General features: G+C 33.6%; 18 protein-coding genes across 33 annotated transcripts in view; 11 read left to right on the top strand and 7 right to left on the bottom strand.

Annotated features, from left to right (window-relative positions):
- Positions 1–9548: 9548 nt before the first annotated feature.
- LOC107619640 (uncharacterized) lies at positions 9549–13520 on the bottom strand. The gene is made up of 6 exons (XM_016321936.3): positions 12824–13520; positions 12675–12751; positions 12536–12572; positions 11841–12024; positions 11422–11599; positions 9549–9967 (listed from the first exon to the last, which is right to left on the bottom strand). The coding sequence occupies exons 1-6, from the start codon at positions 12948–12950 to the stop codon at positions 9659–9661; spliced, it is 912 nt and encodes a 303-aa protein (XP_016177422.1). The 5' UTR covers positions 12951–13520; the 3' UTR covers positions 9549–9658.
- Positions 13521–20324: 6804 nt separating this feature from the next.
- Positions 20325–23062, top strand: LOC110266979 (uncharacterized). Its single transcript, XM_088499421.1, has 3 exons — positions 20325–20940; positions 21024–22022; positions 22101–23062. Exons 1-3 carry the CDS (start codon positions 20325–20327, stop codon positions 23060–23062), a joined length of 2577 nt encoding a protein of 858 aa, XP_088355547.1.
- A 17025-nt stretch (positions 23063–40087) lies between these two features.
- Positions 40088–55257, top strand: LOC107619695 (ATP sulfurylase 1, chloroplastic). 13 transcript variants are annotated; one of them, XM_088498520.1, is made up of 15 exons: positions 40088–40116; positions 40348–40785; positions 41116–41184; positions 42508–42556; positions 43104–43367; positions 43898–43967; positions 45134–45241; positions 45325–45444; positions 46059–47063; positions 48987–49384; positions 49532–49792; positions 49873–49959; positions 52821–53368; positions 54352–54567; positions 54643–55257. In XM_088498520.1, exons 10-13 carry the CDS (start codon positions 49139–49141, stop codon positions 52839–52841), a joined length of 615 nt encoding a protein of 204 aa, XP_088354646.1. In that variant the 5' UTR covers positions 40088–40116; positions 40348–40785; positions 41116–41184; positions 42508–42556; positions 43104–43367; positions 43898–43967; positions 45134–45241; positions 45325–45444; positions 46059–47063; positions 48987–49138; the 3' UTR covers positions 52842–53368; positions 54352–54567; positions 54643–55257. The 13 variants fall into 13 exon arrangements, with proteins under 13 accessions (XP_088354646.1, XP_088354652.1, XP_088354648.1 ...); XM_088498526.1 differs by lacking the exon at positions 40088–40116 and having other exon boundaries at positions 40124–40785; positions 43104–43161; positions 43317–43367; XM_088498522.1 differs by lacking the exon at positions 40088–40116 and having other exon boundaries at positions 40124–40785; positions 43104–43213; positions 43317–43367.
- Positions 47574–50962, bottom strand: LOC107618399 (NADH dehydrogenase [ubiquinone] 1 beta subcomplex subunit 7). Its single transcript, XM_016320454.3, has 2 exons — positions 50552–50962; positions 47574–47748 (listed from the first exon to the last, which is right to left on the bottom strand). The coding sequence occupies exon 1, from the start codon at positions 50865–50867 to the stop codon at positions 50562–50564; it is 306 nt and encodes a 101-aa protein (XP_016175940.1). The 5' UTR covers positions 50868–50962; the 3' UTR covers positions 47574–47748; positions 50552–50561.
- LOC107616593 (serine/threonine-protein kinase SRK2E-like) lies at positions 55038–56831 on the bottom strand. Its single transcript, XM_088498529.1, has 6 exons — positions 56614–56831; positions 55863–55937; positions 55673–55774; positions 55527–55580; positions 55320–55433; positions 55038–55194 (listed from the first exon to the last, which is right to left on the bottom strand). Exons 1-6 carry the CDS (start codon positions 56644–56646, stop codon positions 55075–55077), a joined length of 498 nt encoding a protein of 165 aa, XP_088354655.1. The 5' UTR covers positions 56647–56831; the 3' UTR covers positions 55038–55074.
- Positions 56832–59045: 2214 nt separating this feature from the next.
- LOC110267312 (B3 domain-containing transcription factor VRN1-like) lies at positions 59046–60555 on the top strand. The gene is made up of 4 exons (XM_021112554.2): positions 59046–59243; positions 59324–59750; positions 59817–59968; positions 60185–60555. Exons 1-4 carry the CDS (start codon positions 59154–59156, stop codon positions 60431–60433), a joined length of 918 nt encoding a protein of 305 aa, XP_020968213.1. The 5' UTR covers positions 59046–59153; the 3' UTR covers positions 60434–60555.
- A 3471-nt stretch (positions 60556–64026) lies between these two features.
- LOC148546885 (uncharacterized) lies at positions 64027–64730 on the top strand. Its single transcript, XM_088499420.1, has 2 exons — positions 64027–64525; positions 64630–64730. The coding sequence occupies exons 1-2, from the start codon at positions 64027–64029 to the stop codon at positions 64728–64730; spliced, it is 600 nt and encodes a 199-aa protein (XP_088355546.1).
- Positions 64731–64769: 39 nt separating this feature from the next.
- LOC148546884 (uncharacterized) lies at positions 64770–65453 on the top strand. Its single transcript, XM_088499419.1, has one exon. It carries the CDS (start codon positions 64770–64772, stop codon positions 65451–65453), a length of 684 nt encoding a protein of 227 aa, XP_088355545.1.
- A 6393-nt stretch (positions 65454–71846) lies between these two features.
- LOC107616194 (B3 domain-containing transcription factor VRN1-like) lies at positions 71847–73767 on the top strand. The gene is made up of 4 exons (XM_016318185.3): positions 71847–71983; positions 72059–72410; positions 72489–72628; positions 73519–73767. Exons 1-4 carry the CDS (start codon positions 71900–71902, stop codon positions 73765–73767), a joined length of 825 nt encoding a protein of 274 aa, XP_016173671.2. The 5' UTR covers positions 71847–71899.
- An 8471-nt stretch (positions 73768–82238) lies between these two features.
- On the top strand, positions 82239–83214 carry LOC107616196 (B3 domain-containing transcription factor VRN1-like). The gene is made up of 3 exons (XM_088500421.1): positions 82239–82647; positions 82714–82865; positions 82963–83214. Exons 1-3 carry the CDS (start codon positions 82272–82274, stop codon positions 83212–83214), a joined length of 780 nt encoding a protein of 259 aa, XP_088356547.1. The 5' UTR covers positions 82239–82271.
- A 3609-nt stretch (positions 83215–86823) lies between these two features.
- On the top strand, positions 86824–88373 carry LOC107617066 (B3 domain-containing transcription factor VRN1-like). Its single transcript, XM_016318887.3, has 4 exons — positions 86824–86965; positions 87038–87386; positions 87461–87600; positions 87970–88373. The coding sequence occupies exons 1-4, from the start codon at positions 86882–86884 to the stop codon at positions 88216–88218; spliced, it is 822 nt and encodes a 273-aa protein (XP_016174373.1). The 5' UTR covers positions 86824–86881; the 3' UTR covers positions 88219–88373.
- A 2900-nt stretch (positions 88374–91273) lies between these two features.
- Positions 91274–94127, top strand: LOC107616924 (B3 domain-containing transcription factor VRN1-like). The gene is made up of 6 exons (XM_021110979.2): positions 91274–91607; positions 92313–92870; positions 92972–93251; positions 93344–93430; positions 93567–93652; positions 93742–94127. Exons 1-6 carry the CDS (start codon positions 91536–91538, stop codon positions 93985–93987), a joined length of 1329 nt encoding a protein of 442 aa, XP_020966638.1. The 5' UTR covers positions 91274–91535; the 3' UTR covers positions 93988–94127.
- A 181-nt stretch (positions 94128–94308) lies between these two features.
- HPR (hydroxypyruvate reductase) lies at positions 94309–97461 on the top strand. Its single transcript, XM_016320003.3, has 13 exons — positions 94309–94702; positions 94821–94904; positions 95031–95171; positions 95365–95486; positions 95602–95683; positions 95862–95934; positions 96011–96102; positions 96200–96274; positions 96370–96477; positions 96560–96637; positions 96722–96766; positions 96959–97073; positions 97173–97461. Exons 1-13 carry the CDS (start codon positions 94580–94582, stop codon positions 97193–97195), a joined length of 1161 nt encoding a protein of 386 aa, XP_016175489.1. The 5' UTR covers positions 94309–94579; the 3' UTR covers positions 97196–97461.
- Positions 97462–98413: 952 nt separating this feature from the next.
- Positions 98414–99421, bottom strand: LOC107616198 (uncharacterized). Its single transcript, XM_016318188.1, has one exon. The coding sequence runs from the start codon at positions 99419–99421 to the stop codon at positions 98414–98416; it is 1008 nt and encodes a 335-aa protein (XP_016173674.1).
- A 6652-nt stretch (positions 99422–106073) lies between these two features.
- On the bottom strand, positions 106074–108655 carry LOC107618702 (GCIP-interacting family protein). The gene is made up of 6 exons (XM_016320836.3): positions 108428–108655; positions 107961–108121; positions 107323–107528; positions 106993–107233; positions 106613–106749; positions 106074–106523 (listed from the first exon to the last, which is right to left on the bottom strand). The coding sequence occupies exons 2-6, from the start codon at positions 108082–108084 to the stop codon at positions 106296–106298; spliced, it is 936 nt and encodes a 311-aa protein (XP_016176322.1). The 5' UTR covers positions 108085–108121; positions 108428–108655; the 3' UTR covers positions 106074–106295.
- Positions 108656–110114: 1459 nt separating this feature from the next.
- LOC107618464 (phospholipase-like protein (PEARLI 4) family protein) lies at positions 110115–113124 on the bottom strand. 4 transcript variants are annotated; one of them, XM_016320550.3, is made up of 5 exons: positions 112783–113087; positions 112393–112590; positions 112088–112234; positions 111274–111488; positions 110115–111168 (listed from the first exon to the last, which is right to left on the bottom strand). In XM_016320550.3, exons 2-5 carry the CDS (start codon positions 112520–112522, stop codon positions 110374–110376), a joined length of 1287 nt encoding a protein of 428 aa, XP_016176036.1. In that variant the 5' UTR covers positions 112523–112590; positions 112783–113087; the 3' UTR covers positions 110115–110373. The 4 variants fall into 4 exon arrangements, with proteins under 4 accessions (XP_016176036.1, XP_016176035.1, XP_016176038.1 ...); XM_016320549.3 differs by lacking the exon at positions 112783–113087 and adding an exon at positions 112688–112773; XM_016320552.3 differs by lacking the exon at positions 112088–112234 and having other exon boundaries at positions 112783–113124.
- A 14445-nt stretch (positions 113125–127569) lies between these two features.
- Positions 127570–128112, bottom strand: LOC107616199 (uncharacterized). Its single transcript, XM_016318189.1, has 2 exons — positions 127936–128112; positions 127570–127887 (listed from the first exon to the last, which is right to left on the bottom strand). Exons 1-2 carry the CDS (start codon positions 128110–128112, stop codon positions 127570–127572), a joined length of 495 nt encoding a protein of 164 aa, XP_016173675.1.
- A 12687-nt stretch (positions 128113–140799) lies between these two features.
- AMS (basic helix-loop-helix (bHLH) DNA-binding superfamily protein) overlaps positions 140800–142125 on the top strand; it is a 3882-nt gene continuing 2556 nt past the window's right edge. Inside the window, exons 1-3 of the mRNA XM_088498024.1 lie at positions 140800–140953; positions 141529–141643; positions 141734–141901. Coding sequence (XP_088354150.1) covers positions 140800–140953; positions 141529–141643; positions 141734–141901 — 437 coding nt within the window. The remainder of the gene's footprint in view (positions 140954–141528; positions 141644–141733; positions 141902–142125) is intronic.

The raw sequence follows: 142125 nt of genomic DNA, 5'->3' as shown, positions 1-142125 counted from the left end.
TAAATTTAACGGTAGAATAATATTAAACCCGCTTGAAATTTTTTTTAGGATTGAAATAAGAGATTTTAAAATTTTTGCCTTTTTGGGATTGAACGTTTGAAATGATAAGGACCAAATTAGGATTCAACACAAATATTGAGGACCAAAATAATACTTTATTAACTTTAAATGTATAAGTTTATTGGAGATTTTAATTTAATAAAAACATGGATGATTGAACTAACACAAAAAAAAGAGCAAATCATGATTGAGAATCGTAATTCATCCTTCTAATTTTCATTTGAATACTTAAATGAACAAAATTTTAATTATATATGTTATTTTTTAAAACATAATAAAATAAATAAAAATTTATTTTTTATTTAGAAGAAAAGAAGATAATTAAAAAGATAAGTTAAAATTTCTTATTATTTTTCAGAAAAAATATAACCAAGTTTAAATAAGAGTCATTGTTAAATAGTAAAAGTATAAAATAAAATTTATTAGATGACTAATACTTTTTTAGCGAGGAGTGCTTTTTAATGAAAAGTGAATATAGTTCTTTTTACAATAAAATAAAAAAAATAAAAACATCATATTTAAAACATACTTCTTTAAAAAAATAATTATCATTTTTACATTTTATTTAACTCTATTATTCAGTTTTCACTAAAAATTTTAGATAGATAAGCCAAAATTAATGAATTGTTACATACACAAAATGAGATTCAAATTTTTAATATTTACTTAAGTAAACGAGTAAATTAATCACTTAGTCAATCCACTAATTTGTGAAGATATATTTTGTTCAATAGTTGTTGGTAGAATATCTAAATTCTAATTACTACTAAACAAGAACCTGCCATTAATATGCAGCCCTTTTTGCTCCACCCTTCCAATTAAATGTGATTTATGAAATCAACTAAAAGTGGAGCCTCATTGCCTTTCATATATTCAACTGCTTATATTTCATCAATTTCGTGATAAACTGTTGTAAATTTTCCGCCAAAACCCTCAATAAATTAAAAGATGTTGGGAGAAGTTTTTAAGTTGATTAGCATTACTCAATGGAAAGAGAACGAGAAAAACGGGTGATATGTGCTTTAGTACTATGAGAAATCTCGAAAAAAATGTAGTAATACACAATTTTGATCACACTATAAACATGACTTCTATTGTTTATTTGATTAATCAATAAATCCAAAAGTCTCACTCTTATGACAAAGCAAGAGAATGTTTTAGTTCTCATGAAGAAAAGATGGAAATTAATTAGGGACCTTAGTAAAAGTTTTACTAATGAGTAAAAAAATTACTCCAATAGCCATTGAATAAGTTTTTTTTAAAACGAGAAAATTGATGAGATAAAAAAAATGAATAATTACCTTTAAATTAAAGTTTTAGGATTTGCACATGATAAAATTACAACATTTAATGGTAATCACTATTAGAAAACAACTAACTATCCCAATAGATTTTACCGACAAATTTTGGCAATTGAAATTATTGTCAAAATTTATAATAGATTTTCCATCGATAAAAAAGTAAGATGATGAATTTTTCATGAAATTCCAACGATAGAATTACAAACATGTTAATAATTTTATCGGTAAAATTAGCGTGTTTTGGTGAGAATTTATTATCAACGGATAATCTATAAATATCTCAATTAATAAAATATTGCATTTTGGATATACTCTTGTCGACAAAAATTTGTCGATAACAATGAAATAAGGGTTTCAAAATATGGTACTCTCCTAAATTATAAATACACTACAACAAATGCAGATAATAGTTATAAATCGTCACAAAATAAAATCGATCTCCAACAATTCTCCAACTGGCGTCTTTTAGCGTGGGGAATTAATTATTGCAGCAGTTTTCAAAAACCGCTGGTATAACCACCGTTGTTCAGATATTTCGCGTCGGATTGTATAGCAGTGGTTTTAAACCGACACATTATGCCCAAACAGGATTTTTTTCTTATTTTGCAACAAACACAAACTGCCGCTATTTGGTTCTGCTAATTTTTTTTAAAATTATTTTCAGCGATTACAAACCACCGCTATATGAAAAACCGCACAATTTTTTGAGTTTATTTTTGTCAGTTACAAATTGCCGCTATTTGTTGTTGCTAATTTTTTAAATTAAAATATATTAATTTGTTTTTCTTTAAATATTCTAGGTATATCTTTTGTGTTTTTTGGAATTTATTTTTTAATATTAAAAATCTTATTAATTTTTCTCAAAAAATCTAAGGTGAGGACAAAAACTCATGAAAATATAATTGTCAAATAAACTAATATATTTATATTAATATCAATAAAGTATATCTTGTAAACCCTGCTAAAATTAGTAAATAATTAGTCAATAAATTTAATTTTAACAAGGAAAGTTAGAAATAAAAATCTTATATTAAAATAGGATAGAGCCCTTTAAAACGAGAATTTTGACACTAATTTCGAATAATTTGGCCCAAGATTGGACTAAACGGGCTGAATCGGTCGAACCGAACCTAAAATGGCCCAAGGCCCAACAAGTCAGCCCAAGTGGCTTAATGACATGCCACTCTCCTTCCCCATTCAGCCAAGAATGCTGAAACACAACACAAGGGGGAAGGAAAACACAATAAACCCCAAAACCCTTGAGCAAAATTCAAACCACTATATCTCCTTCATCCGAGCTTCGATCGCCGCATCGTTTGCGGCTACGCATTCATCGCATCAAGCTCTACGATTCTACCAGAACAATTTCTCTGGTAAGTTACCCTAACACTCCAGCCTCTCTACCCCCTTAATTTTTGAAAATTAGTGAGAATCCATGTTGAGAATTTGTGATTTTGGTTCTCTAGGTTCAAGTTTAGCTTGAGAAACTTGTGGGTCTTTGTTCAATCAAGACATAGACAAGGTGAGGACTCTCAAATTCTATAATTTCTTAGCCTATGTGAGTTGGGTATTGAATTTGGATATGTATGTGATGTATATATGTATTAGGTGTATATATGTATATGTTGGAGCTTGGATTGTAAGCCTTGGAACTTGGTGGAGGCTAAGTGCTTTTAATTGGGTGATTTTGGACCTTGGAGCTGTGTTTTGGCTTAGTGAGTTGCCTTGATTAATATGTGAAAAGCGGCCAAGATATGGTTTAGGTTTCGGGTATATAATATATAATGTCGTGTGAAAATTTAGGCTAGAGAACCATAGGATAAGCTGGAATGATTATGTGTATTGAATGTTTAGTGATAATGATATGGTTTGAGTATGTGTGGTGTTTCTTTGATTTTGTTGGTATTGGAATGATGAATGATGACGTGATGATGTTTGAAGAACTTGTGATTATGGCATTATGTAAATATGGGTTGGTTTGTTGATGTTTGATGATAAACTTGTGAAGTTTAGGTTGAAGTGAGATGTTATTGAATTGAGAAATAGTAGGATTAAAGAGATTATTATGATATTATCAAAAATGTGTTATATTGATGATTATAGGTATGATGAGTTGGGTTGGAAAGAGTTTTAAAAAGAAAATGAGGTTTTTGAGGTCTTTTGTGAAATTTGGTTTTTGGCCGAACTTCAGCAACTTGGCTTCCGGACCCTCAAATGGTTTCAAACTTATTTTGTATGAAAATTAGGTCCGTGAAGTTTATGCCGTTTGAAGAACGGAGGAAAAATGATTTAAAACGGAAAAGTTATGTGCGTTGGAAGTTTAGGATTTAAAATGGCAAATCTGCATATTTCAGACTTGGTAAAATTTTTCGAAAAACGTACACCCATGCGTACGCATGGCCCACGCGTACGCGTGACATGAGATTTTCGCGTACGCATAACCCTCATTCACGAATGGTAGCTACTGCCTCTTGCGCATGTGTAAGCGAACGAGCCTATGCGTACGCGTAATGGGCTAAAATTTGCACGCCCACGCGTATGCGTGGCCGACGCGTGCGCATGACTTGAGGTTTTTGCGTATGCAAGATCCTCATGCGCGACCCTGTGCTACTGGCTGGCACTAATGCGTACGCGTAATCAGGGGATGCGTACGTGTCTTGGCCTAAACGCATACCCACGCGTACGCGTGGCCCTGTTTTCTGCAAAACTAGATTTTGAGTTTTTAAACCGAATTTTAAACTTCTAAACCTCCATTTTCATCCTTTTAGTCTCAAATCATAGTATGAGGTCTAGTATTAGAATGGAAATAGGAAATTGAGATAACTTGGGGGTGAAGTAAAGTAGAAAAAGTGGTGAAACAAATATGGAAAAGAGTATAATTGGAGTATATATGATATTATGGCATGTATGATATGATTTTGCAAAGATTACGATGATTATGAATATTATTGTGGCATTATATACTCAATTGATCTGAGATACGAATTTCCTTGGGTAAAGTACCGTGGCTTGCCACCACGTGTTCCAGGTCGACACTCGATACTCTGTTGACCCTACGACGTAAGATGTAACCGGGCACTCTAAATTCCCGGGAAGGTTGACCGCCATTGAGAAATTTTATATATATAAGAGTGAATACCCCATCCGGCCCCTGACAATTATCTCGAAAGGACAACGAGACCCCCAAGAAAAAAACACACCCAACCCGGCCCCTGATCTTTTTTTTTAGGACTGATTAGCCCTTGTGCAAAAAAAAAACAACATTAATTTTTTTTGGCACAGGGGCTAATCAGTCCTATAAAAGTAAATCTCAGGGGCCGGGTTGGTTTTTTTTTTTTGTCTCAGGGGCCGGGTTGGTATTTTTTTTTGTCAAGGGCCTCGTTGTCTTTTGAGGTAATTGTCAGGGGCTATTTTGGGTTTTTCTCTATATATAATTGAGAAAAAGCTATGCATAGACTCTTGAGGATGCGCGTCGCGGGACAGTCCATGGTTTAGCAAACCGGACTTGTCGGGTTGGCTTGATAACTGACAGATGAGCCTCATCAGCCATAGGACAGGCATACATCATGTGCATTCTCTTTGTTTTGTCTGCTATGCATTACTTGAGATTGCTTAACTGAATATATATATTATGCTAAGTGTTATACTTGTTATTTGCACTACCTGCCTTCTACTTGTGCTTGAACTTGTCTGTTTGTTTGTTTGTGAAATATTATTGGAGATGGAGGAACGGAGGAATGGAGAAAAGGTGGACAGGTTTAGTGTTAAAGATAGGTTTAAGTTGAGTTTGGAACTCCTTAGAACACCTACCCCCCTTTTTATAGTTTCTGTTTCATAAATTAAGTTTTATAATCTGAGTGTTGGTGTTCTAGGATTGCCTCTGGCATTCCCAGGACCTTAGGCTACGTTTGTTTCTAAGAACAGGACAGGACAAGACACTGAGAACAGGACAGGACAAGACATTGATGAACAGAGACACAAAATTTTGTGTTCTTTGTATTCTGTTTGGTGATAAACTAGAACAAATTATGAAAATTTAATTCATTCTCATTTTTTTCATTCAAAAAATTTGAGATGAAAAATATAACAATAAAAAATATAATTATGAAAAATTAACAAGAATAATGAAAGAAAAAATAAAAAATAAGTTGTGTCCCTTGTTAGTGTCTCTGTGTCCTTCCTGTCAGGATGGACACAAAATACACTAATTCAGTGTCTCTGGACACATTGTCTCTGTACATGTCTCATCTGCCAAACACAATTTTGTGTCTCAGTGTCCCTGTCTCAGTGTCCTGTCTCTGTAAAAAATGCAGCCTTATATATTATATGCGTGACACCTTTACCATGCTGAGAACCTCCAGTTCTCACCCCCATACTGTGTTGTTGTTTTCAGATGCAGGTTGAGAAGCTCCTCGCTAGGCGTCTGGACTTCTAAAGTGGAGTAGTCTCTAGGTTTATTTTGATGTACAGCTTTATATATATGTACTTAGCTTTCTCTCCAAGAAAGTTGTTTATTTTGTCCCTCCTAGAGGGTTGAGGAGAGTTAAGTTTTCAGTTATGTATTTTGGGTTTCCGGGATATGTATATATATGTAAATATTCTCCGGCCAGCCTTAGCTTCGCAGGCTGAGTTAGGAGCTTGTTATTCTGTACTTTTGACCCTCCATTCCTGCTTTCTACTTAGTTACACCTATAATCTCTAGGTTTCTTAGCACGCAAGTAATCTCGTTTTCTGAGCGATGCGCTTTTTATTTTGCGATTCTGTTTTATCTGTTTTCCAAGGCTCCTCGTATATTACTCTATTTTAGATACTATTATGTATATATTTTGTTTTAGAGGTCATAATACCACACCACCTCTGTTTTATGGCTTAAGCGTAAAGGTTTGTGTGGTAGAGTGTTACATATCTCTAATTAATAAAGTTGCATTGTCAACTTAAAAAATATATATTTCAAATAAAATAACATCAAATCTTAATATCTATTTTTCGCTCTGTGCTTCCTAAAAATTCATCCTTTAGGCTGCGTTTGGTTAGAGACATAGACACGATGGTACACGTTTACTGTTTGTTTCATTAGATACAATTTTGATGGACACGCTGAGACACAAAATACATGTATTTAGTATCTCTCCTAAAAAATAAGACACAATCTATGAGACACAAATATTTACACTTTTACCCTCAATTATTTTTTTAAATACGAAATTTATCTTAACCCTAACCCCTCTTTTATCCCTTGGTGTTCCTTCTTCCTCTTTCTTCCCACCTCCCTTGTCCCTCTCTCTCTAACATTGTCCTCCGGCTCTCTTTCCATTGCCGACGCTAGCGCCGCCATTGCATCCTCCTCAGTCCTCTTTTTGTCTTCTTCTTTTCCAGTCTTCTTCTTTTCAATTCTTTGTTTTGCCCGTTCTCCCTCTACCAATGCCAATGATGCTGCTGCCAGCTCTGTCTTCATTCACCACCTCTGACTTGCAACAATATCGATGATGTACTCCATCTTATAAATTTGCTCTTCTTTTTTCTTTGTTCAATATTTTCCATTTTTATTTTTAATATTTTTCTTTTCATAAATGTTATATATATGTGTTTGTGTGTGTGCACGTGCGTGCGAAAAAAATCTTATTTATGTATAATATATATGTCTTATTATTTATGTCTTTGTGTCTCTATCTCAACTTTTTAGAGACAGAAATCAAACGTAGTCTTAGTGTACACTTCACTGCCTTCACATCATTCCCTTCCCAAATCTCCTTACCTTAGATGATGATTTTTTTTTTCATATACATTTATATTCATTCTTGAAGATACTTTGACAAAATGATAATTGCATAGTAATCAATTAAGACAAGCACTAAATGAAAAGGCTGAAATTAAACCTAACCTACCAACTTCAATTGTTAATATCCAAATAGGGGACAAATCCAATGAGACACGATATAGCATACTAAAAATTCAAAGGCACCAAGCTAGCTAGCACTACTAGCTAGTAAGAACAACATGCAGTTCTCTATACTCTATACTCTATAGATCAACCACCCTTTAAATTTATTATAAAGGTCAACCACCCTTTAATTTTCTTTTCTTCAAAGGCTGCGTAGTTCAATTTTGAATCTGACAACCCAGTGGTGAACCCAAGTTAGCAAGAACCACTATTAATGGAATTTGTGGCTGCCTTTGCTTTTTGGTCCGAAATGCCAACGTTAGTAACGTACAGCACTACCACATACACAGTATAAATGAATGTTACAACTTACAAGACCACACTATAATAATACAATACATTAATACCAATATAAAAAAAAAAAAAAAAAAAAATAGGTACACTATACATTGTAACAAGCACTAGTTAATTCATGCGTCAAGACTGTGATATCTTCGTACGCTATTCATAAAGGAAATTGAAAAGAGTACTTGTGTAGAATAATATTTTTAGTTTTTTTTTTTAAATTATATATAATATTTACCATGACTAATACTATATTATTATTATTTTAGTTTTTCGCAATATTTCTTAACTCGGTAAGCTAAGGACTAATTTGTGGCAGATTTAAACTCCATTTAAGGGTTTGCTATTGGCCAATAGATTGTTACATACACAAGACGTGATTTGAATTTCTGACACTTGTTTAAACGGATTAGTGAGTTAATCATTAAGAAGATTAGGCCCAATAAGGTCCAATATTGTAAAATCTGAAAGTCCAAAACAAAAAAAAGGGCTCAAACCTCTGGGATTGAACCTAATCCAAGTTAATTGCTTAAGGCATGGCAGATTCGTCTCACAAAATAAAAAAAAAAAAACACATCCGAGGTAACGATTCAATTCAAAATCGTTACTCATAGGCAACCAAATAGATTCCTAAGAAAACCTGGTCCGCTTCAACAAGTTGAAACAATTATTCAAGAGTTGCATACTTACTTACTTACAAAAGTAATATTATTTCTCGAATAAAATAAGATTTTTCTACTCTAAAATACACAAGTTCAGACATTGAACTAACTAATTTGAGTATTGGAGTCCTCTTATCTATCTTATGATATGATGCACGGACACGGGATGCACGGACACGGGACGTGCGAATTTAAAATTCTTATAAAATACAGTAACACGGTATATATATAAAATATAAAGTATTTTTTAAATAAATTGTAATAATATTTTGATATTTTACTGATATTAAAAAATATTTTAATATCTTTTTTATGATATAAATTATTTAAAATATTTTTTGTTTTGATACTTAATAATATATACTATTTCTAAATTCATTTTAAGAATATATGTTAAGAATAAAATTGAACACGTTAACACGTGATGGTATTTAAGTGTGTTAAGAGTATCTTAAAAATAATTTTTCATTTTTTATTAAAACACGATTGGACACAAAAGACACACGTATCAAACGAGTGTCAAGGAATGTGTATTCATGTCGTATTCAAAATGGTCCAGACACAACAAATCAAAAAGTATTCGTGTTTCATAGATCTTAATTCTTATCTAAATCTGGAGAGGCTGTTGAAGGTTTACCAAATTCCCGTATTACACCACATCTTGCCGGAAGGTAATTCACTAGTTCTAAACATTATTATTTTTACTACACATATTTAAAACAAAACAAAAAAACTAATAGACACATTATTCCACTAGTAAATATATAATGATCACACTATCAGGACTATTGTTGCATTTCTTATGAATTTATGATAAAATAGAGATCAAGTTATGAAGTTCTCATCCAATGCAATCTTGGGATTAACAAACATGATTATCTTCTGGTAATTATGTTAGGAGTTACAGCAGATGAACGAGATCAGATAAGTCAAGAAAAAAAAATTGAAAATCCAAAGGGGATATCATAATATTACCAATCCAAATAATATATAATATTATGATATTATCCATTAAATTAAATATAATTTCATGGGCCCATTTCACATTTTTACACCCAGCGATCTAATACTCTTATGTCACCAATCCAAACATAGTGGAAACTGGAAACCTCTTCACGTGATCCCACAGGCTTCCTCATGCAAACATGCTTTTAATTTCAGTCTATTTTTTTTTTAACTAAATTTATCATTTATTATTACTATTATTCATAAACTCAGTCTATTAAATTTAGGCCACAAAATTCAATTGGCTAGTGGCATAGTAGAAACAAGAAATATAGCAAAAAATGCAAGGGAAAATAGTGAAGAGATAAAAGAGCAATAGCTAAGAGTGGATTAATTAAGAAGGCTAAATTAAAGTAAAGGATTAAGCAGAAAATAAATAATGATAATGATGATGATGATGAATTTCAACAAAGGGATAGAGACAAGTCTAAATTAATCCTATGTTTGAGAGTAGTGGAACATGATGAAGAGATAGCAGCCTCAGTGATCTCACTGGCTGAAGAAACATTACTACTTCTCTGGGGTGAAGGATTTGGCAATGTGAGAGACAATGACAACTCACACTCTCTCCCTACATCTTCATCTTCATCTTCTTCTGCACGTGCCTTCTTTTCAGTGTTGTTGTTTTTGTTGATGTTCAAAAGTACATTATTATTATTATTATTATTAGTCATTGCCTCCGAAGTGGTCTCTCTATCATTTAATTTAGTAACCTGCAAGAACAGATGAAAGCAAAATAACACAACACCCATGTAAGAAAATTAAAAAGAATGTGATCATTTTACTTTGGCCCAACATTTGGTGACAATTCCTAATGCATTGCATGCAATGTACAAAAAGTAAAAAGTAAGAAGAGCAACTAACATAAGAGAACAAAAGGCATGTACTCATTCATGTAGTGTAGTTACTTTTTGAATTGAAATGACAAACATATTAAAATAATGTTATCAGTTTAGTAGAGATGATTTGATTTTGAGATATAACTTAGGGAGGGTCCTCGCAATTGTAGGGTGGGGGGAGAAGTTGAAGTAAGTCATATCATATAGTTCCCTTATAAATGCAATAAAGGGCAAATATCATTTTCCCATTTGAAAGAAAGTCTCAAGGTTGAATAATAATTTGGCAGGACCACTAAATGCAAGAAAATGAGAACTAAAGGCAGTGTACAAATTTCAAGCCATGATGACCCTTTAGGCCTGAATGCAGCCCATGATAAATTATGGACAATCACAAGCTCTCTATTCCCATTCAAAATACTTAAGTACTTTGTACAATAAGGGGACCAAAAACAACTATCTAACCACATTCATTCATGGGTCCATTCAATGTTCATTTGCATAAATAATCTTATGAAACCCCCTCCCCCCCTTCCCCCTCCACAAAAAATAATATATACATAGCTCAATTCATAAGTTCACATGTTAGTTTTTGAGTAGTAAAGGTGGTTTCCAAAGAAGAAACTTTATGAGAAGAAAATGGTAAAAATCTTGGAATAATTTAAAGAGCTGCAAAGTGCAAAGCAGTGTGCTTTTTTAACAACTGTAGAACTAACAAGTCGCAGCAATCCTTACTTTCCAAAAGAAGCTAAAAAGGAAATAATTTAAAAAGGCAGCATATTTAATACCAACTACTTCAAAAACATTTTTTTTTTTAAATAAAAAAGAAAGAAATAAGAAGGGGTATTCAATTCTAGTCTGAACAACCTCTCCTCTCCTCTCCTCTCTCTCCTCTCCCCAAAGAAAAAAAAAAAGCCTGAAACTTGAAATTAAAGTTTGTGAGGCTTCAAAAAACACATACACTAAAGAAAAAGGAAGCAAAAGGAGAGGGTGAAAAAAATAAAAAATAAAAAAGCAGAGGCAGCAGCTGAAAAACCAAGGGTTTTCCCATTTCACACACAGAAACGTGATCCCAAAAGCTGTTAAAATATTTGACAGACAAACAAGACTTATAGAAAGATCATATCTCACTGAACAAAAAAAAAAGTGAAGAGTGAAAAGAGCTGATGAACTTAACTTGCAGCCTATGGCATGGGCCTCATAAAATAAAATAAACCACTCCATCACAAGCTAGAACATAAATGGATACTGATAAAAAGTAAAATAGTACCAAAAAGAGAGCTTTTTTATATTTAAATTTATTTGGGCATGCAGCATTATGTTGTATTCACCTGGAGGAAATTTCCAAGAAGTGGTGGCAGCATAGGGAAAACTGTGGAATGAGGTGGTTGATGTTGTTGTTGTTGAGTTGAATAAGCATAATCATAAAAGGAGTACGGATATGGCACTGTTCTTTGGTTCCTGCATTGCAGGTTCTGAGATATGGAATAGTTTCTCTCTATTCTAGCCCTGTGTTGTTTGCATTGTAGGAATAGAGAATCCACACCAAAGCGAATTTCAAAAAAGCAAAAGCAGTTGCTTCAGAACAAGGAAGAAGCTAAGAAAAAGCAAAACATAGATAGATAGATAGATAGATAATCGAATAAGCAAATTCCAATCACACTCCTTTTTTTCTTTTTTGAAAAAGTCTGATATTATTTCGAGACAAAATGTGAAAAGAGAAAAAAAAAAGAAGGTAAGGTAAGGTTACCTTTTTGGGGAGAAGTTACTGTATCCGAAGAGAGAATCGGATTCTTTTCCAATGGATTGTGAACATGGATGATAGTTTTGATTATGATTATTATTATTATTATTAACATCATTCACTTCTTCAACACATCCATCATCATGTTCCTCAAAAGATTGGTTCCTATGTTGGCTTGATGAAATCCTACCTGCCAAAAACACAAACCAAAATAACTGATTTATAATAATTTGATGAACAGTGCTTTGTTCCTTTTTTGTTTAATGTGGGTTTCATGAAAATGCCATTAGAAGAAGATTTAAAAGGACATATGTGTTGTTAGTGTTGCTACTCAAATTTGGCATCAACTAAATGCAAAAAGGAAGATACAATAAATGAGGAATAAACAATAATGTAGTTTCGCAGAGATTTCCCAAAGTTATGCATATATGAGAGATCATAGCCTCTTCTTTCAGAACTTAAAAAACGTGCCAAGAGAGGAAACAACGATGGACACTCTTTGCTTTCAATGCACCCAACTTGTTTATTATTTATTATTATAAACTCTTTAATTATTTCACGTACCAACATTTATATTTATTATTACTTTTATTTTATGCATATCACAACAATGAAAATAAAAGAAAGAAAAATCTCATTGTTTTGTTCACGATCATGTGCTTTGATTTGAAGTAAAAGTCAAAGAAGATTTTTATTAGTACCTTGTCTTCCCAAGTCACCCCTCATGCTTCTGTACATCTGGTTTTGAAGAAAAAACAAAGAATGAATATGATGAAATTTTGACCAATTATTTATTTACCATTTTTTAAAAAAAAAACAAAATGAATAAAAATAATGAACCTGAAGATGGCTCTTGACGTGTGAAATTGTGAGGCCTTTAACGTCCATCAACTGAAGAACAAGCTTAGGGGTAGCCTCTACAAAAGGAAACAAAATTTCATAAGAAAGAAAGGGTACCAGAAATTGAAACAAAAAAGAAACAAACTTACTGTGATGACCTCCAAGGCTATCAATGGCATGAACAAAGCATCGATGAAGCTCAGGAGTCCATCTCAAACGAGGAACCTTGGATCTTATGTACTGTCTCACCGCTCCTTCTCTTCCACAAGTTGCCATTAGAGTGCATGAACTTAATAAAGATGCTCACTTTCTTTCTGGGTATTCCTCAAAACTGATGTATTTGTATTTATATTGGAGAAAAAGTAGTTGCTTTTTGTTCCCTATGCATACAGAAAGGATGTTGGGAGAGAGAGAAAATGAAAAGACCAAGTTATTCTTGTTAAGAGCATGAGCATGAGATAAGAGTAGAGCACTCTGAAAATTCTCTTAGGACTTAGCACTCGTCTCACTCACTCTCTGACCTCATTCATAAGTAGTGAGCGAGTATCATGATGATACATACATACATACATACATACATACATACATACATGTATGGTGGGTGCTGTACTTGAAGATCACGAGGAAATGGATCCTAATAGAGTTGTTGTTTTTGTATTCGAGCTTGGAAGAAAAGAAATGATTACACCTAGCTATGGATGGATGGTGTGGATTGTGGAATGGGGAATGAATTACTCAACTGCCTCGCTTTGACCTTTGTTTCTCTCTCTCTCTCTCTACAATTACAACTATTATTATTATCACTACTGCTGCTGTTACATACGCCAATTTCCTCATCATCACTATGTAAGTAACACCCCATTCAAAATTATAATTATAAGGTTACACATTTGTCCCTGCCTTTCGGATTCAAAAGACCATTTTGTCCTCCCTGAGAAGACCAACTGATGCTGCCATTTGGACGTGCATGGCAACTTGTATAAGTAACTTACTTAAAAATGTTATTTGTATATTAAAATAAGTTATTAATGTATTTGTATATAAATATATGAATAGTTTAATTTATTTTTAATATGTATTTATATTCTAACATATAAATATATTAATAACTAATTTTGATGACTGATTTTAATGTACACGTAGCATAATCATAACTTATTATGTATACTTTTCTTACTTATTCTTTATTTCACATCTGAATGTTAACTCTTATTATGTGGAATTTAAATTCTATATAGCTATAATCATCTTATTTTTTTGTATGACTAAAATGTCTTCTAACTCCAAATTTACTTTGGAATTTCCTCCAAAAAGAAAAATAAAAAATAAATTGAAAACAAGTGTTGCACTACGATTTATGTATATTCCATTATTTTGTGATAAATAGAAGAATAGTTAAATATTTGTATGATTTTTTTTCTTAATATCAGATTGAAAATATAATATGATTAGGGGAGTGATAGGTAAATAATGACTATCTTAAACAATATGAACAACCACTAATCAAATAAAAATACACTATATCCTAATTTAATGTTACTAATTAAATTTACTCTTTTAATCCTATTAATTCACATTATTTACACATTGTTCAAAAATATTGTTGGTTACTTCTACTTTTCTATATGATTATTATACGTTATTAGAGTACGCGTGGTATGCGCACTACATATTTAGGAGTTATTAACTTGTCATTTTTATTTTAAAAGCTCAATACTTAAATAATAGACAAGTGACTTAATCATTCTATTAACTCCCTTTTGCTTTTACTACTATCTTCCAACAACAATAATGAGTATACAATTTTTTTAAGTCTTTGTGAATACCATAGAGTATGTTAGTCTACTTTATGAATGAAAGTTGTTTCAAATTCTGCATCAAGAATTCAAGATATATATCATGGCATTGGAGGATACTCTTAAAAAAATTAAAATAAATAACCTTAATATTATAGAGGGTGTTCCAAATAATCTTGACAAAATAGATGGAGATGATGATGAGGAATATTGTATCACATCTGTGTGTCCTAAAAGAGAAGAAAAACTTAAAATGCATGCCTCAGTATCTGAGTAGACATTTCGGTTAAAGTCCTGAGGGGAATACCTTTCTTGTCAAACCAAGGAATAATAAATAAATAAATAAAACAAATAATGAAATGACCAATTTATTTATTTATATATATATATAAGTCAAACACACAAATGTATATATGAAATAAATTATTTAATACTGTTAATTACGTGCATTATTTTAAACAATAAATTAATTAATTAATTAAAATCAAAGCTAGCTAGGAAAGAAGTTAGAAAAAATTGTGCTAGCTAGATAGCTAGAAAGAAATTTGCGATGGAAAGTTGACAACACTAAAAAATAAATCAAAGGCATGGATGGCAGTGGAACCTCGAAAATAACCCATGAAAGATGAACGGCTAGGATCGTTGGAAGGATCTCTACGTCAACGTGAATACGTGATGAAAAATTAAAATTCCGTATGTGGAATTTCAACTCTGAACCATTGTCTTCTATCAACAGCTGGAGTGCTCCATCCAAATCAATCAATCAATCAATTTTATCAAATTTATTATTAGCTTAATGTTTATATTTGTCTATTTAATAATACAATAAAGTATTTGTACTACAAAATTCATTTAAAAAAACAACAATAAAACACTTTTGGTCATCTCACTGCTCATCACAAATGACAGGAAATAATAATATATATTGGTCAACATAACACACAAATTAGAGAATAATAATTGAAGTTTTAAAAATTATTGTAAATGAATCAATAATTTTATTTCTTTGGCTTATCAAATCTAAATGGAAATTTAAATTACTACATGCAAAGATTTCGTACAAATAAACATTATACTTACAACCCTGAATTGTTTTAATTATGTTTTTAAATAAAAGATGAATTCTCTTAAAATATACTATTTCTACCCTTTTTTTTAAGAATAATATATAGTACTAATTTTGTGTACATCATCTTTTATTCTAATTAATAAAAATTACAAAATTTGTCTTTTATACTGTAAATATCAATAATATAAGTAGATGAGTCACATAATTGGATGCAATAAAGTCATAAGGGAAAATAAAATTCCAGGAGATAACGTAGAAAGAAGCGAACTACTGCATCTTCCAAATTCAAATTTGTCATTGATTCATTTACACATTATTATTATTATTATTATTAAACAGTAAACAACCGTCAATAGTTGAATAGTGTATTACTGTAACATAAAGAAGCCAACACACACAAGCTACAAACGTAGTAGACAATAGTATTATATCATTCCCCAACTTCACTTATTCTTATTATTAATCACTTGCATTTCATTAATCAGTATACGAGAATTGAGAATGAACAATTGAACATACACAAAGCAATTAATTGGTCTATGAGTTGCAATAAAGCATAAGATTTTATGAATGGGGCCACTATGTTATCTATTCACGGACATAGTAGTCTAGTACTATGTCCTTAAATCTATAGTTGGAAAAAAAAGTCAAATACATAACCTAGCTAGTGGTACATATATGCGTATGTATTTTCAAATTAATAATAATAATAATAATAATAATAATAATAATGTGAATGATTAGATTTAATTAAATAAATATAATGTATGGTATGTATATGTGTAATGTGTAGTACAAAAAAGACTGTGGAGAAAGAATGAGGAATAGTGGTACGGGGATTGAATCATAAATGGGATATTTATTTTGGGGTATTCAGGCAGCTGACCATTTATAACAGAGGAGGAAAGAAACAAAATGGTAATCTCAGCTAATCAGAAGGAATTGTTCTAAAAGATGCCAGAAAACACTGCAGAGATATACATATAGAATAGAACAACATAAAAGAAGCCTTGTATCTTTTCTCTTTCTCTCTCTGTGGGGGTAGCCTATGCTACTATAGTATAAGAGAAGCACCAAATTAAATAACCATAAAAGGTCCCTATCTCTCCTTTTTCTTTCTAAATATTTTTATAAAAATTTAAAATTTATCTATTATATATTAAATTTATTTTTAATATATATTTTATATTTTAATATATATTTTATATTAATAACTAATTTTAATATATACTTAATATGATTGAATTAAATTAAATTAAATTTAATTATTTTATCTATTTCTAAAAAAATTTATTAAATTTTTAGTTAGATTCTTATATTTTTTTAATTAAAGTTGTATATATATCATATCATATTTTTGTATTTAAGTTTTTATTGTGAAAAACAATGTTAAAATTAATAGTATAAAGACTTAAATTTTAATATAGTATAAAAATTCAATTAAAAAATATAGAAATTTAATTAACTACTAAAATTATTTATTATATATTATGTATAAATTTATTTTTAATATATATTTTGTATTAATAACTAATTTTAATATATACTTGATAAGATTGAATTAAATTAAATTTAATTATTTTATTAGTTTCTATAATTTTATTAAATTTTTAATTAAATTCTTATATTCTTTTATTGAATTCCTACGTCATATAATATTTTTATATTTAAATTTTTATTATAAAAAGAATGTTGAAATTAATAGCATAGAGATTTAAAATTTGATATAGTATAAAAATTTAATTAAAAAATATAAATTTAATTAAAAATTCGATGAAAATATAACGATTAACGAAATAATTAAATTTTAAAATTTTTAATGAATTTATTGTATAATAACTTTAATATGTATGCGCTTTTAAAAAAAATATAAAAAATAAATATATTAAAATTAACTACAAAAATTAATTATTTATATAAAATATATATAATATAAAATATTTATTAAAAATAAATTAAATTATATATATAATTATACACAAATACATAATAATTAATTTGGTAATCGAATTCTTTTTTATACTAAATATTAATTTTGATAGAAAGTGATTATTGTTATTGTTGGGTTTGGGGTGCAGAATGGAAGTCTGGGGTGTGTCAGGGTGATAATGATGGAAATGGCAGAAGGTAAAGGCGAAGAGAATGCTGGAAATTCCTGCACAAATGGAATGATGGGATACGGAACAGTCCAACCAGCATTTAATTTAATACAACAACAATTACCACTCTTCCTCCCTTCTTTCCCATAGGCTGCATGGATTCCCACTTTCTATTTTCCACTCTCTGTTCTTCTTCCTTTATCCCATTATTATGTCATTCTAAATAAAATTCATTAAACAGGATTTCAGATATTATAGGATGGAATATATATAAATTTATATTCAAAATAACACTTACAAATTTTATCTTATAGCCAAAATAACACTTGAGTAGTTGAGTATGATAAATATCTCTTCCCCCCAACATTTTTCAAGTTTTCCTAAATTATTATTATAGTAATTATATATGATTTTGAAAATATTATTAAAATTAAATAATATTCTTTTTAATATTTGAAATATATTTTTAATTTAAAATTACTACAAAACTAAAAAAAATTTAAAATATGTTATCAAAATTATAAACTTAATTTTGATATACTAGCTATATCAGCATAAATTACATCTAATTATATAACATTAATTTTTTTTGTAGAATTTATTTATTTATTTATTTTTACCAAAGATAAGAGACTCGAACTCGCAATCTCTTAATTGAGTATGAGGAGACTATGCCATTTGAACTATTATTCACTGGCAGAATTTATTTATTTTGTATCTTAAAAATATATATTAAATTTATAAATTAATTTTTTTATTGAAAATATTTAAAATTTTTGAATCATGATAAATTTATTACTTGTTTTTAAGACACATATTTACTAATTTTTTTTTAATATTGATTATATTAATAATTATTTAAAAAAATAAATGTGATTAAATAATTATATAAAATACATTATTAATTTATTAAACTTAAATTTTTATATATATACACACTAAAAGAAATAAAAATATAATTAATTTTATGTGAAATTAATAATTAAAAATTATTAAATAATTTAATAAATTTAACTAAATTATTATATAATAATTTTTAATTATTAATTTTAGATAAAGTTGCGCCTGAAATTTCACCATTAAAAGGAGTAAAGAAGAAATGATGAAGAAAGGAAGGGGGGAAGGGGGGGGTAAAAACTGTGGAAGAGTGTTTTGAGGAAAAAACAAGAGAAGAGAGGCTTCGAGGCCGCCGGTACCTTTGGCGTGTGCAGGCAAACGGTAATCTTAACCCCCACTGCCTCGGCTTCTGTGCTCTTTGCTAACGTGCGCACGTTCCATTCCCACCCTTCTTCCTTTATTATTCCCTCTCTCAAACAACCTATATTCTTTCTTTTTATTTATTTCAAGAAGAATTTTAAGTGTATCAATGATATTTCGATAAAAAAAAAGACTAGGAATCAGTAATTTTTGTGTTTTGTAGTCAACACTTAACCATCAAAAGAAAAATGAGTGATTTTTCACCATTGAATTTAATCTCACACCATTAAAAATACTATTGATGGCCAATTAATAGTTACAAAACACAAAAATTGCTGCCCTAGCACTCTTCTTTCAATAATTTTAATGGTTAATTTTAATTATAAAAAATATATATATAATATATTAATTAAAATTAACCGTTAAATTATTGAAATATTAGTATTTTAAATATATTTAAAAAATTTTATTTTATTATTTTTATATTCAAAATTTGGAGCACAATTCTCTCTCAAACTATTTGTAAATGATCATTTTTAGTGATAGAATATTCATACATTCATAACTTTAATTCCAAAAGATATAAATTATGAAATAAAATATACTCTAAAATTACTTATTTAAAATATATGTAAAATAGTTATATTTTAAATTTTAAACGTGTTTTATATAAATCGCTACAAAGATAGAAATTTGATTAGATACATTAACTAAAATACAATAATTTATTAGATAACATTATTGTTGTTGGAATTTTTATTAAAATTAATACGATACATTTATTTAAAAATTTTAAATAAATTTATTCATATTAAACTAAATTATTTATATTGAAAACTAAACTATGTATTTTTTATAATAGTTTTTTTAATTAGTAATTTTAATATATATTTTTAGAATATGTGTTAACAAAATTTTTAAATTTATAAATGTTTACATTTTTTGGCTGATTTTTTCCAATATGGAAACAAGTAACGTGATGTTCAATGAAATGGAAGAGTGGAAAGAAATTATACTGGTATGGTGTCAGAGAAAAAACGTAAGCTACGTTTTATCTTTATTTTTTTTTTCCTTTTTTTTTGTTCAGCAATTTAGATAAACGCAGCTTGCGTTTTATTGTTTTAATGGTTTTCAAATTTTTTTAAAATTTTGATTGAGCCCAAACGCAACTTGCGTTTTATGAGGACAGTACGTTATATTTATTTTTTGAAATAATAAAACGCAGCTTGCGTTTTTTTAGTTTTGCAGGCTTTTTTTTCGAACAAATAAAACGCAAGTTGCGTTTTTTGTGCGTCAGAAATTTTTTTTTGAAAAGCCAAAAAACGCAGGATCCGTTTGTTAAAAAAAATATATTTTAAGCAGGAACCCAGCCTATAAATACGAAGCAAGATTCATTCAAAATACTTCATTCCACTTCTACTCCTCCTTTTCTTCTTGCTTTCATATATGTAACAGTGCTGAATTTTTTTGGTGTAAAAAAAATCGAGCTATGGAAGGTACTGCAAATTTGCGAGTGTATTATAACGGTGATATTATACCAAATACACACGAAGGAGTGAGTTTTCTTTGTCAATGTCCGTTGTCATTTGTTATACCGTGCACGATGAGTTTTGTAGAGTTACAAAATGGTCTTTGTGATAACATACAAAATCACATTTCGAAAAGGGTGAGCAATATTTTATACAGGAATCCTGTACAAGTATTTGGTGGGCTGATACAGTTTCAAATAATGCCCATCACGGATGACGCCAGCATGCAGCAGATGTTCTGTATTTATCAACAAACCCGATTTCACGTGCCGATGATAGAGCTGTACGTTGAGTTCGAACAACATTCGAGCCTGGACGTGGCCGGCGAGGAGGTCGATGTTGATGAGTGCGGGGACCTAGATTGGGAAGAAGATAACAACGATAGTGAAGAGGAGTTCGAAGCCAACTATGAAGTTGATGACGAAAACGATGACGGAGACTTGGCAGGCAATCCGGTGATGCAGAATGAAGCGGCCTCGATTGTAAGCCGGCAGCCGTTTGGTGTTCCATCTTTTATGCGGACTCTGGATCTCGAAGCCATGCATGCCCCGGAATTTCCTGAGTATGCAAATAACGGTATGTTATGATTATTAATTCAAGTTACCATTAGTGTGCATTTTATTTGCCTTGTCTATGTAACGGTGGTGCGCATGTTGTAGGTGAAGGCAACGTTGCGGCGGAAGATGGTGAGTTTAGTGTCGGAATGGAATTTGGCTCTAGAGAGTCGGTGATATCTGCAATCAAAAGCTACACTATCTCTAGAGGAGTTGATTACACTGTGTATGAGTCTGAGCCGCAAACATTCTATGCGAAATGCAAGGGTTATGGTGCCGGGTGCGACTGGCTTATCCGAGCTAGCTTGATTCGAAAGAAAGCTTGTTGGGAGATCAGGAGATACAATGGCAAACACACGTGCACCATGGGCACGATCTCACAAGATCATGCCAAGTTGGACTCAGACACAATTGCAGATGCCATTAGGCCGTTGGTCGAATCAGACCCGTCGATAAAGGTGAAGTCTATTATTGCAGAAGTTCAATCCAGGTTCAACTACACTGTTAGTTACCGCAAGGCTTGGTTGGCAAAGCAGAAATCCGTCGCAAAAATTTTCGGTGATTGGGAAGTTTCTTACCAGACTCTGCCTGTATGGTTGAAAGCAATGACTGCAAAGATGCCGAGGTCTCGTGTCCAGATAAAGACGCTCCCCGTTTACCGTGAGAGTGAGGAGGTTCAAGGTGTAAGAGTTTTGCATCGCGTTTTTTGGAGTTTCTATCCATGTATAGTAGCCTTCCGACATTGCAAGCCACTGGTGCAGGTTGATGGCACACACCTGTATGGAAAATATAAAGGTGCACTTCTAGTTGCCGTTGCACAAGATGGGAATCAAAACATTGTACCTGTTGCATTTGCAATAGTCGAGGGTGAGACGGCAGACGCGTGGGAGTTTTTCCTAACCAACTTGCGAAGATATGTTGTTACCATTGATGGCGTCGGCATTATTTCTGACCGCCATAACTCCATTGACGCAGCAATAGCTCGCAGTAACGGTGCATGGTCACCACCAAGAGCGTGGCACATGTTCTGCATCAGGCACATCGGGTCTAACTTCTTAAGGAGGTTTAAGGCTCCGTATTTGCATAAACTTGTGGTTAACACAGGTATTTGATTTTGCTGATATGATTCTATTCACAATAAATTTGTGGCATTTGCTTATGATTAAATGGTTTGTATAACAGGATATTCGAGGACGGAACAGGAGTACAACAAGAACTACCAAAGGCTTCAAGAGCGGGGTGAGGTGTACACGCAATGGTGTGATGAGATCGGTGTTGAGAGATGGGTGTTGGCATTCGACGGGGGTCATCGTTGGGGACATATGACGACAAACTTGGTAGAGTGCATAAATTCTGTCCTGAAGGGTGCACGCAACCTTCCCGTGACTGCGATTGTTAGGTCTACTTTCTATCGGCTAAACGAGTTGTTCACTCGGAAGAGCGCCGAGGCTCATGAGCGTGTCCGCACTGGATTCACGTACTCAGAATTTGCCACCAAAAGAGTAGAAGAAAATTTTCGACGTGCAGGAAGCATTGTGGTCAATCGGTTCGACAGGCGCAACGAGGTGTTTGAGGTTCGTGAAATGCCAGATGGTTCCATTTACACTGTTAATCTCGCACAACGACACTGCGACTGTGGCCATTTCCAAGTCGAGCGACTTCCATGTCGCCACGTCCTTGCATGTTGCGCTAACCAGCGTCTTGATTGGCAAGTATATGTGCATGACGTGTACAAGATGTCCGAAATTTGCAAGGTCTATAGAGGCGAGTTTGTCCCGATGGGTGACCCGTCTACGTGGGCTCCGTATGAAGGAGCGAAGGTGATCGCGAACTGGACATTGAGGCGCGCAACCAAAGGAAGACCCAAATCAACCCGCTACTTGAATGAGATGGATTCGCGGGACATGCGTGGTCCTCGCCGGTGCACTACATGTGGTAAGGAGGGACATAGCCGGAGCCGATGTCCACAGCGCACAGGTCCAAGCTCTGCCGATGTGAGCCCTAACGTATCGCTCAATAGACTCCTGCGTGTCACACGGTTCAATGTCTCTGCACCGCCGGACCCATGCAAGATTTACCTTGCCCAACACGTGATCGTCCGGACCCGGCTGCCGACCAAAACAAGCGATGCAGTTATCCACTAAAAACTGGTAACTGCTATCCGATCTACCCGTGACAGGTTCTCCGTTAACCTGGAGGCCAAGTATATGTATCACGTCCTCCAGCGTCACCGTCACCTCGCCCACTGGAAGGTGGAACGTGTGGGTTTCTGGCTGCCATCGTTCCACCAAGGCACTCAAGAGTGCAGAATGACCTCTCATTTCGCCTATTCGCGAAACGTGTTGAAACCCAGTTAATTCTAATGCTGCCGCAGCTCTCTCATTAAAAGTATCTGGCGGATCAAGCTTTCTAGGCAACAAATTTCTGGTCGCCTGCAAAATAAAATATAATATTTATTCAAATTAACAACAACTAATGCAATAATAATAATAATAATAATAATAATAATAATAACAATAATTATAATAATAATAATAATGATACTACGGCTACTACTACTACTATTACTAATAATAATAATAACAATAATAATAATAATAATAATACAGCTGCTACTACTACTAATACTAATAATAATAATAATAATAATAATAATAATGGTACAGCTACTACTACTACGAATAATAATAATAATAATAATAATAATAATAATAATAATAATAATAATAATACGACTACTACTACTACTATTACTAATAATAACAATAATAATAATAATAATAATAATACAGCTACTACTACTAATAATAATAATAATAATAATAATAATAATAATAATAATAATAATAATAATAATAATGGTACAGCTTCTACTACTACGAAGAATAATAATAATAATAATAATAATAATAATAATGATGCTACGGCTAATAATAATAATAATAATAATAATAATAATAATAATAATAATAATACGGTTACTACTAATGATAATAATAACAATAATCATAATAACTACTCTTATTATTATTATTATTACTACTAATATAAATAATAATAGTAATAACAATAATAATAATAATATTGCAACTATCAGTAATAACAATACCGATAATAATAATAAAAATAACAATAAAACAGTCCAAATAAAATCAAATAAAATAAAAATAAATATATTTATTTATCATGAATTAAAAAAAAACACTTACTAATTGAGGATGATCCAAATACTCAATAATATGTTCTTCAGGTAACGTAAAATTACGAACCATTTTTTTTTTATGAACTAACTAAATTCCTAAATCTTCTACTCTTCTTCTACTTCCTTCCCTTTCTCTAACTACACAGCGCACCAGCCTCCCCTCTTTTCTGCACAATGGAACCCACCTCACCTTTTTTTTTTGCCCCTCTTTGTTGCCTCAGCGCACCAGCCTCCCCTCTTTCCCACACAATGGAACCCACCTCAACCTTTTTTTTGTCCCTCTTTGTTGCCTTTCCTCCTGCGTTTTTTTTATAAGTGCACGTTCAACATCTCCACTCGAGACGTGTCATGCATGCAACATAGCTTGCTGACAATCGCAGCCTGCGATTAATTTCTGCCCGCTGACAAACGCAACCTGCGTTTGTTGAGTTCCAAGCGGTCAACACACAGCAGGTGCCTGTCTCCATGCAGGGAGCTACGACAGGTTGCGATACTTGACTGTCCAACACTGACAAACGCAACCTGCGTTTTTTGGTTCCTGGCAGTGGCAGATCCACATCTCAGGATTACACGCCATGCACCCATTAAGCTGCATATCACCATTTTTCTATCCATTAAGAAAATAATTTCCGACATTTTTTACAGTTAATTTATTCTAATAATTTTCTAAGTAAATATATATATGTATACGCGGTTCTTCTGCTGAGTCTTGTCAACCGCCGAGCTAGCTAGAGGCGGCTGTGTGTATTTTCTGACATATTCATCAAATTTTTAATGGGATTTATGACTTTCTTTGACGAGTTTAATTAGTTAATTAATGTGGGTTCCCAATGAAACGGGCCCTGTAAATCATATTAAAAATTTGTTGTAAAAATAGTACTAGTATCTCATAAAAAAAAAAAAATTTCTTACTATTAGCTAGTAAATTTCAGGAAAAAAAAATTTAATATTGAAAGTTATTTTTTTTATGTAATTTTTAAGGTAAATGACATAAACAAACTAAATAATCTCAAATATTACATTAATATTTTAAAACAGATCAATTTACATGCGTGTTCTAAAGTAAATTTATGTAAATCGAATAAATTAAATTTAATTTATGCTTTTTTAATGCGATTTACTATATACGTTGTATCACAACAGTAAATTGAATTTAGTTGATTTGATTTACATTAAAAAAAACATAAATTAACTCTAGTTGATTTAATTTATATAAATTTATTTTAAAACATATATTTATATTATTCTGTTTTAAGATATTGGTAAAATATTAAAAATTATTTAGTTTGTTTATGTCATTTATTCCACCTTTAGTAGTTTTGATCATTCTCATTTATATAATCAAAATTTACTTAGTTATGTATAAGAGTTGAATGATAATAAAAAGTCAACACTCTTTTAAAGATAACATTATTTGATTCGAACAATTTATGAATATGACTCTCAAAAAATAAGTATTGATTTAAAAAATTTTCAAAAAATAAAAAATCTCTCAAAATTAGCTAAAATTAACAAAATTATTTGCCGTGAATTTTCCAATTTATATCAATTTAAAGGTGACTGAATATCTTATAAGATGCATGGAAATTTATTAAACTATTCCATTTGCATGGCACTTTTAAATTTGGTTATTTCAGTGTTGATTTTTTCAAACTCTACCCTCCGTTTATGTTGCAATATTTCTCAAATTTTATACCTAATTGCCTTCTTGTTTTAGCTAGGAATGCCATAAGTCAATTATTTTTACTAATTTAATTTAAAATGCAAAAATAGTAGCTATGAATTGCACGTGTTATTCTTACCACGATTGTATCTAATTCGTAACCTGCTACCCCAAAAATAAAGTTTGACCTTCTTTAACATTAGCCCCCATTTTGTCAAAAGAGATGGTGAATAATATGTGTCCAAAAACAAAACCCCACGTTCTTTCTTATTATATATTCTTTCCCCACAAACACACACTATATATAATATATAATATATTAATTATTTATTAATTTTCCTTCATTCAAGGAAACCTAACAAAACATGCAAAAATTTCCCTAACAAAATCCCTGCAAGAAACACTTTAATCAAGGCATGATATATATGAAATTTCCCACCCTCAAACCCCAAATCCGTGGCTTTTAGTTTTAGAGAGCATTGTTAAGTATAAGTGAATTAATTAAATAATTACGGCTAATCAATCACAGGGTGCATCTACTTTTATTTGTTTGGTTCGAGAATTAGGGAAAAAGATAAAAAAAAAAGGAAAAAAATTATGTTGACTATTTATACTTTTTGCCAACTTGTTTTGACAAAGTGTAAAAAGAAAAAAAAAAGGACAATTCATGTGCAGACACAATTACAAGAGACAAAAATACTTTAAATTTTGTTTTGATCGTGCATTATTATTATTGTAGAGTAAAAATGACGATTGTTTTGGCACCATTTATTTGCTACCTAGCTACTATAATATATACTTACATTATTACATTACAAAATTAATATATTTTAATAAATAATTTTTTACTTATTATAATATAATTATTAAGAGATTCGAGCTCCTTTCTGATCTTAATTTTTTTCCTATAAAAATATTGTAAGTTGTTATACCGCTACATGATAAACGTATATATTATTTTAATTAATAATTTATAATTAGGATTTAATTAGAATAATCCCATGATGTACAATATCTTAACGGGGATACTCTCATAAACATATAAAACGTCTTTTTGTAAAGACGCTTACGTATTGTATTATTGAACGTATTAATAAATTGATTATTTTTTAATTTCTTAATAAATTAGAATAAAATCAATTTTTTATAACAATAACAATAAATCTAATTTTTTTAGGGATCTAATTGTATTTTTAAATTTTTAGGAATTTAAACGTCTACAAAACAAAAAGTCAGAGATATATTTATCTTTTTATCAAAAAATTTAAAAATATTCAATTTAGATAATGTAATTCGATTGGATTAAATCGAGTCTAATAATTAAAATGTAGACATTTAATTTATTATTATTGCTATAATAAATCGATTTTGTTCTGATTTATTAAAAAATAAATTATTAATTAATTTAATAAAGATATTCAATAATGACATGACACATATAAACATCTTTAAAAAAAGATATTTTTAGTGTCTTTATTAAAGTGGTCTCCTATCGTAATTAAAAACTATTATCCAATATCATGTAATGCCACATTAATCTATAGTAAAAGCATTTGTTGTTATTAATTAATGGTACGTAGTGTTTTAGGTAACGTAAATGTATATAACTATGTATTTATGCACGAACCTTGCTTATTGTTTAGCTAGAAACTAGAAACTTGATAGAAAGGTCCCACGGGAAAAGAGAAAGAAAAATACAATATTATATAAAATAAAATATGAAAGAGACACGAAATCAGATCATCACAATATCTAATTATTATTGATAGGAATCCAAAGAGAACTTTACCGAGTTAACCCTCAAAGAAATTAATGATATTAACTTCGAAATCGTTCTTGAGATTTTAATTATGAGTGTTCTTAAGGAACTAATAGAATATTTGTATAATGTGTACAATAGGTTATATGAGTTAAAAAATAAACATAATAAAATATTTGTATAATGTGTATAATGGATTATATAAGTTAAAAAATGAACATCATCTATACTATTTAGAATAACCATCCGGGTACTAGGCCAATGAGTTATAGCTCAAATGGCATAGTCTCCCCATACTCAATTAAGAGGTTGCGGGTTCGAGTCTCCTATCTTTGGTTAAAAAAAAAAAAAAACTATCCGGGTACTAGAGATAGTAAACATCTCATCCTAAAAGCTTAAGCTAATTTTGGGGTTCACTAAAGATCGAACTCTTGACCTCTTGGATCTAGAGCTCTAATACCATATCATGATACCACTCATCCCAAAAGTTTCAACTGATGGAAAAAGATAATACTAATGGTTATATCTCTAATACTGAATCGGATATCCCTAAACCTCCATTATACACATTGTACAAATATTCCATTGACTCCCTATACTTTCTCTTTTTAATTATACTAATGTTGTTTTTGAAATTAATAAAAGGACATTACTATTAGTTTCTTATCATTTTTTATACAACATATTAACGTAGCTTGATGATATAGACTATTAATAACATAAATTATTTTATAATTTGATCACATATAATAATATGATAACAAATAATTTAATAACACGTGATATATTGATATAGATAATTATACCATATGTCACAATAATATTTATCTATATATTATCTATTATGCTATTATCAAATTAGTCTATAACTTTACATTATATAAATGACTTTTTCTAATTTTTTTAAATTAAATATCATACACCAAATTAAATTTTTTTATCGATTTTTTTCTATTGAGTAAATAATTTCTATATGTGAGATAACCTTCATTTCTTAAGTAAATTTTTAGAATTGTGTTAAATACTTGAATTCTATTAAGAGCACTTAATTATATAATTGGATAGGCAACTGAAATCTACCACCTGCAGGGGTGTTATCATGATTAGGTGATCATGATGAATTATATCATTAGATCCTTCTAAATGGCGATCCAGTTACGTGCGTGAGATGGCCTAAGACAAACCCTAATAATAATTAAAACCAAATGAAAAATGATATTTGTACACTAAAATTAGCTACTAAAATCAGTCATTAATATATTTATATATAAATACATGTGTAGTTTAATTTATTTTCAACGTATTTTTATATTTTAGTATGTATTTTATATTGGTGGCTGATTTTAGTGTAAACGTAGCATAATTCAAACCAAATAAAACCTTTCCCGTACGTACAAATTAATCTTGATCAATCCAACTAATTCCCAATCTTCAAGGATTAATTAAATAAAGCCAAAGAATGAAGATAGGGACAATTAGAATGGGGCCAATCCCAATTAATTTATTAATTAATTAATCATATAACATATTCTCCTGCATGGAATTAGACTTGCTTGTTATATAAGGAGAAAGTATTAACCAATATTTTACTTTGCCCAACAAAGAGGTATTGAACTATTGATTGACTTCACAGAATTCAAATTCATGCGCATGCATGCATGAGTTCATCATATATTATATATATGTACATGTACCATACCAAGTGTCATTCTCTTATTATATCTTATTAAACAAAATGGATTACACATTGGTCATATACATTATCTACAGCTACTTATTTTGACTCTACGTACTTTGATTATTCAAACTTCAAAGTCACCTCTTTTTTCTGATAAATAATGCATTCACACTCATGAGAAGGCAATTTTATTATAAAGAAAATCATATTTGAAGTCCAAGTGCCTGATCAAAACTCATGTTAACTTATGATTAATGTTTCATGGTACCATTAAAAGCCTATAAATAAATTAAAGTTGATTGGTTTGTGTTCATCAATAACTTACCTTGGTAAGTTTTTGAGGAACGAAAACTAGGGTGAGCACGGGCCGGTTTGATTTGGATTTATGGTAAAATTAGAATTGAATCGATCAAAATATAATTGGTTCGGTTTGGTTAGGTTTGTATTTTTTTGTACATATACCCGAACCAAACCAAACCGATTAAAAACGGATTGGTTCGGTTCGGGTAATTGGATACTCGATGACTTTGAAATTCATAAAAAAAAAAAACCAAATTTTTATCTTAAAAATTCAACAAGTACAATAAACACGTAACATCAATAGAAATAATCCAAACATGTTAAACATCAAATATATTAAAAACTAAACTCATTAAAATCCAAACATATTAGTAATGAATAATCATTGTCTAATAGAAAAACCATATATATTTTTTATTTTTTTTATTTAATTAATATATAATTGGGTTCGCAGGTTGGTTCGGATTTCACACCCCAAAATGGATACACGAACCAATCACTAATAAAAGCCACCGGTTTAGTTCAGGTTAGACCCAATTACCCGTTAATTTCAGAATCAATTTAATTGGTTCGGTTCGGGTTCGTAATCGAGTATCCGCTATCCGTGCTCACCTCTAATGAAAACTTTCAATCAGTCATGATCTACGAACCAAATAAAATAATATCTACAAAAAATTCTGACGTTCAAATCATTAATTGTGTAAGAGATATAAAAATTAGAAAAATAATAACATATTACTAATAAATCATATAATTTTAAATAATAAATACATCCACATCTTATCTTATCTTATATATATAAGGAAAAGTATAGGTAAACAATGAAAATATTAAACAATATAAACAATAGATATATCGAATGTTCATTTTACTAGTGTACGGATGGTTATTTTAATATTAAAATTTAGAGAGTTAAATTAGAGGTGTAGTGTGTTTTGATTTGATTGGTGGTTGTTCATATTGTTCAATAAAGTCATTGTCCCCCTAGCATTCCCCTATATATAAAAGCCATGTGATGTGGTTAATTAGTAAACCTTGTCAACGGAATTTGGAGAGTTTAATGCGTTTGAAATCATCCCACGAGAGTGGGAAGGCGATAATATGTGGAAGTTTTTAAAAGTCTTGCTGGAAAGTGTTGTTAAATTGCAAGAACAAAGACATGATACAATAAATTCAAACTTGTTATAACCTAATTCAGTGTCTAGAGAATGCAAACTTGCAAAGTCAAGATGGTGGGCACCCTTCTTCAATCATTGCACATTCTCTACACACATCACATTCACAACAATCCTCTTTATTCCCACTATTTATTCACATTTATTTACGTTCAAGCTATATGCTTCGATCTTCTGATATTTTCAAAGACTCGTCTAGTTTCGTATCTTACTTTGCTATTAATGTTTAAGCTAATTTATACTTTAGACTTAATTATGACTGGTCAAAATTGGATTTAACGTAATTTAGAGTTTAGACATTATAGTTTCTTTTCTTTTTTGGTGCAAACATTAGTTTGTACTTTGTACTGTATAGTTTAATCACTTCCATTCATGTCACTTTTGAACTTAAATTACATACGATAAATTCTTAGGCATAAATTAATCTCTGTTACGGAAAACAATTATATTTGAATATGTAGGGCACTTAAACGTGAATGGGCTCTCCCTGTCAAAATTAGATTCCAACTGTAGCTCACTATGTTGTGGTGAACTAAAACCTCTTCTTGCTAAGTCAACCTCTGTTACTTACAATCAATATGTTTGAATGTGTTATTTTAAAAATGCTATAGTTTGTTATCCATAATGTTAAATTTTACATACATTAGTAAACAATGAAATTAACTCGGCCCTAATCTAATTAAGTAGTCTCCTTTTGCTCTCTTTTATGGTCAATATCTTATTAGTGAAAATATCACTGATAAAGCTTGGCTGAGTTACTGGGCCTTTTGGTGTAGACAGTATATAGACTAAAAGTAGAATATTAGCCTAATGACTATTGGGCCCAATATTCTGCATTTGCTCCATTACTACAGAATGCTACTGCACACCACTCCAGATACGAACAACTCAATCGAAAGAAAAGGATTGAGGGTTGGTTTGTTACCGGCCCACACACTTGACCAAGGAAAAAAAAAAAAAAAAAAAAAAAGAAAAGGATTCAGTGATTCGATGTTACGCTTCAGTTGTTGTAAGTTTTAACTTGTGAATGACATTGATTATGATATATGAAAATGATATAAGGCTTTGATATCTCTCTCAATTTTGTGGCTGGTTTTTATTTATTGTTTCTTTTTCTTGTTTAGGTTGGAAAGTTTGCTACAACTTTCTTTTGGTTCAATCATCATTGCTTTGTTTAAGAGAAAATGAGAGACCGAGAGGATGAGCGGGGAGGATACACCAGGGGAGGTGGGAGCAGGGGAGTCTATCCACGATTGAAGGATCCGCAAGTTTGGACTAAAGAAGAATATCATCGATTGGAAAATGATTCTTTCATTGTATTTATGGATAATCTGCCGGAGGATATATCTAGGAGGGAATTGTATCAGTTGTTTTGTTGGACGGGAAGGATCAATGATATTTACCTATGCAGGAAACAAAAAAATGCAATGGCGTATTTATTCGCATTTGTTCGTTACACGACGAAAGGTGGTGCCCTGAAAGCTATTGCAGAGATGAACCATTTCAGGCTTCGTGGTAAAACTATTTCTGTGGGGGAAGCCAAGTTTCGAAGGAATGTGCAGGCGGAGGCCAAACAGGTGATGGTGGATACCAGACAAAAGCTAGAACGGAGACCAGAGAGGATCATTATGGAGAATGGGGCGGCTAAGAATCCTGGGAAAGGAGAAGTGATGGCAGGAGTTCCTATTCATGTTCATCAGGCCACGGGGAGCACGAAAAGGGTTGAAGTACATGTGGTGGCAGAGAATATGGAATGGTTGGCCAGGAGCTTAGTAGGGTACACACTGAAACCTATGGACCTCTGATCATTGCAGATGGTCATTCATACAAATATGCCTTATGTGGAATATGTCCGGGAGATAGGGGAGCAAAAAATTTTATTCACTTTTGATACGGTGCAGCATGTTGTTGAGGCGTATACGTTCAAACTGGATGCTATGCTACAAGTTTTTCATCGGATCCGGAGGTGGGAGGAATCAGAACGCGGAGGGTCTCGTAGAGTATGGTTGGAGTGCTATGGAATGCCACTTCATGTATGGTCGGCAGAAACATTCAAAGCCATAGGAGGCCTATGGGGAGACGTTCTCCACTGTGATATTCCAACAGGAACAGGGGCTTCGTTTCGGGTTGGAAGGTTTCAAGTTGACACATGCGAGTTTAATGAAATTAGGGAGTGGGTACGGCTTGCTATTGGGGAGAAGGAGATTGCAGTATTTGTTAAAGAAATGGGGTGGGAGGCGAGTGGGACTGGGAATTTGGTGGAGCAGAAGCAGGTCTATAAAGGGGGAGTAGTCGACGAGTCTTGTGACCTTGGCCGGAGAGAGGCGGAGCTGGCGTGGGATCCGGCGGCGGACCTGATCATTGGAACTGAACAGGGGGGACCAGGAGAAGGGTAGATTAGTCAATTCAGAGGTACTATTGAATGATAAGAACGTTGAATTTTTGAATTTCAAAAAGGTTGGGGGAAGCAACAGAGTCGGAGAGTAGTACCCAAATTAAGGGGAAGGAGGTTGTGTAGAGATTTGGTGGGAGTGAGGAAGGGGATTCTGACAGAACGGTTACACAGGGATTCAGTACTGGGGATGAAAGGGTTTTTGGTTCTAAGGGTGCACTTAATGGGCCTTTGTGTATGGGTAAGCCATTCAAGGCTAAGTCTGGACGCTACATAAAGGGATGGAAATTAGGCCATGATAACTTAAGCCTAATTTCAACTCAGAATGATATGGGGCCACGGGAGTATGAGGATCTGAATATAGGGTGGGGGAAATCGGGGTGGGCTGGAACGTAGCGGACCGGGTCGTCATGAGTGGAAGGCTGGAGCGGACAGAGGGTAGGAGGGCTGCGAAGGCGTCTGTTGCTGCGTCTAGGCGAGACGTGCGACACGCGGAGACCAACTGCGTGGGTGCGGAGGGGGACGCCGGACGGGATAGGACGACGAAGCAGGGTCGATCTCCGGCTGGTTCAGAGGAAGACGTGAATGCGGGGCAGGGATATGACCAGAAGTTGAGCCAGGGTGTGGAGGGTAGAAGGGTTGCGCGGGTTTCTCCTGATGCGTCTGGATACAACGTGCGACACGAGGAGGCAACCCTGGCAAGAGCGGAAGGAGACGCCGGACGTACCAGGTTGCCTGAGCAGGAACGGTCGCCGGTGGGCTCTGCTGAAGGCGTGACTGGTTGCCAGGGATCTGACCAGGGAGTGAGCGTGGGTGTGGATGTTGGAGGCGGGATGCGTGACGCTCATGAAGGCATGATGCCGATGCCAACAGCCAGGGAGGGGAACCTTGACGGCGGGAGGGTTGACGAGGGTGCACAGCTGCACATGGACGGATTGGGAGGGCTGGAGATGTCATTGGGGGCTGGCCGAGGAGAAGATGTGGACGAACAGGGATTGATTCAGAATGATGAAACCTTTGAGGAGGGGGCTGGGTCTGAAAAAGGCAGATGAAAATTGACTGAGGGAGAGGATAACTGCATGTCCATGGAAGCTCAGGTCAAGGAAAATGAGGTTACCTGGGCGCTGGCGGTGGAATCTGGCGTTGTGCTGTATGATGAGGAAGTGGATATTATGAGTATATTGCAAGCTCAGAATGAAGAAATAGCGAAAAAACGAAAGTTGGCAAAACAAAAAGAAAAGGCAAGAAGGAGTCGTCCAAAGAACAAACACAAGGTGAGCTCTACTTTGATCAAATGATTGTGAGCTGTTGGAATATTAGGGGATTGAGGGGGGATGATAAGTTGAGTATGGTTAAAATGTTGAAGAAAAAATATAATCTAAACATGTTAGGTTTGCTTGAAACAAAAAGAGAGGATATTTCGAAATATGATGTTGGCAGGATTTGGGGAAATAGTACTGTGGGTTGGGAGTTTGTGGAATCTGTTGGGGCGGCCGGGGGGCTTTTGTTGATGTGGGATGATAATATGTTTCAGAAAAGGAATTGCTATAAAGGGGAGCGGTGGTTGTGCATTGAAGGAGTGTTAACAAAGAATAACTTTCAGTGTGCTTACTGTTTGGTGTATGGGGCGCATGGGAGGGTGGCAAAGCGGGTGGTGTGGGAGGAGTTGAGCTATATAACAGGCTTGTGTCAGGTTCCTTTCTGTTTGTTGGGAGACTTCAATGAGATTTTGCAAGTCAAAGATCGCAAAGGGTTGCAGAGTTTGCCAGTCTCGGCGGAAGAGTTTAAGAGTTGGGTGCAAGACATGCAGTTGATGGATCTCCCACTTACTGATCGAAAGTTTACTTGGTTCAAGGGACAATCTTGTAGCAGAATTGACAGGGTGCTGGTTAATATTGAATGGGTGAAGGAGTTTCCTGACATGAGGATAAAGAGTGGTCCAAGGAGATTGTCAGATCACTGCCCGTTAATCGTGGATGATACAAGAGGAAGAGGGGGGCCTCGACCATTCAGGAGTCTGGATTCCTGGTTTACTCATGAGGGTTATCTAAGGACGGTAAAAAATGAATGGTGGACCTTGGGAGGAGGTCCGTTCCTTGGTAAACTCAAGGCCTTGATGATGCCGTTAAGGCAATGGCACAAGGATAACTTTAGTGATATGGAAAATAAACTGACGAAGTTTGAGGCTGAGATCAGGAAGCTGGATGAGCAGGTTAGTGATGGGATCTATGATGGTACCATGGAGGCTAGAAGAAAGGCGCTGGTGAGATTCTGTGAAAAATGGTACATTAGGAAGGAAATTCATTGGAAGCAGATGTCTCGGTCTAAACATGCGAGGGACATGGATAGAAATACTCGGTACTTTCATACTATTGCATCGGCTAGAAGACAGAATAATAGGATTGATGCTCTGATGATTAATGGACGGCTGGTGAGGAATCAGGCAAGAATAAAGCATGCAATTAGGGGATTTTACAAGGAGTTATATCATCAGGAGTATGCACCAAGGATCGGTGTTCGGGATGGGTTGTTGAAGACAATTGGTAGAGATGAGGCAGAGGCCTTGGAGGTTTTACCGTCTGCTGAGGAAATTAGGGAGGCAGTTTGGGATTGTGAATCGTCTAAGGCCCCAGGTAGTGATGGATATAATATGAATTTCATCAAGAAATGCTGGGAAGAGATTGGTCCGGAGTTCACGGCGGCGGTAATGGATTTCTTTCAAAGGGCAACATTGCCATCAGAGGTGAATATAACATGGGTGACACTGGCCCCAAAATTCTTGGGTGCTAAAGAGATTAAGGATTTCCGGCCAATTAGCCTGGTGGGATGTGTGTATAAGGTGATTTCGAAGGTGCTAGTGAGAAGAATGAGGTCAGTTATGCCGGGCTTGGTGGGTGAGACTCAGATTGCATTTGTGAAAGGTAGAAAAATTCATGATGGTGCTCTCATTGCCTGTGAGACAGTGCATTGGCTAAAGGCACGGAGAAGGAAAGCGGCGATCATTAAGTTGGATTTCCATAAAGCGTATGATAGAATCAGATGGAGCTTCGTGGATATAGTGCTACAGAAAATGGGTTTTGGACAGCGTTGGAGGAATTGGGTGAAGGAGTGTGTCAGCACGGCTACTATGTCTGTTCTGGTGAATGGGTCACCATCCAAGCTGTTCAATATGGAAAGAGGCCTCAGACAAGGGGATCCTCTTTCTCCATTTTTGTTTGTGTTGGTGGTTGATGTGTTGAATAGGATGGTGGGAGAAGCTGTCAGAAACGGACGCATTGAACTGCTACTGGTCGGAGGGGAGCATATAGAATTGTCGCACCTACAATTTGCAGATGATACAATATTATTCTGCCCCCCGGTGACAGAGACAATAGTCAATTATAGGAGGTTGTTGCGGTGTTTTGAGTTGATGTCGGAGCTGAGCATCAATTTTGAGAAGTCAAGTTTGATATCGGTGAATTGTGAGCAGGGATGGATAGATATTGCTTATGGTTTGCTAGGGGTGCAAGCAAGCGGTTCTACCTGTTAGGTATCTCGGGATTTCCTTGGGTGCGAATCCTCGGATGGTGAAGACTTGGAAACCGATAATTGATAAGGTGGAAGAAAAACTCAACCTTTGGAAAGCTAAGGTTCTCACCAAAGCGGGCAAGCTTGTTCTTATTAAATCAGTGTTGAATAGCCTTCCTATCTATTACCTCAGCCTATACAAGATGCCAAAGGCGGTTGCGGATAAGCTGATCGCATTGCAAAGGCGATTTATGTGGTGTAAGGGGGACGGTAATGATGGCATTCCATTAGTTAAGTGGGAGGTGGTTCAGGCACCAAAAGGGGCTGGGGGTTTGGGGGTTGGGGATGCGGTGCTTCGGAACACAGCGTTCTTATTTAAATGGTGGTGGCGATTTTCTAAAGAGGAGTGCCTCTTATGGAAAAAGATTGTATGCTCGTGCAACAACCTGAAGCCTGATGTAATGTTAGTAAATCAGAAACTACCGGTTAAAGGAGGGCCCTGGAAGGACATATGTCATTTAAATATAACAGAGCAGAGGATAAGAGACAAAATGCTTACTGGCCTGGCGATGGAGGTAGGGAATGAGAGGAGTACCCTGTTTTGGGAAGATAACTGGTTGCAAGGCGGCCCCTTGAAGGTGGCGTTTCCAAGACTATTCTCTATTTCGGATCAGCAAGGATCCATGATAGGGGATTGTGGTGTTTGGGATGGGCTTGAGTGGATATGGAACTTCTTGTGGCGGAGAGAGCTGTTCCAATGGGAGCTGGACCTGGTCCACCAACTTCACGAGAGGTTAAGGCCTGTGAAATTGTCAGATGGTAAAGATGATAATTTGGTGTGGAAGTTTGATAGAAAAGGGGTTTTTTCTACCAAGTCTGTTGTGCAGGTTCTACAATTGGAGTCTCTGTCGGACGAGATAACAAGCTACAGTTTCACTAGTGCAGTTTGGAAAGGAGTGGTACCGCCGAGAATTGAGATTTTTGAGTGGTTTGTGCTTATTGGTAGAGTGAATACTAAGGAGAGGTTGAGTAGACTAGGCGTTATTAGGCCTAGTGATAATCTTTGTGTACTATGTAAGAAGGAGATAGAGTCGGTAGAGCATTTATTTCTCCTCTGTGAGCTAACATGGCAGGTGTGGTGCAGTTGGTTGAGGTCGTTTGGGGAGTTGTGGTCTATTCCTGGTACCATAAGAGAATTATTTGAGCGGTGGACCGGTAGATATAAGCGGAAACAAGATCAGAAGAAATGGTTACCAGGGTTCTTTGCAGTGATCTGGAACATTTGGGTGGAACACAATGCTAGGATTTCGTCATCAGAAAGACGGTTCAGAGCTACAATGAATGGGCCGAGAGTGATTCGTTTGGTGGTTGATGGTGTTGCCAGAAGAAACAGGAGTTTTATGGCTTTTATGAATTGTTTGTGGTTTCTTTAGTTGCTCCACATTAGTGTGTTGAGCTTATTTTGTTTCAAAAAAAAAAGTTTTAACTTGTGAACATCTCCTTTATCTCCTTTATATATAAAAGGAGAGTAGTAGATGATTCTTTACTCGACAAGTGTCTACCCTGTTTGAACGACACATAGCACACTAAAGAGTAAGGGTATCAAATCAAAGTATCAAAGTAAATATAATAGAAGAGTAGTAGTAGGTTCTTTATTTGACAAGTGTCCTGTTCAACTATATGATAAGTGGCATCCAAAAGGTAAAGGTCAAATAAAAACTTCAAAACATATATAACGAGAAGAACTTGACTTTGGGCGGGTTCTTTCTCTTTTAGGATCTGAATTTAAACATGAAATTTGAATAAGCATTTCAAATCAGAGCTTACTGAAAAGGTTTTATAATTCAATTATACTATTGACTTTCTCTATCTCTCTTCTCTTCTTTCTTTCTTGGGCTCACTCTCTCTTTATCAATATGATTAGTTCAAAATACATAGATATCACCGGCGAAGAAGAAGAAGGAACTTGCCGGTGATAAAAGCAATAATTCACAGAGAAAATAGAGAATGACGGTGGTCAGTGCTGTAGTTACAAGAGCATCTGGCGAAGAACAAAGAAGACACGGCATGGGCTCCGAATCAGTTTCTGACGAGTAGCAGAGATGAAGAACTATCAGTTAAAGGTGACTGGTGGCTATTGATATAGCTTCAAGGAGAAAGAACAGTGGCAGAGTTTAGGGTATTGCTGCCGTCAATAAAGAAGGAGCAGTTGGCAACAAGTTCACGACACAGATCAAGAGAATGGAGAGCTCTGAGATCCATATACCATCCATATTTTTTGCAGAGGTCATTTTTCTTTTCTGATAGTAGAAATTTTTTTTGTTTCTTTTTAATAAAATTACAGAAAATGTCATTAGGGTTCTAGATGCAAGCAAAGGAACCGCCGGACGGAAGGTGTGATGGTTTCAGCAACCGTTCTGGCACCGGAACACCAGAAACCGAGGCTCGATTCGTTCGCGGTACTCCACAGGGGTGATCGTCCTGTATGAGGCGACTAGACTCCCCCCCGCACCAACAACACCTTTGAAGCTCGCTAAGGTTTAATTTCTTTAAACAACCACCATATTTTTGCATCCATATTAAATTCTCACATTAGTGTTCAAGTTGATTGCCCTCCCAGATATGTTTCATGTATAGGTAGCATGTCTTACAACATGGGATTTGTTGATTTTGTAGTTTGTTTTGATTAATTTGTCTACATAAAGTAAATTCCAGCTTCTATTGTTTTATTCGGTAGCATCTTCACATGCATTCATTTTTGTTCTTTTTTTTCAAGGTATTATAAAATTGTAGGTTCTTTCGATAACTATGATACTATACTGTCAAAGCTGTAGCATATGCTTAATTAATTTTAGGCACCTACTCAAATAAAGATGTTAAAAACATCTTCTTATAAAGAGTCTTGTGTTAAAAGTGTGCTTTATTTGTTTGGCCACACTTTAGAGAAAGATAATACTTTTGTAACATATCAAAATCAAACCCTTCAATTCATCATCTAATGGTAGAAAAGATACATCTTCACATAAAGACAATTGTAACATCTTCATAGGGCTTGTTTGGGTGAGCTTTTGAGAAAAGATCTTTTTTCGATTTATCTTTTTTTAAAAGATCTTATAGAGAAGTAAAAGTAATTTTATGTTTGGATATCTCATGTAAAAAGGTCTTTTTATCTATCAATTATGTTTGGGTATAACAATATAAAAGTACTTTTTTGTTCATTTATTACACGAAAAACATCTTTTTTTTTAAGGAAAAAAGATCTTTTAAAAAAAGATGTAAATTACAGCTTCTCAAAAAAGATCTTTTTTGATTTTACTAGTGCTTTTACTTTTACTACTAGAAATTTGCCAAACACGTTAAAAAATAAAAAAAGATCTTTTTTCATTGAAAAAAGATATTTTTTTAACAAAATAATGGCGCCCAAACATGCACATAGTAGTATCCACCTTAATTTTATATAGCATATACAAATTTCAACATTCAAACAACCTAGGTTGCAGGTTTAATACAGAAGAAGGCATGGTGTGTTACTATATTTTTGCTCATGTTCATTAGAAATCATTCAAACTCATTATGTGATGCCATAATTGTTGAATAGATATTTTCTTGATCTGCATTTGAAAATGCATCTATTTACATATGCCCATTGAATTATTAGATTGCATAAATAATAGAGAACTTTCTCTTTCATTACTTAATGTCAAGTTTTAGTTTCTTATCAGTGCAGTATTAATAAATCTTTTTGTTGATCAGGGTGGTGGTTATCCTTTATTTATGTTTTCAATGTTGGGCACTTCACCGTTAGCAATCCAAAGAAGTAATTGGACGGGATTTGATTCAAATTCAAATTTAAAAAGGATTTTGTTTCGGGATTTTCCAGAAGAGAATACGAGAGAGAGAGTTGCCAGTTCTGATAGGGGGAGTAGTTGGCACCAGACTTTCTCTTTCGATGCCGCAGAGAAGAGAAAAAGAAAAGGTCGGTGAAGAAATAAAGCACGACGGAAGAAGGAGAAGAGGGTGGCGATGACAATGACAGTCACAGAGAAGGATGCTATATCGACAGAGAAAAGAAGATGAATGAGGTGACGGCGGTGATGGAGGATATCGCGCTGTTGGATCCATAGAACTGCCTCTACTGCAAAACGCCATCGCAGCCGTTCGTTCGCCGGTGGATGCTGCGAATGAAAGATGGTTAGTTCTCCCTTTATTTTGTTGTTTGACTTCGTTATAACTCAAGATAAGTTCCACTGCTCCATGGTAGGAAGTCAATTAAAGCTCTTCTTCATCCTTTTTAATTTTCTCCGCTGAAAAGTAAGTTGAAGAGTGCTTCTTTTTTAATTTTACTTAGAACTCTATTATTTACAAAGTTGTGTATTTGAAAACTCATTAAATAAATTTTCTCTGCTAAATGTAACAAGTCATGATAAAATAGATATTTGTAAATAAATTTTAATTAATATATAAATTTTCAAAAAACAGATCTAACAGAAACTTATCATAATGCAAACTGTTTGGTTATAGCTGCCTCTGAAGTAGAAAGTCGTTCGAGAGAGGGAGCTTCCAACCAGGCATATGCTACTCTGTTGTATGGTGAGGAATTCTTTATAATTCAGTCTTCTTTGTTCTTTTTAATTTTTTGGTATAAATTTTTATTATAATCTATATTTTATCTTTCTAATTTTTAATGAGTACATTATGTGTCTGGGTCAGATATTGTAGATTCAAGAACCAGTTTGGAGTTTTTATGTGAAAGTCTCCTTATGTGACTACAGTTTTTCTGTTTTCCAATAATCCAGGTCCTTATGTTGCTGTTTATCTGGATGTTGATAGAAATCTATGGGTTGTGGATGTTGATAGAAATCTAGGAGATGAAAAGTTGATTACTGATGGATTTTAAGAACCCATAGACAAGTTAGAATCACTGACATTAGATTTAGGTAATGTTTACATTCTATAATGATTGAAACTAGATATTCTTAAAATGTGTTGAACCTGTTCAATTTAACTAGATATTTTTAAACTTTTCTGTAAATTTGTTTTCAAATTCATTTTGTGCTTCTCATAAATAGAATAGGAAGAGTGAAGCCCGATATACTACCGGATGGAGTGAGGGCAGGAATTTCAAGTAAAAAAATCTTATTGGTGGAGAGAACATTGGAGAAAAGACATTATTTGGCATTGAACTTTTGTTTGTTGAAGATATTGCTTTTGTGATAAGTTCATTACTTTCTTAAATCAACAATGTGGAGCTTCTTTTTCAATTCTTTGAACATTGATACATTAGAAGTTTCATTTTTTTCATTGTCCAATTCCATAGGTTTCATTTTTATAGTTGCATTACATTTACTCTGCAAACTGAGAATCAGAGAGTGGTACTCCCGTACTCTCAAGAGACACTTACCTTAAAGTATTTCTTTTTTAATTTCCTCTGCACTGCACCATTTCAGTTTATGAATGTAAATATGTAATAGCAACATCTTAATTTAAAAGAATTAAAAAAAAACTCCAACTAAGTAGTTCTTTTTTTTCTTGATACATGTATACATATGCAATGAATTAATTACATATTGGAGTTTGCAAAGAATCAGTTATTAATAGATTTTTGCAAAGTTATCATAAAGCATTCCAATAAGCAATAATATTGGTGTTTTTTAAGGTCCTTTATTGATGTGCTTTAACAAGCATTCCATGCTTTGTTCTATCTGTGTGTAATCCAAAAATTATTATAGAAAAGTTTGACTAACATGTTTCTATTGTTCAATCTGAAATTTTGATTTAATAGCTTTTTTTTTTTAGATTTATACGTGGTAGGGTTATAGGAACTTTATGATGATTTGGAGAAGGCTTTATCTTTGTTTAACCAAATGATTTAGTGTGTTTGTTGTTGCTTACCACTTTTGTTGTTGGGTGCAGTCATCTTCAAAGATGTATTTGACAAGTGTATAGGCTAATTAATCAACAAGTAAGCTAAATTCTATGTCCAATTCAGTTCTTGCTATCTGATTGTTGATTTGATATCTATCAATTTAGAATTTTTTATATAAAATTAATTATATATATGATAAAATTTACGGTATTTTTTTAAAGAAAAACCAATTGGGTATTCATTATGAGAATGCAAATTAAAATTTCAAAGACCTATAATTTGCTTATCCATTTTTATAATAATTTGGTAAAAGTTATTCTATAAAATAGATAGAAAAGTACGCCAAGCAGATTGTTATGATTTTTATTGAACATAATTCCTTTTCAAAAATCAATTGAGTATTCCAAAATTTATTTAGTGTTTTTATGCTTAAAACATTCTTTAAAATATTTATAAAAATTTTACATTTTTAGCAAACAAGAAGAGAACAAGTAGAAGTTTTTAAAAATAATTGAATACATTAAAATCATATTCATCAAAGAAAGGGATATTGGTTTTGGTGCTTTAAACTTGAGAATATGCATAAACTAATAAGTTTTTAACATTAACATTACTTTTTGTTATTGCTGCAATATATGTCTAGACCTCTGGAGTTCTAGGCAGTTTACAATTGGCAAAGGTGGTTGAAATGGATTAGCATGGTATGTTGTTGAAACTAAAAAAGTTAACATTGTTAAGTATGAGCTGGACAAGGTAAGTTGACTTTTAAAGGTGTGGTTCACATATTTCATTTCAGAAAAAGTATCAATTCCATTGGCTTTTATATTTTTTAAAATTCATTTTTAATGTCATATAGGTATTCTGTTTAGATAGAGGGAGACTATGAAAAATATCATCAACAAGCATTGTAAGTTTCAATTGAAGTTATTCAATTATAATATGATACAATTATACCTGTTTCTTTTGTTCATTTCATCATTTGTGTTGCATATGGAGCTCCCTAAATGTTACATTGTTGCAAACTTTTATGCATTTTTTGTGGTGAATCATGAGACATTTATGTGGAACACATGTTTTTCTTTAAACAAAAATATATTATACTGAATATTTGCCACCATATTCTTCTTTGTCATTGGGTTAGTGCCAGTTGTTGCTTTTTAAATTTGGGATCAGAATTTATATCCTCTGTTTGATACTAATTATATCTAGATGAAAGATCAATCTGTAGTTTACTACTTTACTTTATTCGAGAAAATAAAAAGTCAGAAGAAAATTATATAATCGAAGTTTGGTCTTTGATTTTACTTTCCTTGGAAGATCATTTTGTAGTTTACTTTACTATTTTAATTAATTCGCATAATTTTTATTTGAATATTTTTAAGAAATTATTTGTTTATCTACTTCTCTTTTTCTATTTCTTTTTTCTGATTTTTGCAGGAATTTTTATCTCTTAGTGACATAATGGTGGTCATCTGATACAAATGAATGTGCCTTCAAGAATTAGCAGGTAAGAGGGAGAGAAAATTTTTCAAACATTTCAAAAGATGAATTTGTGAATTATGAAGTACTTCATTGGTTCATATTAGTGCTTTTTTGTTTTAGTGGGATATCCTTTGGCCTTTTCAACTATAGATCACTGAAAAATAAATAGTTGGCAACTATAGGGAAATGGGAGTAAATAACTTTTGATTGAAAGTAGTTTGTATCTTTTTTATAGTGGAAATTGAAAAAGAAATTGAAGTTGAGAAAGAGAATGATCTTAATTTAATCCAAACAGCAAAGTTGATCTGATAATAAATTTTGGTAGGGAGTGTTCTAACACCAATGACATCTCTTGAGGCTTGGCAAGGGTTGGTTATTGTTGTTGGAACTGCAGTTGAATTGCTTGAAATTGCTGGAAAGTAAGAACATCCCTCATCTGCAAAAGCCACCCCACCAATTTTTACATTGTGAAAAGATTTATTTGTTTAGGTCATTAGCTTTCAGATTCCCTCATATATATATATATATATATATATATATATATATATATATATATATATATATGTTAGTTAATTTCATCTCTTATATACAACACAAGTGTGTTCGGTCTTTGTATTATTATGTTTAATTAGATTATACTAAGAAGTTTAGCCTTCATAACTAAAATATGATACCCTGTTTGACTATGTTCAGTTTTCTTTATTTATTTGGTTCGTATCAGGTTGGGCTTGAGATATGCCTTCTAAAAACTCATGTAGATATATTACCTAAATTTACTCATGATTTTGGTTTTCAACTTCACACGGTATAATACTACTACATAAGCTAAGAATTTCCTTCTATGTTATTCTGATTAATGATATTGTTCCAATGTAGATTAATTAAGTTGTATGCTCAGTTCTAACTTGAACATGTGTGTAATTCTGAAATTAAATTTGAAAAAGGATAACAAAAAAAAATACGTTGCTCAATCTGAAATTGTGATCTAATAGCTTTCTCTTTTTCATATTTATAAATGTATGAGTTTTCTTTTGTGAAGCTACTTTTATCACTATAATGCAAAATTTTTAAGTGAACATAATACCTTTTCTTTCGGGCAGTAGCCTGTTTACAAACTCTAATTGCTTTGCATTCCAAGAGGTCAGAATTGACGAGTTTAGAACAAACAATATAATTAGCGTTGAATTTCAGGCAGAGAAGAAAGACTATCTGCCTGTGAGGATCTTGGAGCTGATGTTGTTGTCAATTATAAGACAGAAGACTCTGTTGCACGATTAAAAGAAGAAACAAGAGCGAAAGGTATATTATTCTCTAAATTTTGTAATTAATTTGTGCAATAATTGAAGCATCTATCTCAGTTGCCACTGCCTGTATTGCTGCAGGTGTTGATGTCATTATGGATCAAATTGTGGGATTGTACCTTCAGCGAAACCTAAACAATAGAAGTATTGATAAAAGGCTTTTCCTCATAGGTGGTGCTATAGTAAAAGTAAATCTAAACAGTATGATCACAATTTCTCTCACAACTTAGAGTTGGCAAATATTTTCATTGATTTATTAACATATTAGGAAAGATACACAATCCCCCTCATTAGGGTGTGGTTGTGCTTTGGCTTTCTTTTCTTTAAAAAGGTTTGGTTGTTGCTTTTACTTTCTTTAACAATATATGAGTGCAACAATGTTATGACTATACGTGATTACTTTATGATAATTTATTTGCTCATAAAAAGTTTGTATATCATTTGCTCATAAAAATGGTTATTTGCTAATAAGAAGTTTGTATATCAGTAACAAAGTGTAATAATATTTATTTAAATAAACAAATATAATAACTTTTATATTTAAGTGAAATATGCTACTATAGATTAGAAAAATTATAAGATTATTAAGCTTCTGAAAAACATATAATACAATAATCTTATAAAATGTACAATAAACTTTTTATATACAATTTTTTTTCAAATTAAAAATAAAAACTATTAATATCAATGGATAAGTACTAATAAACTTTTATAATGAATCAAAATTTAGCGGCAACTTTTTACGTAGGCTACTGCATTTCAAAATTCAAAAACTCATCTCTTTCCATTGTTCTCTTTGCCTGCCGGTATGGAAGCTCAGCACCGTCACCGGAGTAAACGCAAAAACTTTGCACGCAATGCAAACAGAGGAACCGCCGTTAGAGACTTTTCATCTGTTTCCGAAAACCGAGGCTTGATCCCTTCGCAGTTACTTAGCAAAGATAGCTGTCGTGGCTTATGGCCGTCACCGGGGAAGCAATCAGCGATTGGACTCATCACCGTCGAGCAGCAGAGATGAAGAATAACAATCCAGAAGTGATGATGGCTGTTGATGCAGCAGCGAGGAGAAAGAACAGCGGCAGGGGCGAGTGGTGTTCCTGCCAACAGTGAAGAAGTTGTAGCTAGAAGCAAGTTGGTGACACGGTGAAGAGAACGAGAGCTCTGAGATCCTGCTGAATGGTTTTAATTTGCTTTGATTTGGTGACTCAATGTTGCTGCATCTAGATTCGGATACCATGAATTAGACTTTGTAGTACTCTTTTGTTTATCTGACAGAATGAATTCATGGAGGGTTTTGTTTTCTTCTACTAAATGGAGCTGGAATTTTGAGTAATTAATCATTAAATTCTGCTGCATGTGCAGCCTGCAACTGAACACGGGAGTGGATCCTCTCCAGTGGAAAAAAAACTGGATGGTATCCAGTGGAAGATCTCACCCTTCATTGCATTCTCTCTCTCATTTATTTCTGGTCCCACTTGAAGAATTGAAGGTGGGAGATTACACTGTATTCTCTCCAGTGACAAAAAAAATGGAGAGGATCCATTTCCCTTTTCATATCCTCCTATGAGGCTATGAGCCATATTTTGTTAAAAATATTTCGGCAGCCATGTTTGTATTTTTTAAGATACTTACATAAACAGGGTACTTATTATTGTTATAAAATTTCAACAGGTGTGCATATAAAAGGGTTTCATTCAAATGAATAGTGGCCAAACTATTGGAGTGCTTCTGAAATTTGTGAAGCATATCAGTGCATACAGTAACGATTTGTACCTTGTCTCATATAAAATGAGTGTGCGTGTAATCCTCTTCTTCTTAAGGTAAGTCATTCTAATTTAAGTGGACTTTGAAGGGGTTCCTTTGTTGGATGGCAAACATTAATATTTAACTAAGTTTATATGTATTGTAATATTGTCTAACTAATTTTGTTCTTCCTTCTCTGGCCATTGTGGATGCATTCTTCAATAGATGTTTCATAAATTGATGCTGATGGCAAACAGGCAAAGTAACTAAACATTATTATTAAGTTTATTGGAACCTGTATATATTATGTAGTTCTGCGATAAACTAAGCATTTAAGCATTTAAGTTCTGCGATATCTCCACAGGAAAGTTAGCTTCACTCTTCCAAACCTGCTACTTCTTTTCCAAAATATAATATTCTACCATCATTTTAAAAACATTAGTTTAAACCTGATCCAACCGTGTAATTACAGGGTTTATCAGTACTTGAGTGATATATAATGAGATCTGCATCCTTTAACAAAAATATTTCAAACATATGTGATGATTGGTCAGGGAATAGAAGTGGCAAACCAACCATATCTCCACTTATGAAAAGTTAAGAAAAATTTATTACTTTCAAGTAAAAACATGTGTCCATGATGAGAAATTGCGAGAATTAAAGTATAAACAGTCTTTGGTAATCTCTGGACAAACAATCCAAGGTAATTTCGACTTCACACAACTAAAAAACATGAAGGAACTCCTGCCCGAGCAAAGGTTCCTGCCAAAAGTACATAATAAGCATTAGAAAGCAATCGGCAGAACCAGAACCAGTACCCAAGCAAGTGGGAACAGACAGAAAAGAAGTGGAAAGCAAAATAAGCAACTGATATCAAAACGTACAATCTAATTTGAAACAGTTGAGTCATGTTCTAGGTAACAGGATTTCCGTTCCAATTAATCATTCAACATTATGTGTGCATAAAGTCATGAATTCACATTTTGTTCCAACAAGCAATTATCTTAGTATGTTTTTTCCCCAATTGTTCGAACAAAGGCAGTCATCAATATTAAAGTATGTGCTAGAACCTACCGAATCAACCATAATTTACATCTACTCCAGTGGAAAGCCATAAGTACAGGGTCAAAGTAACAACTCCTACTATCTTCAACAATAAGTTGAAATTGAGTATATACCCAAAATCGCCCCTGAAATTTGCATCGTGCCACAAATTAACACCTAAAATTTCAATTAACTGAATCCAATCTCCCAAATTCCAATTTGTGTCTCGTGTTAATCCCTTAGTTTATCTCCGTTAACAGCAAGTTAAATTGGCATGTTAAGTTGCAACAGTGAACAAATGGAAACAATGTCATTTTGTGGTTGTGCAAATTACATCGCTCCCTACGAAGAGATCATTCACATAAAAACCCCTTGACTATTACTCTCCCTCTCCTCCTTGACGCCATTCTAAGCAACCTCTATTGTTGCCACTGTCGCTTAAGCGACAACTCAGCTGGGTTTAGGGTTTATGGAGATGAACCTGGGGCTAATGCAAGTCACAAATCAAAATGTGGAAGTTCAGAATGGGTTAATTGAAATTTCAGGGATCAATTCGAGGCTCGATGTAAATTAGTCAACCACTAATACAATGCCGTGGTGGATTTTGAGATGGTTTCCACTTATATTGTTCATTGTTGCTTTCTCTTCTTTTCGTCTCTTTTAAAGTTTTTGTTATACATAATTATCCTCTCATAAGAACAGATTTTGTAGTGGAACATGTTCAGCTCTGTATTATTGGTGCATAATAGGAATGCCGGTATTTTTTTAGTACCAAAACGGAAATGATAATTAGTATTTGTCACTATCAATAAAGGAGATAAACTTGCAGTTACTAGTTGATTTTATTGAAACCAACTCTTTATCTTCGCATGATAATTGTATTATCTTTTTCCCCCTCTCTTTTAGTTGCCTTTACTCTCTCTGCTATGGCTTATAGCATTGTTTTGTTATTTCAGTATTGAAATTTATAAGCACCCTAAAGAAGAGAGGATTGCGCAAACTTGGGGAACCACTGCCCCTGGCTTACCTTATGTTGAACAAACTATTACCAATGCTGGAAATTGGCTGATTGGTGGTGACCTAGAGGTTATAGAACCTATCAAGTATAATGACGGGCTTGATCCTGTCCCCTTCTGAACTGCGCAACGAGTTTGCAAAGCGCAATGCAGACGCCGTGTTTGCATTCCAACTCCGGAATCCTGTCCACAATGGACATGCTCTGCTGATGACCGATACCCGAAAACGGCTTCTTGATATGGGATACAAGAATCCTATTCTCTTGCTTCATCCATTGGGAGGTTACACCAAAGCAGATGATGTTCCACTTGAATGGAGAATGAAACAACATGAGAAGGTAAGTTATTAATATGAATAATTTTACTATGCAGATGTATGTTAAGATGACGTTTCCTGTGTGACGATATGTTGATTCTAAATATGCCTGTCTGCTCCTCTGAACAGCAAAAATTCACTTGTGTTGCTTTTGGTCTTTTTCATATAGGTGCTTGAGGATGGTGTTCTTGATCCAGAGACAACAGTGGTATCCATATTTCCATCCCCAATGCACTATGCCGGACCGACTGAGGTACAATGGCATGCAAAGGCTAGGATCAATGCAGGAGCTAACTTCTACATTGTTGGTCGTGACCCTGCAGGCATGAGCCACCCAGTTGAGAAAAGAGACCTGTATGATGCTGACCATAGGAAGAAAGTACTGAGCATGGCACCCGGACTAGAGCGTCTAAACATTCCTCCTTTCAGGGTAATTGAAGAACGAAGTTGTACATTTTTGTGTACTTATGCTTCCTTGATACAAGTAGTGATCGTTCCCATTGTTTGCAGGTTGCTGCATATGACAAGACTCAGGGCCGAATGGCATTCTTTGACCCTTCAAGGCCTCAAGACTTCCTCTTCATATCAGGCACCAAGGTATAATTACTAGAACATGACCTATATGTCTAGGATAGTGGCCATGTTTTGCTTATATTTGTAGTACCTTAAACCATACATCCTAAACAAGGTTTAGTCGTTGAAATCAAGCCCAACCAACCATCATTTGCAACTAAAAACACGCATACGCTTCAGTTTTATACAATAATAAAACTAAAATGAGGTCTAGTCAACTTAAAACACATTCCACACACAACGCAGGGGGTTTAATATATATATAACTTAACTGGTTTTGTAGTAGGAGGATCAATCTTCACATCCCCATTCTCCATTCATAGAGCCAGAAAGAACTAAAGAAGATAAGATTAACACTACGAGCTACAAGCATGAAACTTTTCTGTCTGTGCAGCTAATGTGAACAAAAATTATGGTCCTATGGTAACAGCAAACCCAATTTAATCCACAAAGAGACACCTACGAAACTAACATTCTCTAATCCTAATCAAGTAAAAGCGTGAACAATCCCATAACCCTAATAAATCCGAACGCGAGAATATTGATAACGAGAGCAATTAATCAATCAGGAATGAGGAATGAATCCGAAAACCCTAGATCAGGGAGAAGCAGAAACCTGGAATGAATCAGGCATTGGCGGTTTTAGGGATGACGGGAAAGGCGGCGCCCTTGGATTGGGAGTGGTTAAGGGAGGCTCGTTCCTTGATCTTCTGCATCTGAAGCATGCGCTCCATGAGGAGCTCGTACTGGCACTTCTCGAAGGAGTGACGCTCGTTCTCGCACTTCCATGGAAGGTAGAGCTCGGCCTGGCGGCACTTGTTGAGAGGGATGAGGAGGTGTGCGCACTGGTCCCTGTATGCAAGGGGAACCTTCGCTTCCACCATCTCCTCCTGCGTCGCTATCATCTTCTTCGATGAACCGGGAACCTCCATCTCTCACTCTCTCTGCTTCTCTTTGTAACACACTCTGCTCGCTATCTGCCCTCTCAATATTGAACATGCATCTTAATTCTTACCCAATTATTTTTATTCACCAATTAAATATATGTTCACATTATATGTTCTATATGTTCAAAATCTTATAAATAGTATACAAGTATAAATTATAACTGATTAAATATAAACTCAAAAACAATAATATTTGTTAAAAAGATATTTCATATTTAGATAAGGAGTTTTGATAATAAAAGAAAACTTTGTATTGAAAATTCTCGCTTATTAAAATGATGATTTCACTCTCCTTTCTAATAATGTCACTCTAAATATTTTTTTTTTTACATTGTATATTACATGAATTTGTAAAAGCAAATTACATTATCAAAATTAGAGTGACAATATCCATCATCATGTCTTATTTTAAACCATTACAATAATCTTAAATCTACATCTAAATATTTATTCTAGATTGCCCGTCAATAAATTTTCAGTAGCAAATTTAAGAGTAATGATTTAAATTAGATTTTAAAATTTTTAATATTGGACCTTTAATCTTTCAAACTTCAAAATGCATAAAAAATCTCTAATATTTATTTTTGTTAAATTTTTTTAGTTTGATTCATGTAATCAAAATGATTATTTTGGATTTAAAAAAATTAAAGATTATTTTGAAATTTTTTATTATTTAAAAATTATTTTATACTTCACTCTTTAAATCAAATTAGATAAAAATTATATTGTTTGACAAAGATAAACATTAAAAATTGTTTGATATATTTTGAAACCTCGGAACTAAAGTGTTTAATTTTAAAAATCTCATAAACTAATTTACATACTTATTCTAGTTTAAATAAAAAAATTTGCTAATATGTGTATTAAGAGTTAAAAATATCATAAAATTTTTTTACTAAAAATTATAAAATAGATAATTTTTGTATATCTATCATTAACAGAAAATTTGTGTCTTTAACTGATAGCAAATGCATTCATATCTGCATACAAAATATACAAATGTACAACTATGGTCATCATTAACAACAATTTTCTAAGATTCTAAAAACTTCTTGTCGTTGTTCATCACTCGATTCTTTGGGAAAGTCAACTAGAAACTTGACATGGAGGTCACCTCTTTTCCCATCGTTCTTAAGGGTTGGCATGCATTGACCTTCAATAACCTTCACATATCCAGGTATACAACAGTATTCTCAAATGACAAAGTCAACTTCTCCCCTCCTAATATAGGAATTAGTAAAGAGCACCCTGTAAGTGCATCTACTAGAGGAATCTCAATACATATTTTCAAGTCATTATTGCCTTCTCTTCTAAATAAATTGTTTCTTTTCTTCAATTATGAACACTATATCAGCAGGGAGGTATCCAGGTTTCTCATCATCCTTGCCCAAAAATTTTATCTTTGTTCCTTTTCTCCATCCTGGCTTCACTTCAATCTTTAAAATCTCAATCTCTTGGACCATTACCCTGTTGCAAAATTAGTTAATAGTTTAAAATAGTTCAAATTTTAGAGACTAATAGTTTAAATATTTACTCCTGATTCCAGATGCAAAATCAAAACAGACAAGGGGATCAAAATCAATAAACTGGGGAGAAAACTAATCAAAATACATTATTTATATATAAATAAAGCAAGGAGATCAACAATCTTCAAGTAGGCAAAGAGCGATAATGCTGAAGCAAAGCAGAAATCTTCAAATCAAAGCATCAATATTGAAAGTATTTGCACTTATGTAGATATGTTAGCAAATGATAGATATCAAATACCGCAGTTTTTCGTATTTGTATCATGCCTAATTGCCTATAAAGCATACTATTTCAGATCTCAGATTGTGCTATTTCCTAAGTTTGATTTTATTTTTTCATGTTTAAATTCCTAGTGCTTTCAAGCTAAATTGTGTTTGCATCTTTTTACCCTACATGTTGTCCATATTTCAGATGGGGATTCTTCCAAATTAGCAATGGCTACAAACTTATCTGGGAAGGAACGAAGTAAGGAAATCAAAGGGGTAGTTGGGCCAAGCCAGGAAGCTTCTTGGCTGAAATCTACTTATTCGGAGAAGAAATCTGTGTTAGAAAGGCCAACAAACATCCTTACCAGCTTTGATCAAGATGATAGAAGGACTCTGGCACCTGAGCTGCAAATGAGTATTGTCCCAAAAGACTTCTATTTTCATGAATTGGAGAGTGTAGTTAAAATCAAACAAGCAGAGGCTAAAATGTTTCAGTCACGTGCTGATGATGCAAGAAGAGAAGCTGAAGGGTTGAAACGTATTGCCCTTGCAAAGAGTGGGAAAATTGATGAAGAGTACACTCATCGAATTGCGAAGCTGCGACTGGGTGAGACAGAGGAAATGTGTAGGCAGAAACTCAAAGAACTTCAAGCAGAATGGAGGCAGACATTAAAGATCTTTTATCTAATATGGAAGCTACTAAAAGGAGTCTTGCCCTGTGAAGCTGACAACACTCTAGAATAGTTCTTTCAGGTAAATGTAATCTTCCATCTTATAATTTGTAGGTTTCAATTCCATCTTAATGTTATGAGTTACTGTAGTTTCTGATCCATAGATTGATGTATCTATCTGCTATTCTGCTGTTGTAGTTTATTTGGGATTCAAGCTGCTAACCAAGATCTTGTACAGAGATTCCAACAGTTAATTACTCTTATTAAACAATTGGAATTACAAAAGCTATTTAAACTAGATTACTATTAAAACACCCTTGCAAGAATTCCCACTATTTGGCTGCATTTGCTAAGCAGAATTTTTCTACTTGTTCAGTCGAGGTAAAAGAATACAGTTTGCAAATTTTTCATTTTGTTAAACATAAGAATAGGAGAACAGCAGAAAACTGCACATGTAATTAACTTGCAAGACATAAAATACACATTTAAAAAAGGGGGAAATTACTATTGATAGAACCAACTAACCTCTTCAGCTAACACTTCATTGTTTTTTCATTGCATTGATCACCATCCTTATACGGCTCTTTGCCATCATTCTCCATGACTGAACTTAAAATTTTAACATGTTAGGTACTAACTAAATGCTAGGATAATGGAATAGGCAAAATGAACTAAACTTTTTTTTTTTATTAAAATTATTGGTCAATCAAATTCTATGAAACCTAAGAGCTATTAGTGCATAAGAATGTTAAAACAATTTTTAAAACTTAAAAAAATTATAATAAACATGTTTATAACGAAGAATAATTTATTTTTTTAAATTCTTTAAAATTTTATAAAATATTTTAAAATAAAATAATTTATAAATAAAAAATTCATAATAAACATAAATATAATAACTAAACTCTTTTATTTTTTAACTTTAAAATTTTACATATGTATCATAAAAATTTATTTTATCCTAAATATCATCATTAAAAATACTAAATTACCTAACTCAAATTTTAGAGACTAATAATTCAAATTTTAGAGACTAATAATTTAAATTTGTACTCCTGATTCCAGATGCAAAATCAAAACAGACAAGGGGATCAAAATCAATAAACTGGGGAGAAAACTAATCAAAATACATTATTTATATATAAATAAAGCAAGGAGATCAACAATCTTCAAGTAGGCAAAGAGCAATAATGCTGAAGCAAAGCAGAAATCTTCAAATCAAAGCATCAATATTGAAAGCATTTGCACTTATGTAGTTATGTTAGCAAATGATAGAATAAGGTAACATTTCTTGTGAAATTGACTGTATTTGTTGTTGTTAATTACTTAGTTATCTTATGTAATAGTACTGTGCAGGAGAAGATGGCAGAAACCGGGTTTTTATCACCAGTGGTGAAGTCTCTAACAAGAGTAGCAGCATCAGTGTAAAGCATTAGTAAAGAAGAAAACAATGCTAGCCAGCCTATAAATGCAGTTATTGTGCATTAACATCTAATATTTGAAGTATGACAAGCATAGAATCACTTGTACTATGCTGAAGGTTATATAGTAGATCTTTATGCAGTGGCGATCCAATTATATTAAACAAAACAAGTGGATGACAGCATGATGCTAAACAAGTGAACAAGACATATAATGCTTTCCTTGAAAAGAAGTTGGCAGATTGTACCAATTAACAGATGGATGTGTTCAGAAGGTGTAATTAGATGGAAATAAAAAATCTGCAGACACAGAAGCTAATCGAAGTACATCTCAATTGGAAATTATTAGAATTTCACAGTGATATATTTATTTGGCCTCATAGCAGCAAAATACCTTGCCATCATATTCCTTCCTGAGTAGAACTTCCGGAGCAATGTATGCAGGGGTACCAACTGTAGATTTTGGTTGTGAATGTAGCACTGAGGACTGCGAAAGAAAAACAGCAAAGATTTGTGTTATATATATCACAAATTTTATCAGAGAAAGAAATTTGCTTGATCTTGGAGGAAACTAAAATTTCAATTAACTGAAGATTTTTAACAGATAAAAGCAGCAAGAAAAAAGAAGCCGACCTTAGAATACCTAAAATCACATATCTTTAACCGAGGAGCTGGACTGCCATCTAGTAATGTGTTCTCTAACTTCAAGTCACGATGGCATACTTGCTGCATTAAAGAAGATAAACAGAGAAATTCAGGTTAGACTTCTCGCCTATATATTCTGTGAAACAAATGCACGAAAGTACCAAACTTGCATACCATTGCATGACAATAGCTAACTCCTGAGATAAGTTGTTGGAAGAAGAAGCGCGCCTGAAACGAAAAATAATTAATAATAGGCATTATATAACATATAATGGCAACATCAGTATGATGCAACTAAACAAAATGCAGTAGATAAGAACCTCATCCTCATTGAACCGTCCTGCATTGCATATTCGCTCAAATAGCTCTCCACCAGCAGCATATTCCATCACAATAGCCAAATGTGTAGGGGTTAATATGACCTATACTCGCCCAGTAAGATAACTTATCAAATTACAGCTTAAGTAGGACTAAATAGAACAATTCATTGGGAGTATACAGATAGCAGACCTCTTTGAATCTAACAATATTTGGATGCCTCAGCGATCTGTGATTTATAATTTCCCTTCTCACATTTTTATCTATCTGTTAAGAGAAATTGAAGTTAATAACTTAACATCAATTCACTCAACAGCACCACAAGATCAGTTAATTATGTCCAATATCAATTGCATTTACCAGAAAATCTTTCAAAATCGTACTTATTGCAGAGTAATCTCAGCTTAAAACTATGATACAAATCAACAAAAGCTTTCAAGTAACAAAAATAAGCAAAAAAGGGATGATCTTTGACATTAAAATTGAAAGTCAATAACTCAACTGCCAAATCATGAGTTCATGACCCGCACTAATACACACAAACCAAACACACCGCAATAACAATTAATAGACAATAACAAAAAGAGGAATCAGAAAGAAATTCGAAGCTCAAACCTTGTCACCTCTCTCAATATATTTGACAGCAACAAGCTCATTAGTGTGCTTATTTTAGTATAATGATAACAATAATAACAGTAATAATTATGAGAAAAAATACTTATTCTTGGATGCAGGAACAACCTTATTTTAGAGATGCAAGACAATTATGTCAATCACCAGAGTGAAAAGCTGTATAAGACTAAAGAAGAGTGGTTTAGACATTAAATCATAACTAAGTAAATAACAACATTGAATTAGGCAGCAAGAGACAAAGAAAAAGACATCCATGATCAAGCTACCAGTTAGTGTATTCCTGATCAAATGAATGATAGTATAATCAAACCTTTTCTTGTTTAAGTGGAGATTCTTCGCTCATAGTTCTTCAATTTGGAGGTGTGGTTGTGATCTTCGCTCTCAAGTAGAACTGCCACAAAGTCTGTAAACGAGTGTCACTGATTTCATTTTGTTGATGTGTCTATGTCCGTGTACAATGCAAGAGTCGTATATGTATGCTTCTTAGTGCTTGTAAGTTTTGAGACTTCTTTGTAGCTTTGATTTGAATATTTATTCTTAGGCTGAAAAACAAATTTTGTATTATACTGTAAAATACTGGTTAAGTATCTTGCCTATGAACCGTGAAGGCATGAATATATAGAATCTAACAAGAAGGCATCTCTATAGGCAAACACTATAGTTGTTGATTCAATAGAAGTGAAGAATCACACACTATTAATCACTCAATTCATTAGGAAACCATGTGTTATTATTATTTTTTATCACAAGTACAAGAACCAGTTTGCAGCAGTGTTAAAAGAGATCATTACGAATTTTGCTACAAATGTTTTACTACACAACAGCATCGACAGATTAAAATGTTCATCACAAGTACAAGGACCAGCAAATTTGGCCCAAAATTTCTCACATCCCCACCATTCATTCTGGACGTGACTTGTTTTGCACTGCAATACTTGTCTCAAGGTTGCTTGAGTGATAAGCGAAAACGTAATTTGCATTATTTTCTTTCATTCGTGGTGATTGCTATTATAATCTTGCCTAAGAAAAATACTTACTTGGTGATTGCTATGCATGCTACACAAATCTCTCTTGCATTATGCACATGGGCATCAAGTCTTTAATGTGTTGTGAATTGTGATTGTTTAGCACTTCATGTCTTATTGATCCTTACTTAGTTCTCTTCATCAAACAGAGCGGTAATAAAGCTTACTGCATTGCTGGAGAAAAAAAATAAATTAAAAAAAGACTTACGACACAGTTAAAGCATTATGTCCAATGCATGTAGTTATGAGAGACAAGGACCTGATGCAATCATGCTTCAAGACTCAAACAGGTATTCCTATGTACTCTACATCATTTGCATTTTAATGAAAAAGTTATTTACTTATTTAATTTTTTTGCTGTCATAGAAAATCACATAAAATTTTGTTTAGTAGTACCATATTTCGAACCAAGACCATTGTTTTGTATAATACACCAAAAGGTTTTGGAATCAAAAGCAAAATTAAGGGAAAAGCAAGGAAATTTAAAAATTCATTTCATTCTACAAAATGAGAACCTTTAATAGAAATTGCAGATATGTATTGTAGACATGTGCCCATATTTATGAAAATACTCCGTTTAATTTTTGGCCGATCAACCAGTAATGGTCTTTGACTACAATACTTAGGAACAAACCAGAATTAACTCAAGACGCAGCGTTTGCCCACTTGAGTGGTTTAGTCTTCTTTCTCTTTTAGGTTCTTTAAATTTTGTGGGTGGTTAGTTATCGAGATCAATGCAGTCAATTATTGCTAAGGTTTTGCCGTTTTGGTGTACTTCAAAGAGGAGGGGGGCACAAATGATATTAGGAGAAGATGAACAGATTGATTTTTTATTTTTTGGATATCTTTTGCTTTGCTAGGGGATGAATGATTAGGGAAATTAGAGAAGACGAAGAACAATTGATTTTTGTTTTTTTTTATGTTTTTGTTTTGTTGTTTAAATTAATTGAATTCTAAAGTTTGATTAATTTAAAAGGGTATTTTTGTCTAATCAAATAAAATAAGGATATTTAAGACTTTTTATAAAATTAAATAAAAAAATTATTTTTATTTTTATTTTTATTTAATTAAAAGGGTGTATTAGTAAAAGTGGTGATATAATACATATTTAAAAAATAAAAAATAAAATGCTGATGTGAAAAATAAATTCCACATAACTTGTTACTACTTGTCCATATTTTAAACGTATTGGTACGTATGAATTTATCATACCGTAACAAACACCTTAAATATTGATGGTTAATTAATATCCAAAAATAATAAATTTTGATAATCTTTTAGCATTTTTCTTTTTAGCATCTCCCTTAAAACACAAATTGATAAACTCTATTTTTAAGTAAAAAATGTTAGAGAACTATTTAAATTTATTATTTTTTTAACTATCAAAATTAATTCTTTTAATCTAATAATTCAATAACATATTTTATCTTATTATTTTAAATATTAATAATTAATCAATAATAAAAACAATAAATTTTAATAACAATTTAATATTTATCTTTTTAAATATGTCCTTAAATCACAATATAGCTATTAGCTACTTTAACAAATAAGCCTTGAGTTATTAATCTTGTAAGAAGTGGCAGCGCTAGCTAGCTGCATTCCTTTAGAAGCAAAAGGAAATTGACATTAAATAGCATCGGTAACTGAGTTTCCCTGCTATATAGGCCTTGGGAATTCAACCATTTGGAGGTGTAATCATGACACTTGAGCAGTAACTAAGCATCATAAATAAATACTAGATATAGATATACTAGTCTTAACACCCATTACTTTCACTACTAGTTTGTGTTCTTGGCACTGAAAAGTCTCACCACCTATCTGCATGGCTTCTTCTTCTCAGTGGCGTGGCAAGGCTATAATCCCTGTCCATTTCTCAGCTATTATCTTCAAGAAAACTGATCTTCAGAGTCTGGTAATAAGCATTATTTATCTTCCTTACATATTCTATATTTTGAGCATGTTTAATTCAGTTTAATTTGATTAATTACACAGAAAATATCAAGTAAATTTACAAGGACATATGGAGGTGGTTTGTTTAATCCAATGTTTTTGAAGCCTCCAGATGGCACCAAATGGGAAGTGAATTGGACTAGAAAAAATGATGATGAGGTTTGGTTCGAAAAGGGTTGGAACAAATTCACTCAAAACTACTCCTTAGATGATGGCCACTTGATTCTTTTCACCTATCATGGAAATTCACAACTTGATGTTCACATCTTTGACAAATCTGCCTCTGAAATACTCTATCCGGGGTTAAACACTACTCCTACTACTGCTTGTGATGATGAAAAGAACATCAAACTTGATCTCATGCACAATGATGATGATGATGATGACTCAATTGAGATTTTGAAGCCTTGTAAACACAAACGCAGCATGCTAGTGTTGGTTCCTCAACCTTGTAATAAAAGAATGAAAGGTATGTATATATATAGAGAGATAGGATTTCATTTTCCATTTCTATTATTTAATTAATTATTAGCAGATAAGAAGAAGGTTGCTGAAAGAAGATCAAGTTGTTCATCATTGAATTGGCCAAAGCAAGAAAGAGCACAGGAAGTAGCTATGAACTTCGTGTCTGATAATCCTTTCTTCACAATGTTCATAACCCATATCCATCTTTCACACTACAAAGCGGTACGATTAAACCAACAAAAATACTATAAATCATATATTTATGTAAATACACATGATCTTTAATTTATTTTTAAAATGTATTTATTGTAACTAATTTGGTGGCTGATTTTAGTATACAGGTATAGTCTTGTATCTAAACATATATATTATATATTATGTATATGATCTTTATCTTGCAAAAGGTTAAAGTATATATTATTATTAATGTTGTTGAAGGCTGTGCCAAACATGAAAGAGTATACTGATGAGGATGAGAAGGATGTGGAGCTGAAAATTGGGGAGAAATCGTGGAAAGTCAAACTGAGGCGTGGTAGCAACTCTTCAAATTGTCGGTACTTGGGTGGTGGATGGTCCTTGTTTGCAGATCAGAGTGAATTGCTTCCTGGAGATGTTTGTGTCTTTGAGCTCATCAACATTCATCCTTTGCAGTTTAGGGTTCATATTTTCAAAAAGCAGCAGAGTTAGTTTGATCTCAACTTCGAAGATAACATCACTTTCCATGCATTTTGATGGCCTTACCTTTTGGTTTTGATACATTTCGGAAAAAATATGAAAACGTTAGCTTGTATAAGGAACGCTTCATAAGATATGGAATATTATTATAAGCATTAGGCAATGTTATCATTTTGGATTAATATTTGGCTATTAATAGTTTATATTTATATTTTTTCACACATAAATATTTAATTTGTATTTATATTTATTAAATTTTATATACATGAATTAATATAATTTATATTTATATATATTTATCAGAATTTATACATATAAATTATTTGTTAAAAATAATTTGATATTTATGCTGCCTAAATAGTAAATATTGGGCAAAATTACTAAACACTATATTATGTGATATATGTTGGTTTTTGTTAGTCTTTGTTCAACACTAATGCAGTTTTAATATCAAAGAATTCCTCAGCTTTATCAACTTAACTTTTGAAGAGTTCTGTATCCATATAGTGTTTCATAAAATAAAATGTAAAATAATGAATGAATATTTCAGAAAACGATAAAGAGAACTCATCAATAGCAAGTGAAAAAAAAATACAAATTAATATTAATATGGTTATATTACGTCAAGACTCATTTTTTTAAATACTACATTCCACTAAAACGGATACACAATTTGTGACTGCCATTGAAGGCTCAATTTTATGGAAATGGAGCCTGAATGTGAGCTTTTCATCCATATGGAATCAAGGGGGGCTAGACATGTATGTGGGGCAGAATTTTGGCACCTTTTGGAAGAAGAACTCGGACCGTTCGAGTCCTTTGTTGTGAATTTCCTAAACCCGAAAACGGACGGTCCGATTTGGGGTGGGGAGGAAAAAATTTTTGGTTGCAGAAAACGGACCCTACGATAAGGTTGAGTTGGAAGAGCAACACGGACGGTGCGAGTTGCATGTAGCTAAAGGTGAATGGAGTCGGACCGTCCGGTTTGGGTGGGGATGTCAGAACCGGTTTATGAAAACGCATGGTCCGATTTGGTGGTTTAATATATTTTTGAACGAAGTTAACCTAGTCGAATGGTCCGAGTTGAGTAAAGGGTCTATATAAAAATGTGCAATGAGTCAGTGTTAGGTTACTCGTCTTCTTCCCCTTCTTGAGCGCCGCTTCCTCTGTTTCGTCTTTCTCAATCTCTTCCATAGTTGTTCAAAGTCACAGAAGTTAGTAGCTAATGTTATGATTTTTTTTTTTGTGAGTAGGAAAAATGAGTGACAGAGTACTACTAAAGGTGTATTATTTTGGTCAGATTTTATTACAAACGTCTGAAGGAGTAAAATTTATTTGTGATAATCCACTAGATGTTGTTATTCCTTTTATTATTTCGTTTGAAGAACTTAAAGGTTTGATCTGTGAGAAGATTGATTCTGAGAGGGCAAAAAAAATATCATGTGTTCTATATAGATATCCGTTACCGGTATTTGGTCGGTTCGTCCAATTTCAAACAAGATATGTGACGGACGAAGCGAGCATGCAGGAGATGTTTTCAATGTATAGTGAAAACCGGGCTCAGATCTCGTTTATCGAGTTGTATGTTGAGTTTGAACAATCTGAGACTGACCGAAACATTCTACGGGAAGATTATAATAGTGACAGTGAAGAAGAGTTCGAAAGCAACTACGAATGTGTTGGTGCAGATGGAGTTGAAGCTCATGGTGACGGAACTATGGATCCAGATGTGACAGAGGTGGCAGATGCACTCGCAAACGATATGCCGTTTGCGGAGCCTTCATTCATGCGAGTTCTGGACTTGAAAGCCATGCATGTTCCGGAGTATCCGGAATATATGACTGCAGGTAGGGGTGGCAAACGGGCCTAAACCCGCCGGGCCGGCCCGCGTAACCCGCCAAAAAAGGCGGGTCGGGCTGGAAAATTGGGACCGCCAAATAGCAAAAGCCCGCTTAACCCGCACCGCTTAAACCGCTGGTTTTGGCGGGCTTTGGCGGGGCGGGGCGGGCTTCCCCGCCGGGCTTAGTCTTTTTTTAGCAAGGGGTATTTTTATAATTTTTTTTACCAAAACCCAACTTCCCCAACCCAACTTACAAGAGAATGAAGATGAAAATTGGGTGTTTTAGATTATGTTTGTTTTGTTTTAGAGACAATATTGTTAATTATGTTTTGGATTATGTTTATTTTGCTTTGGAAACAATATTTATAATTACAAAGACTTTAATGTTTGTGAATACAAAAATTATAATTTGTTTATACTTTTAGAAATTATAATAGTTAAAAGTAAAAAACAAAAGAGATTTTTTTATATCTTTATATATATTATTTAATAGTTAAAAGTAAAAAAAAAAAAAGAGGATATTTGGCGGGCTTAGCCCGCCGTTAGGCGGGGCGGGCTAGGATTCTGGGACCGCCTCACTAGGCGGGGCGGGGCGGGCCAGCCCGCCAAATGGCGGGCTTCTGGCGGGGCGGGGCGGGGCGGGGCGGGCTTCCCCGCTTGCCACCCCTAACTGCAGGTACGTTATAAAAGATAATAGTTTTTTTTATTTAGTTATTGAATTATTTATGAATGAATTAGTATTTCTTAACAATTATTTTAGCATGCGTTGATGTCATGTATGTGTTAGACATTGAACCGGTTTATAAGATCCCATGTAAAAAAAAATTAAAAAATAGTAAGAAGTTAAAAAAATAGAAGTCAAAATATGTGTTTTACTAACATTGAAAAACATATAACGTTATTTTAAACTAATATAGAACATAGAAGTTACTATTTTATTATTATTTATGTTATACACTATAGGTATTGGGTAAAAAATAATAATAAAATTCTCTACATTATGAAAACGAAAGTTAACGTGTGTTTGTCGAAATGACTTAGAAAACCGGACCGGTTAGTATTTGGTTCATCAGGGTTGATGGTCGAACCGGCCGGTTTGGGCCGGTTTTTGACATCTGACGTTCATGTCCGTATTTGTGATAAAAGTTACACAGTAACATGATGTTAGGGTTGGTTTTATATCATACTTGATGCAGTGAATATTGATTTATTAGGGTTTTGAAACATATTTGTATTTATTGAAATTTTTCCCATGCTGGTTGTCCTGGCAGATGTTCCTATTGTCGCAGATGGTGAATTTGCTGTTGGGATGGAGTTTAGTTCCCGGGAAGCTGTTATTAAGGCAATAAAAGAGTATTCTATACGACGAAGCGTAGACTACCGAGTGTATGAGTCTGAGCCGTTGACATTTTATGCCAAGTGTACACAGTATGGGTCAGGGTGTGATTGGCTTATCAGGGTTAGTCTGATCAGCAGGAAGTATTGTTGGGTTATAAGGAGGTATAATGGTACTCACACTTGTACCAGAGCCACCATTTCACAGGATCATTCGAAGCTGGACTCCATCACAATTGCAGAAGCAATAAAGCCATTGGTTGAGGCTGACCCTTCCTTAAAGGTAAAATCGGTTATAGCAGAAGTGCAGTCGAAGTTTAACTATACCGTTAGTTATCGGAAAGCTTGGTTGGCTAAGCAAAGGGCAGTAGAAAAAATATTTGGAGGTTGGGAGGCATCGTACGAAGCGTTGCCTATATGGTTTGAGGCCATGTGTCATAAGGAGCCATCAGCTGTTGTCCATTTTGAGACTATGCCTGCATATCAAGGCGATGACTTGGTCAGTCATATTCGGGTACTGCATAGAGTATTCTGGAGTTATTACCCCTGCATCAGGGCATTCAGACATTGTAAGCCACTTGTCCAGGTGGACGGGACTCACTTGTATGGAAAGTATAAGGGTTGTCTACTAGTCGCAGTTTCACAGGATGGCAACAACAATATCGTCCCAATTGCGTTTGCTATTGTCGAGGGAGAGACTTCTGATGCATGGCACTTTTTCCTTAGTAACTTGCGTCAACATGTTGTCACTCGGGATGGTGTGGGACTAATATCCGACCGACACGAATCCATCAATGCAGCTGTGGAACGGAGTAACGGAGCCTGGTCACCTCCTAGAGCTTTTCATATGTTCTGCATCAGGCATATAGAGTCAAATTTTCTGCGAAAATTCAAGGCACCATACCTCCAAAAATTGGTCGTCAACTTAGGTAACCATTTACTAAATTTAAGTAACTTAATAACAGAAATAAACATTAATATTTGTTTTTGACATCTATAAATCATCTATTTTTTTTTTGTTGCTATTCTGTAGGATATTCGAGGATGGTGCGGGAGTACGAAGTGCGTTACCAGCGATTACGGGAACGGGGGGAAGCGTACACTAACTGGTTAGGCCGAATTCCTCGCGAATAGTACGCATTGGCGTTTGATGGTGGATACCGATGGGGTCACATGACAACGAATCTAGTGGAATGCATCAATTCAGTGTTGAAGGGTGCACACAATCTTCCCATAACTGCTCTTGTCAAGGCAACATTCTACAGGCTGAACGAGCTTTTCACCAGAAAAAGAGCGGAGGCAGAAGCGCGGATTAATGCTGGCCATGTGTTCTCCGAAGTCGTGACCTCGAAGTTGCATGCAAATCAACTTGCATCAGGAAACATTCAAGTCAGTTGCTTTGACCGGCAGAATGAGGTCTTCGAGGTGCGTGAGATGCCAAGCGGACTGGAGTTTGCAGTTGATCTACGTGGTCTTCGATGTGACTGTGGAGAGTTCCAGGTGGACCGGATCCCCTGCAGACATGTGTTCGCATGTTGCGCCAACCAGCGACTGGATTGGAAGCTGTATGTGCATGATGTGTATAAGATGGACCAAGTTCGGCGGGTGTACCGAGCAAGATTTAGGCCACTAGGTAACCCGACGACATGGCCTGCATACAACGGTCCTCGCTACGTACCGAATCCGTATCTGAGACGTGTCTCGAAAGGGCGCCCGAGGATGACGCGCTTCCTGAATGAGATGGACACGCGAATGTTACGTCGTCCTAGGCGATGTACGCTATGTGGAGCCGAGGGACACAGTCGTAGTAGATGCCGTCGGTCAACTGGTACAAATGTCGACGGAGATGCTCAGTAGGGTCACATTGTGGTAGGTGTAGAATGTCACTAGTATGGCATGGGTTCTCCTTTTGAGGTAACTTGACCTGACATGTGTAATATTGTATAACGTTTTTAATCTGTTTTTTACTTCAAAAAGACATTTTATGTTGTAACGTTCTTCAGTTGTTCTTATTTTAATGTATGCCAGATGTATGTGTTAAAACATAAAACGGATACGTATCACAACAATATATTATAATCTGCAAAGTAAAACCTATCATGTTTGAACCGGGTCAGAGGTTTTCTAATCGAACCGGACGGTACGGCTGTTTATCCAATTGAATCCGGCCAGTTCGGGTAAAACATATCATGATTGAACCGGCCGGCCATTTTCACAAGTGTCCTGGTTGAACCGGCCGGTCCGGTTCATTCAATTTTTACTGAATGAACCGGCCGGTCCGGGTCAGAGGTTTTCTAATTGAACTGGACGGTCCAGATCCCCTGTTTATCCAATTGAACCGGCCGGTCCTTTTCACAAGTCTCCTGGTTGAGCCGGCCGGTTCGGTTCATTCAGTTTTTCTTACAGAACCTGCCAATCAGGACCAATTTTCACATTCAGTACATATACAACACCTGTAGCTTAATACGTAGTCAAGATCAATAATACCTGAATAGGGTCCGTCGTGATTAAATACTATAAACATACAATATAAATGTTACCAAAGTCCTTCTCACGAATTCAAATTGTCCAATAGATACAAATTAGTATAAACACAGTCCAGGTGATTACAACTTAAATAAATAATTTAAACCCCAACTACTTTCTCATGGCCCACTTCACATCCTTTACAAAATTCTTGCATTTCTTCGCCGCCTTCTTGAACACAGATGGAGTGTATTGACTAGCGCTGCGATGTGGTGGTCAATCCTCAGATTGTACCCTTTGGAGGTTTCATCCGGAGTGCGTGCCTGACCTGTATAAAATTTATAAAAAATAATTAAATGTAGTGCATCAGGTAATCAAAGCAAGACATATACCACATATCAATAAATAAAAGTCAAACAGAGATGCCAGTTAAGAACAAAAAATAAATAAGCAATCGAACATGTAAAGTAAAATACAAAACATAATACCATCATTACGAGATTCCTCATCCTCATCGAACTCCTCTATTTCATCATCCTCATGGTCCTCCTCGGCATCCGGGTCATCTACTTGATACTGACCTGTCTCTTGTCCGAGTGTGTTAGCATTTTCCTCAATGAGTCCTATTGAAACACGGTTAGGGTTCTGACTAAAAAAAGCTCCGCGTCCACCGTCACTCCTACTAGAGTCAACCGACACAAACCCTCCAGAAGCAACCGATGAGGTATGGCCCGGATACCTCGCATCCAATGAATACCTACCTGCCATGAACTCAGGCTGATGTCCATATTGTGATGGTCCAGCATCTGCAGACATCAACCCTAGCAACTGGCTAAAAGAACCTCCTTCTCCTGTTTCAAACTGTGAGGTTCCCCAATATTGTTGACTTATTGGGAATGATGGGGGGAAATGTGGCTGAGGTACATACTGGCTTGAGGACTGAGGTTGTTCTTCTGGAATCGGGTTTGGAGGTAATATATGCGGCGAATGTGGGTCTTGTCCTTCATTGTCATGATCCATATCCTGACTACCCTCATCGGTATCCTGATTATCCTCATCCAAATCCTGATCACCTTCATCCATATCCTGATCACCTTCATCATTATCTTGACCCACAAGATTTGACAAGTTCAAGTGGTCCCCATATTTTGAACGGTACCAATGCATGTAACTATCTAGTAGATGATGTGAAGGCATGGGAAGCTCAGATAGAACGTAGTTATACCTGTTTGACCAATGCATCACCCAATTTGAATGAGTCGGTTCCGTGGCCCAATTAAGATTCTTGGGACCCTTCAGGGTTTCTCCATGCGCCTTCTCTAGATCCCGCTCCTGACTAGGTTGTCCCTGAGCAAAACCAAACTGTCGCCTAAACCTATCGGTAGCATGCCACTCGATACATTCAAATGATACTAACGGAACTGTAGCGCTCCAAACAACCGACTGCATGTAGATTTCAGGAGGAATGATGTTTGGATCCACGCGATCCACAGCATAAGCAACCCAAACAAACTGAAAAAAATAAAGGAACCTCATGATCACAGTCCAGAACGCCAATTACAGTAACAATGTTGTATAATTATGTCTCAGACCCTAAACCAAAAACTAAAAATACTTTAATTAAAACACACCTGCCCTTCCTGAAGTTCGTCAAATGCCTTCCTAAAGTGACCTAACTTCAGATATCTATATCGCCGGTCACCACGCTCCCAGTTCCGCCACCTAATATGATATAGTCAATTACCTCAACTAGCATTAAATGAATCTTAAATATCAAGATACGGGTACATTGAAATAAATTATTACCTGTTTGCTAGCGGAAAAACTCGAGGTTCCCTAGGTAGCGGCGATAGATATGGCAGCCTGATCCAAGCCCAACAGAGTAGAAGTGTTAGTGGACTATCTATTTCCTTGCAGTTAAAACGGGATGCCCGGCATAATGCCCTGTAGAGATGTGCTAGGCACGCTGCTCCCCAACTATACTGACCAATACTAACAAAATCACGTAGCAAGGGTAGAAATTTCCAATGCACTCCTGCCCCAGACTTATCCCCAAACAAGATCGTCCCGATCAACAACATAATATGGCACCTCACATACCTCTGTATACTGATATCATCAATCAACTGTAAATTTTCTTTTAGATTCCGCAGCCAGGTAAGTTTTATGCAACTACCTCTGCAATCCGACTTAGGCGGTGCAACTCCAAATTGAATCAAGCACTCGGCCTCCAACGCTTCAAAACTGCTCATTGTCATCCCTGTGACTGGAAGACCATCTGTGGGAAGACCAAGAATCAGAGCTACATCTTCAAGTGTCACAGCACATTCACCAATGGGAAGGTGGAACGTATGTGTCTCTGGGTGCCAACGTTCAATTAGAGCATTTACCAATGCTTTTTGACACTGCACTATCCCAATTTGAGATGCATGATAGAACCCGGTAATTCGCAAATGATCCTCCACCCTTTCGTTATACCGATCCGGAGGAAGTGGATGGTTACATGTCAACATTCTTGATTTCTACAAAAAAAAAAAAAACATAACAAATTACTACTCAAATTATTAAGAATTACTAACTTACCATCATCAATCTCTTGACTGAATCCTTATACAACTAATTCTTGTAACCTCTAAATTTATTTAATTAATCCTCAAAATTATTCATAACTGCTAATGAAACTCATTACAAATACATATATTCCTAATCATAAATCTCAACAATATTACAACATCCCCAATAATATCGAACGTTAATTACTCTTTTGTTAAAAATTTTTTCCCCTCCAATACAAAATATTAATAATCTCTATATGCCATCATTCATATTCTAACAACGCTAATAATTAACTTGCTAATAATAATTACTACAATTAAGATTAATTAAATATTCTCATAATTAAAATAACCTTTCTAATCAACTCAGCATTAACACTTTATCACAATAATAATAACATTTAACCAAAATTGATAACAGTTATACTTAATTTATTAAAAACAAATTTAAATAACATTGGCTTACAAATAATAATTATACTAAAAATAAATAAATTTATAAAAAATTTACATTGTCTACTACTAACTACTACACCCAAAAACACAAAACTAAACAACAACAACAACATAATCATAAAAAATTTTCTTATCATGATATATATAATTAATAATCTGTAAAAAAAATTTAAATAAAACCTAATAAATATTTAAAAATTAGTCATAACCATTCTATTTATATACTTCAACTACACGCCTAACAACAACATAATCATAACAAATTTCCTAATCATGATTTATTTAACTAATAATCTGTAAAATAATTTTAAACAAATCTAACAAACAATTAAAAATTAATCATAATCATTCCATTTATGTTCTTCAAGTGCATGTCTAACAACAATATAATCATAAAAAATATTTTTATCATGATAAAAATAATTTCAAATCTATCAAAAATATTTTAAAATAATCTAACTAATATTCATAAATTAGTCATAATCATTTTATTTATACGCTTCGTCAACTGTGTGTCTAACAACAATCATAATATTCAAATTTTATATTTTAATCATTATAAATATTAAAAAATTAAAAAAAATTATAAAAATACTTACAACATAATCAGGATCACTGAGATAATGAATAATATGAAGCTCAGATCGATCAACATCTTTAACTTTGTATTTTTTTGGCATTGTTGTTGCTCCTCCACCATGCAAAACTCAGAAACTCAGAGAAAGGAAGAACAAGGCTGTGAGGGTGAAAGGTTAGTGGGAGTGAAGTGTGGTTTCGGATGGTGAGAGAGGCCATATTCCTTTCTGTCTTTATGAGGGGCACCGTTTAGGGACTCAGCGGGGAAGCAACGCGTGTCCATTGATGAACATACGCGGACCGTGCGATTCGTCCAATCCCACCCAACTCGGAGGGTCCGAGTCCCTCAGCAACCTGACCCACATGCACTGGAGTCGGACCGTGCGTGTGCGATTCGTCCAAGCCCACCCAACTCGGACCGTCCGAGTCCCTCAGCAACCTGACCCACATGCACTGGAGTCGGACCGTGCGTTTTGTCGGTTGAAATCGGAGGGTCCGACTCCCTCTCCCCTGACACCACAACTTGGTTACACACCTCCCACCCCCATATCCTTCTCATACACCACCTTCGATACAATATGTAAATTAAAAAGCGGCCATTGAACAATGATATTTTCAAAAGCAATGATTATTATGCAAAAGGATAAAATGTAAGTATACAAAAATATAACTTTTTGTAGAAATGATAAAATCTTTAATAATATTGAATAAACAAAAATTCAATAAATTTTAATAACTTGTTTAATTCATGTATATTATATGTTAATTGATTAATCTAATATGATTTAATTAACATTCTATAAGCCATATGTTAAAATTAGTACAAGTAAAAATGTTTGAACTTTTAATTTAAATAAATATATAACAAATATATAAAAATTTAATTTTATATATTTTTTATAAACATTTTCTCCCTTTATAATCTTAATTAAATATTCTAAAGAAAGACACATGTAATCTAAGACAGATTAATATTGGAGAGTTTTTGAGAGAGAGAAAATAAGTAATAATATTAAGATTAAAGATGCAGCTAATACGAGTTCTAAGTTTATATAGATTTTTTTATAAAAAAATATAAAATTTAATTTTTAATGTATTTATAAAAATAAAAAGGTAATTTTTTTATTAGTTATAATCTTTAAAAAAAAAACTCTAAAGTAAAAAGATATATAAAATAATAAATTAATCATTATTAAATTAGTAATTTTATCATGTGTAAAATTTTAAATCTTAATTTAAGAAGAGTTTATCTATCTTTTGTCGTAAGAACACATGTTAAGTTTATAAATTAAAAATTTTTTAATTAAAAATATAAAATATTTATTTTTTAATGAATTTATTTTGTATTCATTAAATAAAAATATTTAAAATTTTTTACTATAAATTGATTATATGTTAGCTAAATCCATTTAAAAATAATTAGACTCTCATTTTTTATTTTAAGTAGAAATTGAGATGCAATTGATTTTATGTGAATTTAATAACTGAAAATTTATATATGATAATTTAGTTAAATCTACCAAATTATTTAACAATTTTTAACTATTAATTTCATATGAAATTAAGAAATTGTTTTAGAAGAACTTTACTAATAACCAAACATATACTCTAATCCGGAACTTAGCTAAATCTTAATATTAAATGGTGATTGTTTTGGCGTCAAAGGGTATTTCTAACTTATCAAAAAAATTAAAAATTAATATTTAATTTTAAAATATAAAAATAAATAATGATTAAATATTTAAATTTTGTCATAAAAAATAAGTTAGGTAAAAATTAGACAATAAATTATAAGTATTATAAAATTTATCATATTAAATTTGTTTATCAGTTTAATGGATTTAGATTTTTTAAATTTTAAATTTTATTTTAAAAAATAAAATATAATCTCTTGCTGTTGATTTTATAGATAAGACAAAAAAATAAAAAAATTATTAAAAAATAAAAAATTACACTTTATACTTTATACTTTAAAATAAAAATTTAAAATTTAGGAGATTTAAATTGGACCCTAATGTCTGCTATTTGTTATTGGTTATATTTCCGAAGCTGCAAGCATTGGCCTAATCAAATCAAATCAAAAAATGATGACACTCGATTTTGGAGTAGGAAGCAGGTAGCCTAATTAGGATCGTAAATGAAATAATTAATAAGAGCTTCTTCGCCTTCTCTCACTTCCACCTTCATTATTGTTGTTCTTGTAAGTTGTAACACACTAACACTTCAAACTACTACTCTACTTGTGTTCCCATGTCTTCTCATCTTCACCAAGGGAATGCTGTCATGCCTATTCTCTTCTTCAAGATTATACTCAAAACTAACCTTAAAATTCTTGTAAGTCTATTTAATTTCCTTGCATATGCATATTTTTGTGATACCCTACTAAATAGTTGATTATATTCTTGACAGAAAATACCCAACAAATTTGCACTGAAACATGGAAGTGGTTTGTCCAATCCAGTGTTCTTAAAGCCTCCAGATGGAACAAGGTGGAAGGTGTGTTTGAGCAAAAAGGATGATCAAGTTTGGTTTGAAAAGGGTTGGAAAGAATTCACTCAAAATTACTCTCTGGATCATGGATGCTTGGTTCTGTTTAAATATGAAGGAACTACTTCTTCCCAATTTGATGTCATTATAATTGATGACAGTGATTTAGAAATAGACTATTCTTCCTACAATGGAAATGATGATGATGATGATGTTTCAGTTCAGATTGTGAAGGAAATCCATCCATACAAGAAGAACAAAGAAACCATGAGAGGTTAGGAAACAAAGAAATCAAGAGTTTTGTATGCAATTCTCGACTTAATTAGCTTGTTTCATTTGCATTGAATAACAGGTGAGAAGAATGTGACTACTTCTTTGTCATTGAATCGGCCAAGGGAACCAAGAGCACGAGAAGAAGCTAACAAATTCGTATCTAACAACCCTTTTTTCACGGTGCTCATAAAGCCTCCTCATATCACACAATACCGACTGGTAATGTTAAAAATTAAACCATCTAAATTTATTGTTAGCCCTAAACTATATTACATCCAATGATGTTGTATTTGTCCTAAACTTATAGATTCACCAAATTTTAACCAAGTCTTTATTGAGTTCTAATATAAGAAGCTTGGATACCTTCAAAACCTTGATGTATCTGTACTCTTTAATAGGTTGGATAGGTTTAATTTTTAACAATTTAACTTATAAAAAGTTGTAACATTAATGTATACTGTAATTTTTAAAATTAAATTGTAATTTTTTTAAAAAATTATTTAAGTGTTTACAAAAAAATAAAAAAAAAACTTTTTTTATAATGAAAAGTTTTTTATTATTTTTTTAAATGAATATTTTTATAATTAAAAAAATTAAATATAAAATAATTTATTTATAAACTACTTTTAATATAAATATTTATTATTTAAGCTCTTTGTTAAAAAGAAATTTAATTAAGTTATTTATCCAAATTGGACTTATGTTAAAGTCGATTTATTCTTTTGTTTTTTAATATGTGTATGTGCATAAATTTTAACTATAAATACTTTTAATTAGTTTTAATCTTATTTTTTATTATAATTTATTATTTATATATTTTATTATATTTGATGACGTATCCTAAACATATAGTATCTTATATTTTTATAAAAATATTGTATCGCTGTATCGGTGTCGGCTTGTCGTATCTAAGTTTTCTAAGTTCTAATGATAGATAACAGTTTATAATCTATCTTACATAAAACAGGATTTTTTTAAACTTGTATGTTAAAAATATTTAAAAAAGACAATTGAAAATGCTTATTTAAAATAAAAATTACCAATTAACAATTTGATAAAATTATAAGGATGTACAGAATTTTAAAATTTTATCTATACTCATGATGCAGTGCATACCAGTTTTGGAAGGTTATGTGGATAATGAAGTGAAGAATGTGAAGCTTGAGTATGGGGATAGATCGTGGCCTGTGAAGATGCTTAGTTGTAACAAAATCTATACAAATCGCTTCCTTTCTGCTGGGTGGAACTTATTTGCACAAGAGAATGAGTTGAAGCCTGGAGATGTTTGTGTCTTTGAACTTGTTAATATGCAAGATTTGGTCTTTAAGGTTCATGTTGTTGCTGCCCATCATGCTTAATTAGTAGAACTTTCCTTTTGAGATACATGGAGGAAGAATCCATATATATAGCTGATGAATGTAGGTTACTGCAATAGCCATTTGTATTTCGAACTCTTTGTATGTGATATATTTTGTGTTGAATGAAAGATGGCTGGATTTCGAACTCTTTGTGTGTGATATTTTTATGATGACATCTTCACATAAAGATAATATTGTGAACTTTTAGATAAATAGCATTATGGACCATTAGATGAGTTGATATATTTGAGTATTTAACTAAATATATTTGATTAACCAAGGTTCACAATGTTATCTTCGTATAAAGATATCATCATGTGAGTATTTTTTATTTGGTGAATGCTACCTTACTCCCTCTAAAATAACATGTAAATTACTTTTCATTATGTGTCATATTGTAATTGGTTCTTATCTTAACCATAGTTGGGTTATTTTATAATTTATTATTCTTAAAATATCAAAGCTCCACTCCCGTTAATTGAAGCACATTCCACTCCTCCATTTTTTGTTCATCACTTCATCACCTAGATTCTGTCCTTCCAAGCACCGTTGCGTTCGTGACAAGAAGCGCCAACGTCATCGCCATCTACTACCCTCCCACACAACCTCTCTTTCTTTAGTGCATAATCCCTTAATCATGTCGTTGAATTCCGTCGCCCATAACTTGTCCTTCCCAGTATAGCCAGCGCCTCTTTTTGCCATGGATCACTGCTTATCCACATAATTAATGACGTGATGACGTTGGCTATATTGGGAAGAGAGGTTGTGTGGGAGGGCATGGCAATGACGTTGGCGCGACGGTGCTTGGAAGGACCAAATCTAAGTGATGAAGTGATAAACAAAGAATGGAGGAGTGGAATGTGCTTCAATTAAGGGGAGTAGAGCTTTGATATTTTAAGAATAATAAATTATAAAATAACCCAACTATGGTTAAGATAAGGACCAATTACAATGTGACACATAATGAAAGGTAACTTACATGTTATTTTAGAGGGGATCCGATAGCATTCACCATTTTATTTATTTTTTTTTGTGACTTAAAAGAAAAATAAACAAAAACTAAGAAAGAAAAAAAAACAAGAAACTGCTTAAGAAAGGCAGTCCCGCTGAATACTACTCTCAAACTCCTTCCAAGGCAATGGAAGCTCCACTTGGGAAGAAATAGTCCTCATTGCAGTCTTTGCCATGATGTCTGCTACTGTATTTGCATCTCTCAAGATCAACCGAAGATCAGCACGCCATTTCCAAGACATGATATCTCGGATTTTTAACACCAAAGGATTAGTAAACCCAGAGCAATCTTGTAAATTATTGACAATAGTAAAAGCCTCCACACAGTCTGTCTCACATATAATGTCTCTTTGTCCCGAGTCCCATGCTAAAAGAAAGCCTCTCCAAATAGCAAACAACTCTCCTTGCAAAATGCTACGACTCTCAATTGTTCCCAGACAACCTCGTTGCCACCTTCCCTTTCAATCTCTGCTAACACAAGCAAAACCAACTCGAGCACCACTGCCAGGATAGCTAGCATCACAATTAATCTTAAAGGTACCCACTGAGGGGGGAATCCAAGAGCCACTAATGGTTGAGGGGATAGATAGTCGTTGCAACTCAGAAATATTTCGGAGCTCCTTTTCTAAGGACAAAGCCATACCAATCACCTTATCTGTGGTCCAATGCTCGTGAGGATGAAAGATCTCGTTGTTTCTCGAACACCAAATCCACCAGAGACCAGAAAAGAATCTAAAGGGGCGCTGTTTGCTATTATGTAAGAACCAACTCATCAAATCCACTGGTTGATCGGAGATCCCTAAAGCTTGCCAAACAAGTTGGGCTTTTGGACAATCCCGAATACAATGTAAAACCGACTCCTGACTTGAGAAACATCGTGGACAGCTATCCGTGTGCGAGATGCCCCTTCTAAAACGAAATGCAGCAGTAGGAAGAGCCTCCCGAAGACATAGCCAAGCCAAAAATTTGTGCTTTTCCGGAACATGTTGACGCCAAAGCCAAAGCCAATTACCCCTATCCTCCCAACTAAACATCTTCTTACTGAGCCATAAATAACCACTATGAGCATCATAAACCTTTGAGGCCGCACCAGTCCAACACCAACCGACCTCTGAACCAGCTTGAACATCTGGGTTGTAAGAATTAATGTTGCTCTGCAGAGACTGATTCAGAGGAGAATAGATATTCTCAAGGTTCCACTGTCCAAATGACCAAAGGTCCAAGATCCTGAGATCCGAATCAGAAATGTGAACATAATCCATCTCCTGACACAGTCGCCCCCTCTCTTCTCCATCTAGAGAACCAAAAGTTCTGTTCCAAATCCCCAATGCACCAACTAAAACCTTCCTTTAGGATATCCCAAGCTCGACATATACTCTTCCAAACATAAGATCCACTTCCTCGAGACCGACTAAAACAATCATCCTTAGAAGAATGGTATTTCTCCGTCAACAATTGAACCCATAACTTGTTGGGATGGTGAAAAAGTTGCCAAACTAGTTTTCCAAGAAGAGCAATATTGGCACAAAAGGGATATCTAATTTCCAGACCTCCAAACTTCTTAGGAGTGACCAACACTTTCCAGTTAACTAGATTCAGGCCTCTACCATCAGCTTGACCCTTCCATAGAAAGTTTCGCATCATGGATTCTATCTTATTAGTTACCCCTTTAGGGAAGAGAGATACTTGCATGCGATAAGTAGGAATCGCAGTCACTACCGAGTTGAGCAAACAGAGTCTGCCTGCCTTATTAAGCAATCTTCCTTTCCAGCTGGCTAGCCTTCCCCGAATCTTGTCCAAAACATCGTTGAAAGTTGCGCGTGTCACCCGAGAGTGATTAAGGTTCACCCCTAAATACTTGCCCAAGTTCTGAACGAATCTGATGGAGGAGACTCCAGTGAAAATCTCTTTTCTTGTCGCTGAAACATTCTTGGAGCATAGCGCTTTAGATTTTTCCACATTAACCTTCATCCCAGAGGCTCTGCAGAAATTTTCCAAAGCTACCATTACAGTTTAAACTTGCTGTTTTTCAGCTTTACAGAAAAGAAGCAAATCATCGGCAAACATCAAATGAGAAATTCTTGGACCCCCTCTAGAAACCGCAACTGGCTTCCACACGCCCTTATCAACTTGCTGATTAATAGAACAGGACAATCTCTCCATACACAACACAAACAGATACGGTGATATAGGATCTCCTTGCCTAAGACCCCTGCTCGGAGTAAAGCTATTTAATCTATCCCCATTCCAGAGGATAGACAGTGAGGAAGCAGTGACACAACGCATAATCAGATTGACTGTCGGAGGAGGAAAGCCAAAACTCACCAGGGTTTGTTTCAGAAATCCCCAATCCACTCTATCGTACGCTTTCTCCAAATCAATCTTAAAGGCCAGGGTGCCTTTCTTTGACTTTGTCTTCTTCATGAAATGGAGAACCTCTTGTGCTACAATGATGTTGTCAGGGGTTCCTCTCCCTGGGATAAACCCTCCTTGAAGGGGCCCAATAATCTCTTTGAGATGGGGACGAAGTCTATTGACCAGGACCTTCGTTATAACTTTGTAAACCACATTACAGAGACTAATTGGTCGGAAATCCTTCATGGAAACCGGGTTTTCTACCTTCGGAATAAGAACCACAAGAGTTTCCATCATCCTTGGATCCATATCCAAACCAGAGAACGCATGACGAACCATAGTCCAAACATCAAAACCAACAATCTTCCAGTATTCTTTAAAGAAGAAAGCCTGAAACCCATCAGGGCCCGGCGCCTTAAAAGAATGCATACTGAAAACAACCGACTTAACTTCTTCCAGAGTAACTGGCGCTGTGAGGCTACAACAGGCTTCATCATTCAGGGAAGGCAGTGGCACATCACCAAGACAACCTAAGTCTACATCCTCCGACTGGCAGAATAGGCGTTTATAGAAGGATTCAGCTTCCCTTCTAAGGACATCCGGGTCCGTTTCCCACACCCCATCTTGAAGAAAGAGACCATGAATCTTATTATGCTTTCTCCGCACAAGAGTCTGGACATGAAAGAACTTGGTATTTCTATCCCCAAATTTTACCCACTGCTCTCTGGATTTTTGAAACCATAGAAGTTCCTCCTGCACAAGCGTGTTATTAAATTCCTCAATCAGCTATTTTTCTTTTTGCCGCATAGACAAATCTTCCATTACTTCAAGTCGCTTCTGAAGGAAATTAATCTGTCTCTCCAATTTGCATTTCCTAACGAAAATATTGCCGAACACTTTAGAATTAAACTCCAAAGAGTTCTTCTGCACTTCTGAAAGCTTGCCGTGCATCTCTCTGTAGCCAGCCTGCCATGACTGGTTCACAATATTTCTGTACCCCGGATGAGTTGCCCAAGCTGCAATAAACCGAAAAGGTCTATTCTTTTTCGGTTGGGGACGACCTGTACAGCGTACTAGGATAGGACAATGATCAGATTGAAGCCTATTTAAAATTTCTGCGTAAGCCTCTGGAAATAGAGATAGCCAGCCACTATTGATACAAACCCGGTCAAGTTTTTTCGCCACCTCAACACCATTTTTAACCCTTCTGTACCAAGAAAATTGTCTTCCAATAGTCTTCAAGTCAAACAGATTACTATCCCCTAGAGAGGCAGCAAGCCGATCTGCATGATGACTCGAGAAGAGGCAACCCTTAGATTCATGAGAGAATAGTACTTCATTAAAATCACCAAGAACAATCCATGGCCCGCAGAAAGACGAAGACTGAGTAACAAGATAATCCCATAGCAAAACTCTGGTATTAAATTGAGGACTACCATAGATACCACTGCACCTCCAAATCACATTATTTACCTGAACCTCAACTGTAACACACTGATCGAAAGCATCAACCCATTTGCAGTGAACACCCTGTATTGCAGAAAGGAACCAAATACCCCCCTTGTGTCCTGACGCCTCCACTATACCAATAGGGTGATAACCAAGTCTTTCCCAGAACATTTTCAAGTGTTGAAAAGGACAGTGAGTTTCAACCACAATAAAAATTACAGGTTTAAATTTCCTAACCAGCTCTTTACAATTCACCCGGGCTAACTTATTAGAAGCACCCCTAATATTCCAAGCTATTATATTTAAACTATCCATAATATAAAATATAAAAATATAAAACAAGGAAATCAAAGTGCTTCACCAACCTCAAACTGAGGCTTGTCCAGCGGAAGTGACTCCCGTGACCTTCAGGTTTGCCGGATCTCCCTGGAATATCTCCTTAATCCCGCCTACCGACGCAGTAACAGCCGGCAATGCGCCTTCCTTCTCCAATGGAACCGCCACGGTAACACCCTCCTTCACGGTTACAGGAAGACATGACGATGCTTCCACCACCGTGCCTCCATTCTTCTCAATTGGCGAGCTCTGTAGGGACCCCGGCCTTGGTCGTTTCCGGAGAGAGGACCCGCAAGGCACTGGGGTGTGTCGGGTTGAGGAGATCGACGTCTCACCAACACGGGAAGCGCTGTGTCCGACCTTGACTCGTGACCCGACCCTAGCACGATAGGAGCTTGATCCATTCGTGTGAGAGAAGTGAATGGTGGGCCTGATTACTCTACCCGAATCGATTCTGGATTGAATGCCTCTTTGGACCTTGTTAGATTGCTTCTGACCCAGCTTGGTTTTACCTTTCCTCACAACTTGCTCCCAGCCTGGTTCATCATGCATGCAAGCCTCCTCAACATTATTTCTTTCCAAATTATTAGCCTCCAAATCTTCTTGCAAATTTGATGCAGGATTCTCGCTAGTAACGCCACCTACCACATTAGGTTCTACTTCATTTGAATTGTGACTTTTGGTCTCAGGATGTGGTACTCCCTTTGTACCGTCCCGTGGCTTGGTGGCATCGGAATCAACACTCTTTCCTTCCCTAGAGTCTCTACCCAAGCACTGTGCCATATCGTGACCATAACGTGCACAAGAGTTACAAATTAAATTTAAACTTTCATACTCCACTACATGAGTTACGCCTTCCACAATGATATGCTTGAACACTGGCAGTCCTAAATTTATTTGAACACATACTCGGGCATATCGTCCTCTCTCAGCCAATTTAGTGGCTAAGTCCACTTTGATGGGAACTCCTATTGCAGAAGCAATACGCATCATGGCCTGTTCCTGATAGCACCAGATTGGGAGCCCCGAAATCCGAACCCATACAAGCGTAGACCCGAAGGATTGCTCACATGGCCGAAAATCTATATCCCACGGTTTTACAGCAACATAGTGCCCCTCAATCAACCACGGACCACCAAGCATGACCTTCTCACGATCTTCACATGCATCGAATTTTACCATGAAGTACCCAAACCCCACATCAAGCAGATCAAAGCCACCTTTGATGCGCCAAACCATCCGAAGCTTGTGTGAAAGAGCTGTGTAACTATAATTTTTATCAAGAACCTTAATCACTAAAGCTTCTCGATAAGGCTCTGCCAAACAAAGCTTGGCTTCTTCAGTGAAGTTTACACATGGAGGTTGGGAATCGCCCTGCTTGCCCACCACCGTGGCTATACTATCCCCAGATAGAGATACTGCAAGTGCAAACGCCTTCGATTTCTCTGGACCAATGACTTTATCTCTAAAGGAGATCTTTGTAGGATTTGAAAAACCCCCTCGTGAAAAACCCTCCTTGACACCGGATGCACCCCCACCCACACTCTCCCCCTTATCTCTTCCGACGGCATGGCCGCCATGCTCACTGTGTTTCGCCCTCAAACACTCGTTCCCGCTCTCTCCTTCTCTCATTCTCTCTATTCACCATTTTATTTATGGTTGGGTTGATGTGCAGATACATCTTTGTTATATAATTTTATATATTAAAAATAATTGATAAAAAAATTATCATAGGATATACAAAAATTGATATAAATATTATTTGTCTTACATAATTAGAATAATGATTGAAAGTCTTAATTTAAATTTTTTTAATTGTAGTTTTAATATTTAAATGAATAAATTAAAAAAATAACTAAGAGTAAAAAAAATGAGATAAATTTTCAATTTTTTCATATTATATTATTTTATAATAAAAATTTTTTTCTCTCTCTTGTTTTTAGAATAATGTTTATGCCAGTCTTTATATACATTTTACTTGTAAATTTGTTTTATAATATAAGAAATAAATTTTAATATATTTAATGTATTAAAAATATAAAAAATATATCTTTAATTATTTTTTTGTCAAACATTTTTTTAGTGTATTCATGACATCTCCATATAAGGCACAAATTGGCAAATTTCATTTTTAAATATAAAAATATTTGATAACTAAAAAAAATTAACAAAAAAAAAATAAAATTTATCTTATTTAATATTTATTAATTTTATAATAATTAATAAATATTAAATAAAATAAATTTTGATTATGTTTTTTTGTTTGCCTTACTGTTTTAAACAAAATATTTGATAATAAAAAAAATTAGTCAAAAATAACAAAAATTTATCTTATTTATTATTTATTAATTATAACAACAATTAATAAATATTAAATAAGATAAATTCTAATTTTTTTTTGACTTTTTAGCATTGTCGATTTTAAATATGTTCTTAAATCACAATATAGCTATTAACTACTTTAAACAATAAGGTTTTTATTTTTAGTGTTGGCCTTCTAATGGTGTTTTCAAGCAATATGGAGATTTAATGATTTTTTTTATTTGAAAAGTATAAATTTGAGGGTCAAATTTGTAATTTTTTAATTTTTTTTTCAAAAAAATAAAAAACTAAAGATTAGATTTGTATTTAGTTATACAAATCGAATCTTAGATTTTGTATCCTAAATAAAACTGAGTCTCCAATTTATTCATCACTTTCGCCACATCACAAATCAAACCCTTAATTTTGTATTGCTGACAAAACTCTAATTTACAAATTCTAATTAAAAAAACTCATTTTTATATCCATACAAAATACGCTATAACTTTAAAACTGTGCGTAACACATGCTAGGTCTCCATTGATAAAAAAAATTAGCCTAAACAATAACCCTTAGTTATTATTCTTGTAAGAAATGGTAGCGGTAGCTGCATTATTCCTTTAGAAGCAAAAGAAAATTGACATTAAATAGCGTCTGGAACTGAGTTTCCCTGCTATATAGTCCTTGGGAATTCAACCATTTGGAGGTGTAATCATGACACTTGAATAGTAACTTAGCATCATAAATAAATAGATATAGATATGCTAGCAACCATTAATTTCATTACTTAGATACACTTTCTAGTTTCTGTGTTCTTGGTACTGAAAAGTCTCACCACCTATCTCCATGTCTTCTTCTTCTAAGTGGCGTGGCAAGGCTATAATCCCTGTTCATTTCTCAGCCATTATCTTCAAGAAAACTGATCTTCAAACTCTGGTAATTAACATTATTTATCTTCATTACATATTATATATATTTTGAGCATCTTTAATTAATTACAGAAAATATCAAGCAAATTTACAAGGAGATATGGAGATGGTTTGTCGAATCCAATGTTTTTGAAGCCTCCAGATGGCACCAAATGGGAAGTGAATTGGACTAGAAAAAATGAAGATGAGGTTTGGTTCGAAAAGGGTTGGAACAAATTCACTCAAAACTACTCCTTAGATGATGGCCACTTGATTCTTTTCACCTATCATGGAAATTCACAACTTGATGTTCACATCTTTGACAAATCTGCCTCTGAAATACTCTATCCGGGGTTAAACACTACTCCTACTACTGCTTGTGATGATGAAAAGAACATCAAACTTGATCTCATGCACAATGATGATGATGATGATGACTCAATTGAGATTTTGAAGCCTTGTAAACACAAACGCAGCATGCTAGTGTTGGTTCCTCAACCTTGTAATAAAAGAATGAAAGGTATGTATATATATAGAGAGATAGGATTTCATTTTCCATTTCTATTATTTAATTAATTATTAGCAGATAAGAAGAAGGTTGCTGAAAGAAGATCAAGTTGTTCATCATTGAATTGGCCAAAGCAAGAAAGAGCACAGGAAGTAGCTATGAACTTCGTGTCTGATAATCCTTTCTTCACAATGTTCATAACCCATGTCCATCTAGCACACTACAAAGCGGTACGATTAAACTACCAAATATGAGATACATCTATATATATGATCTTTATGATCTTGAAAAAGGTTAAAGTGTATATTATTATTGTTGTTGTTGAAGGCTGTGCCAAACATGAAAGAGTACATGATTGATGAGGAGGAGAAGAATGTGGAGCTGAAAATTGGGGAGAAATCGTGGGAAGTGAAACTGAGGCGTTGTAGCAAGTCGTCAAATTATCGGTACTTGGGTGGTGGCTGGTCCTTGTTTGCACAGGAGAGTGAATTGCTTCCTGGAGACGTTTGTGTCTTTGAACTCATCAAAATGCACCCTTTGCAGTTTAAGGTTCATGTTTTCAAAAAGCAGCAGACTTAGTTTGATCTCAACTTCGAAGATAACATCTCACTTTCCATGCATTTTCATTTGGCTTACCTTCTGGTTCTAATATATTTTGAAATATATGAAAACCTTAGCTTATATAAGGAACGCTTGAAAAACCTTAAGTAATAATGTTATCGTTTTGGACATCTATATTTCTTTACACAACATACACAGTTTGTATTTATATTTATTAGATTTTATATACCTGAGTTAATATAATTTATATATATTTATTATAATTTAAAATTTAATTTTAATATATCATCAGTGTAAAATTATTTTATACATGTATCTAGATACAGCATGAATAGTCATCTAAAAAAATAATTGTGATTATAATAATGATTATGATTATGCGATTATGTAAAACATTTTACATTGTTAATACACAAAAAATAAACTCCAAAATTTATACACATGAACTAATAAAAATTATTTTTATAAAAATAATTTAATATTTATACCAGTTAAATACGGATAAAAATGATTACTAATCCCTATATTAATCCCTATATTATGGGATATATGTTAGTTTTTGTTTCTTTGTTCAACACTAATGCAGTTTTAATATCAAAGAATTCCTAAGCTTTATCAACTTAACTGTTGATAGTTATGTATCCGTATAGTGTTTCATAAAATAAAATATAAAATAATGAATGAAATTTCAGATAAAGGATAAAGAGAACTCAATAGGAAGTGAAAAAAAATACAAATTAATACTAATGCGGTTATATTACGTCAAGGCTTTTTTTTTTTTGAGAAATTACTTAAATTAGTATTTAAAAATTTTAAAAGTAGATATTTTAATCTTTAAAAAAATTAATACACAGATTAATTCTAAAATTTTAGTCCTAAAAAAAATTTAATACACAGATCAATTTTCAACGTTTTTCTATATGCATAGTTATTAATACATAACAATCTCCCATCCATTTTACTTTTATTATATGCATAGTTATTAAAATCGGATTCGACCGGCCAGTTCAATAAAAAATCGGTGAACCAGATCTTATACTGATAAATCGAATTTTATACTGGTTCAGTCCGATAATTAGACCGTATAAGATAAAGAATCGGTACAAACTGATTAAATTTGGAGTGAACTGATAAAAACCGGTCAAATTTGGTAAAGACCGATCCGATCGAACCGCTTAAGTTTTAAAATTTTTTCAAACGGCAATCACAACCACCAGGATGTCTTGCTTGTTATTATATGTGTACATTAAAATACATATAGATATCTTTTAACAAATAATTTATTTTTATTTAATTTATTTTAATTTTAGTTGTAAACTCACTCATTCTTAAATTAATTATATTTTTATTTAACAATAATTATAAATTTATTTATTTTTTTATAATTATATAATATCTATTAATATTATATTTCAATAAATACTTGTAGTATATAATAGTATAATAGATATAAATTAATTAACAAATTATTGAAATTCGAAAATAATAGTTATTTTAATATAAAAACAAAATAAAAATATTTATGATAGAGTAAAATTAACAAAATACTTATTGTTTCTGTTCTATATTATTTTAGAATAGCTAGATATTTTAAAAATGTTAGTGAAAATATGTATTTTAAATTTTAATTTTAAATTTTTTACTATATTTTGTTTTTTATTTACATAGGACCAGGTCAATCGGTTCAACCAAAGACCCACCGGTTGAATCAATGACCCAGTGACCCAGTAACCTGACCGGTTTGATCATCGATTCGATTCTGACAACTATGACTATATGTCAACCTTTATTATTATTATTAGCTTAGTTTAGTGCATGTGAACGATGATACTAGTATATTAATATACTATTTTCATATGAAACAAACAAGATCAATAATAATACTTTGAAATCTAAACTAAAATAATTTTTTTTAATACAAACATATTTTTTAAAATAAGATATTTTTTAATTATATTAAATACAAAAATATCAAATACTTTTCACTTTAAATTTCTGATAGAATAATCTCTAATAATTTTATTAAACATTATTATTATTATTATTATTATTATTATTATTATTATTATTATTGAGTGATTATATATATATTTTTTATTTTTTTATCTTAATTTTTTTATATTATAAATACGTATGTAAGAATCTAATGAATAAATTTATTGTTATCTTTGTCCAAAAAATACAAAAAGTTATGGTACATTATTATTGTGTAATTAATAATAATAATAATAATAATTTTATTTTAGTTTTTTTTACGGAGACAGTTATATCTAATAAAAAAATATTATAAATTGATCTATGTATTAATTTTTTAAGACTAAAATATCTGCTTTTAAAATTTTTGTAGATTGATTTGGATAATTATTTTTATCAAAAAATAAATTAAAAACTAATTTATCTACCGAAATAAAATTTTAAAAATATTTTTGTGTATTAATTTTTTTAAAAATTAAAATATCTACTTTTAAAATCTTTGTGCACTAATTTAGGTAATTATTTTTTTTTAATACTACAATCCACTAAAACGGATACACAATTTGTGACTGCCATTGAACAATGATATTTTCATAAAATTCAAATATTTTAATAACTTATTTAATTCATGTATATTATACGTTAATTGACTAATATTAATATGATTTAATTAACATATATATTATAAGCCTTATGCTAAAATTAGTATGAGTAAAAATTTTTGAAATTTTAATTTAAATAAATATATAACAAATATTTTAAGAATTTAATTTTATATATGTTTCATAAACATTTTCTCCCTTCATAATCTGGATATAATATTCTAAAGAAAGGCATGTAATCTAAGGCAGATTAATATTGGAGAGTTTTCTGAGAGAAAATAAGTAATAATATTAAGATTAAGGATGTAGCTCATATGAATTCTAAGTTTATATGTTAAAATTGCTAGCTAAAAGATTTGTTTATAAAAAAATCTCTAAAGTAAAAAGATATATAAAATAATAAATTAATTATTATTAAATTAGTCACTTTTTTTGGTGTGTAAAATTTTAAATCATAATTTAAGAATAATTAAACTTTTACTTTTTTATTTTATCAATTATATTATTTTAGAAAAATTTGATTAATAGCTTAAGATATACCATTATCCTAGAACTTAGTTAAATCGTAATATTAAATTCGAGGGAGTGGATCTTTTTCAGTGAAAAAAAAAATTGGATGGTATTCAGTGCTTAATCTAACCATTTATTATTTTCTCTTTTATTTATTTTTGGTCTCATTTATAAAATCAAAAGTAAGAAATCACACTGTATCTTGTCAAGTGTTAAAAAAACTAAAGAGAATCCATTTCCTAAATTTGATGTATCAATTTAATCTTTATTATTTGTTATTTATTAATAATCTTTAAATAACAATTTAATTAAATCTATCGGATTATTTAATAATTTTCAATTGAGAACTGATTTTTTGCTTTGCTTTTTGTTATATTTCCCATGCCAAAAGGTAAGCATTAGGCTAATAAAATCAAATCACATAATGATGGCACTCGATTTTGGAGTAGGAAGCAGGTAGCCTAATTAGGATCATAAATGAAATAATTAATAAGAGCTTCTTTGCCTTCTCTCACTTCCACCTTCATATATTGTTGTGCTTGTAAGTTGTAACACACTAACACTTGTACACTTCAAACTACTACCCTACTTGGGTTCCCATGTCTTCTCATCTTCACCAAAGGAATGCTGTCATGCCTATTCTCTTCTTCAAGATTATACTCAAAACTAACCTTAAAATTCTTGTAAGTCTATTTAATTTCCTTGCATATGCATATTTTTGTGATACCCTAAATAGTTGATTATATTATTGACAGAAAATACCCAACAAATTTGCACTGAAATATGGAAGTGGTTTGTCCAATCCAGTGTTCTTAAAGCCTCCAGATGGAACAAGGTGGAAGGTGTGTTTGAGCAAAAAGGATGATCAAGTTTGGTTTGAAAAGGGTTGGAAAGAATTCACTCAAAATTACTCTCTGGATCATGGATGCTTGGTTCTGTTTAAATATGAAGGAACTACTTCTTCCCAATTTGATGTCATTATCATTGATGACAGTGCTTTAGAAATAGACTATTCTTCCTACAATGGAAATGATGATGATGATGTTTCAGTTCAGATTGTGAAGGAAATCCATCCATACAAGAAGAACAAAGAAACCATGAGAGGTTAGGAAACAAAGAAATCAAGAGTTTTGTATGCAATTCTCGACTTAGCTTGTTTCATTTGCATTGAATAACAGGTGAGAAGAATGTGACTACTTCTTTGTCATTGAATTGGCCAAGGGAACCAAGAGCACGAGAAGAAGCTAACAAATTCGTATCTAACAACCCTTTTTTCACGGTGCTCATAAAGCCTTCTCATATCACACAATACCTACTGGTAATGTTAAAAATCATCTAAATTTATTCTTAGTCCTAAACTATATTACATCCAATGTGTGTTGTATCTATGTCCTAAACTTATAGATTCATCAAATTTTAACCAAGTTGGATACATAAGTCCATGGGGTTTATGTCCAAGTCTATCTATTCTTTGATTTTTTAAACATGTGTATGTGCACAAATTTTATCAATAAATATTTTTAATTAATTTTAATATTATTTTTTTTTGTAATTGATTATTTATTATTGATGATAAAATATTAATTATTGTTTTTTATATTTTATTGTATCGCCTGTTTCATCCATACTTCCTAAGTTCTATTGTTAGATAAAATAATAATTTTGAAATTATATATTGATGATGCAGTCCATACCAGGTTTGGAAGGTTATGTGGATAAGGAAGTGAAGTATGTGAAGCTTGAGAATGGGGATAGATCGTGGCCTGTGAAGATGCTTAGTTGTAGCAAAACCCCTTCAAATCGCTTCCTTTCTGCTGGGTGGAACTTGTTTGCACAAGAGAATGAGTTGAAGCCTGGAGATGTTTGTATCTTTGAACTTGTTAATATGCAAGATTTGGTCTTTAAGGTTCATGTTTTTGCTGCCCATCATGCTTAATTAGTAGAACTTTCCTCTTGGTTTGGAGTTAATTTTGAGAGACATTGAGGAAGAATCCATAGCTGATGAATGTTACAGCATTAGCCATTTGTATTTCGAAGTCTTTGTATGTGATATTTTATCTTGAATGTTGAATGAAAGATGGTTGGGCTGAATGGCTGATAGATATAGATATATCTTTTTTTATTTGTTTTTTGTGTGTGTGTGTTTTCTTGTCCAAGAGTTGCAATCTGCGTCAATTATGCAATTAACAAAGTCTTGGTAAAAGATTGTTGATATTTTTTTTTTCTCTAAACATGGAAAGAAATTAAACAAATAAACACTATCCTATATCCGAGCGGATGATTTGCTGGAGAACAACACAAAGCTCAGACCAAATAACATGATTAGAGCTCAGACCAAATAACATGATTAGAGAGAAAGAGAGTAGCCACCAAAGAGAGAAAGAGAAGGGGGAAAATAGAATTCCCGTTTTTGCCCAAAGCAGTAAATTTCAAATGATAGTTTCTCATTCGTTCACCGTTGGATCGGCTTAAAATTTGAACTACGTGTTCCTCTCATCTTGTTCTTCATTCTGGTTGGTGGAGATGTTGATTGGAGATTCGCAGTAGGAGAAATTGGCTTCACAAGAGAGAAATTAGTTTTCCCGTTTTTACATATAGCAGCAATCTTTGAACGGCAGTTTCTCATTCTTTCACCGTTGGATCGATATGAAATTTGAACTGTAGATTTTCACATCTTGTTCTTAATTCTGGACGGTGGAGATTTTAATTGGAGGTCTGCAGAGGGAGAAATTGGCTTCGACAGCAGCTCTATTTTTTTGGGTATATTTCATCTTCTTACTTCTCATTTGTAAGCTTTGGTGATTTGATGTTTTTGCTGGTTATATACACGTTTTTGTGCTTTGTTTAAGACTCTATTGTACCTCATTTGATTATAGTGGAGCTATTTCATTGGTCTGGACGATCCGTGGTTTTTACCTCTCACATTAAGAGGGTTTTCCACGTTAAAATCTTGGTGTGTTTTTGTTATTGTTTTACTTGCTATATTTGCTTGTTATAGTTGCTGCTATATTGTGTTGTGAGTGATTCCATATTGTTCTTGTGTTGGATATTTGTGTTGTTTCCGCTGCTAGACTCTTTCAATATTTTGGTGTTAGGGTTCGTTTCCTAAGCTTTCAGAAGCTATTTTTTTGAATTTTTTATTTATAAAAAATAGTTGTATTAATATTTAGTGTAATTTTAAAATTAAATTATAACTTTTTAAAAAGTTATTTAAATATTTATGAAAAAATAACAAAAATGACTTCTCTTATAATAAAATTTTTTTGAGCAAAATATCATTTTTGTCTCCAATATTTGGGATAAGTCTCAAAGTTACCTCTAACGTTTGAATCGTCTTATTTAAATCCCTAACGTTTTAAAATTGACTCAATGTTATCCTGCCGTTAGAGATCTGTTAACGAAATTGATGGTGGGACAAAATTGAGACGATTTTGAAACGTTAGAAACTTAAATAGGACGAAAACGTTGGGGGATAAAAATGATACATAAAAATAAATTTTAATTTTATCCTTCACTAATATCAATCTTTTACGGTACATAATTATTCAATTATTTTTTAATCACATTTAAGTAAATTATACTTAATCACATCACTTTGATTCTAAATAATTTTTTTTATTATTTTACTCTTAAATCTTTTTACTCATCATAAAATATTTGTAAAATGACTAGAATCACATTACTTTATTGTATATCTATTATTTTTTTCCTCACAAGTTTATGTACTAGTTATTCTACAAACATTTTATGATGAGTAAAGATTTTAAGAATAAAATTATAAAAAAATAAATTTATTTAGAATAAAATTAATGTGATTAAGTATAATTTACTTAGGTGTGATTAAAAAATAATTGAATAACTATGTACAGTAAAAATTGATATTATTGAAGGATAAAAATAAAATTTATTTATATGTATCGTTTTTGTCTCCAACATATTCGTCCTATTTAAGTTCCTAACGTTTCAAAATCGTCTCAATTTTATCTCGCCGTCAATTCCATTCTTAATGACAGGATAACATTGAGTCAATCTTGAAACGTTAGGAACTTAAATAGGACGATTCAAATGTTAAGGGCAACTTTAAGACTTACCTCAAATATTGAGAATAAAAATAATAATTTATTCAAAATTTTTTTATCATATTTCTTTTAAAATAAGTACTTTTAAAATTAAAAAATTAAATATAAAATAATTTATTTATAAACTATTTTTAATATAAATATTTATTATTTAAGTTATTTTAAAAAAATTAATTAAATTATTTATACAAACTAAATGTTAGTGAAAGGACTAATAAAGGACACAAGTTCCTGCATTTTGGTATCATAAAATACTGTTGTTAATAATAATTTGAAACAGAAATAATATTAAATCACTTTATATAAATATAATTATTTCACAGAAAATTTTTTGTCCCATCTCTAGTCCGCCTGAATAAATAAATAGAGGGAAAAGAAAACGAGTTAACGAAGATAGAAAGTGTTTATTTGGGTATTATTAAATTGATAAAAAAAATAATTTTTAATAATTTTTTTATTTTTAGTATATTTAAAAAATTTTTAATAGTAATAATAAAAATACTAAAAAAATAAAAAAATATATATTTTTTTAAAAATTATAATTTATATTTTAAATTTTTTTTTTTTAAAAAAAAAATATTTTTTACATAATAAATAAATAAAAAAATATTTTTATTTTATTTTATTTAAATATAATTGATAAATAAAAATATATTTTTATATAAAATATCTAAACATAAAATCAATTTTACTTTTGTAAAGAATCTTTTAAAAAGTTATCATTTAAAAAAAAATCTTTTTTAACAATTAACCCAAACAAGCCCAAAATATAAGACCAGTTAAAACTTAAAACTTAACTTGAAATTATTGGTTTTCATATTTATCTAGATAAAAATCAATTTTCTTCTTAAATTTTAGTAATCATCCTACAAATAAATAATAAATAGTTAATTATCCAGTTTTTGATGGGCTAGCTTGCGCAAAATTGTAGACACTTTGTGACTCTTTGACTCTTTGTAACTTGATCATAAGCATTTCGTTTCGTTTACCTCTACTTTCAAAAATTCAAGGGTTTCAGAATTGCCGCAATTACTTCGCCGTAATTAATAACTTCCAAAGTTTCCATATTTATAACGCATTGGTTTTGCACTTTGATCGTAATCACATTATTCTACTAATCTAAACCACTTCCTTGAGGCACTGAAGAGTTAAGAACCAGCTGCTTCATCAAGCAATGTCATCTCCACCAGGCCCCATTCACTTTTTCCAGATTGTTAATGAAACCAGCCTTCAAAATGGTGAATTGGTACTCCAATCTTCTTCTTCTTCTCTTATATCTCTGCGTTATTATTTATGATTGTATAACTGTATTTGTAGTATTATGATATATGATATAGTCGATTCTAGTATGACTATGCTATGGTGTGTATGGTGGTTATGATGACTATGCGAGTATTGTTAAAATTAAAGTTACATTTTTATTTTAGATTTTGGCAACACTTTTTAAGCAACACAAAGCGTTTTTGAAACACCATAGTTACCATACTCATTGTAACATAGTCATACTAGAACGAGTCATATTATAATTGTATGAATCATATGAATGAATAGTAAGGATAAAATCAAGGCTAGTTCTTTTTTCAATTCATGAATCATGATCATATTTTGTGCAATCATGCCAGCTATCCTACAAAATATGTATAGTTAAACAACACATGTATACATACATGTATTTATGCATGGTGTTGGATTTGCTGGCTATTTTTTGTGTACATATAACTTTTTTGTTTAATTTATGCATGGATCATATTCAAGCTCATTTAATTATTTGTTTTTGTATTTTAAACTTTCTTTGTTACTTTGAATTTGGATACCAAGGGTGTTTTAGTTCCCCTATCAACATGTAATTAGTATGAGTAATGTCATTATGGCGTCAATGTTCAAATAACATTTCTATGTTAGTATTGTTGAATGCTTATGAAAGAATATATTGACAATAAGCTTGTAACAGAGGATTCGCAGAAGTTTTGTAAGTGAACATTGGCAAGGAATATCAAGCCCGGTATTACTTGTGCTTCCTAATGGTTCCGAATGGAAGATGGACTGGGAAAAGCGTGATGCTGATGTTTGCTTTGTTCAAGGTTGGAAGGAATTTGCAGAGTTTTATTCTTTGGAAAAGGAGCAGGTTTTGATGTTCAAGTATGAAGGAAAGTCGCGGTTCAATGTTATAATACTCGGTCGGAGTGGCTTGGAAAGAGAGTATCCTTTGTTGAATGGAACTCTTGAAGCTGAAGGGAGTGGTAACTCTAAAAGGCCAAACTCTCCGTTGCGAAAAAAGAGAAGAACCAACACAGAAGAAGAAGCTAGATTCAATGAATATTCTCATAATGCAAGGCCAAGGGACAGAGATGGAAGGAGAATCTTCTTAAAATCTGAGGCTTCTAACAATGTGGAGGCACCAAAACATGCTGAAAGTAGTAGTGCTTTGGAGAGAGCCCGGGCCTTCAGTTCTAAGAATCTTTGGTTCTATCGCAGAATGAGACCAGCGTACATCAATAACTATCTTCTGGTAACCATAACAATTTACATAATATGGTTTGTCATCTCTGTCTCAACTTGTTTCTACAATTGAGAATTTTGTGCTAAAGAGAGTATAATTTTTAATGGCAGTTCAGAGCAGAAGATTATGTAACACAAGAAGAAAGAAAGGAGAATGAGTTTCTCAGTCTCTGGGTTACCGATGAGAGTAGACCATGGCATGCTAAGATCTCGAAGCATGATAATAATGGACAGATAATGCTTACTACGGGTTGGAAGCAATTTGTAAGGGACAACAACCTGAAACTAAATGATGTTTGTGTTTTTGAGAAAACTAGAAATTCTGAAGGACTTTCATTTAGAGTTATTATCTACCGTGCCACGCAAGAATCAACCAATATTCCATCTCAAGGTAGCAGAATAACAATAGAATTTCTTTGATATTATATGAAATTGCATTACCTTATACTTGTTGTTATGCTTTTCCGTTGCATGCTTATGGAGATGGAGCAAACCAAAGCAACCAAACCAATGTTAGAAACAGTTTTGCTGAAAGGGGCCATGAAGGAACTTCAAAAGAATACTCAAAAAGTAATGTCTTTATTATTCTGCTTAATCCTTCACTCTTTCCCAATTTTTACTATGGACTTTGTGTTACATAAAATTTTCACTGTCAAGTCAAGTGTACTTACTGTCATGTAAACCGGTCTAATTGTTGTTGTTTCAGATTACAAACGTCGCGGACGTGCCAGCAAATGGACTGAAGATCAGTTCACTATCGCCTTAAAGCAAAGTCAGACGAAAAGAAGTGCGGTAGGATGAATTAGAGTAACATCTTGTGCTTAATTACTATTATAGCTGCTGTGTCATGCTGACTCTGTTGAATTTGGTGAACAATGCAGCACATACCTTATGGCTTTGCCAAAAAATATCTACAAAAAGCAAAAGCTTTGACACTGCAGATTGGGAACAGAATATGGGAGATTAAGCTAGACTATTATCCACGTCATTCCTATGCCAGATTATCTTCGGGATGGGACAAATTTGTTAAGGATTGTAATCTTAAGGAAGCAGATGAATGCACCTTTCAGCTGATAGATAGGGAGAACTTTGTATTTGATGTTAGAATTTTAAATTGCATCAACTGAATTCTAATTACTAGTCAGTAATACTTAGTGTACAAATCTTATTTCTTTATTTTCCTTTTTCTTTTATTTTTTTAAATTTATTTTTATTATGTAAATAGACAGTGATCTCTGTTTAAGAACAATGAATTGAATCTTGGAGCTTAAACTCATATCAACCAAATATATCACATTCTCCTAACAATAATTTGAATGATGGGATATTACAAAAGAGTGCCTAAGACATGGCCAACTGTTTGAGCATAAGCCACAAGCTAAAAGGATAATTTTGTCTTATTAGAAAAAATGGGATGATTATGAATGTTATCCTTTGCTATTTGGCATTGTGAGGCTCAAGAACACTCACATAGCTTCAACTCACCTCTTCCTTACACCAACTCATGTTATCTAAAAGGGTACCAAATTCTATGTCCACTCATCACTCTTATCAGCTAAATGAGCCAACCACGTGGACCAATCTTATTGGTCAGGAACACATTAGTAATGTGCAGCCTTTCATACCAGATTATCAAAGTGCAACATTATAGTAAAGAAGCTAACTCAAATTTCAATGTAGTGTGTTTCCATTTTCCAACTTTGAAGCTCAACTGTTTCAATGGCAAAGCCAGTTTCAATTGAGGTATGGAACCCAAATGGGAAATACAGAGTTGTTAGCACAAAACCAATGCCCGGAACTCGTTGGATCAATCTCCTTATCCAGCAAGATTGTCGTGTTGAAGTAATAATCATCATCAACTTTCTTTGCTTTGCTTCGCTTCTTTCTCATCTTAGCATGTGTTTTATTCTTATGTAAATCAAAGAGAGTCTTAATTTCTTTCTTGTTGGTTCTCTAATAGATATGTACACAGAAGAAAACAATTCTCTCAGTTGAAGACATTATTCAACTAATTGGTGATAAGTGTGATGGAGTTATTGGTCAGGTGATTATCATAACTTACAAGAAGATTGATTACAAGCTAAGCTTTTGTTCTTGTGATTATTGTTTCATATTCTTTTGTTTGGGTATGGTGATGGTGTTTTCATATTATATATATGTTTTCATTCAGTTGACTGAAGACTGGGGAGAAGAGTTGTTCAAAGCTTTGAGCAGAGCTGGAGGCAAAGCTTTCAGTAACATGGCAGTTGGTTATAACAACGTTGATGTCAACGTTGCTACCAAGTATGGTGTTGCTGTTGGAAACACTCCTGTAAGCTCCACCTTTTCCTCTTTCTGCTTCATATGCATGTACTTTTCTTATCGAAAACTTGCCATTTACACAATATTATACTCAACACCCTTGATTTGTTAAATCACAAAAGGGTGTCGTGTAATATTGCCTGATTTCAGAGGATATAGACATTATTGGAATGTAACATAAGCCTTGATTGCTTAATTGGTAGGGAGTTCTGACTGAGACAACGGCAGAGCTGGCAGCTTCATTGACTTTAGCGGCTGCTAGAAGGATAGTTGAGGCTGATGAGTTCATGAGGGCAGGATTATATGATGGATGGCTCCCTCATCTGTATGATATGACAATAATTGCTTTCTTAATGCTGATAATAATGTGCAAAATACTCCATTTGATGGTTGAAAATAGTTTCTTTGCTTAGCTTAGCTTAGCTTTGTTTCTGATGCAGTTTTGTTGGAAACCTGCTGAAAGGACAAACAGTTGGTGTTATTGGAGCTGGCCGTATTGGATCGGCTTATGCAAGAATGATGGTAATGTCTAAAATTTTTCAGTAAATCTCATTGAGTGTTCTTCAGTCTTCAATACTTGTAATGATTATGATCAGTACAGTGTGTCAGATTTCACAACCAAAACTCTAATTAAGTTGATGGTGATGCCTGATGATAATATATGCATATTATGGTTACTCTTGTTTTGGCACTGTATCAGGTTGAAGGATTCAAGATGAACCTGATTTACTTTGATCTCTACCAGTCAACTCGACTCGAAAAGTTTGTTACAGGCATGCTCCTATCCACTCACCCTCCCCAGTATACATATTATCAACTGATGGTTCTGTTTGCATCCTATTATTGTAGCTTATGGTGAATTCTTGAAAGCGAATGGCGAGAAACCAGTGACTTGGAAAAGGGCATCATCCATGGATGAGGTCCTTCAGCAGGCAGATATAGTAAGAACTTGAATACACTAGCTAAAACTAGAACATGCTTCAATTTGATTTTTCCAAATAATATGGTATTTTCTTTTTCTTATGGATGCTTTTGTAGATTAGTCTTCATCCTGTATTGGATAAAACCACTTATCATCTGGTTAACAAGGAGAGACTCTCCAAGATGAAGAAGGTACAAGTTAACTTTGTAGTAAAATCTTGATTATTTGTGGCATTAAGAGGTGCTAATTCTTGTTAGTGAGTGATGATATGATATCCTTATTTCAGGAAGCAATACTAATAAACTGCAGTAGAGGGCCTGTTATTGATGAAGCTGCACTTGTTGACCATTTGAGGGAGAATCCAATGTTTCGCGTAGGACTCGACGTGTTTGAGGTGAGTGAACCTTACCTAATTATAAATAATCACATTCTTGTTAAATTACCATTTTAATTAGTTAATTCTAATCTTTTCTTAGGATGAGCCTTACATGAAGCCTGGGCTCTCAGAGATGAAGAATGCTATTGTGGTACCTCACATTGCTTCTGCTTCTAAGGTACATTATGCTAAAAGGTACATTTTTATGGTTTTGGTTTGATTATGTACTTTAGCAATGAAATTGTTGATCTGAATTTTGCAGTGGACTCGTGAGGGAATGGCCACACTAGCTGCTCTAAATGTTCTGGTATCTCATGCCACACTATCATCTTGAATTTATTTCAATGATCACTAATGATGCTATGATCTAACAGAAATTATTGATATAACCTGTTTTTTAGATCTGTATTATTAGATTATCTTAGTGCATCATGCACCACATTTAACTTGGTTTGCCATAACATTTTCGATGTGATACTCATTGATTATAAATTTGCAGGGTAAGATCAAAGGGTACCCAGTTTGGTTTGATGCCAATAGAGTGGAACCGTTTCTGAATGAGAATGCTCCACCACCAGCTGCATCCCCAAGCATTGTTAATGCAAAAGCTCTTGGTAACACATGATATTATTATCTTACATACTAAGGGCCAATAGTTATTGTTCTAATCTCTCTTAAATAATGGACTTCGTATTTTTTTTTCTGAAATGCAGGTTTGCCAGTTTCAAAGCTATAGGCATGTCTACATGCTCTTGTGTTTTTTTCTCCTATGGGGGGCCTTCAATTGCAGAAAAAAAGATCAATTTTTGTGTGTTGAGTTAGGCTCTTGTGGCATGGAAGGGTGGAATACCTGAGAAGATTTTATATGTAGAGTGCTGATGGCAATGTATGAATAATTACATACTATCATGTTCATATTAGCAACTTAGCATCAAGTACTTGTAATGTATTTGAAATGCTAAATAAGCATAAATGAACTTACATACATGAGGATTGAGTAAAGTACCAAATCTGACCATGAAAAATCGAGACACAGATAAAACTGACCATGCAAGATTGAAAATTAACTTGTACACATCAATGATGACCTCCGCACTGCAAATCTAACATTAAATAAGGGGATAAAAAATTAATGTCACCTTGGAAGGGGAAAAAATATGATATTATCAAAGATATGAGTGAGATTATCCTTTCCAAAAAAAAGTGTATATCAATATAGTGTTCTCCAAATGTTATATTCAAATGACATCCGTGCAAATAATTTGCTACATAACGCATCATACAAACTATAAATCACTAATAATTTGGCTACAAATTTCTTCTCCCTTTTATCATTGATTTGAGAAAAAAAACGCCTTCGTTGCCATTGAAAAAGATTGTTCCGAAGACATTTGATGGTGTAATATTCAAAGTGAAGGAGGCCTCACTGAAAGTATCTTCAATTATCGAGCTAATGATTCATGAAAATGGCTAATGAAAACCACTTGTGGATGGATAGAGATTGGACCCCATATGTCAAAATGCACCAAATCAAAAATTTCATTAGAAATTGTAGAACTTACATGAAATGGTAGTTTCTTCTGTTTGGAAAAATGGAAAACATCACAAGGCTTTGTTAATTTTTTACATTCAATGAATGGATAGCTGGTATGGACTAATCTGAGTTTATCTAATGGAATGTGACCTAGTCTAATGTTCCATATGCTATCACTAACTAGTGTTAGTGCTACTGCTATTGCCGCTTATGAGTGATGCATTTGATGTTCTAGCTAAGTGTTGTCTAGTGATTAGACTTGTCATTAGTGGTGTGTGGAAGCTGTGAATGATGAGTGTATACGAACCTCCTTGCTCCTTGCTCCTTGCTCATTAGCTGTGCCAATCGTCTTCCATGTATTCAGATCCTGTATCTCACAACCCTTGTCAGCGAACCAGCATTCACAACCCAGATTCTTGGTTATTTGAGATGAGGCGGTAGCCCATGTTTTCTATAACATGTGTCAACAAGGTGCCCACTCTTGTGACAAAAAGAGCACATCCGAGTAGGTGGTCTGCCAGTCCTGCCACCTCTGCCACGGCTTCCTCTTCCACGAACAGTAAAACTTTGAGAACCAATGGTGGCATTAACAGTAGTTTGAGCAGCTGAAACAGCATTGGCTTCTAGGATATCAAGGGTTCCAAATTGTTGCTCTTGTTGAGTGAGAAGTGCAAAGGCATCATTCAGTGTCGGTAATGGTTCCATTAGCATGATTTGAGATCTTGTAACAGAATATTGATCATTTAATCCTCTCAGCAAGCGCACCAGGTAACTATCCTTCCTGTAATTTCTAACAATGCCAAGTCCACATGAGCAAGATTCACCACAATTGCAATCTGGAATTGGCCTAAGACTGTCAAGTTCTTGCCATATTGCTTTCAGTCTCGCGAAATAGGAGGTGATACTCAACTCTCCTTGTTTGATAGAGAACATTTGTTCTTCAAGATCAGCCACTCTAAACACATCACCCTCATAATATCTATGCTTAAGATCGCGCCAAATATCAGCAGCATTATCATTCCATATCACACTCCGTAAAATTTCCTCACTGATCGATGAGATAAACCATGATACTACAAGAGCGTTACATTTTTCCCAAGCCATGAAATTGGGATCAGATTCTTGTGGTTTCGGAAGGCTACCATCAACAAAGCAAAATTTGTTCTTGCATTTTAATGCAATTGTCATAGCTCTTGACCAAGAATCATAGTTTCGAGTAGTTAACACAACATTGATGATGGATATGCCTGGATTCTCTTCAGGATGCACGAAATAAGGGCTCGAAGGATCAGTAATAGAGCTTACCGGCGAGCGAGGGATTTGAGATTGGAGGTTAGAGATCTGCGCAAGAACACGAGCTAGGTTCTGAAGATCGGAAGCTGAGAAGCTTGAATTCGCCACAATCGGAGTTTCTTTATCGTGATCCATCGAAATCAGTAACCTTCTTCCCTCGAGATCTCGTTGATCGGAGCTGGTACTTCACTGAGATGAATCTTGGAATGAAGCAGCCACGCTCTCATCAAAATCTGTGGAATGAGTACAAGAGAAGAGAAGAAGAAGAAGATCGGAAACGAGTCACATGAAGGCTCACCGCAGCATGTTGAACTTCGTTGAACTTGTGACCGAAATTGCAGAAAGAAAAAGAAGAGAGAGAGAGAAAGTAGAGCTTAGCTCTAACTACTTTGCACCTATCCTAACTGCATTTCACTAACTAGTTTAACAGAAAATCTGGAGCAAAATTATATCTATGATCATTCAGTATTTGGAGATGCATGCTGAAGGCCTGAAGCTCTTAGTATGAATGCCATAACTTTCATGCATGTTTTTACATCTTAAAAAAGAGATGTTTTTGCCGGATTTTTGTCCGAAATAAAATTAAAAAAGTAATTATTTTTTGAAAAATGAATTTTGAACTTTAATTTTTTAAATATTTTTTTTTTGCATTTAGGATAAGTTCGTCGCGCCCCGGTGAACTCTATAATTTATATAGAGTTCGTCGCACTACTGGCGAACTTCAGGTTGAGTTCGACACACTGTATAACCATGGGGCCATTTTCATTTGTCGCTTTTCTTCCAAATTTCTTCTCCAAATCCACTTTGTTCCTCCTTTACTTGTGATATTCAGATTCTTCTGTACGAGATTTTTTGTCTTTCGACGTCTGTGAAGTTTGTTATCCACTACATCGCCATTTTCAGGTCAGTATATATTATGTTAGTTAGAGTTACTGCTTTTATGTTAGTTAGAGTTACTATTTACATGTCAGTTAGAGTTACTGTTTAATGTTATTAGTTAGAGTTACTATTTATATGTTTATTAGAATTATTGTACAGTGTTTACATGTTATTTAGAGTTACTGTTTACTGTTTACATGTTAGTTAAAGTATATAACATGTTAGTTAAATTTTTTATGTTATTATTTTCAAGTGCAGTTGCTGTTTACTGTTTATAACACGTTAATTAGTATAAGTTATTAGTTAATTGTTAATTAGTTTAGTCAGAATAATTAGTTTAAGTTGTAAATTAGATGGTAATTAGTGAAATAATTAGTTAGATAAGATTAGAAGAAAATATGATTAGTAAAATTTAGTTTTCAGTTATTTATTGATTAGTATGTTTATAGAGTTTGATGATACACTTTACAACTTCTGTTGACACTAACACTCATACCTGTTTTGCACATGTGGATTGCATATTGAACTGTTTTTGTGTACAGGATTACCATTCTCGATAACAACAGAGAGAGTAAGCATTGTGTGAAAATAAATTGAAACAGTTATAGTGAAACAAGTTGAACTTATGATATTTGAGACTGGCTACATTTTTCTATTTTACACTATTATTTCACGCAGCTATGTGTATGCATATTGGTCTAATTGTGAATATTGCTTATACTTATTATAGTTTTAGTTTTGTTTTGGTATCTGAGTTTTTTTTTTAAGGCTGCTCCATGATTTTGTTGCTGAAAAACTGTTTCTGAAACATTGGTTTATCATTATTTTTTTCTATTTTTTTTGATTGTTGAACTCTGTTGGGTGACTGTAAATTAATCTTTACACTTTTACCTGCTCTACATTTTTTTTGCATATATGGTGAACTATTTTTCTATGCAGGTATCCCTCCTTAATGACAAAAGGGAGAGAAAGAAAATGAATTGAAAGGTCGTTGTCTATTCTATCTTGATCTATGATGATAATGCTTGAACCTGCTGTTTATAATTTGAATTTGCTGCTATTTATTATTTGAATTTGTGTTTAAAAATTTGCAATTTGATCTGGTTGTGAATATTGTTTATAGCTTAGCATCTGAGCTCTTGAATAAATATCTTTTAATTAATATTTGGTTTAGCTCTGATACCAATTGATGGTAATCAGTGGCTAAGAGAATGGGAGGTTGAATCTTAACCCCTTTTTCTGAGTATCACTTTCTGCCTTTCAAAATAGATTCAGGAGAGTTTTCTGCGTTTTGTCTCATAACCAGACACGAGACATTTTTTTTGTCTCGTACCCAGTCAAGAGATATTTTTCAATTTTGTCTTCTTAGCAACAGAAACTAAAATAGAGTAGAAGAGAAAGAGAGAATCACATCAAGAAATATCCTGATTCAGCTGCTAAGTGCAATGCAGCCTACGTCCAGTCTCCATCACAACAATGATGGAATTTCACTATAATCAACTGATTACAGACACCAATTCTTTCCTAGGAACTACCCATTTTTATTTGGGACAAGTCCAGAATCTATATCCAAAAATGAACTTGATTTGGTCACCTACCAAGCTTTCAACTGCTAAGTGCTAACCCAACTTGCAAGGGGACTCCCATAGAATCATGATACACAATATATAGATGTACAAAGGACGTCTAAGACATCTATGGCTTTTTCTTCAATTTTGTACACTCTGCATTTTATCTCTCACGGGCTTTTTCTTACAAACCTCACTCTGTTTGCCATTTTCACTATGAGACTCAAACAGACAAAACTAAAGAAAAGAAAACAAAATGTAACACATTGAAGGAGAAGAACTTCTGTTAGCTTGGGTAGCTATGAGAACTCTGTGTTTACTCTCCTTGATCTCAACCCTTGGCCGTTCACCCTTATTATAGAAGGGGAAGCTTCCAGGGTTAAAATCGATTGAACCGAGCCAACTTCTTCTTCTTCAACACCAAAACCGGTTCAGACAGAAAGAAGAGAGAGGGAACCGAAAGCAGAACCAACATGCAATTACCTCTCTCTCATCCCTTCTCATCAAGATTCATCAATCTGAGCCTTCCATCTTGACTTGGTCTCCAAGAAGGATTTCTGACCCTTGATGAACTCTTGATCCTTGACAGCTCCTTCTGTTCCATTTTTGCTTCTACCTCCACATAGCTACAGTAGCTACCTTCTGTGATGGATGAACAAAAGTGGAAATGAGCTTCACTTCAGAGATCTTCTTCTCTAACCGAATCGGATTGCTTCTACTTTAGGCCGGAGATCTTGAAGCTTCTTCACCACATCTTGCCTTTAGTGGAAAAGATCTCAGCCACGTCATGCCTTGGATCTTCTTTTTGCAAGGGCCATCATCACCTTGGCCGCTTGCTTCATCCTAGCTTCTCTGCTTCTTCCTCTGATAGATTCTATTTTCTTCTTTTCTGTCAGTGAAGTGACCGAAACCAAAGAAAGAGAGGAGAGAGAAGAGAGAAAAGCTTTGAATGAAAGTAAAGAAAGAAATTAAAATGAGTTAAGTTTTCACTTTCCATTCCCCTATGTATAGTAACGTGTGAACTCTTAATTGCCATCAAATCAATTTTGAACTTTCTCTTTCCTGTTACCAATACATGCAATTAAACCAAATAAATTACATTTGAATTCCATCAAAAGTGGGAGTAGGTGACCGAACTCATCAAGCTCCATTTCCTTTCTTTCCTTTTTCATTTCGGACCAACCTATTCGTTGGACCAAGAGAAATATGTTATGGGCTTTATATTAGCTATCTGACCCAATTAACATTTGTGATGCAAAACATAATTCAGCCCCAATTCTTGAAATATTATTTTACCAAAGGCTAAATCTTTTTTCAACATATTGTGCTTTATGTTGCTTATGCCCAATAATAAAAAATCTGTACACAAAACAGAAACAAATAATTTGAAGCCAAAATCATATTAATAATTTTTAATTAATATTTTTAACAATGTTTGATCATCATATTTTAAAGTTTTCCAAACTCAACAGAGTTAATTGACGGTTTCATGTAGTTGGCTTACATTTTAATTAGTAAGTTTATAAACTGATTAAGATGTAAGGTAGACAATTAGTTGGTTTAAATATGTCTTTTAAAAATTTAGTTAATGTGAAAGGAACTGAGTTTAGTATATGTTATTTTATTTTACTAGAGTGTGGTTAGATGAAGCAGTAGTTATTGGGCTACGATACGCTTTACAGATTGGATCAAGCTGAGCACATTGCTGGCAAACTTGATCGAGTGATACACTTTTATCACTCTTGTTTATTATATTGTAATAAACAGTGAATTTGTTATTTTATGTGTTGACCCTCCTTTTTTTTTTAATATTTTTCCGTTTGCTAGGCACCTCGGATCTTGCACACTAGACGGAATTTGATGAGACGCTCACCTGAGCAAATTAGGTCATATCTCACGCGAGTCGGGTTTGAGCATGTGGCGTCTATGGTGGAGTTCGAGCACGATTGGCCATTGTCGTCGGCGTTGATATAGAGGTAGAGACCTGAGTTCCACACATTTCATCTACCATGCAGGGAGATGACTATCACCTTGCAGGACGTGGCCTACCAGCTGAGACTCAGAATCGATGGACAAGTACATCTGCATAGCGAATAACCAACGAGGAAGCTCGTTGTATGACTCCTCCCAATCGCCATATATTCTAGCAATGACTCTCTGCTTTACAAGCCAAACTTTTCTGTAGGATGTCTTGTAACCAAAGTGATTCTCCACACCTCCTTGTTGAACCCTGGTGCTGATTGCTTTGACCATTGTAAAGATGTGTTGAGCAATCACCTTTAAATCCAACCTACGATGGTCTTGCCCCATTGATGTTTGCATGCAAATATGAGGACCAGTGTATCTCCTAAGCTCCTATTTTTCTTGCTTTCGTCGATATGATATGAGTATGCTCCAAGAACAACCGGATCCGAACTGGATACACTGTATATTATATCTCAATTGGTCACTCTCTACTATTTTATACTCTGCATCTCTCCTAATGTTGTACCTCTTAACTGCCAACATGACTTCTTCCTTGTTCTGAAATTGTTGTCCAACTTCGAACTCATTGCTTGGATTTCTTCGGGGCCTCCCTGGGTAAACGACCAATCCAAAGTCATATCATCAAGATTCAACCTGGAGAAGTGATCCGGCCGGTCATATGGTCGAGAAATGGCAGGCTGTGTCAAAGCAATTTATGTGTCACCGTAGTAGTGCATCTCTTCTTCATTGTCACCATCATCAGGAATTTCTGTTGGTTCATCATCAGCATCGTCTCCGTCATCAGGGCTAACTTCATACTGATCCATCATCAAATCTCTGATAGTAGAATCCTCATGACTTTCAACATTATCTTCCATCATGTCAGCATTACCAACTTCAACGTTAGACCCCTCTTGACTACCTTCAGGTGGCATATTTAGATCGACCATCGTCCTTCTAATATTTCGCCTAACAGCTCCACTTAACGGACTATCGTCGACAATATCTGCAGATGATCCTCGTCCACCCAACTCAATGAGAAACACGAATAATTCCAACAGATGAACATTTGTCCATCGGTTGTGCCACGACCTTATAAGACGTACGTCCTCGTCATCACGTAACCGATACCTAATTCCAAACAACAGAAACATTTCTCAAAATTGTGGTCTAATAAGCATACTAACAACAGAGTCAAGCCAACTGTGACATACCTTTTATAAAACAAATTGTCATCTACTTCGTTCAGATATCTGTAGTAATTTTTTTTTTACTCTTTTCGTCCGTTGCTGCCCGAATGCAATATCAGATTCTTCAACGCTGTTAAACTGTTGACTTCCGGTGTCATATACGTAATTATCGGTTGCCCAGACCTAAAAACAATAGAACTTTCTTCTTCATACACTATTTCACCATCATAATGAATGGATAATAATGGATTCATTGACATTGTAGAAAAAAAATGCCAAAAATAAGAATGAAAGTAGAGAATAAAATTGTGGTTCGAGCTCTATTCTCCAACAGGGATGCTTATATTTTGTCGAACTTAACCTGAAGTTCGCCGGAAGTGCAGCGAACTCTATATAAATTGTAAAGTTCGCTGGGGTGCAACGAACTTGCCTTAAATGTAAAAAAAATCGCATTTAGAAAATTAAAGTTCAAAAATTGTTTTCCAGAAAATAATTATTTTATTTATTTAAAAAAATCCTGTTTTTGCGTGGTTAGTTTCAATATTTTCCAATTATCTCAACATTGAAAGTTTCTTTGATTTTGCATTGGAGTCATTGTACAATATAGCAAAAACAACAATGGGATGGACACAAGACCGAATTCGCAAGGAATTTTATCCTGACGATGCTTTAGGAGAATACTAAGATGGGTGGCTCCATGCATCATGGGTGAAAAAGTGACAAACAATCTTTAAGGATCCAATTGTTCATATTTCAATAATGGTTTGAATAAATTATTATTATTACTTTTATATTAATGAGGAGTTTGGACAAGTTTCAATTTCCCTATATTTGTGGGTATTCGTACAAGTTTAAACTTTTCATTTGGTAGCCCGAGTATTTTCTTGTCGAGCAGTAAAAAAGCATCTGGAACCTTTTGTTGCCAGATAATTGATAGCCCATGTGAGATTCATGCATTTTATTAGTTTTTTGTGTTCCAATTGGCTTATGGAGAAAATGCTTTTGCTTCCTTCGTTTTTTGGAAAAGATGTGGCTTGCTTCGGCACTAACAAGGTTTTAAGCCGTAACAACGGTTTGACATTTGTGAATGATTTCATGAATGTGGTTGGGAATGATTATTAGATAAACATTTGCACCCGGCCTCCCACGACAGCAAAACCAATAATTGTTCATTAGGGGAAAGGATTAGAGGAAGGCACCAAGATATACATATACGCAAGACATTTTAGGATCCAGAACGATCTTACAATTGCGTAAGAAAGTGGAAGACAAAGGCCAAAACCATAATTTGGAAAGCTATATTTGACTTCACATTGATCCACATGTGAATCGCAAAACACTAGTCCACAATATTACAAGATCAAAGATCAGTTCCAGAAAACGCATATGACAACATAGGCAGGTACCTTAGTCAGGCAATGCGGTTCCTCGTTCAAGATTATTTTTAATCTCCAGTGTGTATTTACCAAAGGCTCGTTCAATCTTCTTGTTAAAGTGCTCATTACGATCATTGATCGAGTCAATATCTTTCTCTTCATGAAACCGTCTTCTCCTACTAAACGACTTGCGCTTCTCTTCCCTATCCTTTAGCTCCTGTACCATCTTGTCGATCTTGTCCTCTGAGATTTTTGGTGCCTACAATGTAAGGAGAGACTTGTCAGGAGATACACAACACACACAAGATCCTGAAAACGAAAATATGCTAATATTTGTTCGTAGTATACCTTTCCATACTGGAGACTTGAGGCTTCACGGTAGAACTCCGGATCAGCTTCTTTCATTCTATTGTATTCTTCTAAATCCACATCAATTTTCTTGGTCCGCTTTTTGTATGCATTGTATAGCGTCTTCTGATTAAAAACTGAACAAAAACAGCATATTAGCTTCAATTGATAGAAAGAAAAAAAAAGGGAAGAACAAAGGAAAGAGAGAAGTATAATACACACAAAAACATAACAAAGGAAATAAGCTACACTACAGCAGTGTACCAGTTTTTGAAAATTCCATTTCGCTTTAGCGACTTTTTGATAACACTGACTTGACGATAGCCGAAAATAAATATAATAAAAGGGAGTAAAAAATCTTGGATAAGTATTCAGCATACCATCCCAACCAAAAGGAGCAGGATCTTTCTCCCATTTCTTGTATTTCCCTTCTGCACTCTCTTGGGTGTCAAGCATATATGCCTTTGTCATATCCAATCCATTTGCATCGAGGAGTTTTCCAATCTTTTTCTTCCTATCCTCAAGCCACTTCTGTTTAGAAACACCCCTAGATTCGGTTGGAGCTTCCATCCTCTTTTTTTCAGCAGCTATTTCGATTTGATTTCGCTTTTTAGCTTCTTGCTGCCAGGGAAATAAAACAAGCCTAAGACTTCTTGAAAGGTTCGAAAAGAAACCAAGTCTTGAAACAAAAAAAATTCTGATTACATTACCATCTTGGCTCTCAACTCCATCCACTTTTTCTGTCTCCCCGAGAGATTTGCAAAGCCCCCATCCATCGTTTCCTCTGGAGCAGGCATGTCAGGTTCACTATCAGAATTTTCAAGAGCGGGCCTTTCATCATGTGTTTCCTCATCCGGATATAACTCTTCCTGGACAGCTTGCTTACCACGACTTCCACCGCTAGCTTGTGCAACTTCTGATAGACAAAGGAAACAAACGGTAAACACAGACAGACAAACTACACCAATCTATTCATTTGAAAAAGTAGAAAAAAAGTTTAATATAACTAAAGAAAACTTCTTTGCTCTTTGACTTATAAGTTTAAAATTGAAATGAAACATTGTTCAGCATGATAGGCTTATCTACTTAAGCTTCCTTTCTTTTACTGGTGGGATATGATCAAACACAATTATGGTCACCACACCTAGAAACATAATTTTTCCGGTGGAGATTAACAGTGACCTTAATGATTAACCGTGGTTATTATTCAAGAACACAAACAAAGCTAGAACTAAACAATAACAAGAAGGTAAGATTCAATTGCTTGAGAAAGTTAAAAAGCATGAATCATTGAAGCAAATCGTCAAATGAAATAAACAGAATAGACACTGATTGAAAAGAAACAAACCAGCTTCCTTTTGTTGCATCCTGATTTTTGCTTCGGCTATGATTCTAAAGCAGTAATCACTACATTCATGATAAGGATTGCTAGCATTCCGACAATCGGGATGAACTGCTCGTTCCTCAGACATCTTCTGCAGAATATTCTTAATCCCTCAAAACCTGTTCCTGCATCAATTAAAGCAAACAAACAAACAAATATCTTATTGAAGTTTCCGGCATGTAAAAAAAAATTATCATTCCACAAGAAATAGCACCAAACCCTAAACCCTAAACAAATCGCGCCTTCAGAACTTAGATGGAATTGAGAACAGAATTATTGCAGCTGACATAAATCGAAAATCAAGAGGATTAAAGAAATTGCTGAAAAAGTTGGGGAAATCGATTTTTCTGCGAAATAAAAGATTTAGAGAAGCTAAGCGAATCGATGGGAAAAACGTAACTGGAGAAGAGGAAGAGGTGAAAGAGACGAACCTGGTGGCAGTAGCGATCTGACAGTAGGGCTTCGCAACAAGCACGAAGCGAATTGGAATCGGATTTGGATTTCAGTATTTAGTATTCAACAAATTGAAGCTCCAATCTCACAGCTAACGCCAAACGGTATCTAATTTGATATTTTCCCCCTTTTTTTTCTTTCTTACTTTTTAGGGTTTGTGGTATGAAGTATGAAAATATGATTATGCTACGGTAATGTGATATTTTATAAATTATTGATAAAATTGAAAAAAAAAATGTGACTTATATATATATATATATATATATATATATATATATATATATATATATATATATATATATATATATATATATATATATAACTATGCTACGATGACTTTTATGATATTTTTTATTAAAATTAAAACATAAAAAAACGACTTAATTTTAATAATATTTATATAATTATTGTAATCACTGTAATATAATTATATTAAAATTTATTATATATATATATACTTTTATTTTTAATTTATTTAAATTAATTTAGTAGTTAATTCGATAATCCTTACTGATACTGTATTTCGTGCAAAAAAAATCTTTTGGTGTTAAATAAGTTTTTTTATATAAAATATTGATTTTTAGTTTTGTGCTAACTTAGCAGATTAAATAATACCGTCATCTCTGAGAGAAGATTAAGGACCTGTTTGGATAAATTTTTGAAAAAAGATTTTTTTTGAGTTATTTTTTAAAAAAAAGATTTATAAAAAAATAAAAGTAATTTTATATTTGGATATCTCATACAAAAACATCTTTTTATTTATAATTATGTTTGGATATAACAATATAAAATTATTTTTTTATTTATTTATTATATGAAAAATATTTTTTTTTAAGAGAAAAAAATCTTTTAAAAAAATATGTAAATTACAACTTCTCAAAAAGAAATTTTTTTTTATTTTTCTAGTATTTTTACTTTTACTACTAGAAATTTGTCAAACACGCTAAAAAAAAAAGATATTTTTATTAAAGAAATTTTTTTTATCAAAATAATAACGCCTAAATAAACACTTAATTTCATTGGATAAAAAATTTATTTTAAAAATATCTTTTAAAGTAAACTCGTCTAAATGTGTTTCAGAATTTATCATTCTTTAATGAAACAAGTCATAAGATTCTATTTTGTGATGAAATAGAAAATAAAGTTCGTTCTTGTAAAATATCTTTTAAAATGAACTCATCCGGATGAGCTTAGAACAAAGTTTATATTGTAAAACAAATCATTTTGCTTTATTTTACAATATAAACTTCTTTTCTTTTTCTTTTTTGTGTAAAGTTTATCTTAAAATTTAGTTTAATTTTTTTATATATAATGTAAAATATCAAGTAATTTTACACTACCAAGACTGAAAGATTAAACACCAAACATCAACGATCTTTACTATCACATCTTACATCCATCCACACTAGTTGAAAACCTATTCAAGGATTTATTATATATATTACTGTCATAATTGAATACAAGCCCTTATTGGCTAATTCACACACTTAAGTCCGGAATAATTAAAATTTGGATACCCGTGTCATGGTTTAAAATTAAAATTGACACAAATTCAACTTCAAAATATTACAGACCATCATCAATCAAAGAGCACAGAAAGCAGGGAATAACCCCTTCGCTCCCAACAAACAAAATTCCCTGATGATTGCCATGCCATCAACCCAATTTTGTTGGGATGTAAGGACTGGGAATTATTAGATATATAAACAATAAATAAATAATTGAAAGTACAATTGTGAGGGTGCATGTGTAAAGTGTGTTAATATGCATTATATGCATTCATTGTTCTTCATACTACTTAATACTATCTTGGCTAGAAAATGTAACCTCCAAGCTAGTTTATTCAGTAACATATCCTACCCTGTTAACCATCAACTCAATACTAAATGTGCACTTCAAAGACCAAATTTCTTAGTTCTTGCATTTACAATAGTTGATCTAGCAAGGATTTGATATCCAAATTATCAACCTTGGACTTGATAGATGACATGTTCTTGTCCAGATCAGAAGACTTCAGCTCAAGCTCACTCAAACGCCCTCTCATCTCTTCAACTCTTGTTTTAAGATCAGTTACCTCTTGCTCTTTCTGAGCCAAAGTTGCCATTTCTGACTCCAACTCTTTCCTCAGCAATTCCACTTCGTGATTCGATTTGGCCTTCTCTGCCTCCACTGCGCGATGCTCGTTGATGTGTTCAATGTTATCAGCAATTTCATTGAGTATGCTACGCAACCAGGCAACGCGAAGTTGGGCAGATTCTACATCCTTGAGAATAGCCATCAATTCTTTGACTTTGGACTTTGTTAATTGCATAATTGATGCAGATTGCAACTCTTGGACAAGAAAACACACACACTCAATGTAATATGATCTCATCACAACTGATTCCAAGTGGCAGGTTTCTCCAATGTCTCCATACTTCTCAAAGATGGAAAGCAGGATGGGAGCAAAGCTCTCTTTGACATGGTACTTCCCAACTGGAACACGGGACTCAGATACCACAGACTCGGTGTCATCTCCATCACTATCTTCATTACCATTGTGTGTAGCAGAAAAAGCAAAGTCCATGGCAGCAGCTGAGGCAGTAAGACCCCCGGTATCATCAACAGAGGTGACTGGAACAACTTTGTTTGAACCATTTTTGTCCACTTCTTTCTTTGTCTGTCTTGGGTCGGCAAATTCCTCAGCATCATCCTTCGGTTGGACTTTGTGATTAACAGGCTGACAAAAGAAAAAAAATGGAAGAGACAAGTAAAATAAGCCAAACTTTTTTTAAAAAAAAATAAAGTATTGTTTGTTGAAATATGTAAGGAAATAAGGAATTACCATGATATCTGCGACGTGTATTTCTCCGGAAGCTGGTACTATCTCACTGTTTTTTGTTTCCATCTTTTTCCTTCCAGAGTCAGAATAGCTTGATAGGGGTGATGAAGCATCAGAGAGATAAATAGCCCCAATTTTCGAGGGTGGAACACTGTCAAGAACAGGAAGTTCTGGTTTTGATCCATGCTTCTTCCTGCCAAAGCTTAAGGAATTGGCAACTGAAATTTTAAAGTATTCTGGTCAGGCATATACTCATAGTGTGAAATTTATCTAGCCATATCAATAATCTACATCATCACCACATTTTCTACCGAGCCAAACAAATTAAATAAGCAGAAACGATAAGGCTTAACACTTTCATTAACCAATTTATATGCATGGACAAACATGCAAGACAAATATACAGGACATGTATCATTGCATCTATGAGATGGACGGCAGAATGATTTGTCAAATAATATAAATCCATTACCATGAAATGGTCAAACAAAATTAAATCAGTATGCAAGACAGTCTATACCATTTGTACACAAGCAATTGAATCAAATGATTCTAGATATCATTGTCAATCTTTAACTAAAAAGTTGAATTCCTGCGACACTTTTGCAGTTACCGGAAACATTACTCAGGTTCCCCCTTGAGATGAATCTTATTCTTCAAATCAAATCGTGTGAGAAAGACTTTGCAATAGTAAAATTCTTAGAGGGTGAAGAAATTCACTTACTGTATAACTGGTTAAATATTATTGGGACTAAAATCGTGAAATTTGATACTAAATGGTAGGTTACTTATTATAAGCTTAAATCAGAGTGGGAACCTGAATCAGCTCCTGCCACTCTTCTTTTGTTGCAATTTTCATCACACACATGGTAAGGATTAGATGCTTTAGGACAACCAGATTGAGAGCGTTTTTCTTCATTCATCTTTTTTCCAAGCTCACCATCAGTAACACTTCTTCGATAATCTTTTAAGGAAAAAAACAGAGAAATAAGATGCATGTGTTCAAAGATTGGAACTAAGCACTCCTAGACTAAAAACAAACACAAAACAAAACAACAAAACAAAACAGCAATAAAAGTTTGAGTGAGTAAAAAGATCAAACAGAAGGCGTGCATAACTAACCAAATCCCTTTCTGTTCTTGTGAGGCTTGTAGTTAGGGTCCTTGCTCTTGTGAACACAAGCTTCAGTGCATTCATGGTAGGGATTAGAAGCATACACACAATTTTGCATCACTCTTCCGTTCTGGGCCATTTCCGCTTTCAATTTCACAGTGTCTCTTCCTGCCTCAACTTTGTTACCACCAACCAACCAAGGTGTAACTGTTTCATCCAAAATAAACAAACTCAGATTAAACAACTAATCATATATTATATCATGATCATTCTAATAAGAAGATTTAGAGAGAGCAACACATACAGCAGGAAGAGACACCCATGAAAACAAAGAAAAGAAAAGAAAATAATGAAAAATAAAAAGCAATGATGAAAGAAAAAGAAAAAAGAAACACCAACCTAGAGAAAAGTCAAAGAAAATGTTAAAAGCAAAGAAGGATGAACACAGAAGTAGGTGCAGCAACCCACAAATTCCAAATCACAACAGTCCCACGATGTTAATTGTTTTTGTTTTCAAGAAAGCAATTTAATTTAAGGAAGCGTTTGTTTCTTGACCACAAGAGTTAATAAGTGTGTGTGTGTGGCATCACCAGAATTCTCATAACATGTTTCTAGGAACTGTATGACCATGGAAAAAGTGAAAATTAAAAACGAGGACCGAACTCAACAATCAATGTGAATGGATCTTTTGAAATTTTGTGTACAAAGTTTAATTGCGAGTATTATTAAGAAATTAAAGATAGTCAAAGTTCTAGAAAGTCACGCGCTACAAGTACAAAATTTGCAGCTGCATTTGTGCCGAAAATGCTGACGTCATTGATGAAGCTAATAAGTTAATCAGTTTGGATTTTGGAAGAATTTCATTTCAAATGTATCTTAAATATCGGTGTTTCGGTCACTTTAATCGTTCATTTTAGTTATAAAAGATTTATATAATATATATTAATTAAAATCGTTTTTTTTTTTTTTACTAAAGATATGAAATTCGAATCTGTAACCTCTTAATTGAGTATGGAGAGACTATGTCATTTGAGCTATTATTCAATGGTAATTCAAATCATTAAAATTATTGAAATATTGATGTTTTATATATAGGTTTAATTACTCTGCTGGTCTTATAGTTTCGCAAAATTTTCAATTAGGTTCTTATACTTTTTTTTTCTTTTAATTGAATCCTTACACCAAAATTTTTTTTAATTGGGTTCCTACACTTTTTTTTTCCTTTTATTTAGGTCCCTGTACCAATTCTTTTTTTTTAGTTGGGTCCCTATAAAATTAAGCCAATTACTATTAAGAGGGACTTAATTGAAAAAAAAAATTAGTGCAAGGACCCAATTTAAAAAAAAAAATATAGAGACCTAATTGAAAATTTCACGAAACTATAAGAATCAACAAAATAATTAAACCTTATATATATTTAAAGTTTTTTCAATAAATTTAATTTTGATATAGCTTTACACAATATTAGATTAAAGTTGCGTTTGATTTTGAGAATAGATAAGATAAAATATTTAAAACGAGATACAAAAATTAAAAATATAAAAAATAATATTTTTGTATTTTATTTAATAATAAAATAAAATAAATTATGAAAATGTAATTTAATTTATTTTTTATTTAAAAAATTTGAAAAAAATATAATAATAAAAATATAATTATAAAAAATTAATAAAAATAATAAAATAATAAAAATAAAATATATTTTTTGTTATTATCTCAGAATAAACACAAAATATATTAATTCGATATTTTTAAATATAATATTTTTGTTTATATTTTATTTGATAAATATAATTTTATATTTTTATATTTATAATTTAATGTCTCGTGTTTTCGTAATCATTTATGCCGTTAATATTTAAAATAATTATTTTTATTAATATATTATTATATAATTAGATGTATGTATAAATTTATTTTATATTAATTGTGACAAATAGACACCAAAAAAAATTGTGACAAACTATCTCTTGCCGTTACTTAGCTGCAAGTTATTGACGGGGGTTCTTCTTTATTCTTTTTTTAACATCTTTTTAATATTATTCAATGTCGATTGATCTAGATGAGTCAATATAATACAATGATACACGTCAGAAAAATAATTTTAAAAAGGATTATGTACTTTAAATAATACTCGTATTAGTATGTAGTTTAGTACGGTACAGCGATGCAACTTGTTTTTTTGCAATACTCTATTCTCTCGAATCTAATTCCATCCAGATAAACTGTTAATCTATCATGGGTAAAATAAATTAAACAACTCAATATATTTTTTAATTAGTAAGAATCTACCGATGTATGTGTGATTGACTGATTGGTAAACAAAGTATATTTTTTACTAGAAGATAGATTTTTTTATTTTTTTAAAAATTAAAAAAAATAAAATATGATCTGCACTATTCTCGTTTTACTAATACTAATCTGATTAAATTCGTCTAAGATAATAAATTGATAAAATAATAAAATAATATTTTAATTACTTAAATTAAAATAGAAAAAGGCTCACAAATAATAAAATTTAAAAAAATAATAAAATAATATATTTTTTCTTTTTTAATGTTATGCTAAATGCTGTTAAATATTTAATTAAGACTCAAGGAATATCACTAAAAAGGTTCTGAATTATTATGTTCAATAAAAAAGTTTCGATATTAATGAATGAAGTAAAATAAAATAACCATTGCTAAAAATAAACTTTATACAACTTTTACTTGGTTGAATAATAAATGGTTGAATTAGGAATGGATGGATAAAGGACCAAAATATGGGAAGGTGTTTGTTGAGTTACGAGATCCTGGATAGGTGTTTTCTGTATTAATATTGAAATAACTAATTTTATATCTATATCCACAAATCCACAAACAAACAAACATTTATGACTTTATGTTCTTTATAAGAAAGAAAGATTCCCTTTTGAGGTATTACAGTTTTTTTTTTTCTTCTAAATAAGCGTAGTAAAAGTACTTGTTAAGTTGTTAGGAAGAATTTACGTATATATTAAAAATTAATAACTAAAATTAATTATTATATATATATATATATTATTTTATATATTTTTATGTATTTAATATATTAAAAATAAATATAATTTGCTTTTAAATAAATTTTAATAAAAAAGTTCCTTCATAACATTCTTACAATATACTTCTAAGATATATAGTAATAAAATCTTTATCAAAATTGTTTGTATTATTACCAGTAGTATATAGTACTAATATACGTATCTATAATTTATTAAATATGCTTAAGAATAATAAAAATATAATTAATTAAGATAATAAATAGTTTATAATTCAATAAGAAATTTTGAATGTAAATACTGAAAATAATAAAAATTAACTTTTTAATAAATTAATATAATAAAAAATAATTATCCAAATCAGTTTTTGAAGATTTGAAAGGTGGATATAAAATTTTAAAAGCCGATATTTTAGTCTTAAGAAAAATTAATGCATATATTAATTTTTAATTTTTTTTCATCAGCCAAATCAGTCATTAGTCCAATTTTTAGCTTGACTCACAGAAAGTATTGAGTTGGCATGTTAACTTGGCGTGGCTATTAATTATCCACATATACAAAGAGGACAAAACACTTTTTGAATAGTAGTGAACACACGTTGTCGTTTTGGTGTAGAATGTAAATCCGAAAAAAATACATCTTCAATTTCATCATTGATCGTAGCGCTTGGAGCCGAGTCTCATAGCGCCTGACCTCCCGTTCCCGCATTGTACTTCTGCTCGATCTCCTTGTACTCGAACTGTCTGTAAATAGGTGACAAAAAAAGGCCTCTTTTTTCAGCTTTAAAACTTGATGTTTATGCTAATTTTATTTTTTTTTTAAATATGGCATTGGTTGAGTATCTATTTGTTGAATTGATTTTTGTATTGTTTTGATATAATGGTTTATTTAGGGTTTACAATATGGATATTTATGTACAGGAATTTTGTTAATTGGTGAATTGACATATAAATTAATTTTGCTTATGATGAATTTGGTTTATTCTTGATTGTTGATTGTTGTTGCTGTGATAATACTGTTTTATTAGGATTTTGTTTCTTTTTTTTTTAAATGTAGTAATGGGGATTTGGATTTTACCATAGACATATATCACTGCAATGTGCCTAATTCTCCTTCGTGTATTCTGTTTTTCGGATAAATGGTGAAATTTGAGTGTGAAAAAACTGAATCAAGAGTTTAGGATTTTTATTTTTTGTTCTTTTGTGGTAATTCCCCTGCTGGTGCTACCCCGTTACTGCTGGTAATGCCATTGTTATTTTTGGGGAAGATGCTACTCTTGTCACCACTATGATTCATCAACCTGATTTTTCTGTTGCTATTGGTGATTACTCTCAAAATGATGAAGATGCCAAGAATCCTCCTGTGAATTAATGTCACAAATTTTATATGGATTATTGCAATTAAATGATGTGGATTAGGATTGTAGTTGTGGTTAAAATGGTTGTATGCCTCAATAAGATAAAAAAGATATTTTGTTATTTTTGAATTGTTCGCGTTGTCAGCTCTGGGATCTAACTTAAATGCCATTGTTAACTTCATTGAGGTAAGATTATTCATTGTTTTTTATCATAATGATTTCAATACATCCATGGTTGATTGAAATGCTAAATATTGAGATTATATGTTATATAGCTGTTGCATGTAAAATCTGTGAATAGAAATGTGTTAAATATAATTATGCATTTCTTATTTTTAGTGATGGGTATATGAAGGTGTATATGGAAGTGCCCGAAGAACCCCAAAAAGATGAATGGATCTCACAAAGATTATTTTACTCCGACTTCTTTTGTTTCGAAAGCAGAATACCATGCTTTGATTGAAGTTTTTGGTGAAAATGACTATCTTGTCGGGACACCTGATGAACTCAAGTCTGCTCTTTCATAATCTTTCTCGACTTGAAAATTGGCCATTATCAATGTTATTGTTAATCTTATACTAGTTCAGAGTGTGGGAGGCTGCAGCACAAGAACTGATTTCTATATTATCTGTATTGCACTGAAAACTACGTTTTCTATGGTTTTTGTTTTTAGATTTCAAATTTCAATAATACAAATTACATAGTCTTGTGATTTTCTATGGTGTACCATGATATGATAAAGACACAAACTATATTTCATAAATTCACACAAATGTAAAATATTACATGATCATAATGAATACTTGAATAATGGAAATTGAATTTTACATATACTGATTACTACTATTTTTATCCCTTCCTTTTTGTTGTATGTTCTTAAGATAAGGTATTTTGAAAGTAAAAAAAAAAAAGAAGGTACTTTTGGTACAATTTGTATATAAATAAGCAAAAGAATGAGAGTGGCAAAATAAAAAGGACTATAGAAATATCTTTCATGTCGTAAAATTATTAAATAGGAATTATAGGAATATCTTTCATTGAATATTTATAGTTTCACCGAATTTTCAATTAGGTCCCTATATTTTTTTTCTTTTCAATTGGGTCCCTAAGGGTATACAAGTAATTTCACAATTCACTAACATTTTTTTAACGTTTAACGTTAACAGGGACTTAATTAAAAAAATTAATGTACAGGGACCCAATTGAAAAGAAAAAAAAAGTATAGGGACCTGTACGGTTAGTCGGTTATCGGACGGCTTGGGGTTGCTTGTCGGGTGTGAAGGTGGGTCCCAGCCTTGGCCTGGATCCTGGGGCTGAGAAGCGTGGGCGGCCGACTTTCCGGATTCTTCGTGAGTAGAGGGGGGTACCACCTGTAATGACACTCCGACGCTCAAGTCAGTAGGTGTGCAGGTGGTAAGGAGGAAAAGTTATGATGACGTACCTTGGGGGAGGGGTAGGACCCTCCCCTTATATATCTTGTCAATAGGGCGGGCCCCACGAGGGAAGGCCTCCTTCCAGAAAGCTTCATTTCCCACAGCTGTCACGCAACTGGCAGTAAGGACGCGTGTCCGAGTCGTAGACCGAGCGGGTTATACACGTCGACCCGACTGTGCAGATCGGTTTGCCCGTGGGCCGGGGCGGCAATTTCACTCAGCTGGGCTGGGCCATAACAGTGCCCCCAACATGTCAGCTGCGGCCGTGAGTGCCGTTGATGGCGTGTTCTTTTTCTCCTTCGCGAAGGCGTCGTTTCGTCGGCCCTCGTGATGAGGACGCGCCTTCTACGCGCGTGTAGTCTGTTCGCTGCTGGGGTGCGCCCTTCGTCGCCTCGTTTCTCGCGCCGATTATTTCATGCTCTTAATGGCAATTCATAACCCCGCGAGAAAAGGCTATTATACCCCTGTCCTTCACGCTTCTCAGCATTGGTTTCCCTTGCAGTTTTCATTCGGTTTCACTTTAGTTGTACTGCCACTACATCTTCTTTGCTTTTTCCTCTTTCTTTCAAAAAACCTCCACCGCAAACCCTTGTTTCATCCAGATTCTTATCAATTCTTCGATCCTCTTTAATTATCATCCTTATCCTGGTAAGTTTCCTATTTTTTCCTTGGTATTGACGTGGTGTTGTTTATCTTCTTTGTTTATCTTCCTGGTTTTACATGTGTGTTTGCACTGTTGATGTGTACTGCTCGATATGAACTGCTTGCGTTTTAGCATTAGGTAGAGACTGTAGGGGGGTTACCATTCTAGGATTTTGCTTTCCTGGCCTCATTTTGATAATTATAGTTACTGGATAGGTAGATTCTAGTTTCTGGTAGCGATTTTGCAGTTTTCTGGTAGTATTACTGACCTCCCTACCTTCTAGACTGATTTTGAGTGGTGCCCCCACTGTAGGTATGGCTCAGCGTCCTGCCATAAGGGTCATGAAGCTGGCTGCATACGACCGATATGCATGGGTGACCTCAGATGTGAAGGAGACCCCAAACCAAATGTCCCTGGAAGAACTTGACGAGTTCCGTCAGGCCGACTACCTTTGTGGAGGGACCGATGAGGAGTCTAATTACGCGGCTTTCGTTCCTGCCGACAACGAACGAATATATGAATTAAACTTACACTCTCCCCAGGTTCCCGATTGGATGTGGTTGTACAAGGCCATGTTCACTCACCTGGGAGTTCGCCTTCCCTTCTCCCTTTTTTAGATGGCGCTACTTAATCGTTGTGACGTGGTGCCATCCCAACTGCATCCGAACAGCTGGGCTTCCATTTGCTGTTTCGAGATGGTGTGCGAGCATCTGGAGTTGCCGGTCTCCGTCGAAGTGTTTCTTTTTCTCTTTACTTTAACAAATCCTTCCAAAGAGGGGAGGGCTAAAAAGGGCTACATGTCCTTTCGGGCGGCCCAAGGTCGGCGGATCTTCGGTATATTCGAAGATTCGTATCATGATTTTAAGGACAAGTATTTCAACGTCCGTCCCGCGGAAGGTCGGCATTCCTTCTGGCTGACATTAGAAGGGGAACGCCGCATACCAACTTATTGGAGTCTCGGTGCGGGGGCTAACGCCTTTACCAAAATAACGTATAAGGTATTATCCCCAGAAAATAAGAGGGTTGGCGACGTATTGTTGGCTATTTTTGGGAAGAACCTTGTTAACCCCCCATATTCTCATGGGGGATCGGGACATGGCTAGGAATTATATATGTGAGTAGCCGTCTAGTGATTTTTGTGTTTATTCTTGTCTCTTATTTTTCTGCCGATCTGACGACCAACAGGTTTTCGTATTTTGTTGTAGTGTCAATGTCTACCAAGGTAACAGGACTTGATGCTTTGTTCAACACTTTTCTGGCTGATGGCAGCGACGACGACTCTGCTACCCCCGCCCAAGAGGTCCCGGCGGATGACGTTATTGAGCCCGAGGTCCAGTCCCAGCCTGCCTAGGGAGAAGGGGTCGGCACCAATGCTTCTTTGGGTCCTCAGCCGGAGGTAAGGGTTGGTTCAGAGAATCCGAGTTCTAAGGAAGAGGGTGATAACCCAAAGAAAAGGAAACCGTCTGCTAGCCTTAAAGTTGAGATGCTTGATGATAACCAAAAGAAGAAGAGGCCGTCTTCCAGTCCGGAGGGGGTTCTCACCGTTATGGAGAAGAACTTTGATGCTGGGAATTTTATCGATTCCCAGTTGCTTCCTGGCATGGAGGACTTCTTCTACGGTGGAGACCTTGCTTCGCAAGTGAGGTGGATGTACCGCACTTTACTCCGAGGGGCCACCATAGCGAGGAAGGCGGAATCCGCCCTGGTGAGAGCGCGTTCTTTGGAAACGAAGCTTGAATCTTTTGTCAAGGCCAATACCAAGTACAGAGATGAAGTGAAGTTGCTTCGGGAGCAACTAGCCTCTGCCGAAGAGAGGGCCAAGTCAGCCGAAGAGAAGGCTAGGAGAAAGTGAAGACCTCTGATGCTGTCGTGGTCCGCCTTACTGAGCAGGAGCTTACGTTGGAGGGCCAACTTAACTCTTCTCAAGGTCGGGTGCCCACACTGGAGAAGGAGCATGATGAGGCGCTTTCCTTGGTCAAGACGGCTCAGGCTGAGACTGCTGAATTTAAGAAGTATAAAGAGACCGTGAAGCAGGGCAAGAATGCCATCCTGATGACCGAGGAAACTCTCAAAGCTCAAGTAAAGCTGCTGTCTCCCGACTTCGACACCTCGGCTGTTGACATTTTCAATACTATCAAGGATGGCAAGATCGTCGACATGCCGAAGAAGTGACTCGTCCTTGTAACTTGTGTGCTTTTGTAACTTGTAATGTTTACAATCTTTTTGAACTGTTCGAATTTGTTTGCCGCCTAATCGGCATGTGACAAACTGCTTTTTTCCAGCCTTGTCGGCGCTTACTTTTCTTTTTGTTCTTTATCGTTTTGTTGGCATTAACTATTTGTTCATGAACATTTTACCGTTTAGTTGGTAATTAGCGAAGCCAGGTCATGGCTTTTATCGTTTCAATAGCCGCATATTTTGGCGTTCGTTAATTTCGTGGTGCCCGAGGTGATCAGTCCCAGGTTACCGTATCGACTTGAGACCATTTACTCGTCGTGGTGGCTTAATTAATAACAATGGATGCAAAAAAAGGGAGGAGATGACAAGTAGTTTATAAATGGTAATAGTAAATGGCTCAAACGTAAAGTGGCTCAAACGTAAAATGATAGCAAATATATGACAAGGATAAATAATCCATCATAAAATGTTCTTACTAAGCCGGTGGATTTGTTCTAGGAATAGAATCTTCTCAGATTGTCCGTGTTCCACGTTCTCGGGACTTCCTTGCCGTCTAACCGCTCCAGCTTGTAGGTGGCATTGCCGATCACCTCTTTCACCCTGTAAGGGCCTTCCCAGTTTGCCGTCAGCTTTCCTTCCCCCGGTGTCGGGAGCCCGATATCATTGCATCTTAGGACCAAGTCGTTCCGTTCGAACTCTCTCTTGAGCACCTTGGCATTGTAGCGCAGGGCCATTCTTTGCTTTAGCGCCGTTTCTGATAAATGAGCCATCTCCCTGGCTTCATTCACCAAGTCCTTTTCCACGGCCTCTTCGACTCCTCTTAAGAGTAGTCGCGGGCTCAGCTCATCGATTTCCACGGGTATTATTGCATCTACCCCATAGGTGAGCCGAAAAGGAGTTTTCCCGGTAGCTGACTGTTGAGTTGTGCGGTAGGACCAGAGAACCGAGGCTAGTTTGTCTGCCCACGCTCCCTTCTTCTGGTCAAGTCATTTTTTGAGGCCCTGCAAGATGACCTTGTTCGCGGCTTCAACTTGTCCGTTGGTTTGGGGATGCTCAACTGACGAGACCTTTTGCTTTATGCCCAAATCGGCAAGGAATTCTCCAAATTTTTTATCAGCGAACTGTGTCCCGTTATTGGAGATGACGGCTTCCGGGATACCAAATCTTGCTATTACCTGCCTCCACATGAACTTCTGACAATTTGCCGAGGATATGCTAGCCAACGGCTCGGCCTCTATCCACTTTGTATAATAATCAATGGCCACTATCAGGTACTTGACCTGTCCTGGCCCGACCGAGAAGGGTCCCAAAAGATCGATTCCCCATTGTGAGAACGGTTCCCCATTGTGAGAACGGTCGGAAAGCCGTCAGTAGGCTGAGTTTAGTTGCTGGTGCTTTGTGGAAGTTGGAATTCTCCTGGCATCTTTTGCACCTTCTAACGAATTCCTTAGAATCCGCCATCATTGAGGGCCAGTAGTAGCTGGCTCTGATGAGCTTTCTGGCTAGGGCCTTTCCTCCGATGTGGTGACCGCAACATCCTTTGTGGACTTCCTTGAGGACGTAGTCTGTTTGGTCGGGACGCAGGCATTTCAGCAGTGGTTGGCTAAGCCCTTTCTTAAACAGCTGGCCCTGTATGATCGCATATTTAGCCGCTTCTCGCCTTATTATCTTAGCCACCTTCTCGTCGCTGGGGAGTTCAGCCTTTTCTAGGAAGTCGATGATCAGGTTCATCTAGGAGGGATCTGCCTAGGTCAGATGTAAAGCTACCGCTGGTTCTTTTATCAAACCCTGAATGAGAGACCAGTTTTCCGTCCCTGGTTTTGTGCTCGCCAGTTTTGATAGGAGGTCTGCCCATGTGTTCCTTTCTCTCGGAACGTGCTGGGTCGTGACCTCCTCAAATTGCTTACTCAACTCTCTGACTTTCTCCAGATATTTCTATAACAGTGAGTCTTTCGCTTGGTAGGTCCCATTGATCTGAGAAGTGACGACCTGCGAGTCACTACATATCTCCAGTCGGGTAGCTCTGACCTCTCCTGCTAGAGCTAGGCTGCCCAGCAGGGCCTCGTATTCTGCCTGATTGTTTGACACCGGGAACTCGAATTTGACTGACTACTCGTATACAACTCCAGTTGGATTTTCTAAGATGATTCCTGCACCTCCGAACGTTTGGTTGGATGCTCCGTCCACATGGAGCTTCCATTGTGTGTTTGGTGTCCCGGCCGGATCCCCTGTCACCTCTACCAGGAAGTCAGCCATGGCCTGAGCTTTGATCGCGTGTCTGGGTTCATACTGTAAGTCATATTGGGAGAGTTCCACAGCTCAGGTCATCATTCTACCCGCCAGATCAGGTTTCTGGAGTACTTGTCGGATTGCCTGATCCGTCCTGACGATCACTTGGTGTCCTTGAAAGTACTGCCGCAACCTTCGCGACGAGGTCAGGAGCGCATATGCCACCTTCTCCAGCTTGCTATACCTTAGCTCCACTCCTTGTAGTGCTTTACTCACAAAATATATTGGTTGTTGGGTCTTCCTCTCTTCTCGCACCAAGACCGCCGCCAAGGCTTCGTCGGTTACTGCCAAGTACAAGTACAACACTTCTCCATTTTTAGGCCTCGCGAGGACGGGCGGCGCTGAGATTATCTCTTTGAACTGTTTGAAAGCCTCCTCACATGCCGGGGTCCACTCGAATGCGATCCCCTTCTTCATCAGGTTAAAGAAAGGCAGAGCCTTGGCTGCCAACGCACCGAGGAAACGGGATAGTGCGGTGAGTCTGCCCGCCAACCTTTGGACATCTTTCACGCTTCCCAGGCTCTTCATCTGTAGGATTGCTTCACACTTTTTCGGGTTTGCTTCCACCCTCCCCCCTTTTGGGTTATCATGAACCCCAAGAATTTTCCAGCTTCGACGGCGAAGGCACACTTTAGTGGGTTGAGCCTCATTCTGTGCCGATGAAGAGAGGTAAAGACGTTTTCCAGGTCACCTATGAGGCCGTCGGCTCTGGCGGTCTTGACCAAGATATCGTCTACATATACCTTTACCGTCTTGCCGATGAGGTCTCTGAAGACCTTGTTCATCAGCCTCTGGTATGTGGCCCCTGCATTCTTCAGTCCAAACGGCATTACTTTGTAGCAATATGTTCCTCCTGGCGTTATGAATGCTGTTTTCTCTTTATCTGGCTGGTGCATCGGTATCTGATTGTACCTAGAATAGGCATCCATGAAACTCAGATACCGGTAACCCACCGCCGCGTCAACAAGAGCATCGATGTTGGGTAGGGGGAAGGAGTCCTTGGGACATGCTTTGTTAAGGTTGGAGTAATCCACGCACATTCTCTATTTCCCACTGGGGTTTTTAACCAAGACCACGTTCGACAGCCAAGTCGCGTAGTTGAGTTCTCGAATGAAGCTCGCTTCTAGTAGACTGCCCTTTCTTGGGACATTTTTCTCCTTCTTTGGTCCACTGGCTTTGCCTCCGGTCTCACGGCTGGATGGTGCGACATGAATTGGGGGTCTATACCCGGCATGTTGGCCAGGGTCCAGGCAAACAAGTCACCGTTGGCTCTGATAATCTCTATCAGGGTTCTTTCAAGTCATGGGGTAGGTTTCTGTTTACAAAGGTAAACTTCTCATCTGAGTCGCCAACCTTGAACTTTTCAAGGTCCCCCTCTGATTCCGGCCTGTTGGCCAGGGTCCAGGCAAACAAGTCACCGTTGGCTCTGATAATCTCTATCAGGGTTCTTTCAAGTCATGGGGTAGGTTTCTGTTTACAAAGGTAAACTTCTCATCTGAGTCGCCAACCTTGAACTTTTCAAGGTCCCCCTCTGATTCCGGCCTGGGTTTGTCATCGACTCTGGCGTCCAGGTCAGCAAGAAAAACACCGGATGCTTCTTTAGACTTCTTTCTCAGGGAGAGGCTGGCGTTGTCGCATGCGACCGCCGTCTCCAGGTCTCCCCTGATGGTCCCCACTGATCCATCATCAGCAACAAACTTCATTAGCAATAGCTTGGTGCAAATCACCGCCCCAAACTCATTGATGGTATTCCTCCCTAGGATGAGGTTGTAGGCCGTGGAGTTCCTTAAGACAACGAAGTCCGTCATTAGCGACCTCTTCCCCCTGCCTCCGCCAATAGAGACCGGGAGGGAAACTACACCATCTGGCTTGATGAAGTTATCGCCTAGGCCTACTACGCCGTGTTGGTGGCCTTTCAAGTCGGTATCCCGTAGACCCAGAGCGTCAAATACATTACGGAACATGATATTGGAGTCAGCCCCTGTGTCCACCAGGATCCGCTTTACTAGGCCGGTGCCCACCCTGGCCGTGATCACCATCGGCGTGTTCTCTGCAACCTCGTCAAACCATTGATCTTCAGGGCCGAATGATATCGAGGGTACTCTCCGGGGGGTCGGCGTGGGGCCAGAGGACATAGCTAAGACCTTGGCGTCCTTCTTGCTAGCCGATTTCGATCTGGGAGGGATGTCTCTTCCGATCACCACATTTACCACAGTGAGACTGTTGAGTTAAGAAATTAACTAAATTAATTAGTGATGACAAACATTATTTTTGGGCAAAATAAATAATTAGTGTTGATTAATTATATTTACTTATTACTAGTTGTTTATTGTTGCAGGCCAAAATTCCATAGCCCAAATGGAATGAAAAGCAATCAGCAAAGTTGTTGGGCTGAAAGCAAAAAAAAAAATCAGAAGCCCAAAAGAAACAAAGCCAAAGAAATCAAATCGGGCCATGCTTACCAATACTCGATCCAAGCCCGATCTGGTTTCAGAAATGCAAATCCCTCTCTTTCAAAGTGCAACGTTCATCTCTCTATGACCAAGTCAAATCAGCTTCAGAAAAGTAAGAAAGAGAAAGAGAGAAAGAGCTTCTTCACCAAGACAGTCACTAAAGAAGCAAGAAAGAGAAACTAAGCTTGAAAGGCAGAAGTCATCTCAACAAATCCAAACCAAATCAAGCTTAGGTTATAGGTAAATCTTTTCCTCATACATGCAACTTGGTTACATCTCTTCTTCCCAACTCTCTGCTCTATCCGAAATGGGATACAAGGGAAAGAGGATTTCTGTTCTTCCCTGTTGTGTATCTACGGTCTTAAATAAGACTTGGGGACCAAGTTGGTTTTCAAGGGCTCATATCAAGTTGACCTTTGGAAGATTTCTATGGTTGATGTTTCATGGATTTCGGTCAAGATGAGGAAGTCAGAAGGAAAGTTTCCTCTCTAAGGATTAAGGTGAAAAAGTAATTCTGTGAGTTGGTGAAGCTCAAGGCTCAAGGTGTTGACCTTGGAGAAGAACCAAGCAACATGCAAGGAGATAAAAGAAGCTTGCGGCTCATTCAGAAGGCAAGGAGAGAAAACCAGAGTGTGAGAACAGTGTTCTGTTAAGAAGTTCCTCTACTTGGATAATGCTTTCTTTCAAAGAAGCATTCGGCCAATACTGAAGAACTGCATCTGAAGTTTGCGAATCTGGTTTTGCACATAGCAAAGAGGCTGATGACGAAGTCAATCTCCTTCATGTTTTACAGATTGTAATGTACTTTTCTATGTTTATCTTTCTGTAATTTCTTGTGAGAAAAGGCATTGTGAGAAAGCTCAAGTAAAAGCCATGAGTGGAAAAAGGCTGAGTGATACACTTGAGAGAAAAGGCTAGAGTTATTTTCAGATTTCTTTAGGTGTGTTTATGTCTTGTATCTTGTACTTGTGAGGTATCCCTTTCTTAGTTGGGTTAGCACTAAGAGTGAATAGTTATGTATTAGCATAGCCAATGTCAAGTTAGGTTAGAACTTGAGTGTGAAAGGATTGGGTCAATCCTGTGAAATTGGTGTATGTAATACTGTTAACTATAGTGAAATTCTTCCATAGTTGTGGAGGAGACTGGACGTAGGTTGCATAGCACAAGGCAACCGAACCAGGATACATGCCGGTGTTAGCTTTTCTCTTCTCTGCTGTGTTCTGTTTTTTGATATTCATGAGACAAAAATAAATTGTCTCATAAATTTCCGCTGCTGAGTACAAACAGAATCAGAATTAAGAGTTTGTTTAAAAAGGATAATAACAGCAACTTAAAAGGAAGGCATAGATTCAACCCCCCTTCTCTAAGCCTACCACAACCTTCAGAGACCACGCTCACTGTCCTCCTCGGGCTCCTATCTCTACCTTACGACGCGGCTCTTGTCCTCGGTTGATCGGTCACGGTCCCTCCTCCACGGTTCCCTTATAAGGTAGGAGAACTCAGCCAACTTTCCTTCTCAGATGGCTTGCTCCAGCGGCCATAGCCCTTGTGGTAATCATAATAGAGGTTTTTGTTTCCTCCCGTCCTGTCCTTGAGTTGTCGGGGCTTCGACAAGATGCCCTTGTCGGTGATGTACTGATAGACTTCAACGATTGGATCCGATAGGGGGTGTAGTTGGTGAACTTTCCAACGCGGGAAAGGGGCTTGAAAGTTTTAGCTGACGCTCCGTCTCTGAAGTGTTCCTTAGATCTTTCCCCGCCGCCGAACGAGCGGGCGTTAGGGTATGCGGGCTGCCGTTTATTGGCTGCCACGACCTAGATTACTTCTTCATCATTGATATATTCCCTGGCCACGTTCTGAATTTCCTGCATTGTCCAGACGGGCTTGGTGGTAAGGTGTTTTCTGAAATCCTCATTTAGTAGTCCGTTGGTTAAGCACAAGCTGGCCACCGAATCGGTTAGGCCGTCAATCTCCAGGCACTCATCATTGAATCTATCCAGGTACTTCCTGGTCAGCTCGCCGGTTCGTTGAGTCACTCCTAACAGATTAATCGGGTGTTTCGCTTTAGCGATATGCGTGGTGAACTGGGCCAAGAAGGCGCGACTGATGTCGGCAAACGTGGTTATGGAGCCCTAGGGGAGGGCATTAAACCAACAAATTGCTGGCCCAGCTAAGGTTACCGGGAAAGCCCGGTACCTTACTTCATCCCCTACCCCTTCCAGGTTCATCCTGGCCTCGAATGCCGTTAGATGCTCTTGGGGATCTTGAGTACCATCGTACCTCATATGTGTCGGCTTATCAAAGTGCTTCGGCAGCCGTACTCCGAGGATCGAGTGGTGGAAAGGGGTGGCCCCCATGACCACCAGTTGTCAGGTTCTTCTCGGTCTTTCCCTACTGTGTTCTCTTTAAGGTCGGCTTCTTCTTTCCCTTTCTCTGTAGTGTTCTTGTTGTGGTCGGCTCCTTCTTCTTCGCTCTCTATCGCCTTCCCAGTCTTCCTCCTCGGTATCTCTTGTCGGTGATCGGGTGTAGACCAGAGGATCTCGTCGTTTCCTTAACGCCTCTCTGCTTTTCTGGCTTTCTGATTCTGTCCGGGGGCTCGGAGTGTGCCTGGAGTGAATTCTTCGGAGACTCCTTTATCCTCGGTGAGGGGATCGGGAATGCTCTTGACTAGGAGTAGGCTGACGACTTTTCCGGTTGGCTACTTCTCGCTCTAAGTTCTGCACCCTATGGCGCAGCTCTTGTATTATTCTGGCGCTGTCACTGCCTGTTCCTCCAAAGGGTCGTCCCTCGGGTTGCCGCGGGGGGGGGGGGATCTGGTGCCCTCGCGAGTGGGAGCTCCGGCAGCTACCCTACTGCTTCTGGGATCCATTCCCTTCCCGCAGGGCCCGGCTCCGCCGTCAGCCCCCCAGGAACCAAAACAAAGTCCATATTAGCTAGGTCCCCACAGACGGCGCCAATGTATGGTTAGTCGGTTACCGGACGGCTTGGGGTTGCTTGTCGGGTGTGAAGGTGGGTCCCAGCCTTGGCCTGGATCCTGGGGCTGAGAAGCGTGGGCGGCCAACTTCCCGAATTCTTCATGAGTAGAGGGGGGTGACACCTGCAATGACACTCCGACGTTCAAGTCAGTAGGTGTGCAGGTGGTAAGGAGGAAAAGTTATGATGACGTACCTTGGGAGAGGGGTAGGACCCTCCCCTTATATACTCTGTCAGTAAGGCGGGCCCCACGAGGGAAGGTCTTCTTCCAAGAAGGTTCGTTTCCCACAGCTGTCACGCAGCTGGCAGTAAGGACGCGTGTCCGGGTCGTAGACCGAGCGGGTTATGCACGTCGACCCGACCGTGCAGATCGGTTTGTCCGTGGGCCGGGACGACGATTTCGCTCAGTTGGGCTGGACCGTAACAGGACCTAATTAAAAATTCGATAAAATTATAGAGATCTGCAAATAATTAAACCTTTAAATAATTATTTATAATAAAAAGATATAAAAAAATTATAGAAAATTAGGGATATGAGAAGAGATCCACGTGCAAGTGCAATGGCAGGATCCTCTTAATCAGAGCTTAGATTACGTGTGTTGCCAAACTCCGCAAGCTAACAGATTCCCTGCCTATGTCAACGGAGGGGGTGACCGTTTGCTATCATGTTTTTTTGTTATAACCAAGGTTTTTACTTTTTAATGCTAAGGATTTCTTTGTCTTTTTCCTCTTTAGATTTAATTAACAATACTACAAGAGCTTTAAGGCTTTGTTTGTTTGAGAGGAAAAATATGAAAAAAAATAATTATTATAATAGTACAAAATAAATTAGTAGAATCCACTATTTTTTTTTTTTTTTAGTGTTGGAAGAAAAACTTGCCATGTCATTTTATTATAATATTATTTTTTAATATATTTTATAATACAAAAATAAAATTATTTTTTATTCATCTAAATATATATAAAAAAATAAAAATTTACTCAATTTTGTTTCTTTCTCTTTTTTTTTAATTTCTTTTCTTTCAACCAAATAAAGTCTAAGAGTATTAGATAAGATATTAAATATAAAAAATTATATGATAAACATAAATACTTCAAATTTTTAAAGATTTATTATATAAAAGTTAAGAAACGATAATATCACTCATATTTTTTATAATATTGTTTTATATTTTTTATATTATATATTTGCATAAATTAAAAAAAAGACATTACTAAAATATAGAAGTGATAATAGTCGTTCTCTGAAAGTTACATAAAAATTATTTAACAAAAAATTAACTAATGCTTTATGACGTGTTAAGAATTTTGTTTTTATTATTTAGTAGAACATATGTAAGGTTGGTCATGAAGTTGACCATTTGCGTATCTTCTTATAAGGTTCAATTTCTTACAAATGTTAACAATTTTGACTTATAAAAAATAAAAAATCAATTTTTAGCCTTATATATAAATAAATGTTAAAAAATCAATGAACTGAAAGCGTGTATATTCTTAGAATAATTTCGGAGTAATTTCTTTATTCTTTTAAGTCCCGTTGAATATATAAAAGAAAAATCAACGAATAAAGGTCCTCGTTCATTCGTTAGTTATTATAAATTAGTGAGTTTATGAGATGGATTATTTTTACCAAAAAAATGGGCACTAGCGTTATTATCGTAAATCAGAAAGTGGTGAGTTTGTTCCGTTTAGCCTTATGTTTGCAACAAAGTCAATAAGTCACTAGATGGATGGTGACTTTGCATTCCTTCGGACTTTTCTAGAAAGAGTAAAGTCGCAATTTTGTAGTAAGAATTTTAATTTGTCAACATAAATAAGAGTTAATAATTAGTTAAAAAAGTTGTATAGAGTTAATTGATCCTAAAAATTTGAGGTTGAATTTAAATTGACCCATAGAATTATAATTAACTTAATTTAGTTTCTAAAATTTATAACCAAAAATATATCTAAAAATTTTAATATAAAAGAGTCGAATTTTAGATAATTTTTTTTATTTTATAAAAATAATTAGTATATAATTATTAGAGTTAATTTTTAAAAAGATTTATCAATATATATATATATATATATAATTTTTTCATAATTTTATTTTAAATATTACATAAAAAATATAACAATATTAATAATATATTATAAAATCATAAAATATTAATAAAGTATAGCGTGTTTAGTTAAAAATTATCACATATCTTATTAATTAAAATTAATTCTTCCAAAAATTTTAAAAAATTTGAAAATAAATTATAAATTATTAATTGTTTGAAAGACATAGTATTCTTATAGAATACAAAATATAAGATATTTTTATAAAAAAAATTTTAACAACGTAAATTTAGAAAAAAATGAGTATTTTTTACAAGAAAAGAATATTTAAAGTACATACTGTGATTACTAAAATATAACTATGTAAGTTATTATTAATATAATAATATAAATATTAAATATTTTAATATAAAAAAATAAATATAGAGATTATTATATAAAAATTAATTTGAAAGGTACAAAGACTTGAGAGTATGATATTAAATTAGTTAAGTAAAAAATATTAGTGAATTAAACAATTAAGACATAAATTCATCACATATTAAAAAATAATACATATAAAATTTTTAAATTACATGATATTTTTTTATTTTTTAAACACATATCTCATATATAAATATAATTTTTTAAAATTTTGGGGAGCTGAGGCCACTACTCACCCCCTCTAAGTTCGTTCCTGTTTATAACAGTAACTGATTTTTGTAAATGATATATTGATTTTGTACTGTAACTAACTAAGATTTGGACTCCCCATTTAGATTTTATGTGACTAAAACCTATTAGACCTCCCAGAAATTTGATTGACTCTCTAATATTCTCACGAAACCGATAATAACAAGTCCAATTTTGCGATTCTAGAAATAACAATCAAACTTCTGAAACTCTAATAAATTTTAATTGCATGAAACTTAGGTAAAAAATTCAAATTACAATATGTTAATATACTAAATCAATACGTTAATAGAAATTAGTTCAAGAGTTAATATGAGTTGAGATTATAAATTTTTAAATCTAATTTGAGTCTATTAAAAATTTAAGAATTAAATTAAATTTGACTTTAAATTAAATTTAAATTAAATATTAACTGAAATTGTATATCTCAAAATTTGAAATTTGCACATTTAAAATCTTTGTTAACTGCTTATTAGTTATTTTTTTATTATTTCCTCAGATTTATCTTTACCGTAATGACTAAATCACAGCAATATATCCCCCCCCCCCTTGTATTTATGAAAGTATAAATTAATTTTGTTGATATTTAACTCATATCATATTAAATTTGACAAATCCTTTTATTCAAATTTATAATTAAAATGTAATATAATATTAAAAGAAATCTTTTATAAACAATACATTAAAAATGTAAGACATAACATATTAAAAATAATTAATCTTTATGTTTAAGTCATTTAACTAACTAAATCTAACCAAGTAGATTTAACCTAATTCACCTCCACACGCCACTATTTTTAACAAATTTCTGACTTAATGCGCGAATATATATAAATGTCTTTTTCCATGCGAATTTTGTTTTCTATTTTAAATTTTTTAGTAGTGTTTTTTGCGTTCTCTTCCTCCTCTGTATTCTCTTTCTTTTCTTTGTTCTCTTCGTTCAAGATCAATACTCTTTTATGTGATTTGAAGATTTGGATCAAGGTTTTTGAAATCAGGTTTGAACATATATTTTATTTTCGAAAATAATGAATGATGTAAGTTCATATTATGAGTTGAACCAAGACAAACTGGATTATTGTTTTGAAACGAATCAACTGGATGGCGTTTGGTTCGAACCTTGTTAATGTAGTTCGTTAGTATTTGATGCTCCTGTAGTTGAATAATTTCGTTTTTGTTTGTAAAAATCAGTGTTCATGGTTGAGGGTTTGAATTTAAATGTAATGTAGGATTTTTATAAAGTATATTTTTGTCCTTGAAGTTTGACAAAAGTTTCAAAAATATCCCTATGTTTTATTTTATTTTGTTTTAATTTTGTTCCAAAAGTTTTCGATTTGCATCAAATATACCTTAAGACCGATTCAACAACAATTTCATAAGAACAACCCTCAAAACAAGCAAATCAAGCATAATTTTTATGCATTATTGTTAGATTGGTTTTAAATTTTTTGAAAATTTAGCCATCGAAGGTATATTTGATGCAAATAAAAAACTTTTGGGACAAAACTGAAACAAAATAAAACTAAAGGATTTTTTTAAACTTTAGGGACAAAAAGTATACGTTACCCATTTTTTTCATTAAATCTATTTTTGTTCCTAATTTCGGTGTATTCTGAATTTAATTTCGGTGTAAAAACTAAGAAATTTATGAGTTATTATTAAGAAATTTTGGTGTATTTTTATTTTAATAAGGTCTGCATAATTTAAAACTCTTCATCTTCCTCCTCTTCTTCATCTTTTGCTACATCTTCTTCTTTTTCATCATCATCATCTTTTTTTTCTTATTCATCTTTTCCTTCTTGTTTTACTCTTTTAATAAGAATAAAAAAAAAAAAAAGATAAACAAAGAAGAAGAAGAAACATATAATGCTGTAAAATTACTAGGAAGAGGATGAATCTACATTCATTCAACTAAAAGAAAGAAAAAAAGAAGAAAAAATACAGCATTAAAGAAAATATTTTTGTGCTTTTGTAGCAAAATTTTGGTGTAAAAACAAAAAAATTTGTGTTATTGTTAAAAAATTTCGGTATATTTTTATTCTGATAAGTTCTGCATAATTCAAAACTCTTCCTCATCCCCTGATACTTTTTCTTTTTCATCATCTTATTTTATTTTTTTATAATTCTTCTTGTTTCACTCTCTTAAAAGAAATAAAATAAAAAAAGAAAAAAATTAATGCTGCAAAATTGCTAAAAAGAAAAGGAGGAAAAAGAAAAACGCAGCAACAATAACAGCAATAAAAGAACGACGATGGAGAGAAAACACGCGAAGAAGAAAAAGGAATGCGACGAAAAAGAAAGAAGAATGCGAAGAAGAAGGAAGAACGCGAAGAAGAAGAAGAACGCAAAGAAAAAGAATTATATGTTTGCATTAGTGAAGCCTGCGTGTGTACACGCTGTGTGTAATAGAAGTAGTTTTTGTTGGGTTTGAGCCAATTTGATTGAATTTAGTTGCCAAAAACACTTGAATGTGTTGCTATTAAAAATAGGGATGGCAATGGGGCAGGTTTTTGCTCTACCCGACTCCGTCCTGCCTTACAATAACCCGCATCAAACCCGCTCCACTTCTATCCGCAATTAGTAAAAAGTTAAATCCTAATCCGTCTCATTCCTACCCCGCCCTTATAATTATTAAAATCCAACAAATAAAATTAAATTTTAAAATTTATATAACCATCGTTACATACCTAACCTAAATTAAAATAAAAATTTAAATATAATATAATAATAATTTTATTAATTATTTTATATATATTATATATATTGAAAAGAATAGGAACAGGTTTAACCTAAATTTGACTCCCGTTTTGCTCCATCCAAAAACTCGCCTAATTAAAAACCCGCTTTGGTACTGAAGCGAGTAATTACCCGCCTTAAACAAACAAGGACAAGGTAAATATCTATGGATTAGGATAATGTTAGCAACCCTAATTAAAAACATCATGTGTAATATCGCATAGTCTCAAAGGATTTTAATAAAACTTACCCTAGTATAGGATAGTTCTATACATACACCGTTGTTTAACAGAAATAATTATACTTGTATTTTTTTTAGAAATAGTAGTGAGATAGTTAAGTCAAATATTTTTATTAATTAATATAATAATAAATAATTAGAAAGTAGTGTAGATATTTTTTATGGGAGTCATTCTGATAAAGATGTTTAAAACGTTTTTTTTTAATATGTTTTTTAATAATTAAAATTTAACATATATAATCGATTAAATCGTATTATTTTTGTCAAAATTAGGCCAGACAAAACAAACTAATTTGACCAAAAAATAGTGAATCAAATTTTGAATCGATCTAATTAATATTATTTTTTATACAAAATAACTATAATATCCCTATTATAGAAAATGACTGAAATACTCTTATTATATATATTAATTTTAAAAATCTTAAATTTTAGTCATTTTCTTCTTTGTCCTCGTAGAGTTAGAATTTAGAATTTTCAATATATATATATATATAAGGGATATTTTAGTTATTTTTAATAATAGGAATATTATAGTCATTTTTTTAAAAAATTATTAATTTATACCGATTTAAAATTTAATTTATTAATTTTTTGGTTAAACTGATTTGTTCAGTCTAATTTTAATAAAATAACACAGTTTATTAATTGATTATATGTGTTAAATTTTAATTTTTAAAAAATATTTTTAATTAAAAAAATACATTTTTAATATATTTATCTAAATAGGTCCCATTTTTTATACCTTTGACAACAATAATATATAGAAGTTAAATCTAATATTTTCATTAGAAAAAACAAGCATTTTACATTTCCAATGAAAAAATGGTTTAATTTGCTGATTATTTATTCATCAAATGATCCTAAAACTCATTATAATTTCTAAATCGTTATTCCTCCTCCTGAATTTGGTTTGAACTTTGATATGCTGATGATATAATGACATAATGCATGGGTAATTTAGAATAGGGTAGGGTGGTGCTTGTGGAATAATTGTGATGGTGATTTGGGTGGCTGGGGCATTTGTTTGGTTGTGGTCTATGGATAATTATTGTGCCAATGGAATCAAAGTCACACAAAATGAAATAAAATAGGAATGAAATGGAGAAATGTCTATTATTATTTTTTTAATTTTTTAACTTAGTATGTTACGGATTAATTTTTTGTGAATTAAAATTTTATTTAAAAATTTATTATTAGTCAATAAATTACTGTATATATAAAATAGAATTTAAATTCTCGATATTTATTTAAATAGACTAATAAACTAACTGTTAGATCAATCCAACTTAATTAAACTAAAGGTCTATTATTATTTGAAAGGGATGTTGGAATATGCTTAGCTTGTTGTGAAAAAGAAGGAAATTAATTAAGGTATATATTTTTTGTATAATTGGACTTTGTCAAACTTAAATTCATATAAGTCAAAATAAAGAAAACAAATCGAAGAACACACGTCACTATAGATGCTAATATAGTTATACGATGACGAGATTCTAGAAGTAGCTAGGTTAAAGCAACTTAGAGATTAATTAGATTGTAAGTAAAGAGTAGAAAAATAGTAACCTGATTTGTATATGACTATTCAAATTAAATAAACATTCTCTTTTCTTAATGGCACTACTGCTTTATTACATAATAAATAGAGATGCTAACGTATTTATTAATCCAATATGTTATAAATTGATATGGATAAATACTTTATAATAAAATTGAAAAATTATGGATTCAACTCTAATTTCTATCTTGGAGTTAATTAATAAAATATTTTTTATAGATATATATGGCTGCATTTCTTTCAGAGAACAGAATAGGACAAGATACTGAGAATAAGATAAGACAAGACACTGATGGATGGACAGAGACACAAAATTTTATGTTCTTGTATTCTATTTGGTGATAAACTAGAACAAATTTAAAAATTCAATTTATTTTTATTTTTTTTCCATTAAAAATTTGAAATGAAAAATATAATAATAAAAAATATAATTATGAAAAATCAATAACAATAATAAAAGAAAAAATAAAAAATAAGTTGTGTCTTTTGTTAGTGTCTCCGTGTCCTTCCTGTCAGAATGGACACAAAATACACTTGTCTCTGAACACATTGTTTCTGTCCATATCTCTTCTGTCAAACACGATTTTGTGTTTCTGTACCCCTGTCTCAGTATCCTGTCTCTGTAAACAAACGCAGCCTATGTGATAAAGGGTTATATATTTTATTTGAAAAAAAAAAATCTCTCTCATATGTCTCTATTAGATATAGCTATTTTTATTTGAAATCAGTGGAATTATTTTGGGTCACACAAATAAAAAGGACACTATTATTATTGATGATGGAGTAGTTGACTCATTGGCCAAAAATTTGGAAAAAATGAGACTCAAACCCGCAACCTCTTAATTGAGTATGGGGAGTCTATGTCATTTGAGTTATAATTGTTATGTGTTTTTTTAATAATATATCACTTTTGAGATAATAAGTGATTAAGTTGATTTCTTTTCTAATTTAATACATATATAAAAATAAAAATAATGTGTGGTTATAAGGCCATGCACATGCAAATAATGGAGGGTAGAGGTAGGGATATGGTTACTTGATTATTATTACAATTGAGGCTGCTTTTTTCAGCAAAAGTCGTTGAAGGTTTTAATCCAATATAACGCAAGTCGTCGCAGAAAAGAAAAAAATAGATTGCATTCACACACATACTCAAAATATATAAAGTAACATGCATGGAAACACATACATATATATAACACATCCACCATTATTAAACATCTGACCTTGTTTTGACTCATGAACTTTATTTGATTTGGATATGGAGTAAGATATCTTCTTAATATATTTGATAGGTGGTTGATTAGTTTTTTTGGTTATTTAAAATACGTGATAAAAAAATGACAGAATATTCAAAAATCAAGAAGCAGATACATCATAAGTTGTTAATAAGTCGATTATGAATTACAAAGAGTGAATTGATTTTAATTTTTTAGTTATTAATAACAATGCCAGAATAAGTTGTTAATAAGTCGATTATGAATTACAAAGAGTGAATTGATTTTAATTTTTTAGTTATTAATAATAATGCCAGAAATAACTACGAATTAATTTATATTTGTTTGTCTTGTAACGGTGTGTTCTTTAGTTGCTCCACTTGGTTTTGTTAAACTTTTGTTTCAAAAAAAAAATATTTCATCCTCTAGTTCATACTTTACTTGCTTGCTAACAAACTAGTTTGGATTAGGGATAACACTTGCGTGAGGCCAGAGAGAGGGGGGGTGGGGTTTAACTCTAATTTAGAGGGCTAATATTTTTTATTTAAAAAAAAGAACCCTAATTTAGAGGGCTAAGTTTTTTATAATTTCAAAAAAGAAGTATAAAGGAAATGGCAAGCTAGATAGTGAGTCTAATTGGAAATTATATATAGTGGCGGGTGGGAAGTGCCTTTTCACTTCTATTAAGCAGGACATTTGAAGTTAAATTAAATGTGATTTATTTTTAGTTATAATATAAGGTGTAAGTAAGTCATGTAATAATTCTCACAAAGTATTAGAGTGAGCATGCCAATTACAAAATTTCAACTACCTATCAGGTTTGGCTTTAAGATCATCACCATTATATATTCAACATGTATAAAGAAGTTTAATTTTCTATATTTATCATAAAAAAAAGGTGAATCTTAATCATTACACATACTACTATTCAATCAAGAGTAGTATTAGAAGACCAGCAAATTTTGTTATTTGTAACTATTAATTAGTCATTATTAATATTTTTAATGGTGTAAGATTTTATTCAATGGTGTGAAATTATTTACTTTTCTTTTGTTGATTAAATGCAAGTCAAATTTTAATAAAAATGCTAGTTCCTAAACTTTCTTATTCAGTTAAATCTAACATTATGCATATTAGGCACTCAAAAAAGACTCAAATTACAATAGAGTTTATGCTTAATTGCTTATTCATTACGAGTTTAATTAGGACATTAATTTTTTTTAAAGTAATAAATCAGTTTTTAAAAATTTTAAAAGTGAACATTTTAATTTTTTTTAAAAGGTTAATATAATACACAAAAATATTTTTAAAGTTTTATTCTAGTAGACAAATCAATTTTCAGTTTATTTTTCAGCAGAATAATTACTCAAGCCAGTCTCCAAAAATTTAAAAAACGGACATTTTAGTTCTTAAAAAAATTTAATATACAAATCAATTCTAGCATTTTTCTCTATCAGACACAACAATCTTCCGTCTATTTTTTGACATAACTCACTAAATTCTTCAAGTATTTATTAGAAAAAGAATATTAGTAGATATTATAATCAAATTAACTTTTAAGGTCAAATTAAACCTATTTTATTTCTAATATGATATTTTTAAAAAAAATATTATTAAACCATCCTCACTACATACACAATTTTAAATCCAACAAAAAGAGATATACTAAGTCTCATATTCTCTTAACTTAAAAGCATATTATTGTGATTTGTTTAGTTTCATGTTTTGTTGTTTGTACATTTTATTTTGTTATGTTGAGTATTATCTAACTCCAAGTCAGATATGTCTTTCATTAAGGAATAATCCAAACATTGATTATATACATGTGTATATACTATGTAAGATTATAGTGCATTCAGTGACATTTATTAGTATCAATTACACTACATTAAAAAAATATATTAAAATAAAATTCTTCTTTTTATTATTATTATTATTAATTACACAATAATACTGTACCATAATTTTTTGCTTATTTTCAGACAAAAATAATGATAAATTTATTTATTAAATTCTTATATATGTATTTATAATATAAAAAGAATTTTTGCATAAAAATATAAAAAATTATATATATATTTATTGTCACTCAATATTATTCAATAAAATTATTAGAAATTATTCTACAAGAAACCGAAAATTAAAACTATTTGATATTTTTATATTGAATATAATTTAGCTTGGTGTGATAGCTAAAAATTAAGTATAATAATCAAAGTTATTCTTCTATATATTTTTATTTGAATCTCAACTTGATCACCAAATTATCAATTAACTCAAAAAACTAACTGTATTTCTACTTTATAATAAATATCATATTAGAAATCATATATGTTTAACTTAACGTTAAAAGTTAATTTAATTATAATGTTTACTAATATTTTTTTCTAATAAATACTTGAAGAATTTAGTGAGTCATGTCGAAAAATAGACAGAAAACTATTATGTCTGACGGAAAAAACGTTAGGGATTGATCTGTATATTTTTTTTGGGACTAAAATGTCCGTTTTTTAAATTTTTGGAGATTGTTTTGGATAATTACTTTGCTGAAAAATGAACTGTGGACTGATTTGTCTTCCGGAATAAAACTTTGAGGATGTTTTTGTGTATTAATTTTTTTTGGAGACTAAAATATTCGCTTTTAAAATATTTGGAGACTGATTTGGGTAATTACTCTTTTTTTAAGTAATATTAATTTTCTAAAAATTATTTTTATTTTAAATCTCTCTTTTTTTAAATTTTAAATTTTAATTCTATATCCTAAATCTTTCCAAAAAAGAAAAAAGAATTAAAAGAAATAATTTTATAATAAAAAACTAATTAATATTAACTAATTAAGAATTTTTTTTTTTGTATTTATTCGTTACAATATTATGAATATATTTTAAACAATTTGGTAATGTGATTATATTTTTCATTGTGAGCATAACTAACTATGAGATAAGAATATTAAAGTAATAACACACATGCATGTAATGTAAGTACCGATTGGTACACCTACTTAATTAATAATTCACCTTTATTTGAAGGGTAAAAAAAAAAAAAAAAAATCAAATGTACTAGTTAAAGTTACATCACCCACAATCAAGTGCACACATACACACTCCATCTTATATTATTATTTTTGAGGCTGCAATTTCCATTTGTGGTTAACACAAGAGTGGGGAATTGGAGTAGTTGAGGTTGTTTGAGAGAACATAGTATCCAAAACGAATGAAAAACTTAAGCAAAGAGGTAGTTAAGGTTTTATACGCCATATCTTGGATCATGCAATATGCTCCTTCCATCATTACCAACTCATATCTAATTTAATTTATAATATATCTTTTTTTTTTTAATTTCCATATATATAATAAGGCATAAAAGAATTATTTCATGGCTTAAATTAAACCTCTCTCTCATACACCCTCTACACTTCACCTACCATATAGCTAGTAACAGCCATACACACAAGCCATAAAGCTTACAATATATATAAATAAATAAAGAAAAAACACACATTATTCATTGATCTTTGTGAAATAAATTAAACAAGGGAGTTTTGGCATAATAAGGGGGGTGGATATGTTCCAAATTTTGCTATCAACTATTGTGTCCAATTTGTATGGATCTTAGTTTTTGTTTCTCCTGCTTCTTGTTTGTTTGTTATTCAATTTCTCTTCTCTTGGTCTTAGTCAAAGGAATCATTAGTAGTATTCTTAAACACTTTGCATTTGGGAGTTCAAAGAAGGACTTCTACTATCATCTCCTTCCATCAGGTCTATATCTCATCATTCACTCTTTTTAATTAGTGGTTATTTATTAAATGCAAGAATTTATTAGTAAGGATAGAATATTTAATTATGACTCAGTAAATAAGATTATTTTTTATCAATTATATATTTAGAAACGTTTTGCACACAAGAAGCCTATAATTTACATTTATATTTATCAGAATTTTACACTCATAAATCAATATGATTTATACCCATATTTTTTTAGAGTTTATATACGTAAATTAGTAAAATTTATTTATTAAAAACAATTTAATATTTATACTAATTAAGTAATAATAAAAAATATTAAAAATTAATAACTTTTTTTATAAATTATATAAAAATTTTAATTTAACCTTCTAAAATATTTAATTTAATCTCTTTTATATTATAAAATTAATTTTTACCCCCCTAAAGTTTAGTCTAACTCTGCCCTTGCTGGCTGCAAGAGTTTCTCTTTTAATTATATGAAAGTTTCAAAAGTGTAAACAAAAGATCTCCTGATATGTCATGCTATATTTGATTTTTTTGTCTTCTTGTATGAAAACTATATATATGACAAAGTGTTGATTGTGTAGGTGACAAGAACATGAACATGATGATGATGCAAAACTTAACTGAGAGACTGAGGCCTCTTGTTGGATTGAACGGTTGGGACTACTGTGTATACTGGAAACTAAGTGAAGATCAAAGGTTAATTAATTATTAAATAAAACTCTATATATATATAAATGTTCATGACATTATTTGGTTGTGTTCTTAATTCTGTGTCCAACTAATTAGGTTTGTTGAGTGGTTGGGATGCTGTTGTGGTGGCACTGATCAAAACAATAATGTTGGGGAAGACATTCACATTTTCCCATGTAGGGATACCATGTTCTCACATCCCAGAACTAACCATTGTTATCTTCTTTCTCAGCTTCCTACTTCCATTTCCATGATAGATTCTGGGTATGTATATATCAACTCTAATTTTCGGGAGTGGATCCTCTCCGTGAGAAAAATGCTGGATGGTATCCAGTTTTTAATCTAACCATTCATTATTCTCTTTTTTATTTATTTCTGGTCTCACTCATAGAATTAAAGGTGATAGATCACTCTGTATTCTATCAATTGTTAAAAAAAAATCATTTTCCCTATTTTTCATTATTCAATTCAAATATTTATTATTAATA

The sequence above is a fragment of the Arachis ipaensis genome, chromosome B9, assembly GCF_059453495.1.
Source record: "Arachis ipaensis isolate K30076 ecotype BB chromosome B9, ASM5945349v1, whole genome shotgun sequence".
Taxonomy (NCBI): Eukaryota; Viridiplantae; Streptophyta; class Magnoliopsida; order Fabales; family Fabaceae; genus Arachis; species Arachis ipaensis.
The sequence above is the reverse complement of the archived record's forward strand: the minus strand, read 5'-3'. Positions and strand labels throughout refer to the sequence as shown.

Coding starts and splice junctions, on each gene's coding strand:
- LOC107619640 (XM_016321936.3), bottom strand. CDS start 12,950: ATGGCAACTTGTGGAAGAGAAGGAGCGGTGAGACAGTACATAAGATCC. Junction 12,752..12,823: donor TAGCCTTGGAGGTCATCACA/GTAAGTTTGTTT, acceptor TTCCTTTTGTAG/AGGCTACCCCTAAGCTTGTT. Junction 9,968..11,421: donor TTCTTGGAAATTTCCTCCAG/GTGAATACAACA, acceptor CTGTTCTTGCAG/GTTACTAAATTAAATGATAG.
- LOC107619695 (XM_088498520.1), top strand. CDS start 49,139: ATGACGGGCTTGATCCTGTCCCCTTCTGAACTGCGCAACGAGTTTGCA. Junction 49,385..49,531: donor GAATGAAACAACATGAGAAG/GTAAGTTATTAA, acceptor TTTTTCATATAG/GTGCTTGAGGATGGTGTTCT. Junction 49,793..49,872: donor TAAACATTCCTCCTTTCAGG/GTAATTGAAGAA, acceptor CATTGTTTGCAG/GTTGCTGCATATGACAAGAC.
- LOC107616198 (XM_016318188.1), bottom strand. CDS start 99,421: ATGGATCACGATAAAGAAACTCCGATTGTGGCGAATTCAAGCTTCTCA.
- LOC107616194 (XM_016318185.3), top strand. CDS start 71,900: ATGTCTTCTCATCTTCACCAAGGGAATGCTGTCATGCCTATTCTCTTC. Junction 72,411..72,488: donor GAACAAAGAAACCATGAGAG/GTTAGGAAACAA, acceptor ATTGAATAACAG/GTGAGAAGAATGTGACTACT. Junction 72,629..73,518: donor ATATCACACAATACCGACTG/GTAATGTTAAAA, acceptor CTCATGATGCAG/TGCATACCAGTTTTGGAAGG.
- LOC110266979 (XM_088499421.1), top strand. CDS start 20,325: ATGGAAGGTACTGCAAATTTGCGAGTGTATTATAACGGTGATATTATA. Junction 20,941..21,023: donor TCCTGAGTATGCAAATAACG/GTATGTTATGAT, acceptor CGCATGTTGTAG/GTGAAGGCAACGTTGCGGCG. Junction 22,023..22,100: donor TAAACTTGTGGTTAACACAG/GTATTTGATTTT, acceptor TTTGTATAACAG/GATATTCGAGGACGGAACAG.
- LOC107618702 (XM_016320836.3), bottom strand. CDS start 108,084: ATGTCTGAGGAACGAGCAGTTCATCCCGATTGTCGGAATGCTAGCAAT. Junction 107,234..107,322: donor TGGAGTTGAGAGCCAAGATG/GTAATGTAATCA, acceptor TTTCCCTGGCAG/CAAGAAGCTAAAAAGCGAAA. Junction 106,750..106,992: donor TGCTCCTTTTGGTTGGGATG/GTATGCTGAATA, acceptor GTTTTTGTTCAG/TTTTTAATCAGAAGACGCTA.
- LOC107616199 (XM_016318189.1), bottom strand. CDS start 128,112: ATGGGGGCCACCCCTTTCCACCACTCGATCCTCGGAGTACGGCTGCCG. Junction 127,888..127,935: donor TAAGGTACCGGGCTTTCCCG/GTAACCTTAGCT, acceptor GCCCTCCCCTAG/GGCTCCATAACCACGTTTGC.
- LOC107618399 (XM_016320454.3), bottom strand. CDS start 50,867: ATGGAGGTTCCCGGTTCATCGAAGAAGATGATAGCGACGCAGGAGGAG.
- LOC107616196 (XM_088500421.1), top strand. CDS start 82,272: ATGTTTTTGAAGCCTCCAGATGGCACCAAATGGGAAGTGAATTGGACT. Junction 82,648..82,713: donor TTGTAATAAAAGAATGAAAG/GTATGTATATAT, acceptor AATTATTAGCAG/ATAAGAAGAAGGTTGCTGAA. Junction 82,866..82,962: donor ATCTAGCACACTACAAAGCG/GTACGATTAAAC, acceptor TTGTTGTTGAAG/GCTGTGCCAAACATGAAAGA.
- LOC110267312 (XM_021112554.2), top strand. CDS start 59,154: ATGGCTTCTTCTTCTCAGTGGCGTGGCAAGGCTATAATCCCTGTCCAT. Junction 59,751..59,816: donor TTGTAATAAAAGAATGAAAG/GTATGTATATAT, acceptor AATTATTAGCAG/ATAAGAAGAAGGTTGCTGAA. Junction 59,969..60,184: donor ATCTTTCACACTACAAAGCG/GTACGATTAAAC, acceptor ATGTTGTTGAAG/GCTGTGCCAAACATGAAAGA.
- LOC148546884 (XM_088499419.1), top strand. CDS start 64,770: ATGACAACGAATCTAGTGGAATGCATCAATTCAGTGTTGAAGGGTGCA.
- LOC107618464 (XM_016320549.3), bottom strand. Junction 112,235..112,392: donor CAAGAACAGAAAGGGATTTG/GTTAGTTATGCA, acceptor TTTCCTTAAAAG/ATTATCGAAGAAGTGTTACT. Junction 111,169..111,273: donor TACACGTCGCAGATATCATG/GTAATTCCTTAT, acceptor TTCTTTTGTCAG/CCTGTTAATCACAAAGTCCA.
- LOC148546885 (XM_088499420.1), top strand. CDS start 64,027: ATGTGTCATAAGGAGCCATCAGCTGTTGTCCATTTTGAGACTATGCCT. Junction 64,526..64,629: donor AAAATTGGTCGTCAACTTAG/GTAACCATTTAC, acceptor GCTATTCTGTAG/GATATTCGAGGATGGTGCGG.
- LOC107617066 (XM_016318887.3), top strand. CDS start 86,882: ATGTCTTCTCATCTTCACCAAAGGAATGCTGTCATGCCTATTCTCTTC. Junction 87,387..87,460: donor GAACAAAGAAACCATGAGAG/GTTAGGAAACAA, acceptor ATTGAATAACAG/GTGAGAAGAATGTGACTACT. Junction 87,601..87,969: donor ATATCACACAATACCTACTG/GTAATGTTAAAA, acceptor TTGATGATGCAG/TCCATACCAGGTTTGGAAGG.
- LOC107616924 (XM_021110979.2), top strand. CDS start 91,536: ATGTCATCTCCACCAGGCCCCATTCACTTTTTCCAGATTGTTAATGAA. Junction 92,871..92,971: donor ACATCAATAACTATCTTCTG/GTAACCATAACA, acceptor TTTTAATGGCAG/TTCAGAGCAGAAGATTATGT. Junction 93,252..93,343: donor AACCAATATTCCATCTCAAG/GTAGCAGAATAA, acceptor ATGCTTATGGAG/ATGGAGCAAACCAAAGCAAC.
- HPR (XM_016320003.3), top strand. CDS start 94,580: ATGGCAAAGCCAGTTTCAATTGAGGTATGGAACCCAAATGGGAAATAC. Junction 95,935..96,010: donor ACTCGAAAAGTTTGTTACAG/GCATGCTCCTAT, acceptor CTATTATTGTAG/CTTATGGTGAATTCTTGAAA. Junction 96,275..96,369: donor GACTCTCCAAGATGAAGAAG/GTACAAGTTAAC, acceptor TCCTTATTTCAG/GAAGCAATACTAATAAACTG.
- LOC107616593 (XM_088498529.1), bottom strand. CDS start 56,646: ATGAGCGAAGAATCTCCACTTAAACAAGAAAAG. Junction 55,581..55,672: donor GACGGTTCAATGAGGATGAG/GTTCTTATCTAC, acceptor TTTTCGTTTCAG/GCGCGCTTCTTCTTCCAACA. Junction 55,434..55,526: donor TTAGCTATTGTCATGCAATG/GTATGCAAGTTT, acceptor TCTTTAATGCAG/CAAGTATGCCATCGTGACTT.